Raw genomic sequence first — 144,179 nt, 5'->3', positions numbered from 1 at the left:
GAGTGATCCTCTGCTCCTACCAAGAGCAGCTAAGAAGCTGCTGGGTGCCATCAACCTCAGTCTCTATTGCTGGAGAGGGAGATTCACAGATCCTGCTCACAGAATCATGGAATTCATAGAATCCCTTCCAACTCTACAGAGAATCGTAGAATTCTATGAATTGTAGAGTTGAAAGGCACCAGGAGGGGTATCTAGTCCACCCCCTGTAATGCAGGAATCTTTCGATGACAGGGGAAGATGGGTCTCCATATTAATTGCTGTCTTTTAATTGGATTGGCTTACTGCACATTTTAATTATGGATGTTTCTACATGGATGTTTTTTATTCTTGTAAACCACTTTGTAGCTATTATTATTATTATTATTATTATTATTAGGGACCCTGACCATTAGGTCCAGTCGTGGCTGATTCTGGGGTTGCGGCGCTCATCTCGCTTTATTGGCCGAGCGAGCCAGTGTACAGCTTCTGGGTCATGTGACCAGCATGACTAAGCCGCTTCTGGCGAACCAGAGCAGCACATGGAAACACCGTTTACCTCCCGCCGGAGCATTACCTATTTATCTACTTGCACTTTGACGTGCTTTCGAACTGCTAGGTTGGCAGGAGCAGGGACCAAGCAACGGGAGCTCACCCCGTCGCGGGGATTTGAACCGCTGACCTTCTGATCAGCAAGTCCTAGGCTCTGTGGTTTAACCCACAGCGCCACCCACGTACCTTATTATTGCATTAAGCAGTATACTAAGAATAAACAGGGTAGGATGGGAAAATTACCTGCTCCGGTCCTGGCAGTCAGGACCTTAAAGGATAATGGGTGCAATTCTGTCTGCACAGTGGATCTCTCTCGCCCAGGGTGGGAATCTTCCTCTGCTTTCGGAAGGTCTTCCTTTGCTGAGTGGCACCGACTCCACTCCAGCTATTTGAAACATGGGCAGTGAAAACACAACCCGTGAGTATAATTAGAAATATGTCCCAAGGGCCTTGTCGAAGGTGTGAAGTTAAGAGAGTGATGTGAACATCCCACTGAAAGCCCCTCCACTTTTTAACTGAGTCTTGGTGTTAACTTCTCTGGGTTAGAAGATGAATATTCATGGCACATTGACTTCCCAAAATTACATCTGCCTATGGTTCATCTCAGCAGCCTGGAGCAAATTTTGAGGGAGGCGGATTATGAACTACCAAACGTCTTCTCCAATTTATGATGCCGGTCGGAAAAACAGTTGCCCTGTGGTGATTTCGGATTTCTGTTATTGCAGTTGGCTGGATCCTCAGACATCTTGAAGTGCTGAATTTACAGTCCCTCTAATCCCCTTGGGGGTTGCATTTCAGCTGTGCAACATGAGTTTCTACTAATCAAATTATTTCCAATTCATATTCTGTCTTTCAGGCCCTGAAGGAGGCTCATATAATTTGGGGTAGGGTAGGGGGGAATCATGGGACGTGAGTGGCGCTGTGGTCTAAACCACAGAGCCTAGGGCTTGCCGATCAGAAGGTCGGCGGTTCGAATCCCCGTGACGGGGTGAGCTCCTGTTGCTCACTCCCTGCTCCTGCCAACCTTCAAAAGCACAACAAAATACAAGTAGATAAATAGGTACCGCTCCGGCGGGAAGGTAAACGGGATTTCTGTGCACTGTTCTGGTTCTCCAGAAGCGGCTTAGTCATGCTGGCCACATGACCCGGAAGCTGTACACCGGCTCCCTCGGCCAATAAAGCAAGATGAGTGCCGCAACCCTAGAGTCATCTGCGACTGGACCTAACAGTCAGGGGTCTTTTTTCCCTTTAGGGGGGAATAACACATAGTTGATTAAAATAATTGCTAAGGCTACTATCCTATACACGCTTGCCTGGGAATAAGCCTTCTTTAACTCAGTGGGACTTACTTCTGAGTAGAGGGTTCCATGGCTAGACTGTGAAACTGGTCATGGCTGCCACATTGTTTGTGCTCCAATGATACAGTGTTGGTGTTCCCCAGGGCTTTCAGTCAGATCCTCCATAAACATACCTCCATAAATCAAGCAGCAGCAACAGCAACAGTGGCAGCTTGAACACTCTGCTCCAAAACAGCTCTGCTTCTGGGCACCGCAAATCAGTCCAGCACACAGCCTCCGTTCTGCCGTCCGGCAATCAGCAACAGAAACCTCTGGCGACTGGGACGACTGGGACGACTGGTACAACGACTGGTCAGACGGCTGAAACAACGACTGGGCCCATAACTGATGTCAGCATCGCCCTTGAGCCAGTGCCACTAACTGGGCTCATACACTTCAGCCCCGACTGGGCTAGGCCAGCTGGGTAGCACTTCCAGAGACCACCTTCTGCACAGGAACAGGTCAAAGTGCTGTGGACTCACAGCTTAGAGTTGTGAGCACCGGATTCACTCCAACAAGAAGACAGTCGTCATACAGCAGAGTACAGCAGAGTATAGAAGAGCATAAACGACTCGGAGAGCAGCTCTGTAGAATATCTTCTTTATTCTATCTACAACTGTAATAGCAACTATGTACAGAGCTAAATGAGGTCTAAACGAAAATGCTGAACTGCACTGAGTGTCTGCAGCTGCTCTTAGCAGCAACCTTATCTATACACATGATCTCTCTCTAACACTCAGTCTCGCTCTCCGACTCTTTTGATGTGAGGCTGGAGTGGAATAAGTAGAGAGCAGAAACCGCCCCTCCTCTCTGGAGAATCAGCAGAGAACATCAGCAGATTCTTGGATATGGGAGGGGTGAAATCTCCTGACCTGAACACCTTTACTTGAAAGTAAGTTCAGCTAAACTGAATGCGATTTACCCTCCAGATGTCCCAATTTTCCAGGGACAGTCCTGGAATTACGAAAGCCATCCTGGCTTCTGATTTGATCCCGGAATGTTCCTATTTCCCCTACTTTCCAGCTCAGGGAAGAGGAGGAGAATGATCTCTCAAAGAATTAAATAAAATTGGAATTGAGGGGTTTCCTCAGGATGATGGAGGATGTCTGTGCTGTGTCCTGTTGGAGATCATACAGACCCAGTGTGGTGTTGTGGTTAAAGTGTCGGACTAGGACCTAGGAGACCAGGGTTTAAATCCCCACTCAGCCGTGAAGTTCATTGAACGACCTTGGGACAGTCACTGCCTCTCAGCCTAACGTACTTCACAGGGTTGTTGTGGGGATTAAATGGGGAACTGGGCCCATATTACACCCCCTTTAAGCTCCTTGGAGAAAAAGGTGGGATATAAATGCAACAGATAAATGATAATGATCTTCAGACTCTGAGGACTCAAACTTGTAGAAAAAGCAGAGACATCACCTTGCCGACAAAGGTCCATATAGTTAAAGCTATGGTTTTCCCAGTAGTGATGTATGGAAGTGAGAGCTGGACCATAAAGAAGGCTGATCGCCGAAGAATGGATGCTTTTGAATTATGATGCTGGAAGAGACTTTTGAGAGTCCCATGGACTGCAAGAAGATCAAACCTCTTCATTCTGAAGGAAATCAGCCCTGAGTGCTCACTGGAAGGACAGATCCTGAAGCTGGGGCTCCAATACTTTGGCCACCTCATGAGAAGAGAAGACTCCCTGGAAAAGACCCTGATGTTGGGAAAGATGGAGGGCACAAGGAGAAGGGGACGACAGAGGATGAGATGGTTGGACAGTGTTCTTGAAGCTACCAGCATGAGTTTGACCAAACTGCAGGAGGTAGTGGAAGACAGGAGTGCCTGGCGTGCTCTGGTCCATGGGGTCATGAAGAGTCGGACATGACTAAACGACTAAACAAACAAAACAAAATTCTATCAGAGTCTGTGACTCTTAAAGCAGGCTGGATCAAGGGTAAAGGTTCCACTCTTCGGGGTACAGCTAGCTACCCAAAAGCCATTGCAGCCCCGTTGAAGCCTCTTTGAGTTTGAAGGGTTTTGCACCAACCTTCAAGTCTGCCTTGTCTGACTTTCAGCCCAAAGCTCCACTTGGAGCTCTCCAAGGTGCTGACCAATTTGCTTCTTGGATGCTGATCTCTGCTTTGCCTGATATTTCTTATCCAGACTCACCTTCTATTTTGCCTGACCTTGCCTGACTGGAACCTGCCCTTTGCTTGACCTGACTCAGCTTCTTGGATCTCTAACCAGTGCCGGCATTATGCGACCTAGTTTTCTCCCTGGACTCTGTGTCCCTATCCAGAACCCTCCGCTTGGGCTACAAGCCCATTCTGGGACAGAATAATAAATAATAATAATAAAATTTTATTTATATCCCCAGCCGAAGCCAGGCTCAGAACGGCTAACAACAGCAAAGTAAAACAGCATTCTAAAATCAATTCATTATAAAATCAGTTCAAATCAAATTAATGGCAACCATTGGGCTAGAGTTCTGTGAGGATTACCAAAGGAGGGGGTCAGACTGTGCCTCGGCCAAAGGCCTAGTGGAACAGCTCTGTATTGCAGACCCTGCAGAAAGATGTCAAGTCCCGCAGGGCCCTAGTCTCTTGTGACAGAGCGTTCCACCAGATCGGGGCCACAGCCAAAAAAGCCCTGGCTCTGGTTGAGGCCAGCCTAACCTCCCTGTGGCCTGGGACCTCCAAGATGTTTTTGTTTGAAGACTGTAAGGTCCTCCGTGGGACATACCAGGAGAGGCGGTCGTGTAGGTATGAGGGTCCTAGGCCGCATAGGGCTTTAAAGGTTAAAACCAGCACCTTAAACCTGATCCTGTACTCCACCAGGAGCCAGGGCAGATCCCCTCAGGTTTCCCCCTCATTCGGAAGAGCCCTGCAGGAATATGATCCAGCCCCACTGATGCTAAATGTGTGGCCATTGGAGGTGCCCCGCAGCACACAAGTTGGTGCAGGGAGGGCGTGGCCAGTCTTGCCCCCCTCAAATCCAGGCAAGGTGTTGGGCAATCGAGAGAAGGGATATACAAGGATGTGTGAATCAGCTTTTCCTTCTGGTTTCCTGGAGACAAAGCTGTTTCTAGCACACAGCGCCTGCCTCCACACCTCAGCGTGCAGCTTAGTTTACATGGCGCTCAACTCTTTAGCTCAAATCCACCTCCCTCGCCATTTTCATGCATTTGATTCCCCCGTGTGGCACCAATATGTGAAAACCAGGAATTAACACCGTTCTCTCTCCCCCACAGTGCTGATTTTCTTCTCAGTTCTCGCCATCCTATTCCATGCACACCACACATGCTGGTTTGGGGTTTAAAACATTATTAAAACCATAGCAGCCAGGTGTCTCATTTGACAGCAAGATGCTTTAGCCCAGAGGTGACCCCGAGGCCCCAGGAGCTGAAAACATGAGCTTGCCGAAGACAAAACCGGAGGACTTAATCCCTGAAGCCGGGGACTATAATTGGCTTTTAGCTTAGCACCTGCTTGTTGAAAGGCAGGTCCTTTTGAGGTGCCTCAGAAACTGGGCACCTGTTGTTGTTGTTAAAGAGGAGAGCGGGAGAGATTCCTAAATGAAGGATGGATGCAGCGTAGGTCAGAGTGACACAGGATGAGGTTGGATGTGATGTGCAAATCACACACATAACACACAAACCATTCTCCTGGTTCACTGTGAAGTATTCAGGTCATAAATGCATAAGATGAGTGACATCTTTTATTTCTTATATCGAGTTTTATCGTATTACAATTTGAATTCAATAGAATCCAAGTGGCAAATGTTCTTCACAGATATGCCCTGGACCTCCGGAACAAACTCACGGACTGCTAGTGGTCTCCAGCCCATCGTTTGGGAACCCCTGATTTGAGAACATTTGGAGGGCTTTAAAGGAAAAGGTAAAGGGACCCCTGACCATTAGGTCCAGTCACAGACGACTCTGGTGTTGCGGCGCACATCTCTCTTTACTGACCGAGGGAGCCGGCGTACAGCTTCCGGGTCATGTGGCCAGCATGACTAAGCCGCTTCTGGCAAACCAGACCAGCACATGGAAACGCCGTTTACCTTCCCGCCAGAGCGGTACCTATTTATCTACTTGCACTTTGATGTGCTTTCGAACTGCTAGGTTGGCAGGAGCAGGGACCGAGCACGGGCACTCACCCCGTCGTGGGGATTCAAACCGCTGACCTTCTGATCAGCAAACCCTAGGCTCTGTGGTTTAACCCACGGCGCCACCCGTGTCCCCCTTTGAGGGCTTTAGAGGAGGACAATTCTCAGCTGGAAGCAAATGCTGCAGCTGTGAAGCCACCACAAAGGCGGCCCTGTCTCGAACCACTCGGAGGAATGGGGCGTGCCTGTTTTCACTTAGAAGCACATTCTGCGGGTGTTTATATGCTCAGATTCTGCTTGCATGTTTCCCATAGGTATCTGGTTCATTACTATGATGACAGGTTGTGAACAAGATGGGTCTTGATCCAGCACGCTCTTTCAACGTTCTTAAGAAGTCTTCCATAGGTGCTATAAGCACAACAGAGACAAACCTTCTGGTTTTCATCCTATCTGTGCTGTATGTATTGATTGCCTCACCAACCTAAGACAAGAGCTGATTGCGCAATTGTCGAAAAGCGGGGGGGGGGGGGGAATTCAGTGAATCAAGAAGAAGCTTTGACTGTATTCCAAATGCAAAAATTCACCTGCGTTAATTTCGGGTTTAGATCTTTTTCTCTCTCCCTGCAAACCAAACCCAATTTGGCTTTCCTTTTTATACAAAATCTGAACCTCAAGAAAAATACAGCAGAATGCACATAACCTGTGATCGCTCGCCTCCTCTTTTTTTTACTTCTAAAACAGGAAATGCACACAGAGCCAGATTCAAGTTTTGTTCAGAAATCGCCTGACAGTTGCTAGGTTTTTTGAAGGAGGGGGAAGAGGGTGCGGGGAGGGGGGAGGTTATATAAAAAGTTTGCATACAAGCTGCCATTGCACTTTTATAAACACACACACACACACACACAAATAAATGCTGCAGGGCAATAACACTAGTAATGTTAAATGGACCAGGCACGAAAGACATTATTTCAGCTTTGATGACTGCAGCAAGCTGTTAAGGCTACTCTTGCCCATGACAATGACTGCAGATGCCGTTCTGTAACAGGCAGGCGGTATCAATATCTGATCACACTGAAAAGCCGCATTGAAAAAGAAACATCCTTGGGGCATTGATCAGGTTTTCTTCCTGCATTTATCTCTTCCCATTTTAGTAAATCACAACTCATTTGGTCCACAGTCAAGGTTCTCTAAAAAGGGTGTGTGTGTGTCAGGGATTGGACTGAGGAAGAATGGTGGGGACCGTCGCCCCTTTTCCTGAACCTTCCAGAGGAGGGCCGGATTTAGGTTTGATGCGGCCCTAAGCTACTGAAGGTAATGGGGCCCTTTATAGGTCCAGCTGTCCTTTGTCAACAACAAATTGTCGCTGTTTTTTGTGTTGAATATATGCTATATGGTAATTTATGGACTTAAGAGGTATCTAAAGCCATTTGCATGTAACAAAATATGTATTTTATCAAAGTACTTGTTGAACTTATCTAAAGGTATCTCAAGCCATTTGCACATGTTCCACATGCAACCAGTCCATGCAGAATGTAGGCACCCTATATATAGAAAGGAGCAAACCAGTGATATTTTAGGGAGCAGGCTAGCAGGCGGGGCCCATGACTTACATCATAGGAGCCGACACAACACAAAACACTGTTGCTGTATGTAGGTTTTATTTTATTTCTTTTTTATCTTATATTTTGGAAATGTGCATCCAGTTCCCCCCCTTTAATTTTTCTGGGGGCCCCCAAGAGAGTGGGGCCCTAAGCTATAGCTTGTTTAGCTTATACATAAATCCAGCACTGACTCAGTGTCTTTAGAAAGCATTCCTGACCCCCTTCTCAGGACCAGGTGAGCATTGAGAGTAGTGGAACAGAGAGCTCACAGGCAGAAAGCACAGATCAGCCAGCGCATTGATGATGTAGAATAGGGGGGGGTGGGACTTTACTCGGAGCAACACCATTATCTGAGAGTCGGTAACATCCGTCTCTCTCTGTTTTCCTTCTGTAACACACTGCCAGATCCACAGCTACGATTCTCTTCCTTCTGCCTAAGGCATCCCCACTAAAATGGCGCATGGAAGATAAAGGAAGGCAGTTGGTTACACAGACAATGGAGATTTAATGCCAGGTCTCACGAAGACAACTTTATGGAGTTCCCTCCATAATTCCAACCAGGCATCTCTCACAGGCAGCCTTCTGAGAGGTACAAATTAAACAGCTGGTTGTAATCATCAACTTTCGCAATATTTTGCCTACTGCCATAAGCGTTAAGTTTTTATGTTCGGCTGCATTCTAACGAGCTCTTCTTTTTCTTTCTCTTTAAATAAAAATGCGGTGCTTGGAATCCCTGCGGAGATTGGGTTTTATTTTTCCTCTACAGCAGTTGCTCGAAATCTTTTCAAAAATAAGAGCCAAAAACCATGTATGTCTCTGTGTTTGCATGTTAAGGGATGCAACCTTTGAACTGAGAAAGGTTCCCCACCCCTGACCTCTATTTAAACTTGTAGGGAGTGTTTGTCTGTTTGTTTGTTTTTAAATGGATAGTGTAATTTGTGAGTTTGGACCCATCATGCTGAAAACCTTGTGAAGCCACAGCAAAGCCAGCTTTTGGCCCTTCATCTTGACTGAAAATGGCGTCTTGCATCCTAACAGAGAGGCAGTTCCCAGAATTCATTGTGAAGAGGGGCTGGCTGTTCGGTTCAGGGGCGGCTAGGGGGCTGTTTAAACGACCCCCATGGGCCACGGGTTGCTGACCCCTGGTCTAGCTGCAACACTTTGTGCCAGCAGGAGCCTCCATACCAGGTCCAAGGGTAGCCACACATAGAGCCCATTGCAGTAATCAAGTGTTACGAAAAAGGAGCAATGCAGCAGCGAGCTCCAGGTGGCTGGAAAGCCAAACAGGATGTTGACGTATGGGACTGTACCGTGGGAACAAAGGAACAGTCTATTCATTGTACTGAGCACAGGATGTTAGCTCAGAGTGTCACCTGATCTGTACTGGAAGTACATGGGAGGAGTTTTTCTCTCTCTGCTGTTGGTGTTAAGAGAGTGCAGACACGTTTCTCTGTACTGCTGGAAGGACAGAAATAAAGGCATGTAAATACACTTCTGTCTGTCTCTCTCCCCTCCCTGGGGATGGCAGGGGAGGAGTGGTGTGTTCTTCTCACGTTGAGGAGGATCGCCGATTGAGATCTCGCCTTATCTTGCCGGGAGTCGCAGACGGGGAGGTCAACAAGGAACTCAAGCCGGGTGCCTGGAGAGTGGCAAATTCCTCTGACTAAGGCTTGATTCCGACAGTTCCCAGTGTAATAATAATAATAATAATAATAATAATAATAATAATAATAATAATAATTTTTTTTATTTATATCCCACCCTCCCCAGCCAAAGCCGGGCTCAGGGCAGCTAACAATAAAATAATACAACATTCTAAAATCATTTAATTATAAAATTAATTCAAATCAAATTGATGGCAACTATTGGGCTAGAGTTCTGTGAAGATTGCCAAAGGAGGGAGTCAGGCTGTGCCCTGGCCAAAGGCTTGGTGGAACAGCTCTGTCTTGCAGGCCCTGTGGAAAGATGTCAAGTCCCGCAGGGCCCTAGTCTCTTGTGGCAGAGCGTTCCACAGAGCGTTAAAACCTGTGTATGTATCGCCTGTCCAAGCTTGGATGCAGTTGGCATCTCAGCCACAGCAGGAAAAAGGCACTGGTAGCCACTGAAGAAGAAGAGGAGGAGGAGGAGGAGGGGTTTGTATTTGATATCCCGCTTTATCACTACCCTAAGGAGTCTCAAAGCGGCTAACATTCTCCTTTCCCTTCCTTCCCCACAACAAACACTCTGTGAGGTGAGTGAGGCTGAGAGACTTCAGAGAAGTGTGACTAGCCCAAGGTCACCCAGCAGCTGCATGTGGAGGAGCAGGGACGCGAACCCAGTTCACCAGATTACAGTGGTACCTCGAGTTAAGAACTTAATTTGTTCTGGAGGTCCATTCTTAACCTGAAACTGTTCTTAACCTGAAGCACCACTTTACCTGATGGGGCCTCCTGCTGCCGCCGAGCCGCCGGAGCACTGTTTCTGTTCTCATCCTGAAGCAAAGTTCTTTACCCGAGGTAATATTTCTGGGTTAGTGGAGTCTGTAACCTGAAGCGTCTGTAACCCGAGATACCACTGTACGAGTCTACCGCTCTTAACTACTACACCACACTGGCTCTCACTGAGTCTACCTGAGCCTCAAGCAACAAACTCCATACTTGTTCCAAGCATTCTCAAACTCCATACTGGGGGGGGGGGCTTCTTTTAGGAGGGGTAAATTGCACACTGTTGCTTATATTTCCATCAAGGGAGCCTCTGGGTGCCTTGGAATACTGTACAAGAGGCGCTGCTTTAAAAATCAAGGCAAACGATTCTGCAAAGCTATTTCAACAACCCGAGTCTGGGAACATAATGTTCATTCCTGGGCACAAACATTTTAAAAAGCCGTTTCTAGATTGTTCGAGTGAGAAGTGTTTTGTAGGGGAAAAGTCACCCTTTGTAATGTTTTGGAACGAGAAAGCCCAGGATGATGCAAGACCTTTTGCCCTGTTCTCTGTGTTATAGGGAAAGAAGGAACATAATTGGTTTGCATGCGCATGCTTGCGTGTGTCTGTGAGAGCGCATTTAAAGCAGGAATTATCCACTAGCAATGTGAGAACAAGATTTCCAGGAGAGACACCAGTCTCACTTCGCCAGCTAGCAAAGGCAGGGTGGTATGTCTAGAACGCAAAGCTTCCCTGAATTTGCTGGGACATATGGAAGATATGCTGATAACAGCCATTTCCAGATTTATTCATTCATTTATATGAAAATTATGCCCTTTGTTATGCTGGAAACGCAGTCAAATTTGGCAATCAGCTATAATCAAAAGGTGCAGGGAGGGAGGAAAAGGGAGGGAGTGTCTTGCTAGAGGAACTCTGTTCTTCAAAATCCTCCCTGCTGATAGAGACATGTCCGCCGATATTTTTGCCTGCAGGAACGCGAGTTGCGCCATGTCTCCTTTCAACGGTGCTGAATTTTCAAACCTTTGCAAGCATCATTTGGGGGCCTTGTTCCAGTTTTTGAACCTGGAGGCACATGAATGGACAACAGCTGCAAACTCAAATCAAACCAAGCAAGGGCTTAGTAAAGGCAGCTCTAAGAGCAGCCGTAATGTCCATTTTCCTGCATAGGGTTTCGATGTAACGATGCTCTGGTGCTCCTGTTAATATATACCATTAAAGGGCATAAAGTTCCAATTTGTGCTGTCAGATTGAACTTTGCATATTTACAACCGCAGGGAGTTGCTCTGCTTCCGAGTATGTATTTCATCTGCCCGAGGTATCAGCTAGATGGAAGCTATATGCAATTTTATCTCTTGAATATTTTCTAAGTCCCTTTAAAGGTGTCTTATTATTAATGGTGCAGCCAAGCTTAGCAATTCGGCGACTCAGAATGTGGACCTCAGTGACATGGAATCGTAAGTTAAGATACAAGGCAAGTACTATGACTTCCAAAGTTATTCTCTGGCTCAGATTCTCAAACTGAGCCAGGGGAAAACTCAGCTCCTCTCGTCCGTCTGCCTGCCCACTTGCCAACACCATACCTGCACACCCCATCTCTTTCACCTTATTGCTGCTCCATTCTATCACCCTCCCCAGCAATTTTTGGGAAATGGACCCTTCTGGACAGCACCAATATGCCCACTCCTCTGACCCATGTTAAGAACTGAGACCTCTTGGGCAAAACCTGCCGTGGTATTTTAGCATTGCCAAGGTAAAGGGTAAAGGGACCCCTGACCATTAGGTCCAGTCGTGGCCAACTCTGGGGTTGTGGCGCTCATCTCGCTTTACTGGCCGAGGGAGCCGGTGTACAGCTTCCGGGTTATGTGGCCAGCATGACTAAGCCGCTTCTGGCGAAGCAGAGCAGCGCACGGAAACGCCGTTTACCTTCCCGCTGGAGCGGTACCTATTTATCTATTTGCACTTTGATGTGCTTTCGAACTGCTAGGTTGGCAGGAGCAGGGACCGAGCAACGGGAGCTCACCCCGTCGCGGGGATTCGAACCGCCGACCTTCTGATCCGCAAGTCCTAGGCTGTGTGGTTTAACCCACAGCGCCACCTGCGTCCCATAGCGTTGCCAAACATACCCCCAAACATAGCAGGATGAACTCTGCAGCGCCAAAGAATATCACAGCCGTAAGGAGGGAGAGAGGAATCCATTTCAATTGCCTCCAATTTCTCCTTTTTCCAATCTTAGGTTCAGCTATCTGCCTTTCCACACCGTTTTGGAAAATACACCAGCATTTTCATGCAACTTAGCATAATATGGACATATCTGTATGCAGTTTTGACTAATTATTTTAATTAATCATTATATTGTGGTTTTTTAAATTTAAAAATGGTTTATTTGCCGCAGTATATATTTCAAACAATCTCATATTCTTAAAAACCATAAAATAACACATGTTATTTTCAATCTCATTAAAAGGAAGGAATACATTATGTCTGCAACAATATGAAAGGTTAAAATGCAAGTATTACTATGTTACCCACCCCAAACACCCCCATGTTCCTCATTACCTGTGTATTCAATAAAATTGCCCCATACTGCATAGACGTTATCGTTTTTCTTTTGGCACCTTGCTACCTGCTGTTTCCGTGTTAGCTTTTCCAACAAAGCTGTTGATAATTTTATTGTTTTATCTTCTTTAGAAACTGATTGGAAGGGTCCCTCCTCAATCATGTGGTGTATAAAATCATCATCATCATCATCATCTTAATAAAAATGCATGTTTGTACACATTATTTGGCTAGAGAACTGCGCTGCAACATTAGGAGAAGTGTCCACCTATTAAATAAATAAAGATACAAGGACACATGTATTTTAGGTTAATGGACTAAATAAGGCCACAACTTTATTGGTTACAGCATGTGAGTGGTATTGGCTTAGGCATTGGATCAAGCAATCTAATATATGACTCCACCCCGCTCAACGGGGAGTCATCCGAAGGTTAACAACCAATGGGAGGAGCTTGTTGATGCAAATACAGCTGGAAGCTTCCCCTGATGTCACCGGGGGTCGTGCCATGGCCCTAGCCACCAGCAGGGCATCGGACAGGATCCACCACCAATGGATTCCTTCAGCGGAATACCCAACAAGGGGAGAGGTATGTGATGGCCACAACCTGCCCTCCAGCACACAACACATATTCCATTGCCTAACCGCCAATACCTGAAAAGTGGTGACGATTTGCTATGAGGGACGCGGGTGGCATTGTGGGTTAAACCACAGAGCCTAGGACTTGCCGATCAGAAGGTCGGCGGTTCGAATCCCCGCAATGGGGTGAGCTCCCGTTGCTCGGTCCCTGCTCCTGCCAACCTAGCAGTTCGAAAGCACATCAAAGTGCAAGTAGATAAATAGGTACCACTCTGGCGGGAAGGTAAACGCCGTTTCCGTGAGCTGCTCTGGTTCACTAGAAGCGGCTTTGTCATGCTGGCCACATGACCCGGAAGCTGTACGCTGGCCAATAAATGAGATGAGTGCCGCAACCCCAGAGTCAGCCACGACTGGACCTAATGGCCAGGGGTCCCTTTACCTTTACTTTAGGCGAAAAACCAAGAGGCTGGTGCCAATTTGCCAAATGGATAAAAATTCCTACCAGGCCCCCTGGTCAACCAAGGCAACCAACCAAGGTCCATAGCAAGGTCAGAAGCATAAATATATCCTAAAGGGAGGGTGGGCAGGTGACCCAATGACTTCTGGCAGCAGAATAATAAATAATAATAATTTTTTTTTATTTATACCCTGCCCTTCCCGGTTCAAAAACCAGGCTCAGGGCGGCTAATAACAAATTTAAAACACTTAATTATAAAAGCAGCATAAAATACAGTATAAAAACATGAATAACAATAAAATTCAAAAATCAATTTAGGGGAAATAAGCATTTGATAGTCCCCAGGGCTAGCTGGCTGAATTGGTCCTACTTGGGCCAGCGCGGAGACCAGGGGAGAATTAGCTGTGGGGTCTCAGAGTGGGTGATCTTCATAAAGGGGGAGGGGGAGGGGAAGGGGAAGGGAGGGAAATAAAAGATCAGGGAAGGGAAATAAAAGAATGAGGGCACGGTGCTGCCCCAAGCCAGCCCTATTGGCTGGCTGATGGGTGTGGCGTGGCAGCCGGGTAACTGATGCAGGGGGCCGAATACGTCCCCCTGCTGACGCAGAAACTGGCTCTCACTCACAACTCCTCCCCTCTGGAAGGAGGAGAGGCTTTCTCAACTCAGCCGCATTGTTGTTGTTTGATGTTGTTTAGTCGTTTAGTCGTGTCCGACTCTTCGCCAATGTCAAGCAGGCAAATCAATAGTCAAAACAGGCAGCGTTGTGCAGTGGTTGGAGTTTTGGACGGGAACCTGGGACGCTAGGGTTCAAATCCCCTCTCAGCCTGAAAGTGAACTGTGCCTGCTTTGTGGCCTTTGGGTGCTAGGAGAATTCCTCTTTATTTTCTAGGTTTTTGGAAAACACACACTTGAGTGCTTCTTGAGTAATTTGTAGTTTGATCCGATTGCTGTTTTAACTGATGTTTATTCTACCTTTAGATTTGATGCTTTTTAAAAAAAGTGCACTGCCCAGAGAACTAACTGTTAGTGGGTGGTAAAAACAATGCTTGCAATAAATAAGAAAATATTTTCAGTAGTCAACAGGGAAACGCACACAAGCACACACCATTGGGACTGTTAAGTGCCTGCTTTGGAAAGGATGCAAGCCCGCCGTGAGCTAAAATAAGGCATTTCTCTAGAGGGGATTTGTGTTTCTTGCCAAATGGAACGACCTCAGCCAGATCCAGCGATAAATTGCTTCTAGAAAAAGTCACAACAACCTCATAAAGAGCTTTGCATGTGCATTCCCAGTTGTGTAGGAAGACACTGATTGGCAGTTTTGAGAAAATACAGAACACGAAAGCCTCCTCTGGGGAGCTCCTATTCCAGGAGAGCCATGTTAACGACGAATTAAGAGATGGAGAAGTTCTAATGGATTCTAAGTTTGGGCTCTGTCCTGGTGATCTACTGGAGAGAAACTGTCTGCCTGTGTGTGCAGAAAGGGCCATGGTTTACCTCTGCAGCAGGAAGCCAACAACTGGGTGGGTGATGATGATGATGATGATGATAATAATAATAATAATAATAATAATAATAATAATAATAATAATAATAATATCCCACCCTCCTTGGCTGAGACCAGGCTCAGGGCGGCTAAAACCAAATACATAATACATTAAAAACACAAAATCAAACGATTAGTTTAAAATACAAACTAAAATTAAGTGGGAACCCACGAATCACAGCCGTAGGGGTAAAGAATTAAAAGTTCACCAGGCATGGCCACCCATGCTGGTCCCATATGGGCTGATAGAAAGAGCCAAGCAGGCCATTTACATACAGGGTCCCATAGAAAGAAGGGGGTCAGACTGGGCCCGTACCAAAGGCCTGGCAGAACAGCTCCATCTTGCAGGCCCTATGGAAAGATGTCAAACCCTACAGGGCCTTGGTCTCTTGTGAGAGAGCGTTCCACCAGGCTGGGGCCAGGGCTGAAAAGTTGTGTGTTTTGTTGCCTCTCTCTCTGTCCCTCCCTCTCTTGAAGAGAACTCCATGGTGTTGTGTGTTTGCAAAGCAACATTCCATCCTCTTCCTCCTCCTCCTTGTTCTTTGTCGGGGAAGCGCCATAGCTCAGTGGCAAAGGATCTGCTTATCAGGAGCTTGTCCAACTCTCAAGTAGGACGCTAGCAGAAACACATGCCTGACTGGCATGTTCTCTCCCTCCTGGTCGATCGTTCGGGAGCTTCAAAAGCATTTTTCACAGCAACTGATGCCAACAGACATCGGCACACTTAAGGATCCGCAGAGTCTTTGCAGTTGCGTAACAGACCTCAGCAACTCAGCATTTTGGCTAATCTACTTTATTTACATATAAACACACGGAGCACTGCAACACGGCTCCCTCTCTCTCTAGCATCAGACAGCAAAGAGAAAAAAAGAACAAAGGACAATAGTCCCACTTCACGGAACACAGTAACGCAAACATCCTGTCTCCGTCACTTCCCACTCTGTGGAGTCAAAACATACACCGTCTTGTGATAGACAACAATCCCATGACTGCAACCATGGAGCAGGAATTCTAACACTGCTTTGCATACAGAAGGGCCCAGGTTCCATCCCTGGCACCTCTAGGTATGGCCGGGAGTGTCCCCTTGTCCGAAACCCTGGAGAACTGCTGCCAGTCAGTGTAGACAATACAGACCTAGATGGACCAAGGATCTAACTCCGTAGGAAGCAACCTCCTATGTTTACACCTCTCCTACCTGGGGCTTCCTTCTGAACCCTCCAAGACCTGCAGCTACCGAGCTGTTTACTGAAAGAATTTGGCCCAGTGTGTGCACTGCTGCTGAGTGTCACTGTCCGGTCTACAGGCGATCGAAGTCCTGGCTGAGGACGTCGGGAGCGGGGGCAAGATGGTGGGGTGGGAGCAGGAATGAGAGTCCAGAAGCTGCGGGTCCGAGGGTCAGGAAGCAAGGAGTCACGAAGTCAAGGGCCCGAGGGTCGAGAAGCAAGGAGTCAAGCAGCCAAGGTCCGAGGATCAGGAAGCAAGAAGCCAAACGCAGCAAGGCAGGAAACATGTTGCTGTGGCAAAGAGCCAAAGGAAAATGCTTCTTAGTTTCTGTTTGCCACTGTGCAGCTGCTTAAAGTCAAAAGACTCTGTTTACATTCCAGAGACATTCCAGGCTGTTGGAAGTCTCATGGAAGACAGGAGACAGATGTGATGTTTACTGGTTTCCTGTTCCTTTGTTCCTTTGTTTCAGTTGCTCTCTGTCTTTCACAAAGAGAGGATGTATTTTTCTTTGCTGTCTGCGTAGCTAGAAAATAAAGCATAGCATGTAGCTCATGCTATCTCATCCTTCCGCACGAGGCTGGAAACTCTGCTGAATGGGGGGATGTGCCTGGAGCCTTATCAGAGGCTCAGGTTGTCAATCACATCGGAGGCACTTCCGGAGGACTTGGCCAGAGGAGGATGAGCTTTATCAGCTTGGCCAAGCGAAGATCCCGACAATGCTGACCTTATATCCCTTCCCGGCTCTTGCCACCAGGTGCTGTGAGCTACCAAGTGGCCTCACCTGTGTGGCCGCGTCTTGCCTCTCCAGAACAAACTTAGGAAGGCCCCAGTCCTGCAAAGCCCTACCGGCCACAGGGCCTGGCTCCTGCACGCATACCTGACACTGAGCTAGATGGGCATTTTAGTATTTGTGCTGGTTCCGTATTTGTTAGGAAATGCATTTTGCAAAGAACTATGGGAAGAGAAAACCCATGTGATGTAATGTAACAGCTGCAAAATCTTGTGACTCCGATTAAGGTCCCAGAAATGGATGGCTCCCTTTAAAAGTGATCATGGGTAATGATAGGATGGGTGGGAGGGAGATTGGCTGGTTGTTTCGCGGGTGTGAAAACTCCAAGCACATGTGGCCCAGAGGAGCTGGTGAGGACCGAGCTACAATTCATGGACTGCTTCAAGGGAGTTTTAGAAGAAAGAATCAAGATGACCCTCTCTTGGGTTCAAGAGAGTGAAACGCATTGCATTGGACTTAATATACAGAGGCACCTCGGTTCTCAAACTTAATCCGTTCTGGAAGTCCATTCCAATACCAAAGCGTTCCAAAACCAAGGCATGCTTTCCCATAGAAAGTAATGCAAAAGGGATTAATCCGTTCCAGACTTTTAAGACCAACCCCTGAAACAGCCATTTAGCATGAATTTTACTATCTAACGAGACCATTGATCCATAAAATGAAAGCAATCAACAATGTACTGCAGTCACACCATCAATCAATCAATCAGTAGCTGAACTGGGTTCCACACGGTCACAAGAACGAAACAAAAAAGAGCTGCAAAAACAAAAATGCAAAATAAATAGCAAAAACAGACAGACCTCAGAGTAACATGCAAATGGAAGTGTGGCACTCAAAACGGAAGTGTAACACTCAAAACGGAGCATGTTCAGCTTCCCAAAAAAGTTCGCAAACTGAAACACTTACTACCAGGTTTGCAGTGTTTGGGTTCCAAGTTGTTTGAGTTACCAAGCATTTGAGAACCAAGGTACCACTGTATATGTATGATATTGCTTGTAATAGTTGCTGCCCTTCTTCAAAGTCTGGGGTGTGGAGTTTACTTCATCACTAGGGCTTCAGTGGTGAATTCTGCATGACTCAGAAAAATAGCCAACAGGACTCAAGGGACTGACTCAATATATGGCAGCTTTCTGTGTTCTTCTTCCTCCTCCTTGGTCTCCAAGCATTTTACAAGTACAGTGCTACCTTGGGTTAAGTACTTAATTCGTTCTGGAGGTCTGTTCTTAACCTGAAGCACCACTTTAGCTAATGGGACCTCCTGCTGCTGCCGCGCCGCTGGAGCACGATTTCGGTTCTCATCCTGAAGCAAAGTTCTTAACCCGAGGTACTATTTCTGGGTTAGCGGAGTCTGTAACCTGAAGTGTATGTAACCTGAGGTACCACTGTATAAAACCAATTACAGATAAATATAAATGCACGTAACTGAAGTACACACTCAAACCGTTCCACTGAAATGTTAACAATAAATCTGCAATGAAAATGTGCTATGAAACAAGCTCATTTAAACAGTGCAACAATCAAAGCGGCCATTAAAAAAATTAATGCAGGAGGTTCAGGGAATGCTGATCAAGAAATATCTTGCCTGGTGCAGATAGAAATGAAAGGCTTAAGGGTTTCATTCAACGTTAGTCCTGCTCAGAGCAGATCCACTGACATCAATGGGCACCTTAGATCAATTAATTTCAGTCCGTATAGTTAAAGCTATGGTTTTCCCAGTAGTGATGTATGGAAGTGAGAGCTGGACCATAAAGAAGGCTGATCGCCAAAGAATGGGTGCTTTTGAATTATGGTGTTGGGGGAGACTCTTGAGAGTCCCATGGACTGCAAGAAGATCAAACCTATCCATTCTGAAGGAAATCAGCCCTGAGTGCTCACTGGAAGGACAGATCCTGAAGCTGAGACTCCAATATTTTGGCCACCTCATGAGAAGAGAAGACTCCCTGGAAAAGACCCTGATGTTGGGAAAGATGGAGGGCACAAGGAGAAGGGGACGACAGAGGATGAGATGGTTGGACAGTGTTCTCAAAGCTACCAACATGAGTTTGACGAAACTGCAGGAGGCAGTGGAAGACAGGAGTGCTTGGCGTGCTCTGGTCCATGGGGTCACGAAGAGTCGGACACAACTAAATGACTAAACAACAACAACAATCACAAGTTTTACGCTGTCCGGTGAGTCCGTCTTCAAGTAAGAGTGAAAAGTGCCTTGCTGGAGCAGATTTCAGTCCACCTTAATTCAGCGTCCTTTGCAAGAACCACAGCAACCAGCAGGAAGTTCACAGACAAACAAATTGCCAGCCAATTGCATTCTTACCCAGGCATTGTATATCAGTGGCCCTCCTGATAATACTGGACTCAGACTCCAATCAGCCCCAGCCAAGCATGGCCAATAGACAGGATTCATGGGAGTTGTAGTCAAATAACATTGGGAAGCCCATAGGCTGTATAATTATGTTTTATTGAATTCATCCATTCAGCTCCCTGAGGGATCAATCTTTCTCCCACAAAAGAATTATGAGGCTTTGGCACTCTAGAGTCCGTGGCACAAATGGGATTAATTTACTGCAGCAAGACTAACAATCTGAAATGAATAAATCTTGTTTTATTTTTATTTATTTATTTTGCACTATGGAAGTTGCGTTTTTGGAAATCAGGAGCACGAGGGACCTTAAACCGTATTGACAAAACATATTTCTCCATGAAGTTTGCTTGGCTCACAGATTTATCTCCCCTAAGTAGAGATGCTGTCAAACTTGATAGATGGCCATGTGAAACAGCGGTGGCATTACAAAGCAAACTGGGTCAACATTGAGTCTTCCAAAAATTAGCCTTGGTACTATAATAAGGTCTCTAATGAAGTTGTTACGGGTTTATTATCAACCACGTGGAAGAAGAGTTTCCCCTTTGGCTGCTTAGAGTACGTTGACTGTTGACACGGGACAACAGCTGAGGGATTGCCTAGACACCCAGGAAGCAGACGTTGAAGGCATAATATTGGATATAAAGGTTGTATTTATAACAAAGAGAAGACCTGCAGCCTGTTCAACAGAATTTTGAAACCCAAGTCAGGTGGGATCTGAATAACTCTGGTAGGGACGGATCTTTCCGCCCCCCTGAACATGTTCACACCAGCAACTCTCAGTTCCAAAGCTGATTATGGGGTGCAGGATACGTCACATGAGCCTAAAATGTGCATCCCAATCAGCTATGCAGGGTTCAGCAGGCCAAAAGAGCAGTCATCCAAGCATAGCTGTCAACTTACAGATTGGAAAATAAGGGACCAGCAGACAAAATAAGGGATTTTCCGAACACAGGTATGTTCAACTTCTGAGCCCCTCCGAGCCAAAGGCAGAAAACCCAGGCAGCAGCCAAACGAAGCCTCAAGCGGTGGTTCCCACAGCGCATCAACCCGGCAAAGGGGATGCAGCAAGGAAAACCACCGTCACTTCTCCGCTGGGAAGTGCTGAGCAAAGGCAAGTCCCCAAGCAATGCGGCCAATTTGATCGGCACAAGGCATGCAAGCTCCACCCCCCCAGTCGTTCTTAGACTCCTTATTGGGTGAGCAATGCAGCCAAGCAACACAGTTGGAGCCTCCCTGGCCAGGAGGGAGGGAGGGAGGGAGAGGAGCTGATTCCTTTGAAACCAGGGAAATTTAAGGGACATCAAAAATAAGGGACAGCAGCAGGACACAGCGTTTGGATAAGGGAGTTTCCCGCCAAATAAGGGACAGTTGACAGCTATGCATCCAAGCCAGGTGTAGAAAGTAGCCGGAGAATAGGGATAGGTAGATATGCTTGTTTCTCCCATTCACATTTTCCCAATTTTAAATTTACTTTCCCACATTTCCACAGCATCTGTGATTTACTTTTACTACTTTTAAAAAACTTGGTTGTGAAAATTTATGAGCATTTTAGTGCAAACGTCTCCCAATATGCACATTCGTGTGCAATTTCCCAAATATCCATTTTTGTATATTATTGTATACTATTCAATATTATATGCCTGTTGTCTTTGTCCATGGAGTTTTCTTGGCAGGGATACTGGAGTGGCTTGCCGGTTCCTGCTCCAGGTGGATCACGTTTAGTCAAAACTCTCCACTATGACCTGTTCATCTTGGGCGGCCCTGCATGGCATAGCTCATAGCCTCTCTGAGTTATTCAAGCCCCTTCGCCACGACAAGGCAGTGATCAAGGTTATGCTTAAAATTCTACAAGGCAGGCTTAAGCAGTATGTGGACCGAGAGCTCCCAGAAGTGCAAGCTGGATTTCAAAGGGGCAGAGGTACCAAATTGCAAACATGTGCTGGATTATGGAGAAAGCTAGAGAGTTCCAGAAAAACTTCTACTTCTGCTTCATTGACTACGCAAAAGCATTTGACTGTGTCGACCACAGCAAACTATGGCAAGTTCTCAAAGAAATGGGAGTGCCTGATCACCTCATCTGTCTCCTGAGAAATCTCTATGTGGGACAAGAAGCTACAGTTAGAACTGGTTATGGAGTAACTGATTGGTTCAAAATTGGGAAAGGAGTACGACAAGGCTGTATGTTGCCTCCCTGATTATTTAACTTATATGCAGAATTCATCATGCGAAAGGCTGGACTGGATGAATCCTAAACTGGAATTAAGATTGCCAAAAGAAATATCAACAACCTCAGATATGCTGATGACACAACCTTGATGGCAGAAAGTGAGGAGGAATTAAAGAACCTTTTAATGAGGGTGAAATAGGAGAGCGCAAAATATGGTCTGAAGCTCAACATCAAAAAAAAACCTAAGATCATGGCTACTGGTCCCATCACCTCCTGGCAAATAGAAGGGGAAGAAATGGAGGCAGTGAGAGATTTTACTTTCTTGGGCTCCATGATCACTGCAGATGGTGACAGCAGTACAAAATTAAAAGATGCCTGCTTCTTGGGAGAAAAGCAATGAGAAACCTAGACAGCATCTTAAAAAGCAGAGACATCACTTTGCCAACAAAGGTCCATATAGTTAAAGCTATGGTTTTCCCAGTAGTGATGTAAGGAAGTGAGAGCTGGACCATAAAGAAGGCTGATCGCCGAAGAATTGATGCTTTTGAATTATGGTGTTGGAGGAGACTCTTGAGAGTCCCATGGACTGCAAGAAGATCAAACCTCTCCATTCTGAAGGAAATCAGCCCTGAGTGCTCACTGGAAGGACAGATCCTGAAGCTGAGGCTCATGAGAAGAGAAGACTCCCTGGAAAAGACCCTGATGTTGGGCAAGATGGAGGGCACTTTGGCCACCTCATGAGAAGAGATGACTCTCTATCATTTGCTCAGGCTCCGCCCACAATTGCTCTCCCTGCTTCCTGCCCCACTGGTCCCAATGAGCGCCAGGCATTGTTTCAAGTGTGAGACCCAGTTTGGTGCAGCAGTTATCGTGTTGGACTAGGACCCACGAAGCCAGGGTTCAAATCCCCGCTCGGTCATGAAGCTCACTCACTGGGTGACCTTGGGGCAGTCTCTCTCTCTCAGGCTAGCCTACCTCATAGGGTTGTTGGGGAATTAAATGAGGAGATGCAGAACCATGAATGCTAGCCTGAGGTCCCTAGAGAAAAGGGTAGGATATAAACATGGCAAACAAACAATAAAATAAAATAGTGAGACATTTAGGCAAATGGGAGCCCATTATTCAGGTGAGATGGCCAAAATTATCCCTACTGACTCATTAGCCCTCTGCTTCAAGGGCTGGAAGTGGGGTGCGATCCTGCTACAATATCACCACAATTGCCCAGCTCCGTTTCACAGACCAGTTTGCATCCTGCAAGACCCAATTGTGTGTTAATGCTGTCACCTAGTGGTGTGCTAGTGAGATGAACCAAGAACGCAGAGGTGGAAAGCAGGGATGCTGTTATCCTTCACTATAAGGCAGGGGTAGGGAACCCTTTGTAGTCCAAGGGCCACATTCCATTTTGGGCATCCTACCAAGGCCACATGCAAGCGGCGGGTGGGTTCACGGTCAAAAAAGTGTGCGGGGCAATGAGTGCAGATCCCACCTTTGCAGAGCAGCTCATCAAACCCAATCTCAGAGTTGGAGGACACATTCCAGATCACTCAAGGATGCTGCATAGCAGAGGTAAAGAGGGAAAGGACTCCTGGACGGTTAAGTCCAGTCAAAGGCAACCATGGGGTGCGGCGTTCATCTCGCTTTCAGGTTGAGGGAGCTGGCATTCATCCACCGACAGCTTTCCGGGTCATGTGGCCAGCAGGACTAAACCGCTTCTGGCGCAACGGGACACCACGACGGAAACCAGAGCGCACCGAAACGTCGTTAACCTTCCCACCGCAGCAGTACCTATTTATCTACTTGAACTGATATGCTTTCGAACTGCTAGGTTGGCAGAAGCTGGGACAGAGCAATGGTTTTCTCCTGATTGAAGTGCAGAGTGTTTGAGGACCAGAACTTCTGCAGGGAAACCAAAATGCTTGTTTACAAAGCTATTGTACTACCAACCTTACTGTATGCTTGTGAAACGTGGACCACTTATAAACGCCATCGCCAACTCCTCAAAAGTTTCCATCAACGGTGTCTCTGAAAATTGTTACACATCACTTGGGAAGACAGGCAAACTAATGCCAGTGTACTGGAAGAGGCAAAGATAACCAATGTTGAAGCGATGATTCTTCAACATCAACTTCATTGGACTGGTCATGTTGTGCAGATGCCTGATGATCGTCTTCCAAAGCAACTACTCTATTCCGAACTTAAAAATGGAAAGCGTAATGCTGGTGGTCAACAAAAGAGGTTTAAAGACTGTCTCAAGGCAAATCTTAAAAAATGTAGTATAAACACTGACAACTGGGAAACACTGGTCTGTGAGCGCTCCAGCTGGAGAACAGCCTTTACCAAAGGTGTCACGGGCTTTGAAGACACTCGAACTCAGGACGCAAGGGAGAAACGTGCTAAGAGGGAGGCACACTTGGCAAATCCACACCATGATCAACTCCCACCCAGAAACCTGTGTCCCCACTGTGGAAGGACGTGTGGTTCCAGAATTGGTCTCCACAGTCACTTATGGACTCAATGTTAAAAGCATGTTCATGGAAGACAATCTTACTCAGCTACGAGTGATCGCCGAAGAAGAAGATGCTAAACCAGCTATAGTTTAGGGCCCCACTCTCTTGGGGGCCCCAAAAAAATTAAAGGAGAAAAAAAATGGATGTACATTTCCAAAATATAAGATAAAAAACAAATGGGGCAGGAGTTGGTCACGGTGTGGATTTGCCAAGCGTGCCTTCCTCTTAGCACAGGGGTCAGCAAACTTTTTCAGCAGGGGGCCGGTCCACTGTTCCTCAGACCTTGTAGGGGGCCAGACTATATTTTGGAAAGAAAAAAAAATGAACAAATTCCTATGCCCCACAAATAACCCTGAGATGCCTTTTAAATAAAAGGACACATTCTACTCGTGTAAAAACACGCTGATTCCCGGACCATCTGCGGGCCGGATTGAGAAGCCGATTGGGCCGGATCCGGCCCCCGGGCCTCAGTTTGCCTACCCATGTCTTAGCACGCTTCGAGTGTCTTCAAAGCCCATGACACCTTTGGTAAAGGCTGTTCTCCAACTGGAGCGCTCGCAGGTAAATCCGGCACTGGCTGGGTCCCTCCGAAGTGCCCGGCGCGCTGAACACCTTGCCTTGCGCGTTTACCTGTGCGCGCCCAGGTGAGTTGCCTCGCCGCGCCGGGTGCCTTGCCCCCGCAGGAGCGGCAGGGGGCGCTGCGAACGCTCTCCCGGCCACGATTCCATCGCCACGGCAACCTGCCAACGGCAACGCAACAGCCGGGCTGCAGATGGAGACCTGGAAGCTGTGCAGCTGCAGTTCGCCAGGCGCACAAAACAAAGGCGTTCTCTCTTTCTCCCTCTCCCGGTCCTTAAACTGAGGCAGCAAACGCAGATCTCCCTTTTTTGCATGCTCTGGGAGTTTTGCAATGGAAGCCTCTTTCCTTGAAGAGGTGGCTGCCTCCTTGGTGAGAGAATTTCTCAGCAAAAAGGTAAAGGATAATAAAAATAAAGAGCTTTGCGATCTTGCCTTGGAGAGCCGTGCATGCGCGCTTTACGATGCTTTGGGAAGGGGGAAAAATAGCAATGCATTTTGTTAAGCTTAAAACCTTCCTTCTGCTTTCCCCAGATTTTGCTAAAATAATTAATGCTTTTGTGTGTGTGTGTGTGTGTGTGTGTGTGTGTGTGTGTGTGTATGAGTGTATGAGAATGACTTTGATTCAGGCTGCAACAACAAGCTCTCTGCCACCCACCACGAGGACTACATTTCCCAGAATGCACTTGGGATTCCCATGAACGCGGAAGCAGAAACATGAGTTTTCCACCCAATTTGATAGGAAAAGGCTGTCCAAATGTTAAAACAGAGCGTAGATTGTGTTGAACGGATGTGTACTGGAGAGGGAAAAAAAAGCACGAGCGATGAAGCTGTGCTAGTGATTATTCTGTTTAAAAATAACATTTTTATTTTTTAAAAAAGTGGAGGGGAGAAAGGGATTGAGAGCTCCCCGGTAGGAGGTGCTATTAAAAGTCATCAGTTTGGCCGCTTCTAGCATTTTATCCATTAAAAGCTGCAGAGTCGGCGAGAAAGAGACAGAGAAAGAATTTCCAATATTAAAAATGCATGTCTGCTTTTGTGACCCATATCCATTTCACACATCTAATTCAAGCCTGGATTATTTATTTGTTAGTTTCACGGAATCATAGAATTGCCGTGTGGGAAGCGACTCATCTAGTCCAACCCTCCGCATCCTTTGTTTATGTTTGTTTATGCATTTATTTACATGCTTGGCCGACACTTCATATCATTAGGGGCAGCTTGCAAGCTCAATTAAAAAATAAATTGCAACTTGTTGCGGGGGAAACAAATAAACAGAACTGATACAATGCAAATGAAATCATATAACTTTTTAAAATGGTTTTTAAAAAACACACACCAAAAAACCCCAAACAAACCCAAAAGTTACAATACAGCTTTGTCCCCTGCCATAATGTCACAGTTTTAAAGAAATTGAAGTCTGGGGGAATTGGTTTTGCTGACAGCCTTGCAAAGCTATATGATTTCATTTGCATTGTATCAGTTCTGTTTATTTGTTTGTTTTCCCCCATCACAAGTTGCAAAGCAGCTAACCTTATCCCTTCGATACGGTTCCTGCACTTCCTCAGGATCCAGCCCTGGTAAGGATCCTGACCTGCTAGAGAGGCATAGGGTTGTGAACACCCACAACCACTCCTCCAAACAGGGTGGATAAAAATCAATGATTTAAAAAATACGTAAATAATATTTTTAAATGGATTTTTTTTTATTTAAATTGGATTTCTTAAAAATTTAAATCAGATTTTTAAAATAAAATGCTTTTGGGGAGAAATCTTTCTAAAGATATTTTTATATTTAAGTTAAATTATAGTCCAAAGGCTAGTCATCAGGAAATAGTCGTAAGTTTTTTTTTTAAAAAAAACATTTAACCACATCAGTTACCAAACATGGATACATATGCGATAATGTTATTGCTTTAGTTAAATAAATTGTTTAAATGGTTATTAAGGAAATGATTATTTTTCTCCTTCCAATAAAGTACAGCAGAAAAGTTGTCCAAATATAAACAGTTAACTTATGAAACCTCACAATGATTTCATAATTATCTGTCTTTGTATTTCTAATAGTCTAACCAAATCAGTAATTTTCGATATAACTGTAAAAACTACTCTGAAAATTTATCATTCCAAAAAAAGAAACCTTCCTCTGGTTGTAAATATTAAGATTACACCAGCAAGAATGAGTCTTTCTGTAAAACAAATGATTTAAATCAAGTATTATTGACTAGTGATTTAAATCAAATCCACCCTGCTTCCAAAACTCAAAACTCTGCCCACAGACCCCAAAAGGTTGGCAACCTTTGCTTTATGCACAGAATCCTATTGCATGGCCCTATGTGCCATGCCAGGGACACGGGTGGTGCTGTGTGTTAAACCACAGAGCCTAGGACTTGCCGATCAAAAAATCGGCGGTTCGAATCCCCGTGACGGGGTGAGCTCCCGTTGCTCGGTCCCTGCTCCTGCCAACCTAGCAGTTCGAAAGCACGTCAAAGTGCAAGTAGATAAATAGGTACTGCTCCAGCGGGAAGGTAAACGGTGTTTCCGTGCACTTCTCTGGTTCGCCAGATGCAGCTTGGTCATGCTGGCCACATGACCCGGAAGCTGTACGCTGGCTCACTTGGCCACTAAAGCGAAATGAGCGCCGCAACCCCAGAGTCGGCCACGACTGGACCTAATGGTCAGGGGTCCCTTTACCTTTATGGTAACCTTTGGCAAGGATATCTAAAAGGTAAAGGACCCCTGGATGGTTAAGTCCAGCCAAAGGCAACTATGAGGTTGCGGAGCTCTTATTCCTTTCCTGATGGGTCCGTTCAGGATTGGCCACGACTCAATAGGGTCAGATTCCACATTGTGAGTTTATACAGTTCATAATGCAAATATTCCCTAGCGACTACTGGACCTAATGGTCAGGGTCCCTTTACCTTTATGTGCTATGCCAACTTTACTGGATAGTATTTTTCTGTAGGAACTTTATCAACAAGTTGTCCTGAACTGTTAAGACAGGATGGGGAGAGGTCCGTATCCTGTACAGCGCCACATCCGTCCTCTCTCTTCCCTCTGCAGTGCTTGAAGAAAACCATCGTTGTGATGGATGAAGAGTTGCCCCGAACAGCTCTCAGCATCAACAACAGAAACGAGCTGCGAAATGTCTTGCACCTCCAGTCTTTGTGCAAGCAAAATAAGGTGAGAAGATGAATCCTCTGTACGAAATTCCCTGGATCCTTTGGAAACCTGAGAGCGGGTGGAAATGAGGCCAGCTGTTCCATAGATAAACTACGGAACTCGCTGGACATGTAAAAAGGTAAAAGTGTATTGGGAAATGATTTATAATGAGTTGAAAAAAATGTTTAAAACTACTTTTCCAAAAAAACCACACACACCAGAGTCCTTTTCATCGAGGATAAACCAAACTGAAATTCCTAGGTGTCAGGAAAGGTCATTTATGTATGCAACAACTGCAGCCCGTGTTTTGTTAGCCCATAAATGGACAGCGAGTGAGGTCCCACCTAAAAAGGCTTGGTAAATTAAGTTGACAGAATATGCAGAACTTGCAGGTTTAATATATAGAATAAGACAGCAAGAAGAACATACATTTAAAGAAGATTGGAAAGCATTTACTGAATATACCTGTACACAGCTGAAAATGCTGGCAGCATTAAGATAAATTCAATAGAGTAAATAATTTTTGATGGATGCGAAAGTGGAAAACGGATTTGAACGGTCATAGTAAGATATGCAGGGATGTATATGATATGTAAAATGAACCACGGGAAGAGAAGAAGGGTAGTGTTATGTACTGAAGTTCTCACCCTGGGCCAGCAGGGGGATACTGTAGATAGTATGCAAATAAGGGATCGAAAGTGACGTTCAGTGATTGGATAGTTTTAGAAAATTGTTACAGTTACGTTGTACTGGAGCTCTATATAAGCAGGCTGGCTGAACCCTTCAGTTCTGTTCTGGCCTGTGAATAAACAAGAGCTGTTTGAAGAATTGCTGTGTCGTCTGATATGTTCACCCACAACTTAACAGGTAGCTCCTGCAGCCAGTGGGAAGCTGCGCACGCCTCCTCCGTGCCGGAAGGAGCGCCGGAAATAGTGTTTGCACATGCGTGAACCGGCCCAAGCCACAAAAACTTTGCCGACTCCTGGTGTAGACAATATTGAGCTTGTTGAACCGGTAGTCTGAAGCAGCTTCCACTGTGCACATATCTCAGTTAATGGTTCAATGAAAGGCAGAGGTTTTCTCTAACCAGCTGAGCTCTTCTGTTGCAGGCAAGGGAGAATCCCTTGAAAACCCTCCTTGAAGTCATGGCCAGCTATTTTCTGGAGCGTATGAGCGGCTCCAAGTGCGTTAAGGGGAGCCCGCCAGCCCCACGGAAGAAGCTCAGCCAGCCCAGGTGTACAGAGGACTCTGTCCTGAAGAATTATCTCTCTGATGAAGATGCCCACTTGCAAACTGGGCCTGGAAAAAGCAAAACCGAGACCTATAGGTATGGATAAGCGCTTTGATTCTAAATCCATTTTCTTGGGCCAAGAAATGTCGCTACAGATGAATCTTCTTGGTGTAACTCAGAAGTGGAGAGCGTTTGTCATCTCTGCATTCCCTTTTGGAGATCCTTCTAGGGACCACATACCGGTGTTGGGTGGGGCCAGGTTGGCTAGTGGGTGGAGCAATGGATGTGACTCTGACCTTTGCACAGGTCATTCCAGCCACAGGAAGGTCAGGGGTTTCTACACACACAAACCTCTCTCCATCCTTTGCCCACGCAACTGAGGCACGGATGCTGCAGCACAATTGCTGACAGGAGTGAGGCCTTGTGTGCATTTATGTAATGCCTGGACTCAGAGGTCTGTTCCAGTTGCGGGCTGGCCCAGTATACCTGAAGGAGCATCTCTACCCCCATCATTCAGCCCGGACACTGAGGTCCGGCTCTGAGGACCTTCTGGCGGTTCCCTTGTTGAGAGAAGTGAAGTTACAGGGAACCAGGCAGAGGGCCTTCTTGGTGGTTGCGCTCACCCTATGGAATGCCCTGCCATCAGATGTCAAGGAAATAAACAACTATCTGACATTTAGAAGACATCTGAAGTCAGCCCTGTTTAGGGAAGTTTTTAATGTTTTCTTACGTTTTTAATCTATTGTTGGAAGCTGCCCAGAGTGGCTGGGGAAACCTAGCCAGATGGGTGGGGTATAAATAATAAAATATTATTATTACTACTTCAATAAGTTATTGATAGTATTTAAAGCCCTTAGGACCTGCGAGATCGCCTCACCCAAATGCACCTGCTTGATCACTTCAGTCGATGCAATTAACACTCCTACAGAGGTACCACATAACTAGGGCTGGGTGATATCTAGTTAATAATAACTAGTCATAATAATAATTTTATTATTTATACCCTGCCCATCTGGCTGGGTTTCCCTAGCCAATCTGGGCAGCTTATATCACTTATAGGTAAAGGTAAAGGGGCCCCTGACCATTAGGTCCAGTCGTGACCGACTCTGGGGTTGCGGCGCTTATCTCGCTTTATTGGCCGAGGGAGCTGGCGTACAGCTTCCGGATCATGTCGCCAGCATGACTAAGTTGCTTCTGGCAAACCAGAGCAGCGCACAGAAACACCGTTTACCTTCCCGCCGGAGTGGTACCTATTTATCTACTTGCACTTTGATGTGCTTTCGAACTGCTAGGTTGGCAGGAGCAGGGACCGAGCAACGGGAGCTCACCCCGTCGCGGGGATTCGAACCGCCGACCTTCTGATCAGCAAGTCCTAGGCTTTGTGGTTTAATCCACAGCGCCACCCGCGTCCCTTATAGCACTTACAGAAACATGATAAAAGGTCAAACATTAAGTAATTCCCCATATAGGGCTGTCTTCAGTTGTCTTATAAAACTTGTGTTCTGATGGCAGGGTGTTCCACAGGGAGGGTGCCACTACCGAGAATACCCTCTGCTTGCATTTCTGTAATTTCGCTTCTCGCAGGAAGGGAACTGCCAGAAGGCCCTCGGAGCTGGACTTCGGTGTCTGGGCAGAATGATGAGGGTGGAGACGCTCCTTCAGGTATACTGGGCCGAGTCTCTTTAGGGCTTTAAAGGTCAGCACCAACACTTTGAATTGTGCTTGGAAACATGAAGATACTTTAGGACCATTGTTATATGGTCCTGGCAGCTACCCCCAGTCACCAGTCTAGGTACCACATTCTAGATTAATTGCAGTTTCCAGGTCACCTTCAAAGGTAGCCCCACATAGAGCGCATTGCAGTAGTTCAAGCGGGAGATAACCAGAGCAGGCACAACTCTGGCAAGACAGTCTGCAGGCAGGTAGGGTCTCGGCCTGTGTACCAGATGGAGCTAGGAGACAGCTGCCCTGGACACAAAATTAACCTGCATTTCCATGGACATCTGTGAGTCCAAAATGACACCCAGGCTGCGCACCTGGTCCTTCAGGGGCACAGTTACCCCATTCAGGACCAGGGAGTCCTCCACATCTGCCCATCCCCTGTCCCCCCAAAACCGTACTTATGTCTTGTCGAGATTCACAATGGTTTTCAACATATATCCCCAACTCAACACCGCAATACAGTGGTACCTCAGGTTAAGTACTTAATTCATTCTGGAGGTCCGTTCTTAATCTGAAACTGTTCTTAACCTGAAGCACCACTTTAGCTAATGGGGCCTCCTGCTGCTGCCGCGCCGCTGGAGCATGATTTCTGTTCTCATCCTGAAGCAAAGTTCTTAACCTGAGGTACTAATTCTGGGTTAGCGGAGTCTGTAACCTGAGGAGTATGTAACCTGAGGTACCACTGTATACTGTTGTTGCCTTCCTATTAATATAGTGCGGTGCACACCCCAATCTCTGAATAGTAAGAGAACCCAGAGGGCTTGGTTTCCTTGGAAGCAAGATCACTGGTGGCTCCTTTGCCATATTATGGTTTTATTTATGCATCTGTGCCTGATGAACGGAAGAGAGAAAGCTCACTGAAATGACATTCATGCCTGCTTAAACCATGAGACACAGTTTCTAAACCAAAGTGTGCTTCTTTTCGACTCCATAGCTCTCCAGGCAGCTGTTCCCATACTGTGGTCTGTCCTTTGGCAATCACTCGTAGCCGAGTAAGATTGTCTTCCATAAATACAGTTTTAACAACGAGTCTGTAAGTGACTGTGAAGGCCAATTCTGGAACCACACGTCCTTCCACAGTGGGGACATTGGTTCCCGGGTGGGAGTTGATCATGGTGTGGATTTGCCAAGCGTGCCTTCCTCTTAGCACATTTCTCCCTTGCGTCCTGAGTTTGAGTGTCTTCAAAGCCCATGACACCTTTGGTAAAGGCTGTTCTCCAACTGGAGCTCTTGCAGGCAAATGTTTCCCAATTGTTGGTGTTTATACTTCTCCTGCCAACCTAGCAGTTCGAAAGCACGTCAAAGTGCAAGTAGATAAATAGGTACCGCTCTGGCAGGAAGGTAAACGGCATTTCTGTGCGATGTTCTGGTTCTCCAGAAATGGCTTAGTCATGCTGGCCACATGACCCGGAAGCTGTACGCCGGTTCCCTCGGACAATAAAGCGAGATGAGCGCCACAACCCTAGTGTTGGCCATGACTGGACCTAATGGTCAGGGGTCCCTTTACCTTTTTATACTACATTTTTTAAGATTTGCCTTGAAACAATCTTTAAACCTCTTTTGTTAACCACCAGCATTACGCTTTCCATTTTTAAGTTTGGAATAGAGTAGTTGCTTTGGAAGACGATCATCAGGCATCCGCATAACGTGACCAGTCCAACGAAGTAGATGTTGAAGAATCATTGCGTCAACACTGGTGATCTTTGCTTCTTCCTGTACGCTGGTCTGTAGAACCATCAGTGGTCCATGAACTTCATTCAGGCGGTCTAAATGACAGACTTCCTTGCATCTGTGTCCTTGCAGCTACGAGATCGATGGGGAAATAATCTCCAAGCGAGACCAGCACAAGAAAAGCGAAAAGTGCAAATCTGGGACGGCATTCGAGAGCACCTCACCTTCTGAGGGAGAGAAACTGGCGAGCCATCACTACGGGGACTTGAGGACACCTGAGCTGTCTTTGAATGCCACGAGGGAGCAACCCCAAGCCAGGAGCAGTGGTCTATTTGGCACAGGAACGGTGGCGGCCCCCCCAGTCAACTCTCCAGAGGTTCTTTGCTCTCATTCTTAACATTTTGTTATTTTTATTATTATAAAAAAATTACATAATTTTATTTATTGCACTTCTGTACCACCTTTCTGACAAGGCAGCCCAATAAAATTTTGCAGTTTAAGATATGAAAACAGAAAACCCCCAACATTGGAAAATATGTAAACATAGCAAAAAAACAACAACACCAGAGTCATTTCAGGTCGTTGGTGGTTTCCTCAGAACCTGAAGACAGGGACTTCCTTAGCTGGGCTCCCCAGACTAGGGAGAAATTAAATTAAATTCCCAAATTCGTACTTCCTGAAACAATATGGGAACTGGAAAAAAGCAGCCCTCCTTCAAAATTTCCACTGCTCTGAATTTGGCAATGTCATTTTATAGTGTGCATATATGTTATGCATACATTGGTAAGAATAATGTCCAATAATGAATTGTATTAAGGGAACTAGCTCTGTAAAAATGTGTATATTAGACAAAATGGCATAGGAAATGTGTGTTGTAGAAGAAATTCACACAAAAACGCTGCTGCGTTTTCCCTTTTCAAACAGCAATGCAGACTGATGTAGATATGTCGAGAACTGAACATAATAAGGCTGGAAGAGTGAGGAAATGAGAGAAGCCAAACGGACGTATTTGCCTATCATCCACCTCTGATTTTAGGAGGAAGCAGGAAGCTGCGTTATTATTAGTCCACATAGCTCCATATTGTCTACACTGAGCGGCAGGGACTCTCCAGGGTTTCAGGGATATACATTCCCAACCCTACCTGCAGATGTTGGGGGTGAAACCCAATACCTTCTTTGGATAGAGCAGATGTTCTCCCATTGAGCCATGGACCTTTCCAAGGCAGTTGTGAAAGTCACCTGAATGGGGTTTATCTGAAGAGGCAAAGTGCTGGGACAAATCTGTGGAAGGATAAAAGCCACATCTTTTAAAAGGCAGCAGATGGTTTGTTGATTAGGACAGCTCTACCTCTATGCTGGTGGCGCTGTGGGTTAAACCACAGAGCCTAGGACTTGCCAATCAGAAGGTCAGCGGTTTGAATCCCCATGACGGGGTGAGCTCCCGTTGCTCTGTCCTTGCTCCTACCCACCTAGCAGTGCAAGTGCAAGTAGATAAAGTGCAAAGTGCAAGTAGATAAATAGGTACCGCTCCAGCAGGAAGGTAAACGGTGTTTCAGGGAACTGCTCTGGATCGCCAGAAGCGGCTTAGTCATGCTGGCCACATGACCCTCGGCCAATAAAGCTCCCTTGGCCAATAAAGTGGGATGAGCGCCGCAACCCCAGAGTCGGCCACGACTGCACGTAAGGGTCAGGGGTCCCTTTACCTTTACCTCTATGCAAACCTGTTGGGTTGTGCAGGACTGAGTTGGGGGTTTTATACGATACAATACGATACGATAATCTTTATTGTCATTGTCCCATACAGAACAACGAAATTGAAAATCTGCACCAGACGTTCAAAAACCAATAAGCCTGCTATCCCAGCCATCCCAGCCTGGTTAACCCCCTAAAAACTCTGATACCCCATAATTAAATACAATATACTCCCATAGAGACTACCTTACACTGCAATTAAAACCAAAATTGCATTTGAATAGAAACTGTTTCTCAGGCGGCTAGTCCTAGTCTTTATAACCCTGTACCTTCTTCCAGAAGGCAGAAGCTGAAAGAGATCATTTCTGGGGTGCGCACTATCCTGCACTATCTCTGCAGCTTTCTTGTGGCACCTGGAAGCATAGATTTGATCTAAGGTGGTAAGAGTGCACCCAATTATTCTCTCCGCAGTCTTTACAACCCTGGATAGCATTGTTTTTCCCCTGACTGTGCAGCTCCCAAACCACACACAGAGACCATAAGTTAATACACTCTCAACAGTACAATGGTAAAATGCCATCAACAGGTCCTTTGAGAGACTGATTTTCCAGAGGATTCTCAGAAAATATAACCTCTGCTGTGCTCTCTTCATCAGGTCTTTACTGTTTTCTCCCCAGGTTAGGTCATGTCTCAACTCCATTTCCAGAAGTCGAAACACTGAGACCTGTTCCACACACTTCCCCTCAATAATAAGTGGCTGAATATTCAATTTACATTTCCGAAAGTCCACAATAATCTCTTTTGTTTTCTTTAAGTATGTGCTGTTAATGGGGGAGATCTGGGTTCCAGTGAGTGACCTATCCAGGCTTTCCCTGTAAGGGAAAGTAATTGTTTGGGGGAAATGGCTTTCACCAGGTGACAAGGGGGCGGGGCCTAGCAACACATAGTGACTGCTCATTGGGTGCATTTGTCTGGAGACTTGCAGCTGATTGGCCACCAGAGGTAGACTGAGTGATCTAATTGATGATTATGTGGGTCATTATGTTGGGGTGACAGGAACAGTGTTGAGCCCTGGCTGGGAGAAGGGCAGTGCCCCATTTTGCCCTGAAGAGAAACCACCTATTCTGGGCTACATGGACCCATAATCTGGCTCAATGTAAGGCAGATTCTACCATTCTAATCCCTATGGTACAGCAATTAAAACTAAACATTTGCAAAGCTAAGCAGGGTCTGACATGGTTTCAAACTGGATGGGAGACTGTGTGTTGAGATTCCTCCATTGCAGGGGGTTGGACTAGATGACCCTCGGTGCCCCTTTCAACTCTACAGTTTTTTTATTCTTTGCTATCCTGTGTGGCTCATACTGGGGCCACTTTTAGATGTTTTGAGGAGTCGAGCTATCAATGTCTCTTGTACAGAAGAAAAGGACAAACGTAGGTCAGGTACCCCTTTGTCAAAAAAAACCCATTGCTGTGTGTATATTCTCATTTTATTTTAAAAACATGCAGTTTTAGGGTGCTTTGGTGCATCAAGGCCTATAGAATTGTAGCAAGGCCTGTATACCTGAAGGAGCGTCTCCACCTCCATCATCCAGCCCAGACACTGAGGTTCAGCGCCGAGAGCCTTCTGGCGGTTCCCTCGTTGCGAGAAGCGAGGTTACAGGGAATCAGGCAGAGGGCCTTCTCAGTAGTGGCGCCCGCCCTGTGGAATGCCCTCCCAGTAGATGTCAAGGCAAGAAACAACCATTTTACTTTTAAACGACAACTGAAGGCGGCCCTGTTTAGGGAGGTTTTTAATGTCTGATGCTGTATTGTTTTTAATATTCAGTTGGAAGCCGCCCAGAGTGGCTGGGGAAACCCAGCCAGATGGGCGGGGTATAAATAAATAATAATAATAATAATAATAATAATAATAATAATAATAATAATAATATTGTTGTTGTTGTTGTTTAGTCGTTTAGTCATGTCCGACTCTTCGTGACCCCCTGGACCAGAGCACGCCAGGCACTCCTGTCTTCCACTGCCTTCCGCAGTTTGGTCAAACTCATGCTGGTAGCTTCAAGAACACTGTCCCACCATCTCGTCCTCTGTCGTCCCCTTCTCCTTGTGCCCTCCATCTTTCCCAACATCAGGGTCTTTTCCAGGGAGTCTTCTCTTCTCATGAGGTGGCCAAAGTATTGGAGCCTCAGCTTCAGGATCTTCCAGTGAGCACTCAGGGCTGATTTCCTTCAAAATGGAGAGGTTTGATCTTCTTGCAGTCCATGGGGCTCTCAAGAGTCTCCTCCAACGTTATTATATAGCTTCATCTATATAGCTATATAGCTTCATCTAGCCCAACCCTTGCAATGCAGGAATCGTCCACCCAACGTGGGTCTTGAATTCATAACCCCGAGATTAAAAGCCTCGTGTTCTTACCACCGCTCTCCTCTCTCGACAATTTATTTCAGGACTCCTTGAAAAGACGCCGCACGAAACAACCATCTGGAATCCGGAGAACATTTAAACACGGAGAGGAAAAGGAAACCGGGGACCGTTTGGCCGCGGCAATGGGGGATTCGCAAGAGTGCGCCGGAATCTCCAGGCCATCTGCAAATCTCTTTTCTCTGCACCTCGGCCATTCCATCGACGTAACCAAGGACTATTCATCCACGATCCTGACTGGCCCGTACGCAAATGCCGGCGGGGAAGCGGCAAGAAATTCAGCCCAAAGCATCGAAGGCCCGTTCGCCAAATTGATGTCCGAAAGACGCCCAGTTGAAGAAAGGAAAGCTGCGCCCCTGTATCCTGCGGAGGTGAATAAGGGGAGCAGCCGCTTGAACTTTCTTCCGAGGCAGATGGGAGCTGACCGTGAAAGGACAGCGAGATCCACACCAAAGAGCGAACCTCAAAATACAGAATTCAGGTAGGATCATGATTGAAATCGTATTTAGAACGTCGTTTATTGACACACTTGTGTGTAAATATGCTACTCCAGTGCTTTATTTTCTGGTAGGTTAGGATAGCTTAGTTGGTAACAGCGTGAGATTCTTAATCTCAAGGTTGTGGGTTTGAGCCCCACGCGGGGCATTGCAGGGGATTAGACTAGATGACTGTCGTGTTCCCTTCAAACTCTGTTGTTGTTGTTTAGTCGAGTCCGACTCTTCGTGACCCCGTGGATCAGAGCACGCCAGGCACTTCTGTCTTTCACTGCCTCCCGCAAGTTTTTGGCAAGTTTAAAGGTAAAGGTAAAGGGACCCCTGACAGTTAAGTCCAGTCTGAACTATTCCGGGGTTGCGGCTCTCATCTCGCTTTATTGGCTGAGGGAGCCGGCGTTTGTCTGCAGACAGTTTTTCTGGGTCATGTGGCCAGCATGACTAAGCCGCTTCTGGCAAAACCAGAGCAGCACACGGAAACGCCGTTTACCTTCCCGCCGGAGTGGTACCTATTTATCTACTTGCACTTTGATGTGCTTTCGAACTGCTAGGTTGGTAGGAGCTGGGACCGAGCAACAGGAGCTCACCCCATCGCAGGGATTTGAACCCCCGACCTTCCGATCGGCAAGCCCTAGGCTCAGTGGTTTAGACCACAGCACCACCTGCGTCCCTTGGCAAGTTTAGCTGGTGTTAAATACCATCTATACGTCAGATTCAGACCATACATCTAAAGCACTATGGTCACACTTTAAACAGCCGTGGCTTCCCCTGAAAAATTCTGGGAGGTGTAGTTTCTTAAGGGTGCTTGTTAGCTGCTAGGAGGCACCTATTACCCACCCAGAGCTACGATTCCCAGAGTCCCCCTGCGGAGGGAGATGGACTGTTTGAACGGTTTTCGTTTCCGACTTGGGATGCCTGCAGTACGGTCATACGTCCAGAAATCCAGCAGAGGGCCCTCTCTGAAAAGCAATGTTCCCTGCCATTGCTTCATTGGCAGATAGCTTGCCCCTATTCTGCCAGCTCCCAAAAATTACTGTCCAAAATGCTGTGACTCAGAGCTTCTGACTAACGCTTCTGAAAGATGTACGATCGCTGGCCTTTGAGCAGGAGGAGCTGCCTCAGTTCAACTCGGTTTGGTGTGATCAGCGAGCGCAGGGTTGCCACACCTTCCAGGCAAGGAGAGAGAGTGACTTTTCGGGGGTCCAGTCTTTAGAAAAACAAGGTGATTTAGGAGGGGGGAAGGCCACGCTGGGAGATTTCTAAAGGTGCGTGTGGCGCAAAGAAAGATTTTGTTTCCCCCCCCTCCGGCCATGTTCACGGCAAGCATTTAAACAGCTACAACTTTCCCCAAAGAAGTTTGGGAATCGTCGAGTTGGAAAGGAACGCAGGAATCATCTAACCTAACCCCTTGAAATGTGGAAATCTGTTGCCCAGTGTGGGATTCGAACCCACAAACCTGAGATTAAGAGTCTCATGCTCCGGCATCCAATGCCCTGTTCAATGTGTTTTGCTAGGGCTTATTGGCTTGCTGCTGTACACACACACACACACACACACACACACACACAGTGGTACCTCAGGTTAAGTACTTAATTCGTTCCAGAGGTCCGTTCTTAACCTGAAACTGTTCTTAACCTGAAGCACCACTTTAGCTAATGAGGCCTCCTGCTGCTGCCGCACCGCCGGAGCCTGATTTCTGCCCTCATCCTGAAGCAAAGTTCTTAACCTGAAGCACTATTTCTGGGTTAGCGGAGTCTGTAACCTGAAGCGTATGTAACCTGAGGTACCACTGTATATATACATTGTGGTTTTCATGTTGTGATTTTATGTTGTGAACCGCAGAGCAATATACAAATTCAGGTGTTGATAATGATGTTGATGATGCTCTACAAACTGAGTGAAACCAGGACCCGCCAGACTCCTTCCCAGGGAACTCTGGGAATTTTAGCTCTGTGCACCCTTAACAAACTACACCTCCCAGGATTCTGGGGTGACTGTTATTTCGAAATTCATTTTTATTTGATTTTGCAATACAAAGTTATAAGAAAAATGATAAAACATATTTCGATATACAGAGATTCCTCCGCATCTCGGGACTTCACCCTCCATGGAGGCCCATTTTAAACATTTAAAACTGCATCTTTTGCCAAACTCGTGTCATATCAGTCCATATTTTCCATGGTAATTGTCACAGTATAAGTGAAATCAAAATCCTGCCAGTGTTTCCATCTGCTTACAGTGGTCTCCTAAATCAGGGGTCAGCAAACTTTTTCAGCAGGGAGCCGGTCCACTGTCCCTCAGACCTTGTGGGGGGGGCCGGACTATATTTTTTTTTGGGGGGGGAATGAACGAATTCCTATGCTCCACAAATAAACCAGAGATGCATTTAAATAAAAGCACACATTCTACTCATGTAAAAATACCAGGCAGACCAAACAAATAACCCAGAGATGCATTTTAAATAAAAGGACACATTCTACTCATGTAAAAACACACTGATTCCCAGACCGTCCATGGGCTGGATCTGGCCCCGGGCCTTAGTTTGCCTAAGGTAAAGGTAAAGGGACCCCAGACCGTTAAGTCCAGTCGCAGACGACTCTGGGGTTGCGGCGCTCATCTCGCTTTACTGGCCGAGGGAGCCAGCATTTGTCTGCACATAGTTTTTACGGGTCACATGGCCATCATGAGTAAGCCGCTTCTGGCGAACCAGAGCAGCACACAGAAACGCTGTTTACCTTCCCGCCGGAGTGGTACCTATTTATCTACTTGCACTTTGGCATGCTTTCAAACTGCTAGGTTGGCAGGAGCTGGGACCGAGCAATGGGAGCTCACCCCGTTGCGGGGACTCGAACCGCCGACCTTCTGATCAGCAAGTCCTAGGCTCTGTGGTTTAAATAACTCATACATAACTCCATCAGCATTCTTCTCTAGTCGGGAGGAGCCGTGACTGTTCTAAGTGTTATCACAGGACTTTAAAGGCGTCATTAACCACGACTAGCTCAGACTTAGCCCTTTCCTCTCCTGTCCTTGGAAGACAACTCTCTGTCAGTTCCAGCTGTTGGGAATTCTGGGATGTGCCCTCTGAAACGCCAATCAAGAAATACATTTCTTGTTCTTTTCCTTCCCATTCTACTTTTTGTTGGTGGTGGTGGTGATGGTTTTTCTTTCTTTCTTTTTAAACACCCACCCTGTGGTTTGACATTTTCAAAAATGCCTGTTGCTGATCCGCCACTAGCCTCAGCCACCTTTATTTTATTATTTTATTTTTTTGCCTATGCATGCTGTCTAGAGAGGGATTAGGTCCGAGAACCAGAGCGCTGCATCAAAAGGACCCGTCTGAAGAGCAATGAATTTGAGGCATCAGGGAGGGAGAGGGTTTAAAATAAATAAATAAATAGCTGGCCAGTGAAAGGAAAATGCTGGTTTTTAGTTTTAGGGAAGGGTAAAAGAAGAGTGGAGAATCTCAGGCCTAAGGGCTGGATTTCTTTTCTATATGGTCCTTGGGACTCTTCCTAGGATTCTTCTTCTTCTTCTTCTTCTTCTTCTTCTTCTTCTTCTTCTTCGTCTTCGTCTTCGTCTTCGTCTTCGTCTTCTTCTCCTTCTTCTCCTTCTCCTTCTCCTTCTCCTTCTTCTTCGGCGATCGCTCGTAGCTGAGTAAAATTGTCTTCCATAAGCACGGTTTTAATAATGAGTCCGTAAGTGACTGTGGAGGCCAGTTCTGCACCCTCCGGAGCGGTACCTATTTATCTACTTGCACTTTTGAACTGCTAGGTGGGCAGGAGCAGGGACAGAGCAATGGGAGCTCACCCCGTCATGGGGATTCGAACCGCCGACCTTCTGATCAGCAAGCCCTAGGCTCTGTGGTTTAACCCACAGCGCCACCCGCGTCCCTACCGCGTCCAGTAATCTGTGCTGGAATGTAAACAGACATGTGACATGCAATAATCCCACACATCTGCAGCTCGGGAGGAGTGTAATCCCAACATAGATGACCTTAGAATCTACAATTCTATGATCTAGGATCCACTATGGTTCTATGTGATGTGCAAACACAGCAAACACTGTGTTTGTGTACAGGGACCTGCCAACAGCCCCTCTCTCTCTCGCAAGTGCAAAGGTACAGCTTGGAGTAATCGTCTGGGATGCAAAATGGCCTAAAGTGTCTCCTTTTTTTTTAAATGATGCTTCTCTGAAACATGACTTTTAACCCTTTGTGGCCATTTCAGGATCCCTCCATGGACGGAGCTCGAAAACAACCCATTATCAAATGATGAGGTTTTTGCAGTGATATTTCAGGAGCTATTAAAAAGCACTTGCCTCTGTGCAGGGTAGGTGAGGTGTGGGTGGGTGGAGGAGGCGAAATCTTCCATGCCAAAGATGAGATGTTGGGCCAACTAATTCTTTCCCATTCAGAGGAGAGAAGGAGGGATAGATGGCAGGCGGTGAACACTGTGATGGCCTGGGACTCGGGCTCGGACTCGGATCCAGAGAAGTCCGCACCGGATCCTTTGCCTCAGGCATCATCTGAACCAAGTATGGGGCCTGATCCTGAAGAGCCCCAGTCTGCACAGGTTCCCCTGCAACAAGCACCAGCTGGGCTGAGTCAGAATATCAGAATATAAAAATTCATAAACACTTTTTTGCACCCATTTCTCAAGTACAGATAGTTATAGAAATTCCAGCATATTATATGAATTGCAATTTTCCATTAGCTGAATGCATTTTTGTATGCTGTTGTCGCTATCATAGTTTTGCATGCTCTTTCGACTGATATGCACCCAATTGTGCACATTGGTTGCAACACAAAATTGAGGGAGGTGATCATGGGCCATGTCAGGGGCCTGAGCCTGCCCTGGATCCAGATGCGGGGATTACCTCATTGCCTTCAGCTGGGCCATCACTTACAGCTGCTCCACTTCCTGTTGGGTCAGGAGAGGCTGAGGCGGCCCCTGGGTCCAGTAACCCACCGACGTCTCCCGAGCTGCAGAGACTCAGGTCTGAGAGAAGGAGAGACCTGAGTACTTGCAGTCTCGTCTCTTGCCTCGGCCTGTCGGACTGACTCCTTGCAGAACCCCTGTATTCGGGACCGGACTTGGACCGTGCTACTCGTGTTACCCCCAGGCCCAGCACAACAATAAGGGTCACTGTTTTAAATGCTCCCTGGGCCTTCTCCAAATTTGGTGAGCCTTGTTGGTGGGCAGTGGGAAGGCTCCAAACACTGGAAAATGTGTTGAGGTAAATTGGATCATAGAATCATAGCGCTGGAAGAGACCCCAAAGGTCATCTAGGCCAACCCCTTGCAATGGAGGATTCTCAACTAAAGCAGCCATGACAGCTGGCCATCCAACCTCTGCTTAAAAATCTCCAAGGAAGGAGAATCCACCACCTTCCGAGGGAGTCCGTTCCACTGTCAAATAGCTCTTACTTCCAGAATTCCTTCTGGTGTTTGGTCGGAATCTCCTTTCTCGTAACTTGAAGCCATGGGTTCGAGTCCTGCCCCCCAGGGCAGGAGAAAGCAAGGTTGCTCCATCTTCCTTATGGCAGCGGTTGAGATATTTGAAGATGGCTCTCGTATCTCCTCTTAAGTCTCCTCTTTTCCAGGCTAAACATTCCCAGCTCCTTCAACCGTTCCTCATCAGGCTTGGTTTCCAGAGCCTTGATCATCTTGGTCCCCCTCCTCTGCACACGTTCCAGCTTGTCAACATCCTTCTTAAATTGTGGTGCCCAGAACTGGACACAGTATTCCAAGTGTGGTCTGACCAAGGCAGAATAGAGCAGTACTATTACTGAGAGTGAGAACTGGACCATAAAGAAGACTGATTGCTGAAGAATTGATGCTTTTGAATTATGGCGCTGGGCGAGACTCTTGAGAGTCCCATGGATAGCAAGAAGATCAAACCTCTCCATTCTGAAGGAAATCAGCCCTGAGTGCTCACTGGAAGGACAGATCGTGAAGCTGAGGCTCCAATACTTTGGCCACCTCATGAGAAGAGAAGACTCCCTGGAAAAGACCCTGATGTTGGGAAAGATGGAGGGCACAAGGAGAAGTGGACGACAGAGGACGAGATGGTTGGACAGTGTTCTCGAAGCTACCAGCATGAGTTTGACCAAACTGCGGGAGGCAGTGGAAGACAGGAGTGCTTGGCGTGCTCTGGTCAATGGGGTCACAAAGAGTCGGACACGGCTAAACAACAACATTACTTCTCTTGACCTGGACGCCGTACAGTACTTTTGTTGATGCAGCCTAGAAGAGCAGCCACGTTTTTTGCTGCTGTATCACACTGTTAACTCATAGAATCATAGAAATGTAAAGTTGCTAGGGGCCATGTGAAGCTTGTGGTTTAGTAAGGCCTCTAGATCCTTTTCACATGCACTGCTAGCAAGTCAGGTGTCCCCACCCTATATTTGTGCATCTGGTTCTTCCTGCCTAAGTGCAGAACCTTACATTTGTCCCTATTGAAACTCATTTTGTTAGCTTGGGCCCAGTTCTCCAATCTCTTATGGTCATCTTGAATCCTGCTGTTCTGTCTTCGGTGCATTAGCTACCCCTCCCAGTTTGGAGTCATCTGCAAATCTGATGAAGATTGGGGGGGGGGGAAATAATTGCTCTTCTCCCTTTGGACCTGATGCATTCAGCGTACAGTCACTACTCTTCCTTCCCTGCAACGTTTTGTGGAGGAAATCTGGCGTTCGTAAATCCCATTATCTTTAGTGAGGCTGGTCCAGTGCAGGCTCGTGAGATCAGCAAACCCATTTCCCCCGATTCTTCTCTAACGGTTTGCTTCAACCCTGCTATCCCAGCCTGTAAAGCACAACCCTGGTTTTTTTGCAGATGGAAGTTTTCGTCTCGTTTTCTTCGCAGCCCATTTTCCCAAGCCGCCACGCATAGCGGTTCTAAGAAGTTAACCCACCAGTAGCAGAGGCTGTAAAAAGTTTTTCAGATGGCGCTTAACCTATGACACCCTTCTGAGTGCTGAGCCACTGGGGAACATGGACAGGCTCTGTGGATGGAAAAAGTGTTTATCTAATATTATCTAAGAAGGGACACGGGTGGCGCTGTGGGTTAAACCACAGAGCCTAGGACTTGCCGATCAGAAGGTCGGCGGTTCGAATCCCCGTGACGGGGTGAGCTCCCCATCCTGCCAACCTGCTCCTGCCAACCTAGAAGTTCGAAAGCACATCAAAGTGCAAGTAGATAAATAGGTACCACTCCGGAGGGAAGGTAAACGGTGTTTCCGTGCGCTGCTCTGCTTCGCCAGAAGCGGCTTAGTCATGCTGGTCACATGACCCGGAAGCTGTATGCCGGCTCCCTCGGCCAATAAAGCAAGATGAGCGCTGCAACCCCAAAGTCGGTCACGACTGGACCTAATGGTCAGGGGTCCCTTTACCTTAATATTATCTAAACCGCAGCTTCCCTCTCCATAAAACTCTACCCAAGCCTTGCCGTTTGCTTTGTCAATGCTGCTCCTGTCTATTCTGTGGAACATTTGGCTGGCTGTGGAACCAGCCCAGTCCTTACGCTCTAGATTTGGGGGGGCACACCCAACTGCCCCTTATTCTGGTTAGCAATACAGTTCTGTCACAGTTAGAGGATAGAAACGGCAATTGCCACCTTCCGCACCAGAGTGACTTGTCTCACTTCTTTCATCAAGGGACAGGGCAGTCTTTACCTGTGAGTGCAAGGGGTGCAGGGCACCCAGGCACCGAATTTTGGGGGGCGCCAAGTGCCCGCCGCTGAAGCCGCCTAAGCTCTTAACTATCTACGTGTTACGGAATAATAAATAATTTTGATCAAGCTAGAAAAACAAAATGATCAAGCTAGAAAAACAAAACAAAAGGGACGCGGGTGGCGCTGTGGGTTAAAGCCTCAGCGCCTAGGACTTGCCGATCGAAAGGTTGGCGGTTCGAATCCCCGCGGTGGGGTGCGCTCCCGTCGCTCGGTCCCAGCGCCTGCCAACCTAGCAGTTCGAAAGCACCCTCGGGTGCAAGTAGATAAATAGGGACCGCTTACTAGCGGGAAGGTAAACGGCGTTTACGTGTGCTGCTCTGGTGCACCAGATGCAGCTTGTCACACTGGCCACGTGACCCGGAAGTGTCTGCGGACAGCGCTGGCTCCCGGCCTATAGAGTGAGATGAGCGCACAACCCTAGAGTCTGGCAAGACTGGCCCATACGGGCAGGGGTACCTTTACCTTTACCTTAGAAAAACAAAATACATATATACTTAGGTATTACTGAAATGTATACCTACTGTTTCACTAAAGGACTTTCGATTTTGTGCACTTATTTACAAAAGACGCGGTGCTTGTTATTCACAATGGCGGCGCTTGTCAGACTCGATGTTCTCAGTGGCGCTGTGCATGCGAAATTAACTAAATTATTTGTGTATGTATATATATACACACGCACACATTTTTATTAATTTTTTAACATATCATTTCCAACAGTCATTTAACATAACTTCTTATCTTATACAATATTTTAGACTTCCGTCAACAACCTCTGAAGATTTTCCGTTCTTTATCACTTATTCTGCATTTCTTAATTTCTCTATTACTTTTAATTATCATTAACTGATAATTCTCTTTGTAGTCTTCCTTGCAATATTTCATATAATCTTCCTTACAAAACTTCTTGCAGTCCTACTAGCGTAAGCTGCTTATTACAGTTGCTTTTCAAATAGTTCAAATATTTACTCCAGTCTTCTAAGAATCTCTGGTCCCGCAGGTTTCAAATCCTTCCTGTTAATATATCTAATTCTGCATAGTCCATTAATTTCATTTGCCATTGTTCTTTCGTCGGTAATTCTTCTTGCTTCCATTTTTGTGCCAATAGTATTCTTGCTGCTGTTACTGCATATAAAAACAACTTACACTCCTGTCTGTTAACATCTTCCCCTACAGTGCCAAGAAATTAACTAAATTTTGGGGTGCTGGGCGGATCTTTGCACCCCAGTGGCGCATATGCTAAAGATGGCCCTCTCAAGGGAAGCCTGATATCCATTAGATTTCCCTGGACTCTGGTCTCGTGGCAGATGACACAGCCTTTTCTTTTAATGCATTTTATTGCTTTTTCACATGTAATAAGCATAATTTAAAATACAATAAACAACAACAATAGCAGCTAGTCTGTCATTTCTTGGAAAAAGGCATAGCAGCAGCTTCTAGTTACTTAGAAAACCGGTTTGTGATGTGTATTAAAGACTGTAATCCGATAGGTTCCTCCAGATGTTTCTGTGCAGGTTGTCTCGATAGATTGATTGTCATTTCTCATATGGATGCCAGGTGTTGTAGAAGGATAAAGGGCATCTTGCCTCTGGTCATCCTAACCTGGCAGGTAAATTTATTGGCAGTACGCTGGGTTGTTTTTTTTTTGATGTACAGGATAGGAATGTGAATAGGCTCCAAGGTTCACCTTGTATCTGTGTGTGTTTTAAAGAAGAAGAAAAAACCCAGTTTGTTTTTGAGCGACTCTGTGCTCTGTTCAGTTCATTCTGGAATGGAAAAAGGGTCATGAAGCATCAGGCAGCTGCGAGGGTTGTGCAATTTGGTGCGGCATAAATAGTTTAAAAGTGGTTTATAAATGCTACATATTAATAAATCAGTGCATTCCATAGACAGGGAGCAACTGCAGAGAAGGCCCCGTTTTCGTGTTGCTGCCCTCTAGACCTTTTGAGGAGGAGGAACATGAAGAAGGACCTCAGAGGATGATCTCAGGGTCCGGGTAGGTTCATATGGAGAGAGGCGGTCATTGAGGTATTATGGTCCTGAGCCATTTAGAAAACCTTGCAAACAACCTCTGTGCTTTGCTCAGTTACAGTTGTTGTTGTTGTTGTTGTTGTTGTTGTTATTTATTATTTATTTCATTTCTATACCGCTTTATATTTTTAAGAAAAATCTCAAAGTGGTTTACATCATATTGAAACATCAGTAAAACAATCCAGAACCAAACATTTCTGAAGAAAGTCAGATATAGAACATACAGTCAAAGCAACATAATTAACAGCAAACTTAAAATATTATCTTAAAGATTTCAAAAGATTGCAAAGGAGGTCAACTGCAGAATACATATTTAACACAAAGTAAACAAAAAACTTAAACATTTCAAAAAACCAAACAAACATTGCTAAGTGAAGTCAAGTATAAAATGCACATTTAAAACAGCACAATTAACAAGAGAATAAAATGGGTTTTTAAAAATTACATTTTCATTGATTGGTACATCTTACTAACTTTACAGCTATAAATATATATGCATATATTATTCCAGAGCTGGACTAGGTGGGTGTTGGCTCTGATTCAGAAACCGGGAGTTGGTGGAGTTGGCACCGAATTTTGGAAGGAAGTCCTGTGTGGTTGTCTTTTTTTGGGGAGGAAAGGGCCCAGTTTACGAGTCAGAGTCTTCTTCCCTTCCTCTCTGACTCCCAGGCTGTCGTCATGCAAAGGGCAGCTCTTTGTTTCCTGTGCCCCTTATTCCCCAGCTTGACGTCGCTGCTGCCTCTGGAGCCCTGGCAGGCAGGAAATGGCAGAAGGGAATGACAGCTGGCACTTTGCTTCAGAGACGGAACGCCTTGCCACTGCCAGCTTTGCCTCTGGATAGCGAGAGAGATAGAGGGAATGCCTTGCCTAGCACCACTGGGTTCATCCAGCCACAAGCTGGATACCTAGTGAAGGGAATCCAGGATAATGTTCAGGCACCGTCTTGGGCTCGTATGGGGAAATAGATCGTTCATTTAAACTGTGGAACTCCCTGCCTCATGGAGGCAGTCACAGCCACCAACCTTTTCAGTACTGGCCCCGACTTGGTGGAACGCTCTGTCACAAGAGACCAGGGCCCTGCGGGATTTGACATCTTTCCGCAGGGCCTGCAAGACAGAGCTGTTCCGCCTGGCTTTTGGTTTGGACTCAATCTGACCCTTATGTTTCCCTCCCCTTATGGTTTTGATCTATGGGCTACTTTTAAAATGAGGCTGCATTTTAAATTGCATTTTAACCTGTATTTTAAATTGGTCCCCTCCCCCCCCCCAATTATGTTTTACTGTAATTTTACTGGTGTTAACTGGCCTGAGCCCTGCTCTGGCCTGCGAGGGTGTGGTATAAATTATTATTATTATTATTATTATTATTATTATTATTATTATGGCTTTAAAAGAGACCTAGAAGCAATAAATTCATGGAAGAGAGGACTACTGATGGCTACTAGCCACGATGGTTATCCTCTACCCTTCATGGTTGAAGGCAGCGATGCTTCTGAGTCCCCTGTTGCTCGAATCCTGCTCGCGGGTTTCCCACAAGTACCTTCTGGTGGTTTCCTCCCTGCGAGAAGTGAGGTTACAGGGAACCAAGCAGAGGGCCTTCTTGGTGGTGGTGCCCGCCCTGTGGAATACCTTCCATCAGATGTCAAGGAAATAAACAACTATTTGACCTTTAGGAGACATCTGAAGGCAGCCCTGTTTAGGGAAGTTTTTAATGTTTAATGCTTTGTTCTTTTATGTATCTGTTGGGAGTACCCAGTGTGGCTAGAGTAACTCAGCCAGATGGGCGGGGTATAAATAATAATAATAATACTAATAATAGGTCTAGGCTCTGTGAAAGCAGGATGCTAGCTCAGATGGGCCACTGGACTTATCCTGCAAACTCTCTTTCTGTTCTTATAAGCCTTGTTTTTGTTTAGTCGTTTAGTCGTGTCTGACTCTTCGTGACCCCATGGACCAGAGCACGCCAGGCACTCCTGTCTTCCACTGCCTCCCGCAGTTTGGTCAAACTCATGTCTGTAGCTTCGAGAACACTGTCCAACCATCTCGTCCTCTGTCGTCCCCTTCTCCTTGTGCCCTCCATCTTTCCCAGCATCAGGGTCTTTTCCAGGGAGTCTTCTCTTCTCATGAGGTGGCCAAAGTCTTGGAGCCTCAGCTTCAGGATCTGTCCTTCCAGTGAGCACTCAGGGCTGATTTCCTTCAGAATGGAGAGGTTTGATCTTCTTGCAGTCCATGGGACTCTCAAGAGTCTCCTCCAGCACCATAATTCAAAAGCATCAATTCTTCGGCGATCAGCCTTCTTTATGGTCCAGCTCTCACGTCCATACATCACTACTAGGAAAACCATAGCTTGAACTATACGGACCTTTGTCGGCAAGGTGATGTCTCTTATAAGCCTAGAAGAGTTCTTTTGAGGCTCTAGATTTATTTCTAAAGCTACCACCATGCCGTAGAAAACCAAGCAAGCAAGCCATCCCAATGCTGCAGCCTGATTTCTCCTGCAAGGAGAGTTGGTTGTTTTGAAGTGTCCGGTGACCATTGCTTATTTAAAAAACCCTTTGCGTATTTGTTCTATACTGTAAATAGGAAGCTGTAGAGGAAGAGGGCCTTATTGTATCAAGAGAGGGACTTTCCCCAGCAGCGTTGCTCTTCATGTAAACATTGGGCCCGCAGTACGCAGAGATCAAAAGGGGGAGGCCTGTCAATCTGGAGAGAGCGCCGTATGGCTTCCCTATGGGGAGGCCTATTTTCTTCCTGCCCCCTTTTCCTAATGTGATGGATTGCTTCCTTCTTACAACATGCGGGAACTGTGCATTTCCCTGCTCCACCAGCCCATGCGTGCTATGTATACAATAGCTGCGATTGCGAGATCATCTGCTGAAGGGGAAATGGTGGTAAAGTCCTTGCAAGTCTTTCCCAGCCCCAGAAACCCTCTTGTTTCAACTTTTGGGATTGTGGTTTTTGCATTGTGTTGACTGGGAGGCAGTGTGCAGATGCCACAGTTGTGTTGCTGTACCCTGGTGCACACTTATTTATTTGTCGGTTTCTTGCATTCATGCTCCACCCTTTTCTCCAAGGAGCTCATTAGGTGCTCTCCTTCCTAATTGATCTCCACAACAATCCTGCGAGGTAGGCTAGGCTGAGAGGCAGCGACTGGCCCAAGGTCACTCTCAGGTACCTTGAGAGACTACATTTCCCAAGACACCCTGCTGATGGCACACATGCATAAGCTTGCTCTGCATTTTGTGTTGAAGAACTTCAGGAAAACCGTGCTCATCTTGTAATATAATTGAACATTACAAGATGGGGAATATTTGCACTATGAACTGTATAAAATCACTATGTGGAATCTGACCCTATTGAGTCGTGGTCAGTCCTGAACGGACCCATCAGGAAAGGAATAAGAGCTCCGCAACCTCATAGTCGCCCTTGGCTGGACTTAACCATCCAGGGGTCCTTTACCTTTTAGATATCCTTGCCAAAGGTTACCATAAAGGTAAAGGGACCCCTGACCATTAGGTCCAGTCGTGGCCGACTCTGGGGTTGCGGCGCTCATCTCGCTTTAGTGGCCGAGGGAGCCGGCGAACAGCTTCCGGGTCATGTGGCCAGCAAGACTAAGCCGCTTCTGGCGAACCAGAGCAGCGCACAGAAACACCTTTTACCTTCCCACCGGAGTGGCACCAATTTACCTACTTGCACTTTGACGTGCTTTCGAACTGCTAGGTTGGCAGGAGCAGGGACCGAGTAACGGGAGCTCACCCTGTTGCGGGGATTCGAACCGCTGACCTTCTGATCGGCAAGTCTTAGGCTCTGTGGTTTAACCCACAGCGCCACCCGCATCCCAAAGGTTACCATACCCCACTGCAATCTAAATTTATTGATTTTGCAACCCATTTGATTCAATCCCATGGCTGGTCTTTTAAAACACGGATCTTCGCTGGGTGGGGTTTTCTTTTTTTGCCTTGACTCATCCCTAACGCCGGTGATTCATTTTCTACTCCAGTGTGTACGCATGCTGCAATTCTCCTGACTGAGTCACGTTGTTGAATCAATTCCTTATAGCTTTCCAGGGTGAAAACGAGCGCTAGCTTTATGTTCTTAAGTTACAGAAGGGGTCCAGTAGTCAGAGGTCCAGGAGACACCCCCCCCCAGAAAAAGCCCCACGTATTCTGCTACGAAGGTCCTGAATGTCACGAAGGGAGTTCCCTGCTTTGCTCATCTCCTGCTAAAGAGCCAGGAGGGGAAATGTATGAATGGGAAGGATGTTGCAAGTCGGCAATCGCTGATGCGATGACATTGTTCAGCTGGGAATGTGTGGGATCCCATATCCGGGATAACGACCTCTGTCTCTCCTCCCATCTGGGTGTGGAAACGGTTCCCTCACTCCGTGGAGACAAACAGATGCCAGGAATATGGTTCGATTTCAGTTACCAAACTGGAGCGGATCCAAGTAGGTTTAACAGCCCGATGGGAAGACAACGCAATGTGCAAAACGAGGGAGGGACGTACCATGCAATAATAGTCAAAATAAGAATTAAAAAGTTCTCTGTGACAAGAGGTTGGGGTTTTTTTTTGAAATCCTTTTTATTCGTTTTACAAATACAAAATTATAAACAAAGAAAATCAGAAAGTACAGTGGTACCTCGGTTTAAGAACAGCCCTGTTTAAGAACGATTCGGTTTACGAATTCCGCAAAACTGGAAATAGTGTCCCGGTTTGAGAACTTTACCTCGGTCTGAGAACGGAATCCGAACGGTGGGAGGGCACTGGTGGTGGGAGGCCTCATTAGGGAAAGCACACTTCAGTTTAAGAATGGACTTCCAGAATGGATTAAGTTCGTAAACTGAGGTATCCATATAAAGAGATTCCTCCTAATCTCAGGGCTTCCCTCCCCCACCCTCTCCATGGGGTCCCATTTTAAACATTTACTGCTGCATCTTCTTCCATACTCCAATTTTTATATCAAACCATATTATCCGTGGTGATTGTCACACTACCAGTGAAATCAAAATCCTGCTAATGTTTCCATCTGCTTACAGTGGTCTCCTAAATAACGTATTTCCCCCATTCTTTTATAAAGTTTTTGTCCTCTTGGTTTCTGAGTTTTCCGGTCAGTTTTGCCATTTTGGCGTCGTCCCATCAACTTGGTTTGCCATTCCTCTCTGGTACGGACTTTGTCTTCCTTCCATCTCTGGGCTAGTAGCATCCGAGCGGCTGTTGTCCTTTCGGATATCGGTACCTATAATTCCTAATAGAAAAGCTTCTGATTTCTTAACAAAGGTTATTCTAAGCATATTTTTTACATTTCATTATATATCATCTCCCAGAAAGCTTTTATTACCTTACAAGTCCCCCACTTATGATAAAAGGTACCTTCTTTTTCTTTACATTTCCAGCGGTATTTGTACTTGTCCTATACATTTTTGCCAAGGTAAAGGTAAGGGGACCCCTGACCATTAGGTCCAGTCGCGGATGACTCTGGGGTTGCGGCGCTCATCTCCATTTATTGGCCAAGGGAGCTGGTGTACAGCTTCTGGGTCATGTGGCCAGCATGACTAAGCCGCTTCTGGCGAACCAGAGCAGCGCACGGAAACGCCGTTTACCTTCCCGCCGGAGTGGTACCTATTTACCTACTTGCACTTTGACATGCTTTTGAACTGCTAGGTTGGCAGGAGCAGGGACCGAGCAACGGGAGCTCACCCCGTCGCGGGGATTTGAACCGCCAACCTTCTGATTGGCAAGTCCTAGGCTCTGTGGTTTAACATCATTTTCACATTGTTTTCTTTCAATGCACAACATGTTGTCAAGAAGTTGTTGGCTTTTTCGAAGGCCCTGGCTAAAATTGCACCCACGCTTCCATTTCACTACTCTATTAGCAGATACTAAAATGAAAGGGCAATTTTGACTTTCCCCCTGCAGGGACGGGATTTGCGGTAGCATCGGGACTCCTGTCCATCGCTGGAGGCCGGTAGCAACCATTTCCTGCATCTCAAAATGGCAGATATTGAAACTATATGTGTGTTGCTACATCATATAGAATAGCCTGCAAGGGCTTTTCAGAGAAAACATGGCAGCAGGGCATTCCTCCCCCCTAAAATTTGTACTCCCCCCCCCCAATAGGAATGGCGGGATTTAATTTTGTTTGCATTTCAGTGAGAAGCTACCCAATTCACACTTTGCAAACAAAAACGCAGCTATCCTTTGGAATTCTCACTTACTTGATTTTTTGCGACACAGTTTTTCAACCAAGTTACAAAAATGCACATATGCAGGGCATGAAAATTAATGTGATAGCGAAATACCTTACAAAAATGCATTCCATTAGGGGAGACTGCTTGCTAAGATGTGTACAGTGGTACCTCAGGTTACAGACGCTTCAGGTTACAGACGCTTCAGGTTACAGACTCCGCTAACCCAGAAATAGTGCTTCAGGTTAAGAACTTTGTTTCAGGATGAGAATAGAAATCGTGCTCCGGCGGCGCGGTGGCAGAGGGAGGCCCCATTAACTAAAGTGGTACCTCAGGTTAAGAACAGTTTCAGGTTAAGGATGGACCTCCAAAACGAATTAAGTTCTTAACCCGAGGTACCACTGTACGTTGGTTGGAACTGCATACGAGAATGGGTTTATTGGGAGAAATTGGAAGTGCTGGCGAATCTCTGCAAGGATTAAAGAAGAAATGGCAAATTTGCTGTGGAGGTCCGAATTTAAGATCGGGAAACTGAGAACTGAGATTGACAGTCCCTGAATTTTGTTGAGGGGGGTGGGGGATTTGATGCACCCTTCTCCCCCATCCTTCTGAGCACAGAATGCGGATGAAAAACTGCTCTCCTTGCTGAAATGTTGTTTTTTATCTCTGTTTATACAGCAGCCTTTCTGATAAATTGCCTCTTGTTTGATCATCTGTGTGCTTAATTTGTTTCTGTCCAGAAAGATGCCTGTGTCCTCTCCCAGCAGAGACAGCTTGAACCAAGACGCTCTGCAACTAGGTATGGCTTCTTCCGTTCTCAACTAGCTGACTTATTGCAAGGGTAGGGACTTTACATGTTTATCCATCGCTATTTCTGGAGGCCGATAGAAATTTTTATTGATTTATTTTATCGGGCTTTATAAACAAGAATAATGTTATACAAATAAGTGTACCAAGTTTTCTCATGTCATTTGTATGTGACAAAAATAGCATAATAAATGTGGGAAAATATCTGCAACATATGTTTCATTTACAGGTAGGTAGCCGTGTTGGTCTGCCGTAGTCGAAACAAAATAAAAAAATTCCTTCCAGTAGCATCTTAGAGCCTCTGTGCACTGGGACTCCATCTTCATCAAGCTGCCCGCTATGACCCCAAGCTCTCGTAATGAAAATCCAAATTCTTTATAGCAGAACTTTATGTACATGTCAAATTAGTATTCCTGGAGGGTGATGTTTGTGTGTGTCAGCCAGCATGGTGTAGTGGTTAAGAGCGGTGGACTCGTAATCTGGTGAACCGGGTTCACTTACCCGCTCCTTCACATGCAGCTGCTGGGTGACCTTGGGCTAGTCACACTTCTCTGAAGTCTCTCAGCCTCACTCACCTCACAGAGTGTTTGTTGTGGGGGAGGAAGGGAAAGGAGATTGTTAGCCGCTTTGAGACTCCTTCGGGTAGTGATAAACTGGGATATCAAGTCCAAACTCTTCTTCTTCAGCCGTGACAGATATGTAGACGGAACACATCTTTAAAGACTGGAAGAGAACAGAGGGTGCCTTCACTTGCCGAAGCCACAAAAGCTAATGTTTTGGGGTTGCATGTTTCTGAGTATGTGTTCTGGATATCAAACAGTCTTTCCTTTGCCCTCCGCAGTTGATGTTGAGGACGAAGAAAATTTGGAGGACGTCTACATGATCCCTGACTCTTCTGCTCTGTGTGCTGTCCAAGTAACGTCAAAGCCCATTGACTACTATCTTGCAAGGGTAAGAAACACATTGATGTGGCCGATGCAGAACATTCTGTTGGAAAGGCCGAATGACTGTTGCTGTACACGGAAGCAGACCAGCACCCCCAGATCTAGCCCAGTGTGGTCAACATTTAGAAGGTCTCAGGCCCAGCTCTTTGGAGAGAGGTTCTTCAGAAGTTGGCCACCTCACATCCTTCAACTGTAGCTTGAGGTATGATTAAATGGAATATCCTCTGAGCCTGCTTGAGATCTCCAATCATGAGGAATTGCAGTTGTGTTATAGTGGGTCAGACCATGATCTATCCAGACCAGGGGACATGGGAGCCCTGCTGGGGCAGATCAAAGATTTGTGTCTGTGGGATGTGATCCATGAGAAGCAGTCAAGTACAACATTCCTTGTAATGCTAGAGAAGACATGCAGGGGAATGTTTGGTCCAGCCAGTCGAAACTTCCTGTTCCTCCTGGCTGGAGTATAATTCCTTTTGCATGTGATAGAAGGTGGGCGTGACCTTGCCTGTCCAGGTTACAAAAGGACAAGTCACGTAGCACACTTTTTGACTTCCTTCTTCGTTTGACCAGCTTTTAGCTAGGACTACTCTGCTAGCTCTCAGCTAGCAGAAGCACTGGGATTATTTCCCCATATGAGGTAGATGCACATGTACATATTTGTAACTAAGTCTGCCTTCAGGAATCCAACTGTGAACTGATGTGAGTAAACTTCTTTTATTGACTTTGACTTTATTCTTTTGAGAGGGATTCAAGGGAATTTACCAGGAATGTACAATTCGATCTGAGACAGATTGACTTGTATAACACAGTGGTACCTCTGGTTAAGAACTTAATTCGTTCCAGAGGTCCGTTCTTAACCTGAAACTGTTCTTAACCTGAATCACCACTTTAGCTAATGGGGCCTCCCACTGCCGCCGCATGATTTCTGTTCTCATCCTGAAGCAAAATTCTTAATCCGAGGTACTATTTCTGGGTTAGCGGAGTCAGTAACCTGATGCGTCTGTAACCTGAAGCGTCTGTAACCTGAGGTACCACTGTAGTGAGAGGCTCACACGAGCCTGCAACCAGCTATCTGCTGTGCATGTAAAAAGGGGAATGTAAACTCTGCTACGTAAAGGAACTTGCTTGCACAAGTTAGGAAGGATATTAATAAACAACATATCCTCTCCTGCCACCCCGAACATTCCCACATTGTCTAGTCAAACACTCCATTTCATTGAGTGGCCAATGAGATGCTTACACATAGAATCATAGATTTGTAGAGCTAGAAAGGACAATGCGGACCTTCTAGTCCAAACTCCTGCAATGCTGGAATATGCAGCTAACCCATACAGGGATCGAACCTTCAACCTTGGCGTCATCAGCACCAGGCTCTAACCAGCTGAGCTATCCAGTAGTCCTTGAACCAATTTCAAAAGCAAGCAGTTCAGTCCTCTGTTCTTCTCCCTGAGCCTGCTGGGTGGAGTGGAATGGGAATGGGGCGGAGACTGAAGTGGGGCCTCGCCCACTATTGGCCCTGCCTCTGCCCCCCCCCAGTGCACCCCATACAGATTGCCCCAAGGCAATGCAGTTTGCCACGGAAAAAAGGCTTTCTACCCCTTTGCTTGAGGGACACGGGTGGCGCTGTGGGTTAAACCACAGAGCCTAGGGCTTGCCGATCAGAAGGTCGGGGTGAGCTCCCATTGCTCGGTCCCTGCTCCTGCCAACCTAGCAGTTCGAAAGCACCTCAAAGTGCAAGTAGATAAATAGGTACAGCTCCAGCGGGAAGGTAAACGGCATTTCCGTGCACTGCTCTGGTTCGCTAGAAGCAGCTTAGTCATGCTGGCCACATGACCCGGAAGCTGTACACCAGCTCCCTTGGCCAGTAAAGCGAGATGAGCGCCACAACACCAGAGTCGGCCACGACTGGACCTAATGGTCAGGGGTCCCTTTACCTTTTACCCCTTTGCTTGCCAAAAGCCCCCAAGCAGGACATGAGAGCGAAAGCAGAGTCTAAACAGGAGGGGAAGAAGCCAAACATTCTCTGCAGCAGCTCCTAAGTTGCAGAATTCGTTCCCCACAGAGGTGTGTCTGTCATCTTCATTGCACAACGCTGAAGATGCATCTCTTTCACTTAGCCTTCGACATTCTTCATTTACCCTGCCCTTCAAGATTCACCCTATTCTGTTTGACTGCAAAGTGTTTTAACCTGATTTTAATACCATATTTTAATAATAATAATGATGATGATGATGATGATGCTAATGATAATAATAATAAAATTTTTATACCCTGTCCATCTGGCTGGGCTTCCCCAGCCACTCTGGGTGGCTTCCAACAAAAGATTAAAAATACATTAAAGCATCAGTCATTTCAACTGCCCGAAACAGGGCTGCCTTCAGGTGTCTTCTAAAAGTCAGATAGTGGTTTATTTCCTTGACATCTGATGGGAGGGCATTCCACAGGGTGGGCACCACTACAGAGAAGGCCCTCTGCCTGGTTCCCTGTAACCTCACTTCTCACAGTGAGGGAACTGCCAGAATGCCTTCGGAGCTGGACCTTGGTGTCTGGGCTGAACGATGGGTGTGGAGATGCTCCTTCAGGTATACAGTGGTACCTTGGGTTACAGACGCTTCAGGTTGCAGACGCTTCAGGTTACAGACTCCGCTAACCCAGAAATAGTACCTCAGGTTAAGAACTTAGCTTCAGAATGAGAACAGAAATCGTGCGGTGGCAGTGGGAGGCCTCATTAGCTAAAGTGGTGCTTCAGGTTAAGAACAGTTTCAGGTTAAGAACGGACCTCCAGAATGAATTAAGTTCTTAACCCGAGGTACCACTTACTGGGCTGAGGCCGTTTAGGGCTTTCAAGGTCAGCACCAATACTTTGAATTGTGCTCAGAAACGTACTGGGAGCCAATGTTGGAGCCAAACTGGTGGAGCCCATCCTGAGCAGGAGTGCTCCACGCTGTAATATTTTGATAGCGAGGCCCACAAATACCCTGAAAAAGAAGAGCTTTTCAACTTTAAATTAATTATCTGCCCCCCCGAGCTGCAGTAGGTTCCATTTTCTTTTAACAATTAGGCTTGGCACAGCCTTCCCGAAGATAATGGAAGACTGGTTGAGTCCCAAGTGGGTCGGCAGCCAAAAAGCCTCATTCTGTTGCAGTGACACACACACACACAGAGCCATTTATGCCGAAGGAACATTGCGAGGGAAGGAAAAAACGACTCCTCGGGTTAATCAGGACAACTGTATACGCCATTTATTTTTATTAAATTTACGAGTGTGGCGAGACAGGCTTGGGCAGCGTGCCACTGGGTTTCTCCTTCCTGCTTGGAAATCCCTGCAGGAATCATGGGGCTCAGAATGCTGACGGGGGGGTTTATAATGCAGGGGAAGAGAAAATGGAATGGAGTTCCCTGAAATAGGGCGTGGCTGGCTGGAATCCTAACTGTCTGGATCACGTATGCACCCTTGGGCCATCCCTGAAAACTTATTTGTTGGGAGTTTTTGTGCACCCCCCCAGAGTGAAGAATTAGATTTCAAAAAGAACAGGAGGTCTGTCCTTCCCTTTTTTTAATTCTTAATCTCATGTTTCCTCTCCTCATTTAAATCAAGGACCTGAAGATCCTGTTGTTTGGCTCCAGCCTCGGCTGCTTCAGCGAGGAATGGAAAATACAGAGCTTTATGTTTAACGACAACCCTCAGCTGAAGTATGGCATTGTGCAAAAAAAGGTAAAGTCTGGAGGCAGGATTTCGAAGCCACTGGGGGCACAATTTATGGGGGAAAGGGGGGGTGCTGTCCTAGGCCAGTCCCGTTGGAATGGCGCTAGTGTAATAGTGTGCAAGGAGACTTTCATCTGGACGGAACCCTAGGGTCAGTCAATTGTGCTTGTGCGTAAATCACCACGCATCTTGATGAGACTGTACTGGTGACCTCACGAAAGACTGTCTTTGCTCTTTGGCAGCAATGCACACTCGTGCCGCCTTTGTCATAGAGTTGGGGCCCGGGATGAGCAAAGGAACCAGAAGCTGTGGCAAACAGCATGCACAGAATTCCTGATGCACTGATCCCACTTCTGGGACAAGAGCAGATCACCTGCGACTCCAGGACACAGAAAGTTCTCTTCAGTCATTCCCCACCGAATATTCATGCACAGAGCAGAATTGTGCTCCGTGTATTTCTAGACCTCAGCTCCCATGATCCCTGGCTGCTGGCCATCTGGGTTGGGCTGGTGGTAGTTGGGGGTCCAGCAGTACCTGGAGTGGGGCGGAAATTTGCCACCTCTGTTCCATTTAGGATTGTGGCGATCGCTTATGAAACGAAATAGTTTTTCGCTCTTTGGCAAGCCAACCTAACACGTCCTAAAAAAACCCATTTATAAACATTTCCTCGTGAAAGCAATGAATATTTTTTTTAATTGTGTGATCTCCAGACATATGCTTTTGCATCTCCACAGCCTGTTTGTTTGTTTATATGTTTATTATTTGATTATTGCATTTATGCCCCACCTTTTCCTCCGAGGGGCTCGAGTGGGCGTACGTGGTTCTCCATTCCCCTTATTTAAGCCCCACAACAGCCTTGGGAGGTGGGTTAGGCTGAGAGATAGTGATGGGCCCAAGATCACCTAGTGAGCACGCTGGCCAGGTGGAGATTCGAACCCTGGTCTCCCAGTCTGAACCCTCCAAACATTGCCCAGTTGGCTGCCTTATGGAAGAGGACTTCGTATCAGTGTCCCATGTGCTCAAGTCTGTGGATCCATTACCGACCTCCTAAGAGTAAGACTTAGGACGTGGGTGGCACTGTGGGTTAAACCACAGAGCCTAGGACTTGCCGATCAGGTCAGTGGTTCGAATCCCCGCGACGGGGTGAGCTCTCGTTGCTTGGTCCCTGCTCCTGCCAACCTAGCTGTTCGAAAGCATGTCAAGTGCAAGTAGATAAATAGGTACCGCTCCGGCGGGAAGGTAAACGGCGTTTCCGTGTGCTGCTCTGGTTCGCCAGAAGCGGCTTAGTCATGCTGGCCACATGACCCGGAAGCTGTACGCCTGCTCCCTCGGTCAATAAAGTGAGATGAGCGCCACAACCCCAGAGTCGGCCACGACTGGACCTAATGGTCAGGGGTCCCTTTACCTTTAAGTAAGGATACAGACAGGGAGACCAGGGTTCGAATCTCCTCCTGGCCAGGATATTCGAGCTCTTTTGCTCCAGCCGTTTGCTCCCAGGCCACCTGGCCACTGAGAGAAATCAGACCCCTGCTTCACCCCTTGTTGACTGAACAAATCAACCATATGCTCCAGATCTTGGCATCACCCACACATACTGTTCTGAGGTTTTTGTCTCCGGGAAAACATCCAGGGACGCAACCTTTTAATTACAAGCGCAGAATTTTCAGCCGGTTGCAACGTCCACGACATTTGGGCCACAGCGCTTAAAAACACAGAAAACAAAGGGAAACAAGAGACAGGAGACTAGGTGGAGCTGAAGAGGCTTGCAGCCTGTGTGAGCTTCTCACCAGCTTCAAACGGCACTCATTGTTTTTCTCCGTCCCTTGCCTTTTGCCGCTGTCTAGGGTGGGCCGTGCGGGGTCCTGGCAGTAGTCCAAGCCTGCCTCCTGCGACATCTTATCTTTGGAGACAGCAGCAGGAACAACGATACGTGGTGAGTCGACGCTGGTGAGAGCCGGCCTGTTTTCCACCCTGAGCTGAACGCAAATCCCCCTCTATTGTTGGAAGGGGAAAAGGGGTCTTCCTGGTCTTGACCTCATTAACGGGAGATAAAGTCCAAATTGCAGCGCCTGTGTTGATTGAGAGGGTAATGGACACCGTCCTTGAGGGTCAAGCCCCAAGTATTTTTTGCACTTGCAAAACACACATTGTTCGTGACAGGCCGGGTGCGTTTGGGGAGGGCTAGGAAGCCAGACGGACCCTCTGTAGAAGCAGTGTGTCGCTGTGCGCAAGTGCACAAACACCCTCTGCATGCACAAACATGGCACAGGTGCTGGCAGGCCACTGCATCAGTTCCCCCCACCGCCATATCTCTTGGCCCTATGTGCACCGTGAGACAGTACTCTCTGCCTCCCCCTTAAACTCCCCTGCAAAATGCCCTTGCAAATGCCCCCGTTTGAGAGGCCTGTTTGCAACTCTCAGCCATGAGCTCCCAGAAGCTGCAATGAGCTAAGTTTGACTACTGCTGACTGCTAACTCCTCCCAATTAAAATAATGAATACCTAAGCTATGGTTTTCCCAGTAGTGATGTATGGAAGTGAGAGCTGGACCATAAAGAAGGCTGATCGCCGAAGAATTAATGCTTTCGAATTATGGCGCTGGAGGAGACTCTTGAGAGTCCCATGGACTTCAAGAAGATAAAACCTATCCATTCTGAAGGAAATCAGCCCTGAGTGCTCACTAGAAGGACAGATCGTGAAGCTGAGGCTCCAATACTTTGGCCACCTCATGAGAAGAGAAGACTCCCTGGAAAAGACCCTGATGCTGGGAAAGATTGAGGGCACAAGGAGAAGGGGACGACAGAGGATGAGATGGTGGGACAGTGTTCTCGAAGCTACCAGCATGAGTTTGACTAAACTGCGAGAGGCAGTGGAAGACAGGAGTGGAAGACAGGTCTTTTCCAGGGAGTCTTCCCTTCTCATGAGGTGGCCAAAGTATTGGAGCCTCAGCTTCAGGATCTGTCCTTCCAGTGAGCACTCGGGGCTGATTTCCTTAAGAATGATTTCCTTAAGAATGATTTCCTTAAGAATGAAGCAAAATTAAATTGGTTTAATTCATCAGGGCTGCAATGTCGCTCCCAATACTCACCCCCCTGAAGTAAACCAAAAGGGGGATAAGATCAAAATCCCTTCCACGCACATTCTAAATCTGAAACATCTGCATTTCAGATGAAGACGCCATTTGGAATTTTAGACAATAGCAGGCCTCTCTGTGAGAGATAAGTCTTCTCAGTGTTCCCACTGCTGGTCTGCTTAAAAGATCTCCCCATTTGAGAAGACTAAACATCAAATCAAAGCATCAGACATGAAAGAGAGTCCTTTGGCGTTCTTCCTCTGCATTTGGGACAGTGTGGGATGTCTCCTCGGAAGGGTGTTGGTGATTTGCAGGGAAGCAGATAAAGGCGAAGCGAAATCTTACATCACTCACAGCTAATCTGGGCACTTCTTGGTGTTGGTCACTTACGGGCGAGGAAAGAGGAAGCAGGATCTTATGTCACCCGCAGCTATTTTGGGTGCTTCTTGAGAGCATTTGAGGACACAGTGCCAGGGGTCAGATCAATAGCCTTGCAGGCCAAGCACCAGTTGGGCAGTTGAGTTGAGTTGGTTGGGCTTACTGGAGGAAACCAGGTTGGCAAAGACTAGCCTACCTTGTGTCAGATGGATTGCATCCAATAGGGACCCACTTGGGCAGGTGTTGACATGGCGAATATCCAAAAATTAGCAGGTGGGAGCAGGTGCAAGTCCTACGGGTCACTTCTCTGCCGGTCACTACTCCTGTTCCAAATCATGAGCTCAAACTGTCATCAGCCTGGGATGAAGAATAATAATATTTTTATTATTTGAACCCTCTCATCTGACTGGATTGCCCCAGCCACTCTGGGCAGCTTTCAACATGTACAAAAACACAATGAAACATCAACATATATAAACCTCCTGATACAGTGGTACCTCGGGTTACAGACGCTTCAGGCTACAGACGCTTCAGGTTACAGGCTCCGCTAACCCAGAAATAGTACCTCAGGTTAAGAACTTTGCTTCAGGATGAGAACAGAAATCACACGGCGGCAGCAGGAGGCCCCATTAGCTAAAGTGGTGCTTCATGTTAAGAACAGTTTCAGGTTAAGAATGGACCTCCAGAACGAATTAAGTTCTTAACCCGAGGTACCACTGTATAGGGCTGCCTTCAGATGTCTAAAGAAAGTTGTATAATTGCTTATCTCTTTGCCATCTCATGGGAGGGTGTTCCATAGAGCGGGCGCCACTACCGAGAAGGCCCTGTGCCTGGTTCCCTGTAACCTTACATCTTGCAGTGAGGGAACAGCCAGTAGGCCCTCGGAGCTGGACCTCGGTGTCCGGGCTGAACACTGGGGGTGGAGATGCTCCTTCAGGTATACAGGGCCAAAGCTGTTGAAGATTTTGAATTTTTTTTCAGTTTCTGCATTTCTCCGCCTCTGCTTTCAATTCTGGGGGCTGAGTGGTATGTTGAAACCCTGGCAGCGAGGGACAACCTAAAGCCTCCCACTCCGAAGCTTATGGGTTACAATCAGGAGTCATCAGCCCATCATCATCATAATGTTCATTTTTTTTTTTCTTCCCCTCTCAGCCGTTCCACAAAATGTCCCCCTTGGGGTCTCCTTTGCCCTAGCCAAAGTACATTCTTCTGCATCCTACGGAACTCGCTGTCCAGGGCGGGGTCGTTTTCCAATATCTGGCCCGAAACGGCCCTTTCCTAATGTCTTCCCTCTGCTTTTAACCTTTATGCTAAGTACTTCCTTTCCCTCCCGATCTGAACCCATCAGCTATTTCCAGACATCTGCCATCGTGCTCTGAAAGCCGCCACTTCGCTCGCCCGGCCGCCCACCTCTCATAGAAATCAATCGGCCTCCTTTGAAAAGGGAGTGTCGTTCTTTGAACCAAAGATCTAAAATGGAAAGGGCATTAAGGAAGAGGAGTTTGTGTGGCCAGCACAAAGGTTGCTTGCAGATCATGACACAGCTGGCTCCCCTGTCGGTTTCTTGCACCTCTCAAGATTTTGTTTCAGTGCACACAAAGGCGTATTGCATGCCAAAGATGCATGCAAAATTTGCATCTTGCAACCGAATGTGTCCAAAAGTGTGTACATTAGCAATTCTTTTCAAGTGTGCACCTTGCGTAGAAAGTACATACAAATTACATGCAATTTAAATGTGAAGGTTTGATTCATCTTCTTGAAAAATCTGCACTGCAAACAGATGAAAACATTAGCAGGGTTGCAATAACACTTGTAATGTAACGGGGATTATGGAGATGTTGTTGTTGTTTAGTCGTTCAGTCGTGTCCGACTCTTCGTGACCCCATGGACCAGAGCACGCCAGGCCCTCCTGTCTTCCACTGCCTCCTCCAGTTTGGTCAAACTCATGCTGGTAGCTTCGAGAACACTATCCAACCATCTCGTCCTCTGTCGTCCCCTTCTCCTTGTGCCCTCCATCTTTCCTAACATCAGGGTCTTTTCCAGGGAGTCTTCTCTTCTCATGAGGTGGCCAAAGTATTAGAGCCTCAGCTTCAGGATCTGTCCTTCCAGTGAGCATTCAGGCCTGATTTCCTTAAGAATGGATGCCTTTGATCTCCTTGCAGTCCATGGGACTCTCCAGAGTCTCCTCCAGCACCAGAATTCAAAAGCATCCATTCTTCGGCGATCAGCCTTCTTTATGGTCCAGCTCTCACTTCCATACATCACTACTGGGAAAACCATAGCTTTAACTATACGGACCTTTGTTGGCAAGGTGATGTCTCTACTTTTTAAGATGCTTTCTAGGTTTGTCATTGCATTATGGAGATAATGAATTTTTTAAAAATAATAATAATAGGGAGCACAGTTGTACCTTGGTTGTTGAACGCCTTGGTACTCGTCCGTTTTGGCTCCCGAACGCCATAAGTGAGTATTCTTGTTTGCGAACGTTCTTTGGAAGCCGAACATCTGACATGGTTTGCACAGATTCCGATTGAGTTCAGGAAGCTCCTGCAGCCAATCGGAAGCTGTGCCTTGTTTTTCGAACGTTTTCAGAAGTCGAATGGACTTCTGGAATGGATGCCGTTCGACAAGCAAGGTGCGATTGTATAGAAAAAGATGCAGTAGAAAAGATTTAATAACAGAGCACATGGAAGGGATGGTGGGAAGTTCAGAGCTTTGGAGAAATCTCTTAATTGTGGGTATGCTATGTTATTTTTCTAATTTTATACTTGTAAAATAAAATAAAAATTATGTTAAAAAAGAGAGAGTATTCTGCATGAACCAGAATGGTGTCTACCAATGTTTGAGCAACAGCAAGGCTGATATGTGAGAGAATTGGCTGCTTGGTTCTCCCCTAGAACATCCTCTAATGAGAGTGTGGCTCAGAAGAGGACATTTCAACACATACAGCTTATTGGTGGGGTAGAGGAAGGAAGAGGTGTACAGACTGCAATTTCTCCTACAGCATAATCCTTTGCGTGTTTACTCAGAAGGAAGCCCTGCTGTGTTCAGTGGAACTTACATTCTCAGGTTGAGATGGGGGAGAAATAGAATCCAGTTCACAGTTAAATGTGAACCGACCTAATTTACGGTCCAGAACAATATGGAAACTGAAACACTGCCTTCTTTTGAAATTCGTACCTCTCTGAATTTTGCAACACAGTTTTGCAGCCAAGTACGTGGTGGCACTGTGGGTTAAACCACTGAGCCTCTTGGGCTTGCCGATCAGAAGGTCGGCGGTTCGAATCCCCGTGACGGGGTGAGCTCCCGTTACTCGGTCCCTGCTCCTGTCAATCTAGCAGTTCGAAAGCACATCAAAGTGCAAGTAGAAAAATAGGTACCGCTCCAGCGGGAAGGTAAACGGCGTTTCCGTGTGCTCCTCTGGTTTCGCCAGAAGTGGCTTACTCATGCTGGCCACATGACCCGGAAGCTGTACGCCGGCTCACTCGGCCAATAAAGCGAGATGAGCGCCACAACCCCAGCGTCGGCCATGACTGGACCTAATGGTCAGGGGTCCCTTTCCCTTTCCCTTACAATGTGTAACAAAAGTGCATATACTAGGAGGGGAAAGCATGCAAATAAAATATGCATATTTGTGAAAATAAGGAACAAGAGGCAAAAATTGCTTTGAAAAATCTGGGAGGAAATACCAAAAAAAAAATGTTTATATTATTAGAAATTCACACTAAAATGCTGGTGTGTTTTCATGTGAACCGAGGGGATCGGAATTTAATATTGGAATCCCAGCAGATCCTGGAAGAGCTGGGAATGTTCTCCATCGGAAGCCCTGCAGAGCAGCTGCTGCCAGTCCGTGTAGGCATTATTGAGCTACAGGGGCCAATGAGCTGACTTGGCAGAAGGCAGCTTTCTACGCAGGCTGGTACGCAGGCTAAGACCCTACCTGTCCACGGACTGTCTCGCCAGAGAGGTGCATGCTCTTGTTATCTCCCGCTTGGACTACTGCAATGCGCTCTACGTGGGGCTACCTTTGAAGGTGACCTGGAAACTGCAATTAATCCAGAATGCAGCAGCTAGACTGGTGACTGGGAGTGGCCGCCGGGACCACATAACACCGGTCCTGAGAGATCTGCATTGGCTCCCAGTATGTTTCTGAGCACAATTCAAAGTGTTGGTGCTGACCTTTAAAGCTCTAAACGGCCTTGGTTCAGTATACCTGAAGGAGCGTCTCCACCCCCATCGCTCAGCCCGGACACTGAGGTCCAGCGCCGAGGGCCTTCTGGCGGTTCCCTCATTGCGAGAAGTGAGGTTACAGGGAACCAGGCAGAGGGCCTTCTCGGTAGTGGCGCCTACCCTGTGGGACACCCTCCCTTCAGATGTGAAAGAAATAAGCAGCTATCTTCTCCTTAAAAGACATCTGAAGGTAGCCCTGTTCAGGGAAGTTTTTAATATGTAACGCTGTACTGTTTTTAACACTTGATTGGGAGCCGCCCAGAGTGGCTGGGGAAACTCAGCCAGATGGGCGGGGTATAAATAATAATAATAATAAATAATAATAATAATAATAATAATAATAATAATAATAATAATAATAATTATTATTATTCCTATGTTCACTGCAGAATGGTCCTCCCTGTTCATTGCCCATTTCAGTTCTCCCCCTGCAACGTTTGCCGCCGGTGACGCCTTGCTATCTCTTTTTGTCTCGGAACAGGCAGTGCCTCCAAGTGTCGGCAGCTACCAGAACCCAGTGCCTCACTCTGGCCATCGCCGGCATTTTGTGGCGCGGAGGCGGCCGCAGGAAAGCCACGATTGCCTTGTAAGTGGAAGACACGTTTTCGGAAAGTTTGAGCAGACCTCCTCCCTTTCCCGCCCCCTTCCGACAACACCCTCCTTAAGCCACTGATTTTTGCACATTTCATCAATAAAGATCCTGATAATAGAGGGTCTGGGGACGCGGGTGGCGCTGTGGGTTAAACCACAGAGCCTAGGGCTTGCCGATCAGAAGGTCGGCGGTTCGAATCCCCACAATGGGGTGAGCTCCCGTTGCTCAGTCCCTGCTTCTGCCAACCTAGCAGTTCCAAAGCACATCAAAGTGCAAGTAGATAAACAGGTGCCGCTCCGGCGGGAAGGTAAATGGCGTTTCCGTGCGCTGCTCTGGTTCGCCAGAAGCGGCTTAGTCATGCTGGCCACATGATCCGGAAGCTGTATACACCGGCTCCCTCGGCCAATAAAGCGAGATGAGCGCCGCAACCCCAGAGTCGGTCACGACTGGACCTAACGGTCAGGGGTCCCTTTACCTTTAATAGAGGGTCAGCTTCCTTTGGAGACAGCTCGGCCTCCCTTAACGATTTTCCACCCTGGGAAGATACGGAGAAATATTGTGCATGTCGGAGCACGCCAAACCAGGCGGGATGCTGCGTGAAAATCCCTTGGGTTTTCCCTCCCCTAGTTAACGGCATCCGCAGGGAGGGTGTTCTTCATCAGGACCGCAGCAAGGGAGAAAAGGTTTAATCCTGGCCACTCCGCACCACTCAAGTCCCAGAGACTTTTGGTGCCTTTCACATCTGCTCCTAATTTGGAAAACACACCCACCCACCCTGGTACGTTTGCAAAAGTCGCACAGAGCATTGTGACAACCGTGCCCACTCTGCACACGTATTATCCGTCCATTTATGAAACTGCAGCGAGCGCTGCAACAAAAGGTTGCGGCGTGGAGTCCGCGCTGCTGTTTTCAGGGAGAGGCCCTTGTTGCTCGCTGGCAGTAGCAGAATCAGAATGTGTCAGTTCTGTTAATATTTTTGCAGCAAATTAATTATTTTTGCAGCAAGGACTAATCATGTATGTTTAATTACTGTTGAAAATGATATATTAAAAAAACTGTGTGTGTGTGTGTGTGTGTGTGTGTGTGTGTGTGTGTATTGCAGCAAAGACCTGGGAGGCTGCCAGGATATATTGGCCCCCTTTTCCATAGAAAAACCTTATAATAGCTTTGGTAGTTCTTTGGACCAGAGTTGGACCAGTGGTGTCGCTCAGAGGAGAGGATGTTTTCCCAACCTCTGAGGTTCCTATTTAAAGAAAATCTGAAGGACAAAAGCACATGGGATTATCGTTTTCCTCTTGCCTGGGAAAGTATCGAGGAGGAGAGATTCCAAAGTCTTGTTGCTCCTCCAGTTCCTGCCAAATATTGACCCTGGATGCAAAGGGCACAGTCCTTTAATGACTCCTGCCCTTAGCGAACGGGGCTCCTCATCGGCTGTTTTCCTTCTTCAGATCTTTTGTTGTTCTGTTCTTTTTAGGTGTACTGGAACGCAGCAGTTCACTCCTGTAGGGAAATACAAAGCAGATGGGATCTTGGAAACGGTAATGTTTTAGCCAGAACTGTCCTCCACCCGCCCTCAGCCTTTCATAGAATTGTAGAAAGTTGGAGGAGACCCTGCGGGGTCATCTAGACCAAACCCCTGCAATGCAGGAACCTTTCTTTGGTAAATGTTTCTGCTTTGTAGTTAGAAACAGCGTACAGTGGTACCTTGGTTCTCAAACGCCTTGGTACTCAAACAACTTGGAACCCAAACACTGCAAACCCGGAAGTAAAGTGTTCCAGTTTGCGAACTTTTTCTGCAAGCTGAATGTGCTCCGTTTTGAGTGTTACGCTTCAGATTTGAGTGCCAAACTTCCATTTTGAGTCTTACACTGAGGTCTGTCTCGTTTTGCTATTTGTTTTGCGGCTTTTTTGTTTTTGTGACGCTGTGGAACCAAGTTCCGCTACTGATGGATTGATTGTGTGACTGCAATGCATTGTTTATTGCTTTCATTTTATGGACCAGTGGTCTCGTTAGATAGTAAAATTCATGTTAAATTGCGGTTTTAGGGGTTGTTTTTAAAAGTCTGGAATGGACTAATCCATTTTGCATTACTTTCTATGGGAAAGCGTACTTGGTTTTGGAACGCTTGGGTTTTGGAGCGGACTTCCGGAACGGATTAAGTTTGAGAACCGAGGTACCATTGTACTCTATTCTGCACGTGTGGAATTTGCAAACTTGTGCATGTGGGATTTGCGCTCTCGGAATTCCGAGAATCCCTGCTATCCATCAAACTTGAAATGCATGCTTCTAGCCCTTAACGCCAACAAGAACAGAACTGGGAAATATGTGGTCAGCGTCTGGCAAACACCGAGAAGCCGGAGCAGGGTTCAGCAAATCTGGGGGTTTAGCCGCTCGACAGTTATTTCCAGAGTCCTGGGAGGGTGTGGTTGTGTGTGTGTGTGTGTGTTCCCAAAAAAGAGGGGACCCAAATTCCCTTTCTTCCGGTGGGACTGCTGTTAGGGTGGGGAAGAGGTGTAAAGCTAGGCATTACGCAACAGTTAAAAAACAAACCATAAATTATTTATGTACGCCACGACCGCCGCTAGGATTCTAGTGGCTCAAAAATGGAAAACCCAGGAAATCCCAACTTTAATGGAGTGGCAGACGAAAATGTTTGAATCATAGAATCATAGAGTTGGAAGAGACCACAAGGGCCATCGAGTCCAACCCCCTGCCAAGCAGGAAACACCATCAGAGCACTCCTGACATATGGTTGTCAAGCCTCTGCTTAAAGACCTCCAAAGAAGGAGACTCCACCACACTCCTTGGCAGCAAATTCCACTGTCTAACAGCTCTTACTGTCAGGAAGTTCTTCCTAATGTTTAGGTGGAATCTTCTTTCTTGTAGTTTGGATCTATTGCTCTGTGTCCGCTTCTCTGGAGCAGCAGAAAACAACCTTTCTCCCTCCTCTATGTGACATCCTTTTATATATTTGAACATGGCTATCATATCACCCCTTAACCTCCTCTTCTCCAGGCTAAACATGCCCAGCTCTCTTAGCCGTTCCTCATAAGGCATCGTTTCCAGACCTTTGACCATTTTGGTTGCCCTCCTCTGGACACGTTCCAGTTTGTCAGTGTCCTTCTTGAACTGTGGTGCCCAGAACTGGACACAGTACTCCAGGTGAGGTCTGACCAGAGCAGAATACAGTGGCACTATTACTTTGAATATGTAGAATTGGCAAAAATGACCTATAAGATTCGGAACCAAAAAGTAACAAAGTTCGAAGAGGAGTGGAGTAAATTTGTTGAGTACGTACGGAATAATTGTAGAAGCTTAAAGACTGTAGCATCTTGTGACGTGGACAGAGTGTAAATAAGAATCTCTAAGGGAGCATGTTAATTGTGAAAGCCGATGTACGGAAAGCTCATCTCGCTTTATTGGCCGAGGGAGCCGGTGTATACAGCTTCCGGATCATGTGGCCAGCATGACTAAGCCACTTCTGGCGAACCAGAGCAGTGCACGGAAACGCCGTTTACCTTCCCGCCGGAGTGGTACCTATTTATCTACTTGCACTTTGACGTGCTTCCGAACTGCTAGGTTGGCAGGAGCAGGGACCGAGCAACGGGAGCTCACCCCGTTGTGGGGATTCGAACCGCTAACCTTCTGATCAGCAAGTCTTAGGCTCTGTGGTTTAACCCACAGTGCCACCCGCGTCCCACAGTACCAAATACATATCAATAAAACTAGATTTCTCTGAATCTCACAACTCCCCCCCCCATCCACTCCGTGGGTCCTGTTGTCAACACTTCCAACTGCATATTATTTCATAGCCTCTGTTTTGTATCTATCCACATTGTCCATAGGGGATGCGGGTGGCGCTATGGTCTAAACCACAGAACCTAGGGCTTGCCGATCGGAAGGTCTGCGGTTCAAATCCCTGCGACGGGGTGAGCTCCTGTTGCTTGGTCCCTGCTCCTGCCAACCTAGCACTTTGAAAGCACATCAAACTGCAAGTAGATAAATAGGTACCACTCTGGCGGGAAGGTAAACGGTGTTTCCATGTGCTGCTCTGGTTCGCCAGAAGCGGCTTAGTCATGCTGGCCACATGACCCGGAAAAACTGTCTGCAGACAAACGCCGGCTCCCTCGGCCAGTTAAGCGAGATGAGTGCCGCAATCCCAGAGTCGGTCACGGCTGGATCTAATGGTCAGGGTCCCCTTTACCTTTATCTTTAGAAAGCCTCAGGACCCCAATAGGTAGAAGAATGCCTGTCTCCACCAGGAGAAACTCTTTGCTACACATGACAGTAATCCTATCTCTCTCTCTCTGTTTGGGATTTGTCGCCTAGACCTTGGCTTAATATGCCCGTTGTATTTTGACCTGAATTTCCCCCCACTCATTTTTCTTCCTTTCGCAGCTGATGTTGCACGTTGCCACAAGTTACGAAGACCTGCTGAGGTTCCTGCAACAAAATATTCACCAGGTACGAATCTCGGCCAGGTCCGGTTCTCAATCGCTGCGTGATTTTTCTCACGCACACTTGTTCAGAGCATTTATTTCCATGTGCCCGTTACCTTACATGATTCATAAATCTACAAGTGAGGCACTCAAACTGTATCCTTGTTCTTCCTGTGTGTGTCAACTATTCTGTCCGTGATGTTTCTTCCTGTCCTTGTAAAATTTTATATCTATCTTTTCCCGGTTGTTGCTGCTCTGCATCCTGCCTTGGGCAGAGCTGATATGCCATTGTTTCAGAAATTCTCCATTGCTCTGCCCTGTTTTTCGTCGTTTTGCCACTTTTTACAGCAGTTGCAAAAATCACACTGTCCCAATAACTATGATTCTACAATTCTACCTTGGTGGCTTTACCTCCAGCTAAGAAAAGGAGGAAGACCTCCTTTCTTTCAGCTTGTCTTCTATAATCTTCAGTTAGCAAGTTTCTGTGGAGCATGTAGCAGACTTGGCTGGCGACAGTAACTTGTCAAAGAGACTGGATTTGACCCCTTTAGCTGTCTCTGCTTCTACAGAATCTCATCTTCCAGGTACAGAATTCTGGGAAGGTCCATAGCTTAGAGGCAGAATGTCTGCTTTGCAAGCAGGAGCTTACTGGTTCAATCCCTGAAGTCTCCAGGCAGGGTTAGGAGAGGCTGCCTGCCAGAAATCCTGGACAGCCTCTGCCAGTCAGGGTAAGAGATACTGAACAAAACAGACCAAACATTCTGCCTTGGTATAAGGCAGTTTGGTATAAGGCAGTTTCTAAAATCACAGGCGTGGTAGGAACACTAAAAATGACTTACAGACCAACTCCCAATTCTACATCAGTACAAAATAAATTCAACCCCCCCCAATCAATCATAATAATAAATATTCTGATATTTTGGTTGGCCTAATATAGGGTGGTGGTTCACAGTTTTGCTTAAGAGTAGACCTAGTGAAATCAATGGACCTAACTTAGTCATGTCCATTCTTTTCAATGGGTCTGAGAAAGGTAAGATAGATGACCCCGGGTGGTTAAGTCCAGTCAAAGGTGGCTATGGGGTTGCGGCACTCATCTTGCTTTCAGTCCGAGGGAGCCGGTGTTTGTCCACAGACAGCTTTCCGGTTCATGTGTCCAGCATGACTAAGCCACTTCTGGTGAAACCAGAGCAGCGCACAGAAATGCCGTTTACCTTCCCCCCAGAGTGGTACCTATTTATCTACTTGCACTTTGATGTGCTTTCAGACTGCTAGTTTGGCAGGAGCAAGGACCGAGCAACGGGAGCTCACTCCATTGCGGGGATTCGAACTGCCGACCTTCTGATCTGCAAGCCCAAGAGGCTCAGTGGTTTACACAAGGCCACCCGTGAATAATAATAATAATAATAATAATAATAATAATAATAATAATTTATTTATACCCCGCCCTCCTCGGCCAGAGTTGGGCTCAGGGCGGCTAACACCAGTAAAATTACAATAAAAACATAATAGGGGGGGAAACCCCAATTTAAAATACAGGTTAAAATGCAATTTAAAATGCAGCCTCATTTTAAAAGTAGCCCATAAATCAAAACCATAAGGGGAGGGAAATATAAGGGTCAGACTGAGTCCAAACCAAAGGCCAGGTGGAACAGCTCTGTCTTGCAGGCCCTGTGGAAAGATGTCAAGTCCCGCAGGGCTCTAGTCTCTTGTGACAGAGCGTTCCACCAAGTCGGGGCCAGTACTGAAAAGGCCCTGGCCCTAGTTGAGGCCAATCTAACCTCCTTGTGGCTTGGGACCTGCGAAGTGTTGTTATTTGTGGACCTTAAGGTCCTCCGCAGGAGAGGTTTGTAGGTTTGGGATTCTTTTCCTAAGCACCAACATAATTACATATTTTAAGATGAAACAATAGAATCTGCCAAAAGGATAGCTGGTGGTCCTGTTGCACACGGTCAGTATTTAACACACTATTTAACACAAAAAATATTTTTTAAATAAGACAAATGGATGCATTTTTGGTTCTGCTGCGAATGACTAGTTTGAAAGCTGCGTCTTCCAGCTCAGAACCTTGACCTTCTTCCCTTTTTTTCCTCCCAGTTTGAAGCTGGTCCGTACGGGTGCATTCTTCTGACTTTGTCCGCGATACTATCAAGATCCATCAATCAGTGAGTACATCTGCATTTCTTTCTGACGCGTGGCTGGCATTGGCTCCTAAGCCTCTGGGATATAGTTGTGCGATGTGCAGCGGGGCCAAAGTTTCCAAGTATGCTCTGGCTTATCGCGGATGGAATTCCTTACGCCCTGGTTTCTCGAAAAAAGGCTCCCCTGAGACTCCCTGAACGGGCACATCAGCGTTGATTTTTAGAGCCGTATGGGCTCCTTGCACTCCACCTGCCCAGGGAACATCTGTACATGCACAGTGTTTTAAAGTTCATTAAACCAAAATGGCAAGCGTAGACAGTCACTATCAAAGCACACTGCGATGAAGGCAAGATGCCTTTCAGTAGTCAATGTCCTGCAGAAAGCGGTGATAGGCGCTCCAGTAGAAAACAGCAGAACAGTTTTTTCCGGATAGATGAACTGTTAGTACAGTGGTACCTTGGGTTACATACGCTTCAGGTTACAGACTCCGCTAACCCAGAAATAGTACCTCGGGTTAAGAACTTTGCTTCAGGGTGAGAACAGAAATCGTGCTCTGGCAGCACAGCGGCAGCGGGAGGCCCCATTAGCTAAAGTGGTGCTTCAGGTTAAGAACAGTTTCAGGTTAAGTACAGTCCTCCAGATTGAATTAAGTTCTTAACCCGAGGTACCAGAGCCTAGGACTTGCCGATCAGAAGGTCGGCGGTTCGAATCCCCGCGACGGGGTGAGCTCCCGTTGCTCGGTCCCTGCTCCTGCCCACCTAGCAGTTCGAAAGCACGTCAAAGTGCAAGCAGATAAACAGGTACCGCTCCGGCAGGAAGGTAAACGGCATTTCTGTGTGCTGCTCCGTGCTGCTCCGGTTTGCCAGAAGCGGCTCAGTCATGCTGACCACATGACCCGGAAGCTGTACGCCGGCTCCCTCGGCCAGTAAAACGAGATGAGTGCCGCAACCCCAGAGTCGGCCACAACTGGACCTAATGGTTCAGGGGTCCCTTTACCTTTACCTTTACCACTGCATAGTATATAGTATAGTATACCTGAAGGAGTGTCTCCACCCCCATCATTCTACCCGGAAACTGAGGTCCAGCACCAAGGGCCTTCTGGCGGTTCCCTCCCTGCGAGAAGCCAAGTTACAGGGAACCAGGCAGAGGGCCTACTCGGTGGTGGCCCCCGCTCTGTGGAACACCCTCCCACCAGATGTCAAAGAGAACAACAACTACCAGACTTTTAGAAGACATCTGAAGACATCTGAAGCTTTTAATGTTTGATGCATTACTATATTTTAATATTTTGTTGGAAGCCGCCCAGAGTGGTTGGGGAAGCCCAGCCGGATGGGTGGGGTATAAATAAATAATTATTCACACTGAACCCCTCTCCATCCCCTTGACTGCTTCCCACACTGCTCCAGGGTTGGCAGAACGGCAAAGGATACACACGGTCATGTTGTGGGGCAGGGGCAGGACAGAGTTGGAGGTCACACAGGCCTCCAGGTGACTCAGTTTCTGGTGCCCGTGTAGGTCTTCCAATGCGATCCTTTGCCAAATCCTCTTTTAAGGCCAGCTAGTCTGTTGGCCATCGCCTGGCTCTTGTGGCAATGAGTTCCATAGTTTAACTCTGCACCGGACGAGCCAGTCGGGTGCTCCATTCCACACAGCCCCGTCCAGGTAAACTGCAGCCATGCAGGTGGTCGGTTTGCATCTCTGCCCCGCCACGCTGGGCTCCCTGGGCTACCCCAGCTCACAGGAGCCGCATTCCCACGGCGCCTACAAAAACGTAAGAAGGAAACTAGGGTGGGGTTCTCCTGTTAGTCATGTGGGTTTCCTGCGAAGTTTCTTTGCCATGCTAGGACAGCTGGCCAGCAATCCCCGGCCTTTCCATTGCTTTCCATGCCCGCCTTGTCCGTTTAGCTGCCCTTCGCAATGCCTGTACCAGAAACTCATTGGTACGTATTTTTTCCTTGGGCAAGAAAACAAGGGAATCCATCTTCCCCTGAAAGTTTTGACAGTAGTAATTAGAAATATACGTAGGGCAAGACGGCCTGCTCCTTCCACTCTTGCCCTGCAGAGCCGTCCAAAAAACAGCAACACCCCACAAGTCATTCTCGGGAGAGATAAGCGATAAACTCATTAAGGTTCTTGAATGTAAACAGACGATAAGAACTGGGGCATTTTAGTTCCTCTCCTCGCTTCCTCTGGGCAGCGGCTCTGATTCAGCTAATGCCTTTTTGATTGCTGTGTGTTTTTCAATTTGCAACGCCCGCCTCTCCTGACTTTGACATTCAGAGCGTTGGAAGCCAGGCTGGATTTAGGTTTGATGAGGCCCTAAGCTACTGAAGGCAATGGGCCCCTTTATATGTCCAGCTGTCCTTTGTCAACAACAAATTGTTGCTGTTTTTGTGTGTTGAATATATGCTATTTGGTAATTTATGGACCTAAAAAAGGTAAAGGTACCCCTGCCTGTACGGGCCAGTCTTGACAGACTCTAGGGTTGTGCGCTCATCTCACTCTATAGGCCGGGAGCCAGCGCTGTCCGCAGACACTTCCGGGTCACGTGGCCAGCGTGACGAAGCTACCCTGGCGAGGCAGAGCCGCACACGGAAACGCCGTTTACCTTCCCGCTAGTAAGCGGTCCCTATTTATCTACTTGCACCCGGGGGTGCTTTCGAACTGCTAGGTTGGCAGGCGCTGGGACCGAGCAGCGGGAGCGCACCCCGCCGCGGGGATTCGAACCGCCGACCATGCGATCGGCAAGTCCTAGGAGTTGAGGTTTTACCCACAGCGCCACCCGCGTCCATTTATGGACCTAACAGGTATCTAAAGCCATTTGTGCATGCAGAATGTAGGCACCCTATATATACAAGTGAGCAGACCAGTGATATTTTAGGGAGCAGGATAGCAGGCGGGGCCCATGACTTAAATCATAGGAGCCTACACAACACAAAACACTGTTGCTGTATGTAGGGTTTATTTTATTGGTTTTTTATCTTACATTTTGGAAATGTACATCAAGTTTTTTCCCCCTTTTAATTTTTTTGGAGCCCCCAAGAGAGTGGGGCCCTAAGCTATAGCTTGTTTAGCTTATACGTAAATCCGGCACTGGCTGGATGCGAGGGCTGTTGGAGAATTCTGATGAACGCAGAACCCAGAGAAAAAATGGTAAGTGCTTAAAAGAAGAACCTGCCGGATCAGGCCAGCATCCACAGTGGCCTGCACAATTTCCGTAACTTCTATAATTTATTATGTAAATTGTGTAAGTTCATAGAATCATAGAGTTGGAATAGACCACAAGGGCCATCGAGTCCAACCCCCTGCCAAGCAGGAAACTAAGTTACTTAGTGTTGCCGCGGTAGACGGCAAGACCGATGCTGTAGTTTTTGGCGGTGGCCCTAAGCTATACAGTGGTACCTCAGGTTACATACGCTTCAGGTTACATACGCTTCAGGTCACAGACTCCACTAAGCCAGAAATAGTGCTTCAGGTTAAGAACTTTGCTTCAGGATGGGAACAGAAATCGTGCTCCGGCGGCGCGGCAGCACCAGGAGGCCCCATTAGCTAAAGTGGTGCTTCAGGTTAAGAACAGTTTCAGGTTAAGTACGGACCTCCGGAACAAATTAAGTACTTAACCTGAGGTACCACTGTAGCTTGTTAGCTTATACGTAAATCTGGCCCTGGTTGGAAGTCTCCATTCAAGCATCGTCTTCGTCAAAAGCTCAGCAGAGGGCCTTGGGCGCTAAAGGCCTTAGAGTCCTTCCCTGCCCCGATCTGAAATGTAGAGGGGATACTAAGGGGGGGTGGCTCAGCGGTAGAGCATCTCCTTGGCATTCGGAGGGTCCTGACTTCACTCTTGAGCCAGTGTGGTGTAGTGGTTAACAGCGGTAGTCTTGCAATCTGGGGAACCGGGTTTGAGTCTCCGTTCCTCCACATGCAGCTGCTGGGTGACCTTGGGCCAGTCACGCTTCTTTGAAGTCTCTCAGCCCCACTCACCTCACAGAGTGTTTGTTGTGGGGGAGGAAGGGAAAGGAGGATGTTAGCCGCTTTGAGACTCCTGAAGGGGAGTGATAAAGCGGGATATCAAATCCAAACTCCTCCTCCTCTTGAGCATCTTCAATTGATATTGATATTGCAGGCCACCCTTTGCGCCTCGGTTTTCGAACGTTTCAGAAATCGAACTGTCTTCTGGAACGGATTACGTTGGAAAACCGTGGTACAACCTTATTATTATTTCTATACCACCCTTCATCTGAAGATCAAAGGGTGGTTTACAATATAAAAACACAACAATACATATTGTAGTAAGACACAAACAGACACACACACACACACACAGAGAGAGAGAGAGAGAGACATAGAGAGGGAGAGTTACAGAAAGGTAGCCGTGTTGGTCTGCCATACTCAAAACAAACAAACAAACAAATTTCTTTCCAGTAGCACCTTAAAGACCAACTAAGTTAGTTCTTGGTATGAGCTTTCGTGTGCATGCACACTTCTTCAGATACACTGAAGAGAGGGAGAGAGAGAGTTAGTTAGCCAAAGAATTAGGCAAAGGCCTGAGAGAAGCTGGATGTTTTCCATGCCTCCTTGTTGCTGAAAACTTCAGGAGGAGAGAGCACTCTTTTGCTAAGGTCTCCCTCGGGACGTGCTGGATTCTCCTTCCTTGGCAATTTTTAAGCAGAGGTTGAATGCTTTAGCTGAGATTCCTGCATTACAGAGGGTTGGACTAGATGAACCTTGGGGTCCCTTCCAATTCTACGATTCTGTGTGTCAGATGCTGTGTGGTGGTTGCTCGTGAGTAACCAGGCAGGACTCCGACTTGTCTTTTACAGGCTTTATTGTGCAAACAATTTACAGTGCAGATCCACCAAGTTCATGTCTGTCTCAGTCACTTGCAGAATCCGGGAGTGGCCCTTTCCGGTTTTTCCCCAACATAAGAACTTCGACATCCCAAGCCTCCTCCTCCCCTCCTTGCTTTTCACTCCTCTGTGCAAGGTGGGCGACGGAAGTGGATTATGTCCCTCCTGGCCAGCCTGGCTAGGTGAGGCACTGGGGCTTTGAGCAGCATCCTCAAGCCCTTTCCTCGCTCGGCTGGCCCCTTCCCTCTCTTCTCCACTGGAAGTGTGGCTTTTCCCATCACTGGAAGAGAAGCTGCTCCTTAGGAGCTTCGGAGGCTCTCTGCATATCCCAGCGGCCCCCCTGCCTTCCTCCACTGTTCTGATGGCCGTCCCCTGACACCATGGTTCTGTGATTCTGTGCTCTGTGGTTTCCCATTGGCCACCGTGATGCCGGACAAGACAGGCCATTGGCCTGATCCAGCAGGCTCTTGTTGCGCTCTTCCTCACATGCAGAAAGGGTTCCAGCTTCAATCCCCACCATCTCCGGGTCGGACATAGAGTGGCTCCATCTGCAGCCCTGGAGAGTCGCTCCCAGTCGTTCAGTGCTGAGCTGGATGGAGCAGCGGCCTGACTCAGTATGAGGTTGAGGTTCCTGCATTGCGGGGGTTGTGCTAGATGTCCTTTGGGGTCCCCTCCAACTCTCTGTGATTCTGTCAAGCTGCTTCCTGCATTCCTGTGGAAGAGGAGAGCCTCTGGAGATTGCCATCAGCTAAGGCAGGTGTAGGCCACCTGTCGTAAGGAAAATCACTTTGCTAGAGGATTAACGGACAAGACGGTTAGCATGGCATTTTGGGCCGTGAGTATCATGAGCCCGCGACTCGGAATAACTCCCTCCTGGCCTCCCTCCTCTTCTTTGAATGCGGATTCAAGCGTGTTTGGAACACAGATCCCCATCCCAGCTTAGAGTCCCGAAAAACTCTCGAAGCTTTTTAACTTTCCCCTCTGAAACGTTGTTTTGCTTTTGGGGACGATGGAGCAAACAATGGCTGCTTATGTGTTTAATCGGGAATATATAGCATCATTAAAAACAAGAAAAGTAAACAGGCCAAAAAACAATGGCCTTGAGAAAACAGCTCCAAGTCTCAGGGACACAGAAGGTCAATTGGGGAGGCTGTTTGGTCCATTAAGAGCAATCTATTCTAATCCGTGGAAAATGTGCTTCATAGCCTCTTAATCTGCCTCAGAACTTGAGTGGCCAGGTCTCTCTCTCTCTCTCTCTCTCTCTCTCTCTGGCCTCTTACCTTCCTGAAAATATTCCCACCTCCCTCCTGAAGGGGACCGGGCTTCCGTTGCACGGTTCAGAGGTTTGCTGTGCATTCATAGAATCATAGAACCATAGAATCATAGAGTTGGAAGAGACCACAAGGGCCATCGAGTCCAACCCCCTGCCAAGCAGGAAACACCATCAGAGCACTCCTGACATATGGTTGTCAAGCCTCTGCTTAAAGACCTCCAAAGAAGGAGACTCCACCACACTCCTTGGCAGCAAATTCCACTGTCAAACAGCTCTTACTGTCAGGAAGTTCTTCCTAATGTTTAGGTGGAATCTTCTTTCTTGTAGTTTGGATCCATTGCTCCGTGTCCACTTCTCTGGAGCAGCAGAAAACAACCTTTCTCCCTCCTCTATGTGACATCCTTTTATATATTTGAACATGGCTATCATATCACCCCTTAACCTCCTCTTCTCCAGGCTAAACATGCCCAGCTCCCTTAGCCGTTCCTCATAAGGCATCGTTTCCAGGCCTTCCAGGTCAAACATATGCTTATCCCATTGCTGTTTCTATAATGTGTAGGAGAAATTCCTCCTCAACTAACACTGCCTACAAATTAATACAAGCGCTCACACCCTGAAAATTGCAGCTTTTGTTGTGTGGGCTGCCGACAGCTCTCTTCTATTAGCACTGCATGGTGTTCCGGATATTTTGCGTCTCGATCTTCACACCCCGGCCTCTTGCGTCTTGCATGCAAAGAGGCAGCAGCAGCCTGGATCTTCTAAACATTTTTTATTATTATTAACTGTATTTTAACAAAATGTGTATGCTGCTTAACTGTACACGAGACCTCCGTGCGGTGTTACAAAGAATGCAAAAACGAAACTGCCGGTTAGAGAACCTATGTTACCAGCAAGCTTATGGAAAAAGCAAAATGAGTAATATTGGCAGTCAGAAGTGTGCATTCTGAGCTAAAATTGCAGGTCAGAATACACACCAGCTTTGCAGGCCACAGGGGAGTAGGGAAGGAAGATACAGGAAGATCTTCACCTGTGGAGGATGCATGGTGGCTAATGGATTGAGGTTGAATCCTGACATGACAGAAGTACTGTTTTTGGGGGACAGGAGGCGGGCAGGTGTGGACGACTCCCTGCTCCTCAGTGGGGTAACTATGCCCCTGAAGGACCAGGTGCGCAGCCTGAGAGTCATTCTGGACTCACAGCTGTCCATTGAGTGCTCTGCAGATGTATCCAGGGCGGCTATCTACCAACTGCACCTGGTACGCAGGCTGAGACCCTACCTGCCCACAGACTGTCTTGCCAGAGTGGTGCATGCTCTAGTTATCTCCTGCTTGGACTACTGCAATGGGCTCAACGTGGGGCCACCTTTGAAGGTGACCCAGAAAGTACAACTAATCCAGAATGCAGGAGCCAGACTGGTGACTGGGAGTGGCCGCCGGGACCACATAACACTGGTCCTGAGAGATCTATATTGGCTCCCAGTACGTTTCCGAGCACAATTCAAAGTGTTGGTGTTGACCTTTAAAGCCCTAAACGGCCTCGGTCCTGTATACCTGAAGGAGCGTCTTCACCCCCATCATTCTGCCCGGACGCTGAGGTCCAGTGCCGAGGGCCTTCTGGCAGTTCCCTCATTGCGAGAAGCAAAGCTACAGGGAACCAGGCAGAGGGCCTTCTCAGTAGTGGCGCCCCTGTGGAACGCCCTCCCATCAGATGTCAAAGAGATAAACAACTACCTGACATTTAGAAGACATCTGAAGGCAGCCTTGTTCAGGGAAGTTTTTAATGTGTGACATTTTAATGTATTTTTAATCTTTGTTGGAAGCCGCCCAGAGTGGCTGCGGAAACCCAGCCAGATGGGTGGGGTACAAATAATCTATTATTATTATTATTATTATTATTATTATTATTATTATTATTATTTCAATCCGTAAAAGATACACTTGGCATGTGACTGCTGGGCTCTCCTGTCTTGCATGCCGTTGGACCAAACCCATTAATGGTGGCGCATGCACATGGCCAAGGAGAACATCCCTTCGGAGATCCCTTGTGCCCAGACTGCCGTTTCTTAGAAGTGTCCCTTGCAATTATTTTAAGACCTTTTCTCCCCCACCCACGGCCTATTTCTGTCGCCAACCCCATAATTGTGTGTGTTTTGCTAATGTTAACAGTCTGTTGCCATGAAGAAAGGGGTGTGAGGTCAGCCCTGGAGCACTGAAAACTCACCACATGGAGAGGAACGGCAGAATTGCCAGGCCTCCCGTTAAAAACACACACACACGTGGCGTCCTCTGCTTTTTAAGCGGCCAGGAGTAGGAAAATCTACAATTAAAAAAGGCGGGGGGGGGGAGGCGGCAGGGAGGAGAGAAGGATGGTTTATTTTTGTGTCTGTAAGTTAGGGTTTTCCCCTGAAGTCAACTCTCTTACTTTCTGTCCGTTAACGTCATGGAACGTGGGGGAGCCCCGTTCGGCTCCCATCTGACAAGGGACTCTGAGAATTATTTTTATAAGGATTATTATATTTCTGCCCTTCCCCTTTCCCACTGTCTGGGTGGCTCAAGGTGCCTAGCGCAGATAAAACAGAAGCCAAAAGCATAGCAGAGACAGCCATTAAGGTGTGAGGAAACACTATTGGAATTAAAATAACATTTAAAGTTCCACTAAAAAACCCCACCGGTGACAATAATGATAACTGAAAACAGCAGAGCACCAAAACAGTCCGTTCTCAAAAGCCCGTTGGTACAAGGTCTTCTTCGCCTGTCAGCAAGAAGGACAACAAAGAAGGAGCAAGTCTAGCTTCTCTATGGTTTTCAGAGTTGGAGCAGCCACCAAGAAGGCCCTGTCCCACATCCCCCTCGAGAGTGCCTCTGAAGGTGATGGGACTGAGATAAGGGCCTCCTTTGAAGATCTCAAAGCCCGGGCAGATTCAGATGAGGGAATAATGCTTTTCAGGCATCCTGGGGACAGCGGCATCCTCAAGGCCTTCCCTGAGTGACCACAATGTCTCTTGATCCCACCCCCAGGGCCAGATTTAGGTTTGATGTGGCCCTAAGTTACTGTAGGCAATGGGGCCCTTTATATGTCCAGCTGTTGCTGTTTTTTGTGCTGAATATATGCTATAGGGTAATTTATGGATCCAGTATGTATCTAAAGCCATTTGCACATAACAAAATATTTATTTTATCAAATTAATTGTTGAACTGAAATACAATTAAGAAGAAGTATATTAATAATGAAATAATTATTAAGCTCTAACTTAAAATGTTTTTTTTTTTATTCATAAGAAACTTAATAATGCAAACACATTGGCATTTGGCAATAACAAAAGTTCTTTTAGAAACACAGTTTACAAAGACTCATAATCTAGTCTCTAAAAATTTGCTATAACATGAAATAATAATAGGTGTAAATATATGATGCAAACTACAGTGGTACCTCAGGTTAAGTACTTAATTCGTTCCAGAGGTCCGTTCTTAACCTGAAACTGCTCTTAACCTGAAGCACCACTTTAGCTAATGGGGCCTCCCGCTGCCGCCGCGCCGCCGGAGCACGATTTCTGTTCTCATCCTGAAGCAAAGTTCTTAACCCGAGGTACTATTTCTGGGTTAGCGGAGTCTGTAACCTGAAGGGTATGTAAGCCGAGGAACCACTGTACTAATAATTGTAAATAGCTTTATGAAGATGAAATTAAGTGTTATCATTGTAGTTAATACAATGAATTTTTTGTATAATATCAATATCACCATAGTAGTCCACTAATGGGCGGGCCCCATTACTTTCATCATAGCAGCCTACACAACACAAAACACTGTTGCTGTATGTAGGTTTTATTTTATTTGTTTTTTTATTTTATATTTTGGAAATGTACATCCAGGTTTTTTCTCCTTTTTGGGGGACCCCCAAGAGAGCGGGGCCCTAAGCTATAGCTTGTGTAACTTATACACAAATCCAGCACTGGCCCATCCACTTACTACACCCTTGCTTGTGAGGTGTTGAGGGGGTCGTTATTTTGTCTTGTGACACTCTTTCCCTCTTGTTCTTGTACCTCCGTATGCTCAGATTAATTGCAGTGGTACCTCAGGTTAAGAACTTAATTCATTCTGGAGGTCCGTTCTTAACATGAAACTGTTCTTAACCTGAGGTACCACTTTAGCTAATGGGGCCTCCCGCTGCTGCCGCCACACGATTTCTGTTCTCGTCCTGAAGCGAAGTTCTTAACCCGAGGTACTATGTCTTGGTTAGCGGAGTCTGTAACCTGAAGCGTATGTAACCTGAAGCGTATGTAACCCGAGGTTAAGTTACTTAATTCGTTCTGGAGGTCCATTCTTAACCTCAAACTATTATTAACCTGAGGTACCACTTTAGCTAATGGGGCCTCCCGCTGCCACCGCGCGATTTCTGTTCTCATCCTGAAGCAAAGTTCTTAACCCAAGGTACTATTTTTGGGTTAGCAGAGTCTGTAACCTGAAGCGTTTGTAACCTGAAGCTTCTGTACCCAAGGTACCACTGTATTTTGCCCGGATTCAGGGCAGCAGGAGGCCAAAGCAATGGACCCAACTCCCGTGTTGTTCACGCTTGGCCTGTCTTGATAGGTTGCCTGGTTGTCTCCTCACCACGTTACGTGTACCTAATGGAGACTACCCAGGGATTTCAATACAACCCAAGCTTAGCCGTCCGTCTCCACCCCACGTCCTTGATGGCTTCCTCACTCTCAGAAATGATGCGAAGCGCAGATGTCACTCCTCTGTGGGCGTCTTAGGTACAACTCAAGATTCCCAGACCGTTTGCACCCAAGGATGGAATTAGAAACTTCCTCCTATTGTCCGGACTCCACATCCCACGGCCCCTAATTGACGCAGGTTGCACCGGTCAGTTGTTTCTAGTAAAGGTTTGGGGTTTCCAGAGTGCGATTGTTCCCTCAGCGAAAAACCGTGGCCAGTAGCCAAAGGTGGTTCTTTCTGAAGCCCCACGAAAGTGTGCAGTGATATTTTCTTTTTGACTGCTCATTATTTCACACTCTGCTTTGTCAGTTCAGCTCTGAAAACAGTTCCGGCCATTAATGTAACTAAAATAATAATAGTATTGTTTTATTTTATAAGTTATCGTCTTTTAAAAATTTAAACATACTCTTTGAATGCCCTTTCCATGATAAAGGCTCTATTTTGATTTTTTTAGTACTCATAGTTACTTCCTCAATACTTCCTACAGATACTCATGTTGAAAGTGAAAAGATATTGTGGCCTTATTCTTTGAATAAAGTCTTTTATTTAGAGAGATAGAGGAGGCCTATGGATTCTAGCATTTGACTCTGGGGGAGGATTTTCATGTTCAGCCCTTCTTAAATCACCCAGATTCCTCCAGAGTCTTGACTTAATGATTGCATATATATATCAAAAGGGTTTAAGGTAGTCTTCACCAGCCTAGTCCTCTGCAGATGTTTCGGATTCTGTGCTGGTTGGGGCTGAAGGGAGTTGAAATCCACACATCTGGAGGGCAAGACATTGGCTAAGGCTGGTTTAAAGTGTGCAGCAGCAATGCAAAATGCACTTGGGTTGAACGGTGCACACTTATAATAGGCCTATGCACACCCATGGCAGAATTTGAGAGCCATCTTATAGAATGTCACGGAACCTGGCCCAGTCTCCAAAATATTGGACTAGCCAGGTAGGCAACCTTCCGTATTTTTGGCTCCATAAGACACACTTTTTCCCTCCTAAAAAGTAAGGGGAAATGTGTGCATCTTATGAAGCGAATGCAGGCGGGAGACTGTGCTCAGCGCTCCCTTTAAAGAGTCGCGTGGAGCGTGTGTGCGGCTCTTGGGGGCTTTTCCCCGAGGAGGGAGAAGGGCAGCCCGTCAGTCCCTTCTCCCTCCTCGGGCAAAACCCCCAAGAGCCGCACACACGCTCCAAGCGGCTCGTGAAAGGGAGCGCTGAGCAGAGCCTGGGATGCATACAGGCTCTGCTCAGCGCTCCCTTTAAAGAATATTTCTTTTCTTGCATCCCCCCTCTAAAAACTAGGTGCGCCTTATGGTCAGGTGCATCTTATGGAGCAAAAAATACGGTAAGGCCCATAGGCCACAAGCATCCCACGGGAGTCTTTAACTGGTCCATGAGCCGCCCCCAAACCAAGCCACCCTCTCAGTGAGTCCCCACACGCTTTGCTAAACCAGCACAGCGCAGCGTGGGGACTCCCTTCCGCGGTGCTGGAAATTGCGTCTGCGCATGCTCAGATGCCAAAAATCACGTCTGCGCAGGTGCAGGAAATTGTGGTTATGTGCGCTCACGCATGAGCGCGATCTGGCCCACGGAGATATCTCTGCTGGAGTGAACCGGCCCAAGCGAGGTAAACCTTGCTGACCCCTGGACTAGACCCATTTTTATTATGTGTTTTTGATGTGCCCTCGAAGGTTTGGGGGGAACTTCAGTCGATCTAACTTTGCTGCCTTCATTTTTATCCCCCCACCTTAGAGTACGTGGAGATTTTGACGTGATCACAAACCGGCTGATTGGTGCACATGGGTACTGTACACAGGTAAATATGGCAAAGGCCTCAGAGATGAGGCCAAAATATATACAGTCATACCTCGGGCTGCAGTAGCTTCGGGATGAATATTTTTGGTTTGCGCTCCGCGGCGACCCGGAAGTAACGGAGTGCGTTACTTCCGGGTTTCGCCACTTGCGCAAGCGCAGGCGCTCAAAATGACCTTACGCGCATGCGCGGAAGTGTGTGAAATGCGACCCGTGCACACGTGCAGACGTGCACTCACATGTTATGTTTACTTCAGGATGTGAACGGGGCTCCAGAACGGATCCCATTCGTATCCAGAGATACCACTGTATGTCGGGGGGTGAATTTTGTGAGTGGTTGTCATGGTTTGGTTGGACGCAGAGGAATGGTGGGAGGAACCAGCTGGGGCGACCCCAAAGGGAAAAAGCTCAGAGCCTGGGGGGTTGGTGGTGGGACGACGATGAGAGATCTGAGGGAGTAAATTAGGAGGAGGTGTCAGAAACTGAAGAGGTAACAGGGTTTAGTGAGCAGGGAGAATCTGTGGCAGAGAGAAGTCCACAATCCGAGGCAGAAGCTGAGGAGACCAAGAGGCAAGGATGAGTCAGGCTGCTGAAAAAGCAAGGGGGTCTCCTCCTCCTTCTGCAACAAGCTCCCTTGCAGGACCAGGAGAGGCATGAAAAGGGCAGAGGAAAGGTTGGTTGCACACGGGCACAGTCTCCGATTCCGTGGAGAGAAGGGGACTTCAACAGCTGTGGGGAGGTGGGGATTTTCAGTCCCGGCAACGGGTCCCTGAGGATGAGCTGCTGTGCTCATTAGGCCTGACACTCAGCCCAGTCTCTGAAAATCCTGTTTTTGCTAATAAAGAACTAACTCCAACTTTGAACGGGGTGATTTACTGCCAGCTGGTTATTTGGCAGTGGGTGCCATGGGCAGCCTTCCCCCCAGAGTTCCATCTCTCTGCCCTCTCCCAGATCAGCCCCTCCCCCTGCAGACAGAGAGAACCTTTTCCAAGGGATCTGGAGGAAAGTTGGGTCCAGCAGAATTAGTCCTAGAACAGGGGTCGGCAACCTAAGGCCCATGGGTCACAAGTGGCCCATGGGGGTCATTTAACCGGCCCATGGACCCCCGCTGTCTGCTCGGGGACCCCCGTCACCCACTCGGTTGGCTCCCGTGCGCCGTGCTAAACTGGTACGGAGCAGAGTGGAGACCACCTTGCTCTTGCAGCCAATGGGAAGTGTGCACGCCTCCTCCTCGCCGGAAGGAGCACCGAAAATAGCGTTTGCACGTGCATGTGCACACACACATGCACTCCAGCTCACCGCGGTGTCTGCGGGACCGTGAACCGGCCCAAGCCACAAAAACTTTGCCAACCCCTGTTCTAGGACTAGTTCAGCTGAACCCAACTTTCCTCTAGATCCCTTGGAAAAGTTTCTCTTTGTCTGCAGGGGGAGGGGCTGATCTGGGAGAGGCCAGAGAGATGGAACTCTGGGGGGAGGGCTGCTCATGGCACCCACTGCCAAATAACCAGCTGGCAGTAAATCACACCGTTCAAAGTTGGAGTTAGTTCTTTATTAGCAAAAACAGGATTTTCAGAGACTTGGCTGAGTGTCAGGCCTTAATGAGCACAGCAGCTCATCCTCAGGGATCAGTTGCTGGGACTGAAAATCTCCACCTCCCCACAGCTGTCGAAGTCCCCTACTCTCCAAGGCTTTCCTGAAGAAATTGGAGACTCTGCCCATGTGCAACCAACCTATCCCCTGCCCTTTTCATGCCTCTTCTGGTCCTGCAAGGGAGCTTGTTGCAGAAGGAGGTTGAGACCCCCTTGCTTCTTCCTAGAACATGAGCACCAGCTCTTCCTACCAGACCAGTGTTCCAAGAGCCCCTTTTTCTTCTGCGGTTACCAGGAACTAGTCAACCTTCTCCTGACTGGCCAAGCCGTGTCCAACGTTTTCAACGACGTGATGGAGCTGGACTCTGGGAACGGCAACATCACCCTCCTGAAAGGCGTCTCTGGCCGCAGCGACATCGGCGTCCTGTCCCTCTTTGAGCACTACAACATCTGTCAGGTATGCACCAAATTCCAAGGGCCTCAAAACACTGATGAAACTGGCCTTTTCCCTGTCCAGAAAGGCTGTCTTTGATTTACTTGTATCTAGTTCAGGAGGAGAACCCTCTTTGAGCCACAGGGTACACTGTTTTCCATCCTGACATCTGTGCAAAATTGGGGTGTGTCCGTGTTCCTTTACTTCTCTGTTGTTCTTACTCCTCCCGCATTCCAGGATGATAAGGTGAATTTCTGTAATCAGCCCCATGGGAATATAGCAGCATATGGAGCTGCCTTCTACTGAATCATCTCATTATCCTTCTAGCTTTCTTCAAAAACGTTTGCAGAGGTGGCTAGAGCCTGACCAGCTCTGTAAAGAGTCTTGAAGGAAGCAGCCCCCTCCCTGCCTGGTGGGATTTTGTGGGTGGGTGGAGAGAGATGTATTCTACAACATGTCCATGGCGCTTACTTCACCGAACCTTTATTAGGCATTACAAATAACGACAATCCTAAAAACATCCATATATAATTTTTTTTAAAAATATATACAAATAAACATCCATGTAAATAATAATAATAATAAAATAATAATAATCCTTGTAAGTATTTTCATTGGAGTTTCTTCCCCCTAAATAGTGCCATTCACCACTCTTGAGAAACTATTGATAAAAGCTTAGCCATCCTTTCAGTTAAAGGTAAAGGTAAAGGGACCCCTGACCATTAGGTCCAGTCGTGACCAACTCTGGGGTTGCGGTGCTCATCTCACTTTATTGGCCAAGGGAGCTGGCATACAGCTTCCGGGTCATGTGGCCAGCATGACTAAGCCGCTTCTGGCCAACCAGAGCAGCACACGGAAACGCCGTTTACCTTCCCGCCGGAGCGGTACCTATTTATCTACTTGCACTTTGACGTTGTCAGAGGCTCAGGAGCAGAAGAGCAGGGGAGAGAGCAGATAGAGAGCGGAGGAGAGGAATCAGAGGGGAGCGTAGGGGAATATGACAGTGGACCGAGAGATTCCATGAGCTTCTCCAGCGAATCAGAAGATTCCCAGGAGAGGGCGCCTATGGTAAGGGCGAGGCGAATCCCAGAGGGGACGATCCATAAACAAGGAACCAGAGGGGAGTCCCAAAGGAGTAGCGGAGGAGTAGGGCCAGTTTCCCCACCAGAGCACAGTGGGGGGGAAGAGTCACGTGAGTCAGGACCATCTTCTCCTCCATCGGGGAGTGGGGAGAAGGAGGGAAGGCCAGGTCCAGCTAGCCTCCCCGAAAGGGGGAGCAGTGACACAAGTGTAACGGTCAGAAGGAAAGTGGGAGGCTGCGCGCGCGCGCCAAGTTCAAATGTGGAGGAGCGCGGGACAGCAGAAAACCCGGATTGGGAGCCAGGTCCTAAAGCCCGAAAGAGGGGGGGGGAGGAGTCGGGAGAATCAGCGTCAGAAGAATCTCGGAGGGCAGAGACTCCGACTAGCAGAAGGACCCAGAGAAAGAAGGAACAGAGGAAAAGGTGGAGTAAAGCTAGAATCTTAAGCTGGTGTCAGGGGGGCGGAGATTCAGATGGGACTTCTACGGTCTGACGGATAGATGTAGCGTTGCGCGCTGCACGTCTGGAAATGAGACTGAACTTCAATAAAGACTTTTAAACTTGAGCAAGAAGCAGCGTTGGTCTTGTGTGAGCTGGGACCTTGGGCAGCGCTGACAGACGTGTTTTCGCACTGCTAGGTTGGCAGGAATAGGGACCGAGCAACGGGAGCTCACCCCGTCGTGGGGATTCAAACCGCCGACCTTCTGATCAGCAAGCCCTAGGCTCTGTAGTTTAACCCACAGCGCCACCCACGTCCCTATCCTTGCAGTTACTTCCGGGTTAATGTCAGACAGATAGAATCTGGTATTTTCATTGTGCCGTGATGTTAGACTACCCAAAAAGAGGGGATAGCATGTGTTTGTGTAGCTGGTTGTACGATGGACAGTAGAAAAGGATACGCAAAATTAAGGAAAGTTAAATGGTGTTGGATTGAAATTGAGTGGTTTCTAGCTGTAATGATAAAAAGGAATATAGGTGGGGGGAAAAGGTTTGAAAAATAAGGCAATATTATAAGCTGTAATGCTGTAAGTGAAGGATTTGCTGAACAAATAACTTTAATTGGGATACGAGGAGGAGAAGTATGAGGAGGTCTGAGAAATTTGTTATTGAAAAGTATGATTTATGAACTACATCTTTTTTTAATGTTTTTGTTTGTTCTGTTTTTTTTTGTTTGTTTAAAAAATTGGAAAATTTAATAAATATTCTTTTAAAAAAAATAGAAAAGGATACGTTCTACTGTGTCTGGGGCATTCAAAGAACATCTGCAATTTCTATTGTTTCTGGGGATTTTTGGATATCTGCCCCTTGACAAAAGCTGGGGGAGAAACGTTCAGTCGGGCTAACATAAAGGCCCTGCGTTGGACTGGAATGTCCATGATGCAATAATGGTGAACCAATGGCAGATTCATACTGGGCCATCCACAGATCATTTCCCTGTATTAGTTGTTCTCCAAAGCTTCCCCCATGTTATGTTGTCGCTGCCTGGAAAACGCAAACGTGGGTCCAAAAAGTGAAAACCAAAATGTTTGTGGTCTGGGAAGTTCCAGGATTCCATCAGGAAGTGACGGGAAACACACCAATTGGAAAAAGAGTACAGTCAACAACCATTTTGTGCAGTAGTTCTGTTCTGACGGGAGGCAGGCAGGATTGGGCCGAGCGACACGCCAACCCGGTCCAAACCTTCCATAGACTGGTGCAAAGGTGGCCTAGATTTCTCTTGTCTCCCTGTCTGGTATGGTTGTTGCTTCCCATGCCTGCTTTTTGGGGGGTTGCCTTTAGCTCCTGTGATTTCTGTTGTGTTTTACTTTGGTCGGTTTCAGCCTGTGCTGGATTCTTGAGGTTTATTGTCACTTTTTATTTTATCTTGCTTAGAGCGCTGTCTAATTGGTCACATTTCTCACCGACGTGCGTGATGCCCAGAGAGCTTGTTCACGAGGCATCTGAGAAGCCTAAGTAATACAAGCCATAAATAAGTAAATATCCCACATTTCGCCCTGTACTCTAAAGGGATTCTAGCATTTGATTAACATACGGCGTCTGGGGGAAATTGGGCTCCTGGAGAGCGACTTAATCAATTGCAGAAATCCCTGCAAAAGGGCATGCCCATTTTTTGCCTTAAGTGAAACTCCTGATGCAAAGAGGCTGGATACACACACACACACACACACACACACACACACACACACACACATATATTGAGAACATGTGCCCCACCACTGTGTGTTGGAATGATTAAGTCTCCAGGCGCACAAGGGAAGCAGCAAAAGTCAAATGAAATTCTAGTAGGTTTAATTCTTCCTCGGCTCGGTTCTAGAGCGGGCTGGGGGAGAGCGGGCGTGCTGTCTCCTCTCAACCGCCGGTGTGTAAACAAGAGAGAGGATCGTAATACTCCTTTAAGCAAGTTGGCATGACCAGAAACCAAGCTGAACCCAAACCTCTGCAACCACACACACACACTTAATTCTTCTGCCCGAAATGTCAGCAAATGGGCTCAGTCAGCACTGAATTAACTCGCGGTAACTGAAAACAGGAATGGAAGAGCAGTAGGGAGAGAGACACGTGTTCAAGGATAAATGCAGGGCTGGGGAACCTATGGGTTTCCAAGCACGGTTGGGCTATTTGTCAACAGGGGAAAGGCTGTAGCTCAGTGATAGAGCATCTGTCATCCTTGCATGCAGAAGGTCGCAGGTTCAATCCCCGGCATGACTGTCAAGCAGCTCTTACTATCAGAAAGTTCTTCTTGAGGTTTTGTTGGAATCTCCTGTCTTGTAACTTGAATCCATTGGTTCGGGTCCTAGCCTCCGGAGCAGGAGAAATCAAGCTTGCTCCATCTTCCATAGGACAGCCCTTGAGATATTTGAAGATGGCTCGCATATCTCCTCTCAGCCCCCTCTTTTCCAAGCTAATCATGCCAAACTCCCTCAACCATTCCTCATAAGGCTTGGTTTCTAGACCCTTTATCATCTTGGTTGCCCTCCTCTGTCAATATCCTTAAATTGCTGTGCCCAGAACTGGACACAGTATTCCAGGTATGGTTTGACCAAGGCAGAATAGAGCGGTGCTATGACTTCCCTTAGGGACACGGGGTGCTCTGGTGTAAACTACTGAGCCTTGGGCTTGCCGATCGGGAGGTCGGCGGTTCGAATCCCTGCAATGGGGTGATCTCCCATTGTTCGGTCCCTGCTCCTGCCAACCTAGCAGTTCGAAAGCACGTCAAAAAGTGCAAGTAGATAAATAGGTACCGCTCCAGCAGGAAGGTAAACGGCATTTCCCTGCGCTGCTCTGGTTTCACCAGAAGTGGCTTAGTCATGCTGGCCACATGACCCGGAAAAACTGTCTGTGGAAGCAGACAAATGCCAGCTCCCTCGGCCAGTAAAGCAAGATGAGCGCTGCAACCCAAGTCGTTCACAACTGGACTTAACTGTCAGGGGTCCTTTACCTTTTTTATGACTTCCCTTGATCGGGACATTCTATTTCTGTTGGTGCAGCCGAGAGTAGCATTAGCTATTTTTTGCTGCTGCATCACACAGTTGATTGACCTCCCTGTCAAGATCTGAGCTTGTTATATTTATTCTGAACCTCTCGATTCTTTCCATCCTCTCTCCTCTCTTCATTGCCTTTCATGTTCTCCATTCCTATTCAAATCTGCAAGTGATCATAGAGCAGCCTGGTCCTCATGTTTATTTTCAGACATGGCCTGTCCAAATGAGAATGCATTCTATTAATGACAAATCCTTCAGCCTCCTGGAGGAAGCTCAGGTCCAGTTTGCAAGTTTTCCATGGACCTCTACTTGGCCGCTGTGAGAACAGGCCTGATCTAACAGGACTCTGCTCAAGTGTGTGTGTGTGTGTTTATGGATTAATAGAATTCCAGGGCTGGCGATGCCCTACAAGTTGTTGTTGTTGTTGTTTAGTCGTTTAGTCATGTTCGACTCTTCATGACCCCATGGACCAGAGCACGCCAGGCACTCCTGTCTTCCACTGCCTCCCGCAGTTTGGTCAAACTCATGCTGGTAGCTTCGAGAACACCGTCCAACCACTTCGTCCTCTGTTGTCCCCTTCTCCTTGTGCCCTCCATCTTTCCCAACATCAGGGTCTTTTCCAGGGAGTCTTCTCTTCTCATGAGGTGGCCAAAATAGTGGAGCCTCAGCTTCAGGATCTGTCCTTCCAGTGAGCACTCAGGGCTGATTTCCTTCAGAATGGATAGGTTTGATCTTCTTGCAGTCCATGGGACTCTCAAGAGTCTCCTCCAGCACCATAATTCAAAAGCATCAATTCTTCGGCGATCAGCCTTCTTTATGGTCCAGCTCTCACTTCCATACATCACTACTGGGAAAACCATAGCTTTAACTATACAGACCTTTGTTGGCAAGGTGATATCTCTGCTTTTTAAGATGCTGTCGAGTAGCCCTACAAGTAATTTCATTTAATGCCAATGGTGGATGATATCGGAGACTGGCAAGACACTGGTGGGTGTTCAGCAAGGAAGCGGTGCTGGAGTCTGACTCGGGAGAGGGGCCCAGTGATTTGTGAGGACCTGTACCAGCCAGGAGGCAAGACCTGGATGTTGGGGGGAAGCTTCAGAGCTGGAGGGTGGAGCACAGGATGGGTTGGAGGAAGAGGCAGGTCAGGCAGGTGAAGGGCCAGGTGCATCTCCACTCTCTCCTGCACCACCCTCTCCCAGAACCAGGAGCGGATTGAAGAGGGATGAGCAGAGGCAGCTTCCATACAGTCGTAGTCCTTGTGTGCATGCAGCCCCATTGGGCGAAGGTACATAAACTGGGGGGGGGGGTGTCCTCTATTGCTGCAACTGCTCCATAGTGCACAGACCTGGGAATAACTGACTAGCTGTTAGATTGGTGTGTATAGGTCTCCAGAGCTGTAGAAGCGACTGTGCTATTTTTGACAATAAAGAGACAGCTTTCTGCCATGTGCATTCCTTTGGCATGGAAGCACCCTTGACAGATTATGCTCTTTAAATTAGTACGGTAATGGCGCAACTAGCCCAGCATCCTGTTTTTACAGTGGCTAACCAGATGAAGGGATGCGGGTGGTGCTGTGGGTTAAACCACAGAGCCTAGGACTTGCCAATCAGAAGGTCAGCAGTTCGAATCCCTGTGATGGGGTGAGTTCCCGTTGCTCAGGTCCCTGCTCCTGCCAACCTAGCAGTTTGAAAGCACATCAAAGTGCAAGTAGATAAATAGGTACCGCTCTGGCGGGAAGGTAAACGGCGTTTCCGTGCGCTGCTCTGGTTCGCCAGTAGCGGCTTAGTCATGCTGGCCACATGAGCCGGAAGCTGTATGCCAGCTCCCTCGGCCAATAAAGCGAGATGAGCGCTGCAACCCCAGAGTCGGTCACGACTGGACCTAATGGTCAGGGGTCCCTTTACCTTTACCTTTAACCAGATGGCCCTGGGAAGCCCACACACACAGGACACAGGACTTGAGCTTAACAGGCCTCTCCCCATCCACGATTCCCAGCAGATTCGCAGTTCCCAGTGCCTCCAGCAGCAGAAGTAGAACTTAGTCGTCATGGCAAGTAGACATTATACTCCATGAATCCATCTTTATGAATTTATCCAGTGCTCTTCTAAGGCCAACCAAATTGTAGTCCATCATTACATCTTGAGATAGTGAGTTCCGTCCTTTATGCGTTGTGTGCTTTTGTCTGTTCTGAATCTTCATAGGAGGTCTCTTGAGTATTGGTATTATAAGAGGGGGAGAAAAACAGGTTCATCGACTGCAATATTGCCAACGCTGGCTGGTACGGTCTCTCAAGAATGTCGGGCATCTCTTTCCCAGACTTGGAGATGCCAGGGATTGATGCTAGGAGATTTCGCATGAAAACTTTGTGTTCTACAAGTGAGCTGTGGTCCTTGCCCAAAGCGGAGCCACTGGGGGGTGGTAGACACAAATAGAGCAACTGGTCCCATAGACAAGATGCACCACGTGTTTCGTTTCAAAGAGAATAGGGAGCAAGTACCGTATTTTTCGCTCCATAAGGCGCACCGGACCATAGGCCACACCTAGTTTTTAGAGGGGGAAATCAAGAAAAAAAATCTTATTCCCCCCCCAGCCCCAAAGAGCAGCGTACAGGCTGCACGCAACCTCTCCCTACCGGAGGGGTTGCACATGGCCATGGCACAAGCCAAGACAGCGAGTGGGATGGATCCTGCTCGCTGTCTTGGCTTCCTCTTTAGCTGCGCGCAGCCTCTCCAGCCGGGAGAGGCTGTGCGGGGCTAAAGAAGCCATAGCTGCCTGCAGCCTCTCCCTGCCGGAGGGGCTGCGTGCGGCTATCCCTGAAGCCTGGAGAGCGAGAGGGGTCGGTGCGCACCGACGCCTCTCGCTCTCCAGGCTTCAGCGAAAGCAACGTGAAGCCTCCGGAGTGCGGAGGGAGCGTTCACTCTGCACTTCGGAGGCTTCGCATTGCTATTGCTGAAGCCAAGGAGCCTGCATTCACTCCATAGGATGCACACACATTTCCCCTTAATTTTTGGAGGGGAAAAAGTGCGTCCTATAGAGCAAAAAATATGGTACTTGATTTTAGCCTTGTTGGGAATCTGATAAATGGACTGTGATGGGAACATCTTTCAATAAACTGTGCTGGGAACCCTTGTTCAAGCCAAGGAGTGGTGCTGGAAACATTATTTATAGAGCTGAGTTGGACATTTGATGTCAAGAAACTGACCTGGAGCTTTTGATTGACTGTAAATGGAGCCGAGGCTGTTGAATTAATGAACTCGGCAAGGATTGAGTTTGGGAGTTTGAATTGATGGGAATCTGTTATTGGGAGACTGGTTTACCACACGTTCGAATGACGGGCAGTAAAGGTGTAATTTTGTTTTGGGGGTGAGCAAGTCGTATGGAATTGTCATGGCCGGAAAGAAGTGGTAAAAGGGAGAGATGTTTGCAGGTGATAGATTTTGCGGACTACATCCAATCAGAATGTGGTTTCAACAGCAGAGAAGAAAATGCATTTTGATTGATTGGATGGTGACGATTTAGCTTCTTGGAAACTCTTATCAGAGTTAAAGATGTAAAAGAAATTATAAGACAAGTCTGAGCAGTATGTTAAAATATGGCTTCAGGCCCAGTTGGCTTTTCCTGTGAATATTATCTTGTCATCCAAAGTAACATTGGGTATGAATGACTGCTTGGGGGGGGGGGCGGGATTCAGCTCCTGAGAGAACCATTATATTAAAACAAGAGAGGGTATCTCTTGTAGATTGGACTATTCAGACCAATATCTCTGTATTATAAAATGTTGGGTCACCATGTTGTCTGTCACCTAAACATATTATTAAGGGGGAAGGTGGCTTTGTATAGAACAGTTCCCCCCCCCCCAAAGTGTGGTACTCCTCCCTGCTGAGGTATATAAAAGGGTTTCAAAGGGTATGTGGCCTAATTTTTAATTTTAATTTATCATAGAAAAAATATTATTCTTAAAACCAAATTATCTTCACCTGAGAAGGCGAAGGCTAAACTCCCGGAAGTCGTACATGATTATCGCAAGTTTGGGAAACCCTGGTATAGAAGATTATCTGGTAAAGTAATGTGACAATCACAGTGTAAGAGATAATGATAGATCAAGACTAGTGCTTAGATATTGATACACAAAAGGCATTTGCTCAAGTAGAATGGACTTTTTTTGAAGAGAGTTATTGTTATGTTGGGAATGGGAGAAAAATGATTGTGTATAGATTTCCTTGTCGTATGATAAAAGGCCAGCATTTGGCTATGCGTTAACAACTACCGTATTTTTCCGTGTATAAGACTAGGGTTTTTTCCCTAAAAAATAATGTCAAAAATTAGGGGGCATCTTATACACGAGGACACCTCCCCCCATTTTCATAAATCTGAGTGCCTAAAAAAAGGGGGCGTCTTATACATGGGGGCATCTTATAGACGGAAAAATACGGTAACTTCCAATCAAACTATACTTTAAAAAGGAACAATGCACTGTTACCCTTTTCCCCAATTTGTAATCGACCACGGTGGAAATTATATGACTGCATTATCTTGATAGTTCATGACACTGTGGAATTTGTAATAATCATTTTTGTATTTTGAAAATATAAATAAGAAACAAAGTGCTTAGCTTAGTTGACTCAGGGCCCTGCTTTGCTGAGCTCACCCAAGGGAACTCGGTAATAAAGTTTTGTGCTGATCTGTGCCAGTCAGGCCAAATCTGGAGTACAATTTGGGGTGACACAGTTTAGGATGGACATTGACAAACTAGGGCTTCATCCACAAGAAGGCAACCATGATGGAGAAAGCTCTGGAAGCCATTTCCTGTGAAGACCAGTTGAAAAAACTAGATATGTTCAGCCTGGGAAGTGGGAAGGTTAACAGTCGGTGTGGCACGTGTATTCCAGTATCTGTCAAGGTAGAATATGGAGAAGACATGTTCTCTGTTGCCCCAGAGGGCTAGAGCTAGTGGGATGGAAATGGCAAGAAAGCGTATTTCACCTGAACATTAGGAGAGACCTAACAGCTGTTCAGCCGTGAAACAGGTTGCCTTGGAATTTAACAGGTTGTCCTTCACGGGTGGCGCTGTGGGTTAAACCACAGAGCCTCGGACTTGCCAATCAGAAGGTCGGCGGTTCGAATCCCTGCGACAGGGTGAGCTCCTGTTGCTCGGTCCTGCTCCTGCCAATCTAGCAGTTTGAAAGCATGTCAAAGTGTAAGTAGATAAATGGCGTTTCCATGTGCTGCTCTGGTTCGCCAGAAGCGGCTTAGTCATGCTGGCCACATGACCCAGAAGCTGTACGCCGTCTCCCTTGGCCAATAAAGTGTGATGAGTGCCGTAACCCCAGTCGGCCATGACTGGATCTAATGGTCAGGGGTCCCTTTACCTTTACCTTCGCCAGTGGCATTTCAGCAGAGGCTGCATAGCCGGTGTGGAAGCTGAGAGCCTGCCCTTTCATCCTGCACCACACACTTTGACCTTTGGCTCCATCCAACACCTGTATGTGGCCGTCAGGAGGGAAGGAGGCCATCAAACTTGAAAGTGTTCCATGGCCTTGTTTGACTGCGTTTTGTGCTGTCCCTGCAAGGGACAGGGACAGCTCCTGTGGTGTTCGTCTGGATGCCATTTTGCATCCTCCACAACACCCCGGACCTGGCATCCTTCCAGGGCATTGTGGTTCATGTGTACAGGGGTGGGGATGTCATAAAGAACGATGGAGTTCTTTTATCCCACTAGGGAGGTGGGATAAAAGAAAAGGAAAAGAGAACCATCAAAGAAAAAGGTTTCCGAAAAAACCCAGGTCGCTTCTGTTTCTTGTACCAAAGGCATTCTGAGATAATCAGTGTGAAATGCTTTGCAGATGCAGGGAAAAGGTCTGTGTTGATGTCAAATACTTGCAACTCCCTCCCATCTTGCTTCAGGCATGCATTTCGTCTTTTCAGCACCTATCAAAACCTATCCTTTTTCAACAGGCCTTTCAAACAGAGGTGGTGTTGTTGTTTTTTTAACCCAGCCTGTAATCTGTATTGAAATTGTTCTTATATATGAAATCATGTTATGTGTGTTTTTGATGCTAAATTGCTTTGAGATGTTTCATAGGATATGATTCATAAACGAAATAAATTATTGCTTTTATTATTAGCTCCCTTCTCTGCTCTATTCAATGTAACCTCCTTGGCAATTTGTTGGGACACCTTGTTTGCTGTAGTGCCTTCCTTTTATCTTGCAAAACATGGCAATAGCCTGATTCCCCACTATTTGCATAGCTGTCAACCTTCTCTTTTTTTGCTGGAAATTCCCTTATTTCAGCGCTGTTTCCCGCTGCTTCCTGCTGCTATCCCAGATTGTTAGATATCCCGTAGACTGGGACAGGTGAGCCTGCTGATCCCTTATTTTCAAACCTGAAAGTTGACAGCTATGTATTTGCATTTTGGGATGTTGCAAGCATTGAAGGCAGAGAAGCAGTCTGGGCTTCATTCCCATCACCCCTGAAGGACAAATTCTGCCTCTCAGCTGTGACCAAGGGGCAAAATGCCTTTGGGTGTTAAGAACTTTTGTGCTCAAAGTGACCAGGGTCACCTTGTTGAGAGGAATTGATTCACCATCCCGGAAGCATGGAATGAAGTCAAACAGGCATGAACTCCTCCTGGGGAGCTGGCAATTGCTATGCCTTTGAAGAGGCCCCATTGTAAAAGAGGTTGACATTTCCCACAAAAAAATGAAAACGACTCCTCAGACTTAAAGCAAGAGTTCCATTGGTCAGAAGGGCAGTGAGGTATGCAGTTATTCTGATCATATTGGACCCACCATTTTCCCCACAACAGTGGATTGCTGGGAATGTCTTGGAACCAATCAAAAGAGGTGAAAGGTTTTTTTTCTGCGCTCTGATCTGATACCTCGTTCATCTCTGCACAACTATAGCTTTTTCAAAGCTGGCTATCCACAGTTTAACTTTGATAGGCTATGGATAGGCACCAGCCACAAGATGTGACATGCATCTATATCTGTAGCTTTGCAAAGCAACCTGATCTGTTTCAGAGCTGCTCTGTGTTTTCCCAATTGGACTCATTATTTGGATATAACTTTCCATCCCATTTTTACAAAAGTGAATGAAATTTGCAGGCATAGGAGAGGGGCCAGCCAGACTCTGGGCAAATGCATCCAGAGGTCTTTGAGGAGGTGAGGCAGATAGAGTCGTCTTCTTCTTCTTCTTCTTCTTCTTCTTCTTCTTCTTCTTCTTCTTCTTCTTCTTTGTTCTTGTTAAACTGTGGAGAGTCAGAGATTTTTACAATGTTCTGCAAACCACCCAAAAATCTACCGGTAGCTCCAGCCTTGCTTTCTGTCCCTGCTATGCAAGTTACAGGCATTCTGTGTTGGTCATGGAGGGGTTTTTTGTCGTTCGTTTTTAAAGAGCAAATAGATGTGGAAAAGGTTCCTTGAAGCTAGAAAGTTTGAAAATCTTTTAATTGAGCGGCATTTGCGGTTTCGCTCTGGAGAAATGTTTCAATGTGTTTCTCATTTCACATCAAACAGCATTCTTGAGAATTTGTTTCTTCTGGAGTGGGAAAGAGCTGAACGGCTTGTTTGCTTTCCAAAACGCTTCCATATGCATGCATTCGAAAGGAAATCCTTGCGATATTATCTTTCCCCCATTTGAAATTTACCTTTTGCTCTCTCTCTCTCTCTCTCTCTCTCTCTCTCTCTCTCTCTCTTTGTTTAATTCTGACGGCGTATTTATAACTGCGGGCCTCTGTCCGCAAATCAAAAATTTGGCCAAGAAACAAACAAACAAACCATTGTCTGGAACAATGGCTTTAAAAATAGTCATTATCAAAGTAATGAGGTGGAGAATGGTTTATTTCCCCCAATGAGGGGGTGGAAATAGGGTTATCTAATTGTTCAGTCGAAAAGAAAGCAGGTCAGGTGGCCCTATAGTGACACAGGGTTTGGAAAGCGGTTGTTCCATTCAGAACTGGCATCAAGGTCCGCAGCACTGGGCATTTGATGGTGACCCATTAAGGGGCTCACAGACAAGAGCCCCTCTGAATCTGCTCCTACCACTCACTTCTTCTTCTTCTTTTAAAATATTTTTTATTATTCCCAACACTGTTATAACCTGCATGTTCACCACTTTTTCTTTTCTTTTTAAAAAAATTATTTATTTGGTTTTTCAACTTAAAATTTGGCAGAGATATTTCAAGCATAAATCATAAAAACAAAATTCCAAGGAATCTCCTGGAGTTTGTGGGTCCTATTGTTAATCAATTCCTCCTGCATCTATTGTATTGAACTTTATTACGGCCATTGGCCCATCACACAACAGTTTCCCATACCACCATAATGTACTTAAAGCTCCAAATTTAAAACCACCAAAACTTACAAAAAACAGACAAGAACCAAAGCAAAACAAAAACAACAGACCAACATCATACATTACAATAAATTTGTAACATAAACATCGCCCTCTACTCATAAATTAGTAGAAGACATCAATGGTGATATCACCTAATTACATCCTAAAACATAGATCATAGTTTAGAGGGATTATCCGAGCCGCACAGGAGTCCGTTTCTCTTCTTTAGGGATAGAACGCTGATCAAGAATCTGGCAACCATGAGTGATCTTAGGGGGTCATCATCATTTAATAGATATCTCAGTTTGGCTTCATTCGTATCATCGGCAATTCCCTTTAGATATTGAGCAAGAAACTTCCTCCTGCATCTTTTATGATAACCCAAGCCCTTTACCTCTTCCATTATGTTTAGAATTAACCTTAAACTACAAGTGATATTCCTATCCTACTTTTAACTGTTTACAATGGTCTTTAAGATAAGTTCTTTTAAAAATTCCCCATTCCTTGTTAAAATTTTGGTCTTCCTTATTTCTGACTCTTCCGGTCATTTTAGCCATTTCAGCATAATCCAGCCACTTGATCTGTCATTCTTCTCTGGTAGGGAGTTTATCTTGTTACCATCTCTGGGCCAATAACATTCGTGCAGCCGTGACCACATACATAAATAGTCTTTTCTGTTCCTTTGGGATTTCGGCACTTAGAATTCCTAAAAGGAAGGCTTCAGGCTTTTAAACAAAGGTTATTTTAAACATTTTTTTCAACTCATTACATATCATTTCCCAAAATCTTTTTACCACCTTACAATTCCACCACATATGATCAAATGTTCACACACCTTTCCCTTTGGGTCAGACAGGTGGTGGTGTTCAGCTGCTAGGAATCGCAAGAGCTTAGGATGGGAGAACACAATGATGGATTAGATAGGTCTTTGGCCAGATTCAGCAGGGCTCTTCTGTTGTTGTTCACAACACGGGTCCTTCTCACTCAAGGAGCTGCCAACTGGCCTTTCCAACAACGCCTAGGCTTTCAAATGTCACATCAGCAGTATGGAATTAAGCTGCTACATTTCCAAGCTCAATTGAAAGTGTTGGTTCTAACCTTTAAAGCCCTAAACGGCCTCGGTCCTGTATACCTGAAGGAGCGTCTCCACCCCCATCGTTCAGCCTGGACACTGAGATCCAGCTCCAAGGGCCTTCTGGCGGTTCCCTCATTGCAAGAAGTGAGGTTACAGGGAACCAGACAGAGGGCCTTCTCGGTGGTGGCGCCGGCCCTGTGGAACGCCCTCCCATCAGATGTCAAGGAAATAAACAACTATCTGACTTTTAGAAGACATCTAAAGGCAGCCCTGTTTAGGGGAGTTTTTAACGTGTGATGTTTTTTGTGGTTTTTTTTTTTATTAGATTTATAAACTGCCCTTCATCATAAGATCTCAGGGCACTTCACGGAATAAAATACAGGATAAAAACCAGTAAATAAGTAAAACAAAACAGCAAAACAATTACCCCCTCCTTCCCACAGACACATTTAAAAAGCTGTAGAGTATCAATCAGCCAAAAGTCTGGTTGAAGAGGAACGTTCTCACCTGGCGAAATAATTTGCTGGAAGCCACCCAGAGTGGCTGGGGCAATGCAGTCAGATGAGTGGCATAAATAAATTATTATGGTTGTGATTTTTGCTAGGAAACAGAAATGACATTTGAAGGGACTTTCCTCACACTACTTAAAATGCTTATGGTCTTCCACTGAGAAAATAAGATCGAAAGAGCCTTTGGGCATTATCCAGTTGTGAAAATATAACCTTGTCCTAAATGTGTACACTTTTTTTCCTCTCCTTTGCTCAGGTTGGCTGTTACCTGAAGACCCCCAAGTTCCCAATCTGGGTTGTGTGCAGCGAAAGCCATTTCAGCGTGCTCTTCTGCTTGCGGAAGGATCTGCTCACGGACTGGAAAACCGAGAGGCGGTTTGACCTCTATTACTACGACGGCTTAGCCAATCAGCAAGACGAGATCCGTCTAACCGTCGGTAGGGAGACAAACAAAAGATTGAAACTGGGGTGGGCGTGTGATTTTTAATCGTGCATTTCATGAAGAGACTTAGGGTGCCTTCAGACGTCTCATCCCTGATTTTCCACACCATGTTTTGGAAGGCAAGGACAAGTTCTGTGAGCTCCATTCCTCCCCTTCTCTTCTCTCTTGGCATGCCCAGCTGAATAAGTTTTATCAAACCACAGTTTGCTTTTACATTTGAGCCAGCAAACTATGGTTTAAGACAACTTTTCAAAGCATGATTTGATCCTGGTCTTCATTTCTGGTTTGAAGGACTCGCTCCCTTACATCATCCCAGTTCGCACAAAAAGCAGGTGAAATTGTGGAATGAGCCTCACCTGCTTAATTCTTGCACACCAACCTGCTGCTACAAGCACAGCAGCTGGGGCTATTGGAAAAACAGTTGGCAACCCCTAGCTTAAAGTCTTCCCAGATTGCATTGCTCAGTCTCACTGTCTTGAAATTTGCAAAATCCTATTTCTGGATAACCATTCAAAACAGATGCAATTTCACTGTGGCATCCATCAACTCTCCTTGTTTACCATCCCAGACTCCTTAAACTTTGGGTCCCTGCATGTGGTTGACTACAACTCCCATCATCCCCAGCCCAGTGGTCATGGATGATGGGAATTGTAGTCCGTAGCTTGAGAAAAGCTGCTTCCTGTTGACTTCCTGCAGCTGTGGTTCATGTACTAAGTTTCACTTTAGACGCCTTCATAACTCTGGCTTTTTTTACATTTTTCACCCCAGCCTGCTGCCATGGTACCTGCAAGGCTCAAACTTTTCCAGCCCTTTCCTTGTTCTTCGGCGTATTGTCACGTTGCAGTTTGAACGGAGGAAAACTCTTTGCTTTCATTCCAAATGCACCCACACGTCTAACCATCCTGGCAACCCCGGCTGCCAATAGCTCCAGCGCTGTGGGCTGCTATTCATAGAGGAACAGCAAGGAAGCGAGGCAGTGGGTGTTATGAAACAGAGAGCTGTCGTTCAGCTCACGGGAAAACGAAGCCGCAGGGGAGTGGAATTTGGTGCTGAGCTCTGAAATTCTCCCCCCACCTCCCTTCTGGTTTCCAAAAGCATTTGACCCCCCCCCCCAGGGCTGCGCCCTGCCTGCCTCTTTCTCCCTTTATCATATTGCCAGAAGTGGCCCGAATTTAGGGCCCAAATAGATGGTGCTTCAGTTTTGTGGCTGGCAGAACTGTCTGGCTTTTATTTTAAAAAGTCCCAGTTCCCTGCCTGGCCGGAGGGTGCGATACTTTTCCGTACTGCAAGCACACAGGGAGGGGATGCTTAACCCTTCCCTTCCACCCATGAACCTGATAAAAACCCCCACGAACCCTTTGCACAACATTTAGCATGGGGAATCTTTAAGTTGTATTTTAATCAATTGTTTTTATACCTGGTGTTAACCACCCTGAGCCCGGTCTTGGCTGGGGAGGGTGGGGTATAAATAAAAATTATTATTATTATTATTATTATTATTATTATTATTATTATTATTATTATTATTAACATTTGCATATGTCCCCAAAATGTTGGGCTACAGCACTTTCAGGAAAACTGACCAAGGAAGTTAAAGCTCCACCTGGAAAAAGAGAGAAGGGTTTTATAGAGACAGAATGCTTTTGCCTGGCTGGGATAAGTCTTTGAATTCCGAAACTGCCTCTTGCTTGCCTGGGTGATGGAGAGAGGTTTATGTCTAGAAACCTCTGCCTTGCTAGCTCAGTCAGTAGAGCATAAGACTCTGAATCATAGGGTTATGGGTTCAAGTCCCATGTTGGGCGAAAGATGCCTGCATTTCAGGGGTCGCAGTTGCTGCTCTGCTCGCTTTTGCCTCTGGTTACGCTCAACAAAGGCGCCCCAAAAATGTTGCCCCCAAGGCCCGTGTCCTGCGGAGGGCTGGTGAATCCCACCCCTGCTTTTTCTACACCCAGTTCCTCTGTCAAAGGGACAATCACATTTCTCCAGCCCGAAGACAGGAAGGGGGAAATTTCGTTTAGAATACAGCAACAGGGCCAGATTCAGACATGCTGGAACCAAGTATTTTTTCAAAAAAACAACAATCAGAGTTCTTTTTGTTGGGGATAATTCAGATGGAAATTCCCAGGTGTCAAAAAAAGGTTATTTATGTATGCCACTACTGCGCCCCGTGTTTTGTTAGCCCCAAAATGGAAAATGAGCAAGGTCCCAACTAAAGAAGAATGGCTACTTAAGCTGATGGAATATGCACAGCTTGCGGACCTAACATACAGAATAAGAAAACAAGAAGAACATAACGTTTAAAAAAGATTGGAAAATGTTTATTGAATATATGGGGGGCGGAATTGTGTACACTTGAAAACATTGGCAGCATTAGATAAATTCAACAGTGTAAAAAAGTTTTGATGGATGGAATAATGGAATACTGAATGGTTTTGTTTATGTAAAATATGCAGGGATTTATGATCTGCAAAATGAACCATGGAAAGAGAAGAAGGGAAGTCACTGACATTTTAAGGTTGTTTAAATGAATATTCCGAATTGTAAAACAGAAAATTAATAAAAATTATGCCTCCCAAAAAAGACATGCTGGAACCCTAAGCTGAGTCAAGTTTAAGAGGCCCCATAGCACCACCAGGAAAATGTGCATTATTCTAATGGAAATAGAAACAAGAAAGCGATAAATTTGCCCATGTCCTTGTGCATGGGCAAGGATGCAACTAAAAAAATCAGCAGCCTAAGTAAAACATAGATGAGACTGAAGGATGATTTGGGTCAGCCTTTCCTCAGGTTAAGACTGGGTGTGGTCTTGACCAAAACACTGGGCCTAAAGAAATTTTGCTGTGAAGCAAAAGACTTTTTTCTGCACAGGTCTCCAAACACAATATAACAAAGTAATCGTGCAGCCGTTAAGTATGCTTGATCCACTCACATGCAACATTAATGGATGCCTCATTTGTTCCCTGTAGATACCTCACAGCCTTACATCGAAGGAAAAGATAATGACCTCATCCCTCCGCTGGAACACTGCATTCGGACCAAGTAGGTGAAATCCATCATTAGGGAAGGAAGAGACAACGTGGTGTAGTGATTAAGAGTGGTAGATTTGTAATCTGGTGCACCGGGTTCGCTTCCCCGCTCCTCCACATGCAGCTGCTGGGTGACCTTGGGCTAGTCACACTTCTCTGAAGTCTCTCAACCCCACACAGTGTTTGTTGTGGGGGAGGAAGGGAAAGGAGATTGTTGGCCGCTTTGAGACTCCTTAAGGGGAGTGAAAGGCAGGGTATCAAGTCCAAACTCTTCTTAATCATCTTCTCTTCCACTTACCAGAATTATTTTGTTGTGTTCATATTTTTTCAAGCGCGTTGCATGTCTTCAGTGCCAGATACGTGCTTGCAGACAATTAGTCCCTTTGGTAGGACTTCATAGTCAGATGGTAGTTGGGAAGCCTTGCAGGCTGAAAATGCAGGTGCCAGCTCTTCGTTCTACGTCTCCCAACAATGCCTGCTAAATTGCACACTGCTTAGCAAAAGGCGTTATCTGCAGCCTATGTGCAATTTTCAGAGAATGTGAGGAGTCTTTTCAGCTGCCATTAAAGCCTTTGTTCAAACATCGCAACCTGTTTTGTTGCTAATACACCTGCCTGATTGTCCTCTTCCTCCCTTAGACTCTCTTTTCTTTACACTTTTGTAATTTCCAGGTGGTGGATATTCAGAAGGTTAGATAAAATAACTGTCATCTGCAAACACACACTTTCGTTTATGTCTTTATCTTTGTCCTGCTGTAATCTATGTTCAAACAGATTCAAGGGGTTTTTAAATGCTTCAAAAACCTGGCTAACTTGTTTGGCCAGAGATAATGTGACCAGAGGGATGCGGGTGGCGCTGTGGGTTAAACCACAGAGCCTAGGGCTTGCTGATCAGAAGGTTGGTGGTTCAAATCCCCGCGGCGGGGTGAGCTCCCGTTGCTCGGTCCCTGCTCCTGCCAACCTAGGAGTTTAAAAGCATGTCAAAGTGCAAGTAGATAAATAGGTACCGCTCTGGCGGGAAGGTAAACGGCGTTTCTGTGCGCTGCTCTGGTTTGCCAGAAGCGGCTTAGTCATGCTGGGCACATGACCTGGAAGCTGTACGCCGGCTCCCTTGGCCAGTAAAGCAAGATGAGTACCACAACCCCAGAGTCGGCCACGACTGGACCTAATGGTCATGGGTCTCTTTACCTTTACCTTTACATTTAATGCTACCAGCAGCCAATTGGGGTTCCTCTTCAGAACATCCAAAAACTTATCTGATATGTTACCCAAATATTCAAATATTCAGCCTTCACAGTTCATGTGCAGACAACACACCAACTCTCTCCACTCCTCTACAAGAGACTATTTTTCTCTTGGCAGGGCTCCTGTGCTTTTAACAGTTGCATGACAGCCAGAAATTCAACAGGCACTGTTTTTCCTCCAGCACGGATCTGATGGCAATGGGGGAATCCTCGTGCAATGAATGTTTTGCATGCTCCTCCCATGGAGGATTGGGATGCGGGTGGTGCTGTGGGTTAAACCACAGAGCCTAGGACTTGCCGATCAGAAGGTTGGCGGTTCGAATCCCCTCAATGGGGTGAGCTCCCGTTGCTCGGTCCCTGCTCCTGCCAACCTAGCAGTTCGAAAGCACAAAGTGCAAGTAGATAAATAGGTACCACTCAGGCGGGAAGATAAAGGGCATTTCCATGCACTGCTGTGGTTCACCAGAAGTGGCTTAGTCATGCTGGCCACATGATCCGGAAGCTGTACGCCGGCTCCCTTGGCCAGTAAAGCAAGATGGGTGCCGCAACCCCAGAGTTGTTCGCGACTGGACCTAACGGTCAGGGGTCCCTTTACCTTTACCTTACCCATGGAGGATTAACAAAAATTTTTGTTATTTTGTGCGAATTCATAAATGGTGTGATGTTGTCATTTTATGGGTGGCATTCCATGCTAGTCTTACTCTGATGTGTGACTAATTTAGTAAAGGGACCCCTGACCATTAGGTCCAGTTGTGACCGACTCTGGGGTTGCGGTGCTCATCTCGCTTTACTGGCCGAGGGAGCCGGTGTACAGCTTCTGGGTCATGGGGCCAGCATGACTAAGGTTGGCAGGAGCAGGGAGCGAGCAATGGGAGCTCACCCCGTCGCGGGGATTCGAACCGCCGACCTTCTGATCGGCAAGTCCTAGTCTCTGTGGTTTAACCCACAGCGCCACCCGCGTCCCTTTTGACTAATTTAGTAGGCCTGACTAGGCTCAATGATTTCAGTGGATTTGGGATACCCTATGTTTTTTAATGTGTTGCAAATCCCTAAGAGCAAACCCTTCTGCTGGTGTGTCTCCTGTCGTCCTCCTCTGACATATATGAAATGAAAATCTGGGAGACACAACCCACACCCCTTCTTCGTGCTGCTTCCAGCCTCAGACTGCATTGCAACTCCCGTCACCTGTGTGAGAAGCTTGGTTCTGATCTGAGAGACGAAAGGAATGTGCCTTTCTTGAGTTTTCCCCCTGGAATGTTATGTGGCCGCAATGTATTCCATCGCCCCAAGGAATAAAAAGGAGAGGGATAGAGAGAGGCTCATATCACACTCCTGATCCTCCTGTTGTTTTCTGTCTCCAGCAAGAGGAAATAACTTCTGTTAGCTCTGCCCAAGGGTAGGCTGCAACTTTGATCTCACCGTGATCTCTAAGGCAGCCGTCTTATTTTGTTAACTCCTGAGGCCTGCCTCTCCTGGAATTCCCTTGGCTTGGATGCATATCTCTGGAATGCAAAGGTTCTAGTCCAACCCCCCTGTGATGCTCTTTTGCTCAATGTGGGGCTAAGAGTCTCATGCTGTACTGACAGACCTATCCTGGGTCAGCCTCCCCAGAGCCTGGTACCCTCCAGAGGTTGTCAGACTGCAACTCCCATCTGTCAGTACGCCTTTCAACCAATGTCAGCGACTGGGCTCAACAACTGGTTCTGCCCCGACTGGGCAACGCGACTGGAGCACCCTCAGAGACCTTCCAATTCTGGAAGTGCACTGGACGCACAACTGTGTATTGTGAGCACCAGACTCGTGCAGAGTATAAATAACGCGGAAGCTAGCTGTGAAGCATAACTCCTTTTATTTCTAATAGCTACTCGTGACCCTATGGACCAGAGCACGCCAGGCACTCCTGTCTTCCACTGCCTTCCACAGTTTGGTCAAACTCATGCTTGTAGCTTGGAGAACACTGTCCAACCATCTCATCCTCTGTCGTCCCCTTCTCCTTGTGCCCTCAATCTTTCCCAACATCAGGATCTTTTCCAGGGAGTCTTCTCTTCTCACAAGGTGGCCAAAGTCTTGGAGCCTCAGCTTCAGGATCTGTCCTTCCAGTGAGCACTCAGGGCTGATTTCCTTCAGAATGGAGAGGTTTGATCTTCTTGCAGTCCATGGGGCTCTCAAGAGTCTCCTCCAGCACCGTAATTCAAAAGCATCAGTTCTTCGGCGATCAGCCTTCTTTATGGTCCAGCTCTCACTTCCATACATCACTACTGGGAAAACCATAGCTTTTACTATACGGACCTTTGTTGGCAAGGTGAGGTCTCTGCTTTTTAAGATGCTGTCTAGGTTGTCTATCAGAAGATAGGTTCAGGATAATCGTCTGACCCTACAAATACGTAGTAGAAATCAAAGACGTCATACGATTCCTGCATCCTGTTCATTTGCACATTCAAAACAACGTACGCAGAAGCAAAAACCAAGCAAACATGCGACGCAAAAGCTGCATGATCTGCAACAGGGTTTCCCAAACTTGAGTCATTTTTGGACTACAAATTCCATCATCCCTAGCTAGCAGGACCAGCGGCTGTGGATGATGGGAATTGTAGTCCAAAAAGAGTGGGAGACCCAAGTTTCTACAACATCTGTCTGCGGAGTTACAATGGGAAGAACAGAGACCCGGAGAGGCCTCTGTGTCTTTTAAAAAACAGATGCGTGTTTGGAAGACATAAAAGAAGTTAAACAAGATGTGCTGTTGCCATTCCCAGACTGACTCCCGAGTCAATTAAGGCGGCAAACCTGCGCTGTTACAAAAGCTTTTAGAAGCCAGAATTGACTCTCCATTGAACTCCCAAGTGTATTTCGACGATTCTGGCTCCTCGCTGGAGCTCCTTTGAAGTCATAGCCATAAATAAACATGACTGTCAAAAGAGTCCTTAAGAGAACAATTGGTCCAGGCTGATTCAAGCCTCGGGGCACTTTTGCGAAGGCCACCAGCAGGAAGTGTTGGTTGATGAGCTCCCATTGTAATGGTGGTTCATGTGACATCGTTGGGCCGAGGCTCTCCTCCTGAGAGGGTTTGCTCACCTCATTCAGTTGCAGAATCTTGCCTCTCAACTCAGAAACAACAGTTCCGTTTTGTAAGGCGAGTGAGAGGCGACAGGATGGTAGCAGGGCATGGAAAAAGCGAATAGAGAGTTTTTTTCCCTCCCTCTCTCATGAAACTAGAACTCGTAGACATCTAGCAAGGCCAGATTAAGTCCTTTAGAGGTCCTAAGTCATGGGTAGGCAACCTAAGGCCTGGGGGCTGGATCCGGCCCAATCGCCTTCTAAATCCGGCCTGCAGACAGTCCGGGAATCAGCGTGTTTTTACATGAGTAGAATGTCTCCTTTTATTTAAAATGCATCTCTGGGTTATTTGTGGGGCGTAGGAATTCGTTCTCCCCCCTCCCCCAATATATTCAAAAGCATCAATTCTTCAGCGATCAGCCTTCTTTATGGTCCAGCTCTCACTTCCATACATCACTACTGGGAAAACCATAGCTTATTCCACCTTAAAACCCATCAAAGTAAACAATTCTGCTTTGCCTTTAGGTGGAAAGGCGCCGTCGTCGATTGGAACGGCACAGAACCCATCCTGTGATCACTGTGGCCTGCAAACGACTGAGAACCAGCCCGTTCCCACAGCGATAGGAAACCCCAGAAGGTGCCGTGTGTGCTTCCATCGCACGCGACGAGGCCGAAGGACGTTTCAGGATTCCATCTGGCGCACCGTGCGCTCCTCCTCCCATTGTTGTAAACAAGCGGCCGTGCGCACACGCGCACCTGGGCCTGCGCTGCGTGCCGCGTGTGAAAATGGAGAGCCAACCTTGACAGCCAAAACAAGCTGCGGGGAGAGAGCAGTAAATCTGTCAACATCTACTCAAGTTCCGTTTCTGAATCCAATCCACGTCCTGCGATTGTATCTGCTTCTGAACAACGCCGACTGCGCCCACAGTTGGCTGTTTTTCACTGTCTCCGTTCTAAATCAAGGAAACCGGAGTGCACAAACACACAAAAATGAGAGAAGAAACTGTTCTTCCTAATAGTGTGATCAAGCATTAGGCTAACTTAGTGGCTCCCCAAACACTCTGGACCAAAGGGTATCACTGCCAACGCTTATTATCATTTTCCCTCTTTTTTTCTTCCCCTTTTGTTTGTCCTTTGACTCTTGGCTACCCAAGTCATAGGCAAACTTGGCCCTCCAGATGTTTTGGGACTACAACTCCCATCATCCCTGGCCACTGGTCCTGTTAGCTAGGGATGATGGGAGTTGTAGTCCCAAAACATCTGGAGGGCCGAGTTTGCCTATGCCTGGTCAAGAGCATTGGTCCTCCCTTAATTCCACCAAGGAAGGCCTCAGTGGGCCCATTTGGAATGCCGAGAAAGTGCCGTGGGTGCCCGTCACAAAATGGCAGCCATTGGGCGGGACGGGACATAGCACAAAATGGCCGCTGCGGTGGTGTGGCGTAATGGCTGCCACTTCTTAGAGAGCTGAATAAGAAACAGGGTCACAAAATGGTGGGGGCCTACCCCACCGCCAGCCAGCCATCCCATCAATGGGGAAGAAGACACCACACAGGTTTGGCACCCAGTGAAATGTCATGTTTTAAGGGGGCATGTCCAGTCTAGAGGAGGCTGAGCCAGCACACACAGGAGCTGAGGTCAAAGAGAATTTTTGAGGTGATATTTATGGAGACCTTTATGGAGGTATTGGTGGGTATACTGGTGCCTGCACTAAGGGGCACCTTATCTAAGCTGCAAAATATTGTTGGACAATGAGAACTATCCGGTTGTAATTCTTAAGCATCAAAGGCCACCCACTGCAAGCCAGGTCACAATACATCGTCGTGATCTGCATCTAAGTGTGCTTTTGAAACCATCTAGATATTATAATCATGATGGCTGGCTTGCCAAAATATCAGATTTTATGGCCTTTTTAAGGAGCTGCCAGGACCTGAACTTCGAGTATCCCCAAAGCCTATCCATTCAACTTCCCTAGTCCTGTGGATTTATCCACCGGCCAAGCCAAATTGGTGCAGCGAAGACGTCTGAGTTGCAAAAATTGAACAAAAGCTTTATCGAGGACGCACCCACAGTGTGTCCCTGCCCCTGCCCAGACTTCACAGAAGCAGATAAAAAATAGGCGAAAATAAAGGTTTCTTACTCTTCCAAAGACACTATATTCCACATGGGGAGGTAGCTAGATTGTCAACCCCGATCTCAGTGGATAACCAACAGTGCAACAAAGCAAGTCCCCCGTAGAAATTCCACCGGGATCCACGTCAAGAGAGTCACCCAAGCTTCTCTTGCCATCCCTTTTTATGCCATTGCTTGTGCCCCTTTGTCAATCCCTGATTGGCTCTCTAACATTTACCTCCGGGTCTCAGGCACAGCTTCTGTCTGTTAGTCAGAAGCTCCAGGAAGTACCAAGATCAGGCACCCCCAACCTTCGGCCCTCCAGATGTTTTGGACTACAATTCCCATCATCCCTGACCACTGGTCCTGTTAGCTAGGGATCATGGGAGTTGTAGGCCAAAACATCTGGAGGGCCGCAGGTTGGGGATGCCTGACCTAGGTAGTTATTTGGGTACTTCCTGTGTCAAGGTTCACATAGTGTGCAGAGTGGCCTAAACGCTAACTGACTCCTTGTTTCCTATTCTTGCTCCAGCCCAGGAGTGAGGAACCCCAGGTCCTAGGGGCAAATGTGGCCTGCCAGCTCTCTCTATCTCTGGCTCTTAGGATTCCTTACCCACCCCAAACAGGGCATACCCCTCACCGGCCCTGCTCCACACCTTAAGCGCTTTTGCCTGGCTAGAATCTGCCCCTTGTTTGCCTGGGTGGATGGAGAGGTGTGTACAGATACCTCTGACTTGTGCAGCTGGAATGTAGCCTATAATAACAAAAGTTAAGAGTCAGGTCCATTAGCCCTTCTACTTTTGCCCCCCAGGAGACATGCCTCTTTGGCTGAAAATGGTCCCCACCACCACTGTCCTATCCTAACTGCAAGCTATATTTCCTGCTGCACTGCAACCAGATTTATTATTTAAAAAATGACAACCGCAACACCTCTTTCCACCTTTCCACCGCCTAAGGAGGCAGGGTCACATTACTGATGCAGATTTATTGGTATCTGTCGGGGAGAGCCAAAGTGATACGTCCTCAATATGTTGATGGACTCCAGCTCCCATCATCCCTGACCGCTGTCCATGGTGATCAGGGAGGATGGGAATTGTAGTCAAACAAAACAGAGGGCACTGCTTTGGCTACCTGGTTAATGTTTTGCCAGGGTTCTGAGCTCTGGGACTGGGTCACTCCATGTAAGGGTAATAATAATAGTTTATTACTTATAACCCGTCTATCTGGCTGGGTTGCCACTTTGGGCAGCTAGCGAACATCTGAGTCCCTCCAGATCAGGCATAGGCAAACTCCGGCTCTCCAGACGTTTGGGACTACAACTCCCATCATCCCTAGCTAACAGGACCAGTGGTCGGAAATGATGGGAATTGTAGTCCCAAGCATCTGGAGGGCCGGCGTTTGCCTATGCCTGCTCCAGATATTGCTCAAATGCATCTCCTATCATCCCTGGCCATTGAACCAAGGTTTGATGGGAGTCAGGAGTCCAGTAGCATCCAGAGAGCACAATGGTGGCTATCCCAGTACAGTCATACCTCGGGTTACAGATACTTCAGGTTGCGTTTTTTCGGGTTACAGCCCCGCTGAAACCCAGAAGTACCAGAACGGGTTACTTCCGGGTTTCGGGGGTTGCGTTTGCGCAGAAGTGCTAAATTGTGCTTTGCACATGCACAGAAGCGCCAAATCGCAACCCGCACGTGCGCAGACGTGCCGCTGTGGGTTGCGAACGTGCATCCCGCACAGATCACATTCACAACCTGACGTATGACTGTATAAATTGCTCCCTCAAGGCCTCGAATCCCTGCAGCAATTTCCGGCAACTGATCCCACCTTAAAGCTGTTGGAAGTTGGCATGTGAAGCTCGGTCACAGTGCAGTTAAGGTTGAAGCTAGGCCGCAGCCTTGTGAGTTTCCTTTGCCCAGCTGGCAAGCCGTAAGCAGTGTGGATTATGGGCAGGGAAATGTATCTCCAAGACGGCCCTGACTCACACAGGGCATTCCAGCAGACAATATGGCTGGGATTAAGGAGAGAATTTGCCCAGGGGAGATGCTGATCTCCGTGGTGACCGAAACGTCTAGACTGAAACGTCCCTAGAAGTGTTTCCAGTAATTCTATCAAATGCATTATCTAGGAACGTATCGGAAATAAAATGACAAGAGGTGGGCGGTTTCTCTTGTGGCCTGTCAGTCTTCACTGGTGAAAAGAGCTTCACCTTTTCCTGATGAGACGCTGCCCAGTTCCTTCTAGTTGGAGCTTGGCTTGAAATGCTTGTGGTCATCTTTGGGGCTGGATTCTGTTATTTCGGTGAAGTAGGTTTGGGGGCGGAGGCGGTTGGATGTGGGGAGAACTCAAAGGACTGCAGGCAGGTTATCTTGTTCCCCACTTGTGCCTTCGGTTTACCAGAAGTGAAATGTGCCTTCTAGCATATCTTTTGAGTTACACTTTGCTATAATTTCCATTAAGCAAAGCAAATGCATACGATACTTAGGAGAAATGTTTTCAGCATAACGTAGTAGTTCATGCCTTTTGCGATGCTCCTTGCAGCTCCAGATTTTATTTCTAAAGCAAAATATATTGTACTTAGTGGACATGCCATTTTGTAAATAAAAAAAGGCCCAAAGATGAACATTGGGCATTATTATTTATTTTCCCCACAGAAGCAGCAAACGAAGGAATTCAGGGTGGCTCTTGACTGTATTTGTAGCAGGAAAGCAGACTTTCTTTCTTTTTGAGGCCATTTGTAGAATTAACAAATGAATCAGACCAAATATGTTCAAACTACTGTTAGGAAAGCATTTCCACACACCCTGGACTGTTCTTGCAATTTCTCTTGTCATGGTTTCAAAACACATGAGATGCGGCCCGGGCTGAGGAGAAAAATGTTTGAGCTGACAGGGAAGATAAGTGGGGAAGGGGTGATAAAATAAGATACACGCCCCTTCCTACTTCGGATGTGAAGGGGAAAAGATCTTTTGGCTAGTCCTGTCACAACAACTTTGTCTCCTTCCTCCTTACCCCCCCCAAAAAAACCACGGCTGTTTTTTTGAGGAACTGTGTGTGAGAATACAAAAAAAAAAATTAAATATAATTGCTGCCAAATTCCACCCCAAGTGAGAGTTTTGGTGGGGCTGCCATGCGTCTGGGTCTTTCCTGACATGTCTGGGAATTGGCATAATGTCAGCGGAAACCCGGACATATGGCAAATAGTGCTACTTTTTATTTTAAAAAAATTGGGGGGGGGGAAGCAAAGGACCCCCCCTCCAAAAAAACTCCCTCAACAATTTTGTCCAGATCTTCACTATTGGAAACCCTATTTTTGGGAGAGACTAGTAAAGTTTTTCAGGCAAGAGGGGCACAGACGCATTTCTAGGCTGCCGCGAAATTACACCTCCAGCAAACTTTGGAGTGAACGCAGGGCTCTTGGTCTGGCGAAACATTTGACAATTTCACTGTGTGTTAAGCAACAATAATTGCTGCTTCAATGTTCAATGTTAATTCCCTCTGTTTTCCAGTGCCAGTACTGGCCTTCCCTGCCTCTCGTGTGTTCTTCATCTCTCCAAAATGCATTAGTCGCCCTCTGTCAATATATTTATATATAAACATATATGCTTGCGTACATCAATGAGAAACAAGCCCCCACTGACGTAGCAAAACAAAGGGTTGTGTCCAACTAAGTTCTACCCAGAATAGAGCCATTAAAATGGTGGATCTAAGTTAGGCCACAAACACACCGCAAATTTGAAGCGCTTCAAACAGTTGTGGCTTCTGCCAAAGAATTCTGGGAGCTTTAGCTTGCGAAGGGCTCTGAGAGTTGTCGGGAGACGCCCTTTTCCCCTCACAGAATTACAGTTCCCAGAGTTCACTGGGAAGAGGGATTGTTAAACCACCATAGAAAGTGCAGCTCTCAGCACCCTTAACAGTAATGGTGTCCCCCAGAGAATTCTGGGAAGGGTGCTGAGAGTTGGTAGGAGGCTCCTATCCAAGTGTCCCAGAATTACAGAAGCCATCCTGGTTTCTGATTTGATTCTGGAATGTCCCACTTTTTCTTAGGTAATGGTAAAGGGACCCCTGACCATTAGGTCAAGTCGTGACCGACTCTGGGGTTGCGGCGCTCATCTCGCTTTATTGGCCGAGGGAGCCGGTGCACAGCTTCCGGGTCATGTGGCCAGCATGACTAAGCCGCTTTTGGCGAACCATTGCAGTGCACAGAAATGCCGTTTACCTTCCCGCCGGAGTGGTACCTATTTATCTACTTGCACTTTGATGTGCTTTCGAACTGCTAGGTTGGCAGGAGCAGGGACTGAGCAACGGGAGCTCACCCCGTTGCAGGGATTCGAACCGCCGACCTTCTGATCGGCAAGTCCTAGGCTCTGTGGTTTAACCCACAGTACAACCCATGTCCCTATCCGCTTTTCCTTAGGATTACCCTATTCTCATGCGAAAAATGTTGGAAGATATGGAGTTATGCAATCCCCATGCAATCTGAAGGCAGCCCTGTATAGGGAAGGGTATTTTTTTTTAATGCTTAATGTTTTATTATGTTTTTATATATGTTGGAAGCCTCTCAGAGTGGCTGAGGCAACCCAGTAAGATGTGTGGGGTATAAATAGTAAAATTATTATGATGGAATAGCTCCCAAATCTCTGAGGTTTTATTTTTGTACCCTAATATTTGGTGGTCTTTCAGAGGAACACATTTGCCGTCCAGATTGTCCATGCTATCAGTTCTTAGCGCGTCTCTCAACAAGGCTCAAGCCACCTATTGTCATCTGAGTTAATATTATGACTACTCCGCAGTATTTCTGCTTTTATTATGTTCCCTTCTGAGCTGCTGGCAAGAGGCGACTCTCCGTGAGAGAACAATCCCTCCTGCCGATGAAGTACAACACCGGCTTCCCGTTTGCTGTGTAAACTGTTACAAGAGTGTCCCAGCAGGCTGCTGATATATTTAGGGACTGCCTAAATATATCAGCAGCCATTACAGATATATGCAGGGTTGCCATATTTCAAAAAGTGAACAGAAAAGCTTTTCTTTTTTGTTGTTTAGTTGTGTCCGACTCTTTGTGACCCCATGAACCAGAGCACGCCAGGCACTCCTGTCTTCCACTGCCTCCCGCAGTTTGATTAAAATCATGCTGGTAGCTTCGAGAACACCGTCCAACCATCTCGTCCTCTGTCATCCCCTTCTCCTTGCACCCTCCATCTTTCCTAACATCAGCGTCTTTTCCAGGGAGTCTTCTCTTCTCATGAGGTGGCCAAAGTATTGGAGCCTCAGCTTCAGGATCTGTCCTTCCAGTGAGCACTCAGGCCTGATTTCCTTAAGGATGGATCGGTTTGATCTTCTTGCAGTCCATGGGACTCTCAAGAGTCTCCTCCAGCACCAGAATTCAAAAGCGTCAATTCTTCGGCGATCAGCCTTCTTTATGGTCCAGCTCTCACTTCCATACATCACTACTGGGAAAACCATAGCTTTTACTATATGGACCTTTGTTGGCAAGGTGATGTCTCTACTTTTTAAGATGCTGTCTTTCTTTTTTAGTTTTGCCCAAAGTTCTTGAGCTCAATCTTTGCTCGTACGATTTGAGGAGGAATGGAAGAAGAGCCCTGCTACTTCAGATCACAGGTCCAGCTATTCCTCATTTCATCCCCATGTCGAAGCCAAGAGACAGTGACTGCCCAGCTCCTAGCGGGGATTCGAACCCTGGTCTCCTGGGTCCTGGTCCGACACTCTAACTCAGGGGTAAGCAACCTAAGGTCCAGGGGCCAGATGCAGCCCAATCGACTTCTCAATCCGGCCCACGGGCGGTCCGGGAATCAGTGTGTTTTTACATGAGTAGAATGTGTGCTTTTATTTAAAATGCATCTCTGGGTTATTTGTGGGGCATAGGAATTTGTTCATTTCCCCCCAAAAAATATAGTCTGGCCCACCACATGGTCTGAGGGACAGTGGACCTGCCCACAGCTGAAAAAGGTTGCTGACCCCTGCTCTAACTACAGTACCACACTAGGGACAGAAGTGGTAGCATTATACAGTAGTACCTCAGGTTACATACGCTTCAGGTTACATACGCTTCAGGTTACAGACTCCGATAACCCAGAAATAGTGCTTCAGGTTAAGAACTTTGCTTCAGGATAAGAACAGAAATCGTGCTGCGACGGCAGCAGGAGGCCCCATTAGCTAAAGTGGTGCCTCAGGTTAAGAACAGTTTCAGGTTAAGAACAGACCTCCAGAATGAATGAAGTACTTAACCTGAGGTACCACTGTAATCAGGAAAACAAAGGCAACATCCCCCACATCTGAGTGCACACTGGAAATAAGACCATTTCCTATGTTCCTTCGTTTACACTCCAGTATTGGGGGGCTGCTTGGGAATCCACCAGGAATTCCTCCAAAGTAGAAGTCTTCATATTCACGCAGAAATGTTGCTTAAGGGAAACTATCCCTTGATTAACGTAGTCAGGTTTATCTAGACTCTCCAGGAGCCTTGGCAGTCGAGAAAGGATAAGTAGGATTTGCCCGTCGGGTGGGAGTCAGCGCTCAGCCGATAACACTTGACAAATGGGCTGAGAACAGGGCCCTGGGCTCTTGCCAAGGTTGGGGATATTGAGAGCTTCTGGGGTGTGTTTGATGAGCAGAAACTCCTTTTCCACAGCAATCCCAAAGCACAAAAGGGGAAGGGGGAGATGTGAAGAGATTGAGAGAGAGAGAGAGAGAGTTTGGTTTGCGTTTGGAACTGGCTTCTTTCCAGATCTTCTGAAACTCCTTGGGCCCAGGCCTGCAGATCCTCAGCAACTAAATATGCCAAGTATTTGCCGCCATGCTGTTCCACCGGTATTTATCTGTTTGCAGAATGCAAGCAAAGAATGTGCAGGACAAACAAGAGCTGGCCTTTCCTGCCCTCGCTGCATTGCGCAGAGAATAGATATCGGTGAATTATGTCCAACACACATAATCCTCTCATTAGACCTGTTTGTTTTGGTTGAGCCTTGCGAATAACACTTAGGGCTGCCAAACAGGCGTTTCAGAAATACCTGGTCTTCTGGGGGTTAGATAACAGGCGGAGCCTGCAAGCTTTTGATGGGCAGGGGTGGTAAAACCTAACAGGGTTTGGAAGGGTAGGTCCTGGAAGGTTTTGATGGTCCAAAGGGTGGATCTCGATGGCTTTGAGGCTGGGGGAATGGGGAGGTTTATAGCAGGGGTAGGCAACCTAAGGCCTGGGGGCCGGATGCGGCCCAATCGCATTCTCAATCAGGCCCGTGGTTGGCCCGGAAATCAGCGTGTTTTTACATGAGTAGAATGTGTGCTTTTATTTAAAATGCATCTCTGGGTTATTTGTGGGGCATAGGAATTTGTTCAACCTCCCCCCCCCCAAAAAAAATATAGTCTGCCCCACCACAAGGTCTGAGGGAAGGTGGACTGGCCCACGGCTGAAAAAGGTTGCTGACACCTGGTTTATAGGCACCAGGGCTACTGATTTCTAACTGAACAGGATGCATAGTTGATAGAAAGCAAATTACAGTGGTACCTTGGGTTACATACGCTTCAGGTTACAGACTCTGCTAACCCAGAAATAGTAACTCGGGTTAAGAACTTTGCTTCAGGATGAGAACAGAAATCGTGCAGCGGCAGCAGGAGGCCCCATTAGCTGAAGTGGTGCTTCAGGTTAAGAACAGTTTCAGGTTAAGAACGGACCTCCGGAACGAATTAAGTACTTAACCCGAGGTACCACTGTATTTGATTTCATTGTTTATTAAGTGCATTTACCGGTATATTCCCTCTTTCCTCCAAGGAGCTTGAGATGGTTCACATAGCTTCTCCCTTCCCATTTTATCCTCACACCAACCCGATGAGTTAGGATAGGCTGAGATTGACCCAAGACCGTCCAATGAGCTTCAGCATTGAGGAGTGGCTTGAACCCTGATTTCCAAGGGCCTTATCACTAATCACTGCGCATGCAAACTCCCAAGACTCAAAACAGCTGCTTCATTCAACAAAATGCGTAATATTGTTTGTTTCTTTCAAATATTTATAGACTGATTTTCATTTGACTAAGTGGTTTGCTAAGAAAAGCAAACAATATATTTAAATACATAACACAATAAAACAGATGAAACATCAAAAATCTATAAAATAGATTTCCACTTACTCTATGCCCACACAAATTATGTTAAGCATAGTGATTTAATTTTCTGAAATTGGGAGTGCTTAAATGCATTATTGTGTGTTTGATTCTGGAATGTTCCCCAGTAACTCCTGTGTGACTGGTTAACTGGTCTCACAGGAGGTATCTTATTCTGTTCTCCATTTTGTTTGGTGTGTGAGTGACTTGACTGTAAGGGCTGCATCTCCAAGAAGGCTGAAGAAGAGACTGTGTTAGATAACACTCTCTCTCAACACAACAGAGGAGAGGAGTGGTAATGTTTCTGTGTGAATGCATGTGACAGAAAGAAGTACAGAAGTTGACGTTCTCCCAAAAAAGCAACAAGGAGAAGTCTTCTGGAAGGAGAAAGTTGGAACCTCCCAGGAGGAACTGCGTGGCCTTGCTGGGTCATGCAAGCCCCGGAAAGGGATAAATACACAGATTTGCTTGAATGTTTAAGGAAGAAGCTGTAATCTTCAGCTAAGGAAAACTTAGTCCATGCTTGGATAAGCACACAAATGTAAATACTTTGCATATTTTCCCTTTTAGCTATATGTTCTGAAAGTAGAAACTTTTGAATATTTTAACAAGTGTTTGGACATTGTTTTAATTTCGAGAAGAGAGTCGGTATTGCACATGATTTGGCTTCCCAGCTGCAATTTAGCTACTCTGCCAACAAATACCACGCCCACCAACACAACTTAACGTCAATCCAACCTGTGCCAGCACACATTTCCCCGCACAAACGCACTCACCCTTACTCTCAACAATAATTACCAATCCCCCAAAATCCCTGGGTGCATACCCAAAAAGACTGCAGTACCACACGGGTAGCCCAAGAGCATGTCACTAAAAACCAAGACTGCATTCACTGTTAAGTTGTGGGTGAACATATCAGACGACACAGCAATTCTTCAGACAGCTCTTGTTTATTTCCAGAACAGAACTGAGCTGAACGGTTCAGCCAACCTGCTTATATAGAGCTCAACTACAAAGCAACAGTAACAACTTTCTGTAACTATCCAATCACTGAACGTCACTTTCAATTCCTTATTTGCGTATGTGGACCTGAGTGAAAACTATCTACAGTATCTCCCTGCTGGCCCAGGGTGAGAACTTCAGTACATAGCATTCACTACATACATTTAAAGCACTGAGATACTACTCTGAACATTCTTTTTCATTTCCCCCAAAATAATTCTGGGAGTTGTAGTTCGTTAAGGGAGCTGAGAGTTCTTAGGAGACCCCACCCTATGCCTCTCCTGGAGCTACAATTCCCAGGTGATTTAACAATCCCCCTTCACTGGGAGCTCTGGAAATTGGATGGTGAAGATTGAAAAATGGATAGGTGAATCTCTCGCCCTCATGGTGCCCCAAAGCCAAGATGGCTCTTTGCAGCTGCTGCCATCGCATGATGTCCATCTTTGGAACTAGAGGAGCTCAATGTGAGGTTGAGTTTTCTGATTACATCCCCCTCTGTGAATGATCAGTTCCCACCTTTCAAGGCCAGGGATTAAACCAAGACAATCCCAGCCAGCTGACATTTAGGTTCGCCCATAACCTCTCCATGTCCAGGCACAATGTACACAAGCACAATGTACTTCCTCGGTTTTACTGCCCTTGTTCACTTCATGTCATGCCAGCAAAACTTGATTTAGGAAGTTCTAATCACGAAGCGACAATGTTTTTCACCGGCCCTTCCCAAAAAGATTTCCAGTGAGCTTCGCTGACTGTCGTCTAGGACGTTTTTGCCTGGAACAGTTGCAGAAAACATCTCTCTCCTTCCTGAGGGGTTTCGGCTAGGCTGCCCTTTTCTTTTATTTTTCAAAGGAAATGCAACAGGGGTTTGTTTATAAAGTGCTAAATACCTTTTTGTCATGCCAACAATCTGTTTCCCTTCGGCTTTCGGGGCGTTGAGCCGGCACTTGTAAATCATGTTGTCCACGGGCAATAAATGTTTCTCCAAAATGGTGGCCATTCCCAGGCATGGTTTGTGGCGTGTTATAAATAAGGCAGCAACTCATTTCTTCCCAAGAAGGAGCAAAGGCACAATGTGGGCTCACACTCTGGTACCCTCCAGAGATTGTAGGATTCCAGTTCCTAACAGCCCCTGTGGTCAAGGATGCTGAATTCTCAAGGGCACCAGGTTGGGGAAGCTTGTCTTGAGCCTTTGGCGATGCCAAATGGTAAGTTTCTGCATCTTCTACAGGGTGCCTGTTGCGTGTCGGGGTCCCCAAGCCACCCCTAAATAATTCACAATTCACACATAATTTTTGTTTAAGGTTTTTAGCATAATTTGGGCCACAACTTTATTAAAATACATAAATGTGAGTGGTAGCTTAGGCATTGGTTATAACTATCTGTCCCCACGCCCAAGGACAGAACTGACTTCCAGATTCCAGTGAAAGCCAGTAATGGAAAACAATATTGGGGAGAGCAGGGAGCTGGGCACCAGACCCTCATCCCCCCCCCCGCATGCTCCCTGGGGCTTGCACGGCCCTAAGCCCCATTCAGGTGTACGGACGAAAGAATGGCGAGCCCCTGGATTCCTTTAAAGGAATTCCCCTGCAGCAGTAGCACTGGAGGGGCAGGCACTGCCAATCCTTACCCCTCCACCAATTTTTTAACCAATGCCTAACCGCAACCTTAGGGATGCGGGTGGTGCTGTGGGTTAAACCACAGACCCTAGGACTTGCAGATCAGAAGGTCGGTGGTTTGAATCCCCGCAACGGGGTGAGCTCCCGTTGCTCGGTCCCTGCTCCTGCCAACCTAGCAGTTCGAAAGCACGTCAAAGTGCAAGTAGATAAATAGGTACCGCTCCAGTGGGAAGGTAAACGGCGTTTCCGTGCGCTGCTCTGGAGAACACGCTGAAGCGGTTTGTTTCTTAGCATCACAGGTCTGAACATGATTACTCAGAAGTAAACTCCATTGGGCTAAGAATGAGGGAAGAAATGCAGTTCAGTGACCCGGAAACGGCAATTAATCCCGAATGCAGCAGCTAGACTGGTGACTGGGAGCGGCCGCCGGGACCACATAACACCAGTCCTGAGAGATCTGCATTGGCTCACAGTACGTTTCCAAGCACAATTCAAAGTGTTGGTGCTGACCTTGAAAGCCCTAAACGGCCTCGGTCCTGTATACCTGAAGGAGCATCTCCACCCCCATTGTTCAGCCCGGACACTGAGATCCAGCACTGAGGGCCTTCTGGCGGTTCCCTCATTGCGAGAAGTGACGTTACAGGGAACCAGACAGAGGGCCATCTCGATAGTGGCACCTGCCCTGTGGAACACCCTCCCTTCAGATGTGAAGGAAATAAGCAGCTATCTTATCTTTAAGAGACATCTGAAGGCAGCCCTGTTTAGGGAAGTTTTAAATATTTAATGCTGTATTGTTTTTAACACTTGATTGAAAGCCGCCCAGAGTGGCTGGGGAAACTCAGCCAGATGGGCGGGGTATAAATAATTTTATTATTATTATTATTATTATTATTATTATTATTATTATTATTATCATTATTATTTTGAGGCAAAGCTTCCTAATTTTCTGAAACAATATGCAAACATAAACACAAGTCTCCCCCGAATTCTCACTAGTCTGAATTTTGCAACGCAGTTCTGCAGCCAAGTAACGGGTGCAAAAAAATGCATACACTGGGGTCAAGTGTGTAGAAAAATGCCCGTGTTAGTGAAAATCACATTAAAAATGAATTATAGCAGGCTCAAAAACTGAAATGGAAGGCGGGGAAGGGGCGTGGCCTTAAGATGTGTGGCTAGGGAGGACCTGGGGAGAGTCTTGAGGGCCATGCGGAGAGGTCTGGAGGGCCACATTCCTCCTGGGCCCAAGGTTTCTTATTCCCATTGACATTTGTGAACACAGAATGTCTCCTGGATCAAGAATCTGGGCAAGACTACACTAATTCCATCATGGCCCAAAATGGAGTCTTTTATAGCATTGTGAGAGCCGCCCGCCCCCCCTTCCAATTCAGAGTTTACAGGACAGAACTTCTTGTTCCAGCCTGGGGAAGTATCACACTGCAACAAGACAGGGGACGCTCAGTTTGGTCTGGAGCCTTCGCTGGCATTTTTGAGCATCAACAGCCCAGGGTGTAGGAAACAGCCTCTGGTGACATTATTCAGTCGTTCAGTGGCTCAGTTCCAATGTGCCAGTTCATAAGAAACACACTTAGGAGCAGGGGTCACAGCCTTGCCACTCTCTGAGTCAAACCCCCTATTTTGTCGGGTTTGAATTCCGTGCAACGCAGCCGTGCTTGCCCTCTGTCAAGTAGAAAGAAAGAACTGCTCCACATGCAAAATTTAAGGCAAAAGAAAGACACCTGCATTTTTAAAAAATAATAATAATAACTAGAGATCAGTGAGCGATTTCAAGTCAGTGTGTAGATTATAGCTCTCCTTTTCTGGGGCTTATACCACAAAATCCCAAACTGCTCCTCTGTTTCCACCATTGTGATTATGTGGGTGCTAATTTTTGTAATCCGGCAACTTTTTTTAAAAAAATGCCAGCTCAGCAAGCGACACCAGGACACAGATTTCTACATTGCTATTGTGTTTATGCTTTCCTAAGTCTGCATTTAACACTAAAAATGTGCTTTGAATGCTCTAAGGTGGTTTAGTTCTGCAAGCTGAGTATCGACCATTGAGTAACATTGCTGGCCTGTAGAATAACAGGCACCAGGTGGATGCAATGTTCTAAGTCAGGGGTCAGCAAACTTTTTCAGCAGGGGACCGGTCTACTGTCCCTCAGACCTTGTGGGGGGCCGGACTATATTTTGGAGGGGGGGGAATGAACGAATTCCTATGCCCCACAAATAACCCAGGTGTTATGTACTGAGTTGAAAAGGATCCAAAATGCAGCAGTCTGATTGGTCCTAGAACAATAGGATTCAGAATGCAGCAGTCTGATTGGTCCACAGGAGCCACCCAATCCAGCTCCAGGTGGAAGTGAACCTGCAACCTGATTGGCCTACAGGAGAATCCTGCAATTAGCCAATCATGTGGGGCCCATTGTGTAAATAATGTATATAAAGCAGACATTCTGGGGGAACTTCAATTCCTCCTCACCACTTCGAGCTGAATAAAGAGCATGAAATCCACTCTCGACTCCGAGTATATTTCACCAGAGATGCATTTTAAATAAAAGCACACATTCTATTCATGTAAAAACACCAGGCAGGCCCCACAAATAACCCAGAGATGCATTTGAAATAAAAGGACACATTCTACTCATGTAGATTCATGGTGATTCCTGGATCGTCTCCGGGCCGGGTTTAGAAGCTGATTGGGCCAGATCTGGCCCCCGGGCCTTAGTTTGCCTACCCCTGGGATGGGGTCTTCCTAAACACCTTTTCCAGCCCTGTTATACACTAATTCCCACCGCAAGTGAGGAGTTGGCGAGAGCTGAGAGACTCGGAGCATGAATTGTGCTGGCTGCAAAGGGGGAAGTGGGTGGGTAGCAGTGGGGAGGACTGAGGATGTTTGAGATGTGTGGGGCTGTGAATAAAATGTCAATTACTAGAGGAGCGAAGGAGAGAGGGATGGAGGGAGGGTTTTCTGCAGTTCTCAACCAAACAGCGTGATCAAGAATCGCTTTCATCTTTGAGGAAAAATGTGGCCGAGTCTCCAGTCTCTCTGAAAGAGAAAGGGTTCATGTTTTTATTTACCAACAGTGAAGGCGGGGTGTGTGTGTGTGTGTGTGAGGTCCCGGGAATCCTTTCACAGCCAAAAGAATCAACGCACAACCCCAGAGGAAGTGCTAGGGTGTAATTAAGGCCGCTAACTAACCTGCAAAAAAAAAAAAAAAGCACAGCTTGACTAGGATTTCCCCCCCCTTTGGATAGAGGCAGGAGAGTTGTTTTATTTTGTTTGCACTGGAGCAACTGAAAGGGGCATGGCTGCTCTCCCCCATATAATACTTTGTTCCGTAGGAGCCAACTCCTAGGGGCTGAGGTCCCTTTGGCCCCCCCTTAAAATATTTGAGGGGTCTGGGGGCCCCCAAAGTTGATGGGCACTGCTATTCAAATGGTCTGGATGTGCTGCATCTTGTGATCAGTTATGCAGGGTGCGGCTTACCTGGGCCCCCTCGACATTTTATTCAAGTTGGCAGCCCTGCTCAGCTCACACCCTAGTTCTGCCCCCAAAGCCTAGTCTAGACTCTGCCCATTGAACCTTCTCTTGGCTCCATCTCCAGGGCCTGCCCATGCACCAGATCTTTTAAATTATTATTATTATTTCAAGAGTTGCCAACTCTAAAGTCTGCTTCAGGAGTTGATGTAAATACGGGGTGTGTGTGTGTGTGTGTGTGTGTGTGTGTGTGTGTGTGTAGAGCTCCCAGAGTGGTTTAACAATCAATCCCTCTTCACTTTGCAAATTGTAATTCTTTGTTGGCAATAAGGGGTCTCCAGCAATTCTCAGCACCCTCAATAAACTACAGCTCCCAGGATTCCCAGGGACCCGTGACAGTGGTATTGAGGCGCTTGAAATGTATTGCATGAATTGTGTCCAAATTCTATCTGTACAGTGGTACCTCGGGTTAAGTACTTAATTCGTTCCGGAGGGCCGTTCTTAACCTGAAACTGTTCTTAACCTGAAGCACCACTTTAGCTAATGGGGCCTCCTGCTGCTGCCGCGCCGCCGGAGCACGATTTCTGTTCTCATCCTGAAGCAAAGTTCTTAACCCGAGGTACTATTTCTGGGTTAGCGGAGTCTGTAACCTGAAGCGTCTGTAACCCGAAGCGTCTGTAACCCGAGGTACCACTGTATTATATGAGAAATTTCTAAGCACGCATCTGTACGTACTAAATCACATACGCTCTCCCCAGAGAGGCTCGCCTGGCGCCATCATTAAATGTCTTCTTTTCCCAGGCTCTTTAGTCATTAAATAATCTATGGCTGTGGGGAGGGCATGTGGTGACTGCTATTATGATTCTTTTATTATCATGCTGTTATTGTGCTTTCTATTTATGTTATTGATGCTCTGTAAAATGTGTGCTTGATGTTGTACATCACCCTGGGAACTTTTGAAAAATTGAATAAATAATAATTCAACAACAACAACAACAACTGCATTAAAAAATATTCAAATCTGGGTCCTCTTTTCTTTCTATCTAATGATGCTTAACTGCTTTCTTCTTGTTGTTGTTGATGATAATTTATTACCCACCATTTACCCTAAGGTCCCAAGGTATGTTTCAACATTAAAGCACAACACATAAGTGTCCACCAAAAAACATCTCCTTCTCTCCCTCTCTGTGTGCTATTGGTATCTTAGTGACAAGGCAAAGGATTTGAAATAGTTTAGGGTTTTCTCTTATTAGCATAACAGCGGGATACCATTGTGAGAGATTAACAGCAAGAAGGAGCAAGTTAAAAACACCACACACACACACACACACACACACACACACACACAACCCAGCCATTGTTTTTTCAACCTGAAATATTTGGGAGCAAGAGGAGGTGTTGGAGAGCCTGTCAGCTTTCCAGGAAAATGAATAATTTCTCTGTGCTCTGCTCAACATTTCACAGCTGTCAACACAATGAAGAGAGTGGGGAATCTGCCAGGTTCTTAACAATACAACTACACCCACACCCTCTACACCCCTGCAGTTTGTTCATAAGTCACAAGGAATGATGGGTAAATTGCAATTCCAAAGCACTTAAGCGGCTCAACTCAGACGATGGTTTTTGAAGGGAGTTCTTCCAGTTCCAAGTCTTCTGTCCTTGGACTCTGTCTGAGCTTTTCCTACCTCACCTTGCCCTGCTCAGGTTCCTATTTGTTCCCTTCTAGAAATACAGGAAGATGCCTTCTACTGAGTAAGTCTATGGGCCCATCTACCTCAGAACTGTCTACACCAGGGATTCCCAAGCTTGAGGTGTTAAGTTGTGGGTGAACATATCAGACGACACAGCGATTCTTCAAACAGCTCTTGTTTATTCACAGGCCAGAACAGAACTGAGCTGAAGGGTTCAGCCAGCCTGCTTATATAGAGCTCCAGTACAACGTAACTGTAACAACTTTCTGTAGCTATCCAATCACTGAATGTCACTTTCAATCCCTTATTTGCATATGTGGACCTGAGTGAAAACTATCTACAGTATCCCCCTGCTGGCCCAGGGTGACAACTTCAGTACATAACATGAGTCTCCCACTGTTTTTTTGGACTACAACTCCCTTCATCCCTAGCTAGCAGGCCCAGTGGCCAGGGATGATGGGAATTGTAGTCCAGAAAGAGCTGGAGACCCAAGCGTGGGAAACCCTGGTCTACACTGACTGGCAATGGCGCTCCAGGATATTGGAGAGGGGTTATCTCCCAGCCATACTTGGGGATTGAACCTGGGACCTCCTGCATGCAAAGGAGATGCTCTTCCACTGAGCTACGCCCCTTTCTCTGCCCCCTTTCTCTGCCAGACTATCCTCCACCAGTGCAAGAGCTTTTCCAGTGATGGCTCCAACCTGGTGGAATGCTCTGTCCCACAAGACTAGGGCCCTGCAGGACTTGATCTCCTTCCACAGGGCCTGTAAGACAGAGCTATTCCACCTGGCCTTCAGTTTGAATTAGCCTGATCCTCTGTTCCCTTTTCCCTTTCCTCTTCTATGAAGAAACCCTTTCTGGGACCCCACATTTAAATTCTTCTCTGGTCTCCTTGCTGGCCCCAGTAGGACCAACTTGGCCAGTTAGCCCTGGGGATCATCTGATGTCTACTGACTAGTTTTTTTTCCTTCCCCCAAAATGATCCCTGAATTTTTGAATTTTATTGATATTGATGCTGCATTTTATGTTGTATTTTATGCTGTTTTATGCTGCTTTTAAGTCACATTTTAATCAGTGTTTTATATTTGCTGTTAGCCACCCTGCGCCTGGTTTTTTAACCGGGAAGGGCGAGGTATAAATAAAAATTTATTATTATTATTATTATCTACCCTCTCTTCTTCCTGGATTCCTTCTCTGATAGCTTTCCAGGGCAGGGACACAGCAAAGTCCACATTCCCTCTTGGGAGCTGGAGTTGGTGGGTGGGGGCAGAGTCGTGAACCCTATTATGAAGAATGCTTTCTGATTCAGAGATGCACATTTCCCCATTGTTATGTACTGAGTTGAATAGGATCCAAAATGCAGCAGTCTGATTGGTCCTAGAACAATAGGATTCAGAATGCAGCAGTCTGATTGGTCCCAGAACAATGCAGCAATATGATTGGTCCGCAGGAGCCACCCAATCCAGCTCCAGGTGGAAGTGAATCCACAACTTGATTGGCCTACAGGAGAATTCCGGAATTAGCCAATCACGTGCGGCCCATTGTGTAAATAATGTATATAAAGCAGATACTTTGGGGGAAGAACTTTCATTCCTCCTCACCAGTATGAGCTGAACAAAGAGCATGAAATCCACTCTCGACTCCCAGTATATTTCACCCATCATACTGTTTCTGGAATTAAACAATATTTAATTAACAATACTTTGCACCAGTTCCTTCGCCAGAATTTACTCGTCCTTCTTAACAGATGTGTGTGGAATGCAGAAGGAATGGAAGAACTGGGAATGAGAGGAACAGGTGACTCAGACAGCTCAGAAGGTCTTTCTCATTCAGCTTTCCAGCATGGATGAAACCTATTGCCTTAGTCCTTTTTGCATTCAAGGGCCTTCCCTGTCTCATGTGTTTCATGTAAGGGTATAAGCAAATATGTGTCAGGTTGCTGTCAGTGGCTCCCGCTTGGTCGCCCAGGAAAGTATAAAGACAAGGAAAAGTTTCTTACCGTCCTTTTTTATTTATTATAAAGAAACTCTGTCCTTGGCATGCCTTTTTCCTCCCTTCTCAGTTTGATTCCCTGGCACCATATTTGTATAAATTAACTGTCCCAAAATACAGACGTGCCTTCACACTGGCCAGATTGGATGTGATGCCCTCTGCCGTACTTGAGGGCACGTACCAAAAGATTCCAACTGAGAAACGACTCTGCCCCTGTGGAGATGGCAATCTGGAAACAGTGGCTCATGTTCTCCTGTCCTGTCCCCTTTATAAAGATCTGAGGAATGAGATCATTACTCCGCTCTTACTTACCATCCCAGGCCACATTGTACTTTCTTTTATCAGATCAAAATGATCAGACAACAGCAAAGGTTGCTAGGTTTATCGAGGGTCCAATGAGATTAAGGGCCACTATCTGAATGATAATCTTGGTCATTTGATTGCCCTTTTTACCCATTGTTGTATTTTTAATTGTATATATTGCTTGTTTTATGTTGCTATGGTTGTTGGCTAATGTGAATAAAGTTTATCTATCATCTATCTATCTATCTAATCTATCTAATCTATCTATCTATCATCTATCATCTATCATCTATCATCTATCATCTATCTATCTATCTCTATCTATCTATCTATCTATCTATCATCTATCTATCTCTATCTCTATCTCTATCTATCTATATCTATCTATCTATCTATCATCTATCTATCTATCTATCTATCTATCTATCTATCATCATCTATATCTATCTATCTATCTATCATCTATCTATCTATCTATCTATCTATCTATCTATCTATCTATCATCATCTATCTATCTATCTATCATCTATCATCTATCTATCTATCATCATCTATCATCTATCTATCTATCTATCTATCATCTATCTATCTATCTATCTATCATCTATCTATCTATCTATCTATCTATCTATCTATCTATCATCATCTATCTATCATCTATCTATCTATCTATCTATCATCTATCTATCTATCTATCTATCTATCTATCTATCATCTATCTATCTATCTATCTATCATCTATCTATCCTTTTTTATTTCAGTCTTTACAGAGAGAGGCTATAGAACCCAGCCTCTTGGATAATCACGCTGTCCTGAGTGAATCTCCACAGACACACACACACACACACATGCCTCTCCCACTTCCTCATTCGTCATCGTCATCATCTCTACAGGTGCTTCTATGTGCCCTCTGTCTTTGAGTTCTTTGCTCTCCTAATTTTAAGGTCTCCTGGGTTCTGGGAGATGGTGGGTTTAGAATGCTTTCTAATGACAACGTGTCAGCTGAGTGTTGTTCTGGCTCCTTGGGATGCAGGTCGCGCTACGGTCTAAACTACTGAGCCTCTTGGGCTTGCCAATTGGAAAGTTGGCGGTTCGAATCCCTGTGATGGAGTGATCTCCAGCTGCTCTGTCCTAGCTCCTGCCAACCTAGCAGTTTGAAAGCATGCCAGTGCAAGTAGATAAATAGGTAGCACTGTGGTGGGAAGGTAAACGGTGTTTCCGTGCACTCTGGCCTTCGTCACGGTGTTTTGTTGCGCCAGAAGCGGTTTAGTCATGCTAGCCACATGACCCAGAAAGCTGTCTATGCAGAAACGCCAGGTCCCTCGGCCTAAAAGCGAGATGAGCGCTACAACCCCATAGTCGCTGAGCTGTCCAGGAGTCCTTTACCTTTTTTTACCTATTCTAGCTCCCATGATTTCCCAGTTTTCCCCCTCATCGTCCTCTGAGCTGCGACCTCCTTCAAAAACCCTGTTGTAAATTTATACTGTATTCCTCTTCCTCCTCCCTGGAAAGGTCAGGATAGGGAGGTGGTCTCCACCATTTCTCCTCTGCCCACCCTGACAATATGGCATATACAGGAAGCACAGAGAATAGTTTTGATATCCGACTTTATCACAACCCCAAGGAGTCTCAAAGCCGCTAACAATCTCCTTTTCCCTTCTTCCCCCACAACAAACACTCTGTGAAGTGAGTGGGGCTGAGAGACTTCAGAGAAGTGTGACTGGCCCAAGATCACCCAGCAGCTGCATGTGGAGGAGCGGGGAAGTGAACCCGGTTCACCAGATTATGAGTCTACCGCTCTTAACCACTACACCACACTGGTTCTCCCAACACTGAGTCTACCACTGGTCATTGTAGCTCCGCATTGTCTTCTCTGATGGGCAATAGCTCTCCAACATCCCACATGGTGGACTCTCCCATCACATGTAACCTGCTTTCTTTTTAACTGGAGACTAGAAATGGGATCTGGGATCTTCTGCAATACAAAGCATGCAGTTTATGCCACTGCCCTTCTCCCATATGAACTTTGTGTGGTTTATCAGCTAAGTCAGCCTTCTCCTATGTAGCTTGCCATTGTGTCCAACACCTCTGCCATGTGAAAATAATAATAATAATAATAATAATAATAATAATAATAATAATAATATTTATTTATTTATTTATGTATGTATGTATGTATGTATGTATGTATGTATACCCCGCCCATCTGGCTGGGCTTCCCCAGCCACTCTGGGCGGCTTCCAACAAAATATTAAAATACTGTAATACATCAAACATTAAAAGCTTCCCTAAACAGGGCTGCCTTCAGATGTCTTCTAAAAGTCTGGTGGTTGTTGTTCTCTTTGACATCTGGTGGGTGTTCCACAGGGCGGGCGCCACTACCGAGAAGGCCCTCTGCCTGGTTCCCTGTAACTTGACTTCTCTCAGTGAGGGAACTACCAGAAGGCCCTCAGAGCTGGACTTCTGTGTCCGGGTAGAACAATGGGCGTGGAGACGCTCCTGGTATACACAGTTTACCAATGGAGGTAGGGTCCTCCCATACAAATTGTAGAACAGAAGTGGTTCTGTACAACAGCTGAGCCAAGAGACATAACACCACTTCTCTTAGCAGTGTTATTTAGCATGACAAGGTTACAAACAAAAATTAACACAGAAAAACCAGCTGAATAGGAATAGTCACCAGCCCATCTTATCCTACTGAACTCTTGAAAGACTTATTATTACAGGTGTGCTGGAGTCCTGCAAAGTATTTACTGGTCCACCTTAGTTATTAGCTTTTCTTGAAACTCCAGAAAGGATCTAAGCAGATGTTCACAACATCAAGGTCTTATATGAAAAACACTGGATGAGAAATGGTTGTGCAGATAAGATCTCCCTTTCCCTAATTCCGGACAACATTTCACCCTTCCAATAAATCTTGCCTTCTTCATCTGGTAACATTTAGGTCCATCCACATTTTGTTTCCCTGAAGAAATTCTGGCTCAGCAACCCATCCCTGGTATTTCGAGTTAAGATGGCTCCCAACATGCCTTGGCAAACCTCCTAAAAATATTGTTCTCCGTGAACTTCCTAGGAAAGGTTAGCCATTATCACTCACTTGGTTGGAATGGTCAGAACCATAAAAGGACACACCCAGCTCTCCTTTTTCATTTTTCAAAGCATTGTTTTCCTAAGATCCTTTGGGGTGGGGTTTTGGGGAAAACATTTTTTAAATAGTCCAGGAACACTGTCCATCACTGAGTCCTTCTTCCATATGAACTGCAGAACAGAATTGGTTTTGTAAGACTTTCAGCAGATTTATTAAGCATGCAATTCATATGGCAGAGAGACTCCCAACTAAATCGTAAGGCAACTGCAAATCATACAATGATGGCATGCATAAATGTACACACACACACCATCTTTCTCCATGAGTGTCAAAAAGTGCTTCTTGGTTTTGGTGGGGGTTTTTGCCCTCATTGCAAACACATACAGTTTGTAGAACAGGCTCTTTGTTGCCATCACTGCCTACACTCTTCTTCACCCTCACTGTCCTCGACTTCACTTGCCCTCACTGTTGGGTAGTCCCATTGGCTGTGGCAGCTCATGTGATTTTGCTGACAGCATCGTGAGACATCTGAGCTGCTGATCTCATGCGTGCTGGTTATAGAAGGAACTCATCAGGCCAATCAGATTAAGCAGCGGGCTGGGCAAATGAAACTGGGAGCGCTGAGAACAAATAAGGAGAAGGAAAATGCTACTGAGAAGATCAGGAGAACAGAAAGGTACCAAACAGGTCCAAAACAATGGACATGTGTGACAGGTACCCTTTTGCTCCTCTGTTGATGCAAAATATCAACTATCTGGTCGGTCCAATATGAAGTTGTCTTGCAGTGAGTCAGACCAACCTTTTCTAACCACCTTTAGCAGTTTTAGACCAAAGGTCCCATCAGTGTCAACCAGTACAGAAACAGACAAGAATGATGGGAGTTGGAAATCAAGCATCATCTGGAAGGCTCCCTACGTGTGTGTCTGTTATCGAGTCTCCCAAAGAATTATGGGAATTGTAGCAGAGTTCCGCCTTCTCCCTGTCACCCAATAGCATTTCTGTGTCTTCTCCATGCAGAAGTCATGGAACATGGAACCTTCTGCATGCATCATTGGAGAAAGCAATGCTTCTGAATACCAATTTCTGGAAAGCGCAGGAGGGGAGAGTGTTTGAATCCTGCTTGTGGATTTCCCACGGGCATCTGTTTGGCCACTGTGAGAACAGGACACTGGTCTAGATGGGTCATTTCCAACTCTTTGTTGTTGTTGTTGTTTAGTCATTTAGTCGTGTCCGACTCTTCGTGACCCCATGGACCAGAGCATGCCAGAGCTCCTGTCTTCCACTGCCTCCCGCACTTTGGTCAGACTCATGTTTGTAGCTTCGAGAAGACTCTCCAACCATCTCGTCCTCTGTCGTCCCCTTCTCCTTGTGCCCTCCATCTTTCCCAACATCAGGGTCTTTTCCAGGGAGTCTTCTCTTCTCCTGAGGTGGCCAAAGTACTGGAGCCTCAGCTTCAGGACCTGTCCTTCCAGTGAGCACTCAGGGCTGATTTCCTGCAGAATGGATAGGTTTGACCTTCTTGCAGTCCATGGGACTCTCAAGAGTCTCCTCCAACACCATAATTCAAAAGCATCAATTCTTCGGCGATCAGCCTTCTTTATGGTCCAGCTCTCACTTCCATACATCACTACTGGGAAAACCATAGCTTTAACCATTCAGACGTTCCAACTCTATGGTTCTATGATTTGGTGGGCCTAACTCTCTATCCAGTGGCAAAGTCATCACTTGATGGAAGAGCTAAGACTTTCAACCATATTTCTTCTTATTATTATTATTTAAATAATAATAATGTGGTGTGTGGGTGTGGCGCTTGCTTATCTCCAGCAAGAGAGAGGAAAAAGGAAGAGGAGGGGGAAGTGATCTATTTTAGCTACCCGTTTCCCCCCTCTTGTGAAGAGTTCTCTCTGTTCACTCCCCCCGCTCTTTTCTTTTGCAAAGCTTTGTTTATTTAAAATTAGCTCTTTGAGATTTTTTTGGGGGGAATTTTGAGCGGCAAATTCGCTGGGGAGCCAGTTATCCTCAGGAAAACACAGGACTGCCCACATGGCTGTGAGTCAGCTGGACCTTTTCTGCTGGGCGAACTTGAAGGCAGTAGGAAACTTTTGTAGAAACAAGCATAAAAGAGGAAAGAAAACGTTCCCATCCTTTCTGGGTGAGCAAACAGGCGTCAGGCGCTATGTCAGGCACCAATACGGGGCACTTTGCATTTGCCTTTGATCACCCTCACATTGTTTGACCAAAGGCAGGAGCTGAGAGCCAAGACCCGAAGCCAACAATAAGATCCACGGAGTAGGGTATTGTTCATGATTATGGCACACTTTTCGCTATTATGTAAAGAAATGGTTGGCTCCAGGATTATTATTTTTAGTGACACTCGCTGCCTGAGAAGCAACTGTGATGCAGATTGATCCCCTGGCACTTTGCAGGGGACAAAAGCAAGACAAAACAAGGAATTCCTGGCAGGAAAATAAATGAATATGAAAATAATATGCGTTTTTGCAGAGAGGACTGCCAGTTCTTAAGGATCCACCTGAAGATTCAGGGTGTTTGGCCTCTTCTTCAATATCTTTCCACCATGTTAGGGCATCAGAGGCAATGTTTTTGACCATTAGCTCTGCTCCCAGATACATTAGGCTCCATCAATGAGTCACCAAACACGGACCGATTCTGTCCCTTGATGACCCATTAGGTTCTGCTTCTATCCCACTGATCTAACAGGTATCTCCTTTTAGCTCTAAGGTCACACACTTCTCAAATTTGAAGTCTAATCCTCTAGAAACCTGGTCTACTCTGCTTATAGAAGGTAGAAGGCTGAGCCACCACCGCTGCACTTGGGGACTTCCCCTTTAGATATACAACTGTACCAGTAACGGTCAATTCTTGGGTGAATGAGGATTCTTGGTATAAGTCCTTGCCAAAAGGGATGGGGAATTTTTTTTTTGTTTGGTTCACCTTTAAATGTGAAACCGCTTAACACACACTTCCAAATAGGCAAAGTATCCTTTGAAATTCCTACTTCTACAAATGTTGTAGATCTCCAATCCAAACATGTGCACAAAAATGCATGTATTAATGTTCAAAAATTGCATTATGTTAGGGTAAATAACATGCAGAAATGTGTATACAAGGCAAAATTGTGTAGGAGAATGCATATGTTAAGAGTGATAAACATATTGGGACGTGGGTGGCGCTGTGGGTAAAACCTCAGCGCCTAGGACTTGCCGATCGCATGGTCGGCGGTTCGAATCCCCGCGGCGGGGTGAGCTCCCATCGTTCGGTCCCAGCTCCTGCCTACCTAGCAGTTTGAAAGCACCCTTAAGTGCAAGTAGATAAATAGGTACCGCTTTATAGCGGGAAGGTAAATGGCGTTTCCATGTGCAGCTCTGGTGCCGGTTCACAAGAGCAGCTTCGTCACGCTGGCCACGTGACCCGGAAGTGTCTGCGGACAGCGCTGGCTCCCGGCCTCTAGAGTGAGATGAGCGCACAACCCTAGAGTCTGTCAAGACTGGCCCGTACGGGCAGGGGTACCTTTACCTTTACTAGGGTAAATAACATGCAGAAATGTGTATACGAGGCAAAATTGTGTAGGAGAATGCATATGTTAAGAGTGATAAACAGAAAAATGCATATAAAGATTCATACAAATTTCATTTTGTTTTATTTAGAAATGAAAATCACAAATTGATGCAGAGATGGGTGGAGAAATGAGAAAATGAGAGAAACCACAACTCACACAATTGCCCATCCTTATCACCGCAAAGATGACCACCTCTGGGGTGATGCTATCTGATAATGTGAAATTCCTTGGCCTACAAAGTTGGGTTAAATTCTGCTCTGTTTGTGTTCTGCCAGGAACTGAAGAGCATTCCCCTTCAAAGAAACTTTTGTTTCTGTTGCTGATTAATTTAATTTATTGATTGTTTGCTCTTTGCGCTCTTCTTCTTGCTTGATGCTGCTTTTGTTAGTCTGGCAATTGTTAAAATGATGGATTGCTGTAATTTCTGGTTTGGGGGTTTTTATAAACGGCTTTGAGCGACTTCTTTCTGGGAGGGAAAAAAAACCGGTCGAAGTGTCTGCACAAACCTATATATGGCTCTGCCTCTATGCTTCAAGAGACTCAACAACGGGATGGAAAGGGCTTGGTTATTGTTGTTTTGCTCGTGGGGCAAAACTCCAAAACGGTAGGGCTTAAAATCTATCTTTAAAAAACGACAACAAAACATGGAAGGTCTTCTCACTTGAAAAATCTGGACCCATTTTGAACTGGATACAACCTCTCTGGAACGGCACCCAACCTGAAATGGGGGTTCACAACTCGCCTCTACCGCTAACCAGGCCTCCCTGCCAAGCTGCTCAACTTTCCGCAAGCAAGGAAATTACCCTACTGTAGGCAGGAAGATCATGGCCGCTGGTCCCATCACCTCCTGGCAAATAGAAGGGGAAGAAATGGAGGCAGTGAGAGATTTTACTTTCTTGGGCTCCATGATCACTGCAGATGGTGACTGCAGCCACGAAATTAAAAGACGCCTGCTTCTTGGGAGAAAAGCAATGACAAACCTAGACAGCATCTTAAAAAGTAGAGATATCACCTTGCCAACAAAGGTCCGTATAGTAAAAGCTATGGTTTTCCCAGTAGTGAGAGCTGGACCATAAAGAAGGCTGATCGCTGAAGAACTGATGCTTTTGAATTCTGGTGCTGGAGGAGACTCTTGAGAGTCCCATGGACTGCAAGAAGATCAAACCTCTCCATTCTTAAGGAAATCAGCCCTGAGTGCTCACTGGAAGGACAGATCCTGAAGCTGAGGCTCCAAGACTTTGGCCACCTCATGAGAAGAGAAGACTCCCTGGAAAAGACCCTGATGCTGGGAAAGATGGAGGGCACAAGGAGAAGGGGACGACAGAGGACAAGATCGTTGGACAGCGTTCTCGAAGCTACGAACATGAGTTTGACCAAACTGCGGGAGGCAGTGGAAGACAGGAGTGCCTGGCGTGCTCTGGTCCATGGGGTCACGAAGAGTCGGACACGACTAAACGACTAAACAACAACAAGGCACATAACATGGACATCCATTGGCCCACCCACTTTGCCTCTGGCTCCGCCCACCATGACATGTGGCCCCTGGAAAAATTGCCCCAAATGGAATGTGGACCTCAGGCTGAAAAAAATCTTCTCTACCCCTATTTTGTATGTTGATATTCTTCCTTTCTGAAAACGCCTTGTTTCTTGTGAGCCATCTCGGAAGGATCTGTCCCCTGAAAGGTGAGATATGATATGTTGTCGTGAATGAACGAATGCATCCCTACACTATCCTTCTTTTCTGCTTTGGGCAGAGAATCAGTCAGCGGCTTCCATTCGTCTCAGAAAAGTGTCTCACTGTGTACTGGGCACCATAGCTGTCAACGTTTCCCTTTTTTTAAGGGAAATTCCCTTATTCCGAAAAGGATTCCTCGCAAGAAAAGGGAAAAGTTGACAGCTATGCTCGGCACTCAGCTGTTAGCCCGGGGACTTTGACTTGAGAACAAGTTAAAGGTTAAGGCCATTCAGCAGTTTCCAAACAAGGTTTTATTGCCTTTTCAGACCAACAGTTTCCTGAAAATTATAACGCGGCAAAGGACATTTTATTGCCGAGTTCCTCTCTGGCAGGCAAATTATGTTCCCTTCTGCAGCTAGAAAACCGAGTTTTCCAAGGGTGACCCGCAAACGCCAGAAATTGTCCTGTTTGGGTAAGCGGTGGAGCTCTGAACCCAGAGAAGGCCTTACTTAGCCCATCTGCAAAACCATGTTGTGCAGTGATTAGAGAAACATGCTAGAATAGGAAGGGCGAAGGGTTAACTTTGGTGATCTAACCTGGATTCAAATTTTCACTTTAGCGACCTGGTGAGTTAGGAAGTACAGAAGGCATGGAGAACATCAGGCCTGGCGGGAGGAGAATGTGGCCCTCTAGGCCTTTCTGCCTGGCCCTTTGGGCCCTTTGCGGCTTGCACACCCTTCTGGGTCACACCCCTGTCCAATAGGGTTGCCAGACCTCCAGGTCCAGCCTGAGGTCTCCAGGTTTGACTGGCCTCCAGGTGGCAGGTGGAGGGCCTGTATTTCCAGGTGGGTGAGAGTGCCTTTATAATAATAATAATAATAATAATAATAATAATAATAATAATAATAATAATAATATATTAAGACAATTGTGCATGCAACTTGCAAGCTTCAGTCCACCAGAGGCTGCAAATTATAGACACTCTCTGGGGTCTGCCCTTCTTTCCTCCCCTCTCCCAATTAACTTCTGTCTGCAGGGCTCACCCTTGTGGCATCACTAGGGACTGACCCTAGGACTCAGGTTTGTGTGGGATGTGAAACACAAGAGCAGTCAAGTACAACATTCCTAGAGTGAACATGTTTACGCATGGGGAGGAACGTTTGTCCAGCCAGCAGGTAAACTTCCTGTTTCCTTCTGGGCTGGGACAGACTTCCTCTGCATGTGACTAGAGGTGGGTTTGGCCTCACCTGTGCAGGTAATGACAAAAGCAAAGGGCAGGGCAGCCATCTCTCTTTCTTTGACTACAGGCATTGAACAAGCAACATCTGCTTAGCCAAAGATGCTCTCTGTCGCCTTATGAGATAGTTTCCAGGTGTACGTTACTTTTCTAAGTCTGCCTTCTGGGAACCGATTGTGAACAGAATGTGAGTAAACTCTTTTTTATACTTTTATAGAAGACTGTGTAAGGGGAAAATACCAGAACAGTAATTATAGAGGCTTTAGCGAGCCTGAGCAAACGTATCCGCTGTGAGTTTAAAAAGGGGAATGTTACTCTGCTAAATTGTGAACTAGTTAACACAAGTTGGAAAGGCTATAATCAAACAGTATATCCTCTCCTGCATCCCTGAACATTCCCACAGCTTGGACCCTGAAATCTCAGGGTCTGGGATGCTCCTGACCTGGCAACCCTGCCATACCCTCCATCACGCTGAGGCAAAAAACCAGGGCCGTGAGTCACGTGACCCATGTGTGATTGAGGGGCTGCCACCCAAAAACTTGTGTTTTGGGGTGCTGTGCAAGATCGTGGCCCTGGAAAACCATTTTAACGGGGCGAGATTGTGGCACCCAAAATGGCCACTGTGCTCTTGCTATTAAAAAACAAGGATGTCCCGGTTTTATCAGGACACTTGAGGGGTATGCCCTGCTCACCACCTCTGCTTTGCACCCTCCTGAACTCTGACAATGCTTCTTGCTTATCTGGATGTTTGCTGGAGCTGGTGCTTCGTTGGACGTTGCACAGGGGTAGGCAAACCAAGGCCTGGGGGCCAGATACGACCCAATCGCCTTCTAAATCCGGCCCATGGACGGTCCGGGAATCAACGTGTTTTTCCATGAGTAGAATGTGTCCTTTTATTTAAAATGCATCTCTGGGTTATTTGTGGGGCATATGAATTTGTTCATTCCCCCCAAAAAAAATATAGTCTGGCACCCCACAAGGTCTGAGGGACAGTGGACCGGCCCCCTGCTGAAAAAGCTTGCTGACCCCTGACCTAGCAGGACCCAGACTAACACCAGGCACCATGGAGTGCCCAGGAAAGTTAGAAGCCTAGAAAGATCCAGTCGCTTCCCCTAATTCCTTACTACATCACTGTGTACGTGTAATCTAACAAGAGAAGACTCATCCGCAGCAACAGATTTAATTGAAAACCAGAGTGCGTGAGCCTGATAAACCCCAAGGGAATTTCAGGAAAACACTCGCCCCAACAGTACAAGTGGTGCTCATTGTTTTTCTCTTTTTCAAAGCTTTTAGATGCAACTCGATAGATCGACGTATCAAAGATGCTGCTCGCTAATAGCAATTAATGGATAAGCCAGGCTTTCGCGGTGCAAACATTTCCATTTTCTCATCTGCATAAAGCGTTTTCAAAGGCCTCTCCCCCCCCCCACGACAACTTTATTCAAAGGACTTTTTATCAGTTTCAGCCAGAGCACTCAAGAGTCTTAAGTGTTGGGTGGAGATGGAATCCACACCCAGGAAATTGGAAACCTGTAAGCAAATGTGCCGAAACCACGCCAAATGAGAGGAATGCGTGAGGCTTTGTTGTTGTTTTGTTTTGTTTTTTATTGATACAGCAAGAAAAGAGAAAACACAAATACCAAACTACACACATGAATAACCATAGACACAGAATTTTCTTAACAAACAATAAAACATAAATTGGTCTTAACACTAAAGACCTCCTGTCTATTCCATATTTCGATTTCATATTACTTTTTACCAATACACACTTTTATCGTAATTAAACTTTTTCTTAATACATCTTAATTCTTACATCTGTCTTACAACTATTACTGAAGTTCCTCCAATGCTGCAACAGAGTTTAAACTACCATATTTATATTTCAAATATTCTTTGAAAACCTCCCATTTTGAAGCAAATTCCTGGTTTGATTTATTCTTTATTTTTTTCTGATAGACCGTCTACAGGCGAAACTCGAAAAATTAGAATATCATGGAAAAGTTCCTTGATTTCCGTGATTCAACTTGAAAGGTGAAACTAATATATGAGATAGGCTCGTAACATTCAAAGCGAGATATGTCAAGCCTTGATGTGTTATCATTGCGATGATCATGGCGCACAGCTTATGAAAACCCCAAATTAACCATCTCAGGAAATTAGAATATTCAGGGAAATCAACAAAACAAGGATTGCAAATCGAGCAAAATTGGACCTCTGAGAAGTAGAAGCAGATCTCGCTTTGCATGTCATGAGTCGATCTCATATATTAGTTTCACCTTTTAAGTTGAATTCCTGAAATCAAGGAACTTTTCCATGATATTCTAATTTTTCGAGTTTCACCTGTAATTCGGCACATTCTGTCAGCTTTTGGATCCAATCCTGTATAGAGGCAATTTCATTATTCTTCCAGACTTTAAGGCTGTTGACCTTAAAGTCACATAGGATGACTGTGAAAAAGGATGAGACACATCTGGGGAAGATAAGGCTCTCAGTACCTACTGGCCATGGTGGTCATGAACTTGCCCTGAGGGATAGCTCAGTTGGTAGAGCATGAGACTCTTACTCACAGGGTCACGGGTTTGAGTCCCACACTGGGTGATAGATTCTTGCATTGCGGTGGTTTCACGGGGGTTGGGTCGGGTCAAGAGAACTCCAAAAAAATGTGAGGGGAGAAGAAACTGAAATACTTGCCCTGATAAGAGTGTTAGTTGGGTTCCTCCCCAGAGTACTATTTTCCCCCTCCAGCAGGTCCTGAGGTTTGTAATGCATTTTATAATGTTGTTTTAACAAACATATACATTTCTGTGCACACTTTCTCCAGGCATGTGCATTTTTGCACACATTACCTGGCTGGAGAACTACACTGCAAAATTCAGAGAAATGTGAAATTCGAAGGATGGCTGTGCTTCCATCTGCATCGTTCTTTCTTTTTTTGGAAAATGTGAATTAAGTCAATTTGAACTGAATCATATTTCTAGATGTGAAGGGCATTTAAAGTGAAAGGTGGGTTAATAATAATAATAATAATAATCTTCTTCTTCTTCTTCGGCAGTCACTTGTAGCCAAGTAAGATTGTCTTCCATACACATGGATTCCATACACACGGTTTTAACAATGAGTCTGTAAGTGACTGTGGAGGCCAGCTCTGGATCCACACGTCCTTCTACAGTGGGGACATTGGTTTCCAGGTGGGAGTTGATCACGGTGTGGATTTGCCAAGTGTGCCTTCCTCTTAGCATGTTTCTCCCTTGCGTCCTGAGTTTGAGTGTCTTCAAAGCCCATGACACCTTTGGTAAAGGCTGTTCTCCAATTCAAGCACTCACAGGCCAGTGTTTCCCAGTTGTCGGTGTTTATACTACTTTTTTTTTTTTAAGATTTGCCTTGAGACAGTCTTTAAACCTCTTTTGTTGACCACCAGCATTACGCTTTCCATTTTTAAGTTTGGAATAGAGTAGCTGCTTTGGAAGATGATAATCAGGCATCCGCACAACATGACCAGTCCAATGAAGTTGATGTTGAAGAATCATTGCTTCGACACTTGTGATCTTTGCGTCTTCCAGTATACTGGTATTAGTAACAATAACATTAAAAAGGTGTATATTAGGAGGAATTGCATATGAAAGTATGTACATTAGGATAAATAATAATAATAATATAATTTATTATTTATACCCAGCCCATCTGGCTGGGTTTCCCCAGCCACTCTGGGTGGCTTCCAACAAAATATTAAAATACAATAGTCCTTCAGATATTAAAAGCTTCCCTAAACAGAGCTGCCTTCAGATAAAGACACACAAAGAAGCTGATGAATTTTCACAAGGACTTTTTTAAAAAGCCAGATGTGAGGAATTGTGAAGAAGATTGAAAGAATGAGGAAACCCAAGTAGCAGAAATGGACATTATTTGCCCTTCCTTATGTGAGGCACAGAACACAGACGTCTTGAAGGACCTTGTGGGGAGGAAAAGCTCATTTGGTGATCCTTTTAAATACTCTGGTCCCAAA

At 46.5% G+C, this 144,179-nt stretch overlaps 1 protein-coding gene and 1 non-coding gene across 4 annotated transcripts; both read left to right on the top strand.

Annotated features, from left to right (window-relative positions):
• The first annotated feature begins 24,888 nt into the window (after window positions 1–24,888).
• Window positions 24,889–111,430, top strand: MINDY4 (MINDY lysine 48 deubiquitinase 4). 3 transcript variants are annotated; one of them, XM_053359749.1, is made up of 18 exons: window positions 24,891–25,134; window positions 27,800–27,919; window positions 29,008–29,225; window positions 32,655–32,898; window positions 36,661–37,115; window positions 53,807–53,865; window positions 54,715–54,824; window positions 58,416–58,532; window positions 60,368–60,456; window positions 66,685–66,789; window positions 68,270–68,333; window positions 71,195–71,260; window positions 73,330–73,397; window positions 85,956–86,019; window positions 87,900–88,061; window positions 102,778–102,958; window positions 105,930–106,002; window positions 110,812–110,963. In XM_053359749.1, exons 1-18 carry the CDS (start codon window positions 25,072–25,074, stop codon window positions 110,858–110,860), a joined length of 2,307 nt encoding a protein of 768 aa, XP_053215724.1. In that variant the 5' UTR covers window positions 24,891–25,071; the 3' UTR covers window positions 110,861–110,963. The 3 variants fall into 3 exon arrangements, with proteins under 3 accessions (XP_053215722.1, XP_053215724.1, XP_053215723.1); XM_053359747.1 differs by lacking the exon at window positions 102,778–102,958 and having other exon boundaries at window positions 24,889–25,134; window positions 110,812–111,430; XM_053359748.1 differs by lacking the exons at window positions 24,891–25,134; window positions 27,800–27,919; window positions 102,778–102,958 and adding an exon at window positions 27,942–28,037 and having other exon boundaries at window positions 110,812–111,430.
• TRNAQ-CUG (transfer RNA glutamine (anticodon CUG)) lies at window positions 104,693–104,765 on the top strand. Its single transcript has one exon. It is a non-coding gene; the product is annotated as a tRNA-Gln (tRNA).
• Window positions 111,431–144,179: the final 32,749 nt, after the last annotated feature.

The sequence above is a fragment of the Podarcis raffonei genome, chromosome 12 (genome assembly GCF_027172205.1).
Source record: "Podarcis raffonei isolate rPodRaf1 chromosome 12, rPodRaf1.pri, whole genome shotgun sequence".
Taxonomy (NCBI): Eukaryota; Metazoa; Chordata; class Lepidosauria; order Squamata; family Lacertidae; genus Podarcis; species Podarcis raffonei.
The sequence above is the reverse complement of the archived record's forward strand: the minus strand, read 5'-3'. Positions and strand labels throughout refer to the sequence as shown.

What these genes read in the sequence shown, in the direction of transcription:
- MINDY4 (XM_053359747.1), top strand. Translation starts at nt 25,072, where the DNA reads ATGGAAGCCTCTTTCCTTGAAGAGGTGGCTGCCTCCTTGGTGAGAGAA. An exon ending in CCCCAGTCAACTCTCCAGAG is followed by an intron (nt 32,899 to 36,660) that starts GTTCTTTGCTCT and finishes AATTTATTTCAG; the next exon opens with GACTCCTTGAAAAGACGCCG. An exon ending in CACATGGGTACTGTACACAG is followed by an intron (nt 86,020 to 87,899) that starts GTAAATATGGCA and finishes TGCGGTTACCAG; the next exon opens with GAACTAGTCAACCTTCTCCT.